Below are 144179 nucleotides of genomic sequence, written 5' to 3' on the forward strand. Positions count from 1 at the left end.
AAAGGAAATACAAACGTGCACCAGTGCATAGTTAAACTATGAAGCTAACTCCCACAGGAGGCAGTGATGGCCAACAACTTGGGTGGCTTTAAAAGAGGATTAGACAAATTCATGGGGGACAAGGCTATCAGCGGCTACTAGCCGTGACAGCTATGCTCCAGTCTCCACAGCTGAAGACAGTAATGCTTCCAAGTACCAGTTGCTGGAATCTGCAGGAGGGGAAAGAACATTTGTGCTTAAGTACTGCTTGTGGGTTTCCCACAGACATCTGGCTAGCTACTCTGAAAACACAATGCTGGTCTAGGTGGGTCATTGGCCTGTTACAATGGGCTCTTCCTATGCCGTTCCCTGATATATAGCACAGATGTTGGCAGAGTCACTATAAGGGTGTGCAAGGCTTCTCTGTGTGCAAAAAGAAACCCAGAATTTAGACCTTGTGGCCTTGCAGAGAGGGCCAAAGCAATAGGTCCAGTGGTTGGGGGGCACCATGAAGGAAGAGACAGAAAGGAAATGGATATGTCTGTTGTCACAAAGAGGGAAAGAAGCCCATCCATAACTGGTGAATATCTAAATAAAAAAATTCCTTCCAGTAGCACCTTAAAGACCAACTAAGTTATTTCTTGGTATGAGCTTTCGTGTGCATGCACACTTCTTCAGATACACTGAAACAGTGTATCTGAAGAAGTGTGCATGCACACAAAAGCTCATACCAAGAAATAACTTAGTTGGTCTTTAAGGTGCTACTGGAAGGAATTTTTTTATTTTGACTATGGCAGACCAACACGGCTACCTATCTGTAACTGGTGAATATCTGTCAGTGGTAGATTATTGGATAATGCCAACAATAAGCGGGACCTAACAGGTGCCTGCCTAATTATTGGCTGGGGGAGGCAGCCATTGCCAAGGGAGCAGTAAGGAGGGGCTCATCAAAGGGACTGTAGAATTCAATAGTATATAATATCAGAACAAAAAATATAGAACTCGTCTCAAAAAGACCGAGGAGTCATTTGCTCAGGAGCAAGTACATTTATTACCAGGAGACAGCCACTGTGTTGAGGCACTTGCTCCTTTCTGTCCATTGAGCATATATTCTACCAGTTTCACTGAGAAGCCCCTAGATCAGCACAGCACTTCATAGGATCCAGTAGAGAAGACTTGGCACTAGTGAAAACATACAGCTGTCAGCTAAAGCTAGAAACAATGGCCCCCTAACAATATCCCCACACCCCCATCTCCAATTTCATGTGGAGGGAGTTGCCAATTTCCCCCGTTCATTTGCACAGGACGTAGTTATACCTAAAATGGTTGAAATTAATGTGTTGTTGCAGTTAATGCGGCTCCTTCTAATCAGACTCCCTGACAAACAAAAGATGTCAGAGTATTAGCACAAACATTAAACATACATTAAACAGTCATAGATTGCTGCCCACAAACTTCTTCACTGGTGCCAGTCTTAATCATGCTCCTGGGGTTGGCACTTACTGGCATCTCCCTATGAGGACTGGGTGGGTGATGAGGACTCTGGCTATCTCCTAAAGTTTCCTGTTCCATTTAAAAGTCCTAAATATCCGTGCATAATGATTTCTCCAGGCTTGTTAAATTAAGTTAATTTGTTTATACAGTATCTATCTGATTTATGTCTATATTCTTTCGTAATTGCCTTTATGGTTGTTTCTGTTAATTATGGGATCAATAGAAAAAGATTTTTAATTAAACTAAATATAGTGAAACACTCCACAATATGATACAGTGTTATTACTATAATCTAATATCTATATCCGATATGATATCCACTCTGGATATAGGCTCTCATTACAAGTGTCTTTTCCTTTTACATGCTACACTGACCCCTGAACCTTTCAGGTTGTTAAGTGCAAAATTGCATGATAGGGATGTTGCTTTGGATTTGGGAATCCACTTCTTTGAAATTCCACTTACCTGTCCCCTACACACACACACACACACACACACACACACACACACACACCCCTCTTAAATTCTTTCTTGGTGTTTTAATTTCTCCTTGAGTTTTTTAATGCCATCAGATTTTTTTATGGAGTTTGGAGGCAAATCAGATACAGAACAGAAAGATGAGCTAAAGAGCTTATCAGTGTGTGGGAGGGGAACCCCAGGATGCTTTAAATTATGCTTCTGTAGGTCAGGGATTATTTTTTTCTCCTACAGTGGTGGCTAGCTAATGCTCAAATTAACAGCTTGGGTCCTCTTTATTCCACATAGGCTTCTTGATTCTTATTCTAAAGTTTTACTATGAATCCCTAAGGCATTTCTTTGAATTATCAGCGGTCCTCCTGATACAAAGAAGTCTGTAACTCAATGCAACCTTGCAGTTAGTTAAAAGTCACAAGACAGAAAAAGTTTCAACAACTGGCTCTATCCTTGCCTCTTTATTTTCTTCTCAAGAAAAATAAGAAGTCAGTTTGAACTTCAAAGACATTAAGCTGGGTTCTCACTTATCACATGGAAATGACAGTCATTTGGTGTGTCCCCCACGCCAATTAAAATCTTTGGGAAGTTATCACCCACATTATATATGGGGGCAAATTACAAAATGAAAATTATCTGAAGTTATACATCAAATGTGAAGCTGAGGCTCCAATACTTTGGCCACCTCACGAGAAGAGAAGACTCCCTGGAAAAGACCCTGATGTTGGGAAAGATGGAGGGCACAAGGAGAAGGGGATGACAGAGGACGAGATGGTTGGACAGTGTTCTCGAAGCCACCAGCATGAGTTTGACAAACTGCGGGAGGCAGTGGAAGACAGGAGTGCCTGGCGTGCTCTGGTCCATGGGGTCACGAAGAGTCGGACACAACTAAATGACTAAACAACAACATACATCAACATCCATCTAAGATGGTCCTTTGTTATCTTTCATGGTCAACCTCTGCCGCAGAGCTGAATTTGGGCTCCACTACTGCAACTCAAATATATAAGGCTTTGATTTTGCTTATGGTTCAAGAGACATCAGATGCTGGAGGAAAATCTTCCCCCAAAATGTCTGCCTGAATAGTCAACTTCATGCAGTTAGAATCAGCAGTGCAAAACTTTGCTTTCAAATTACAGTCTATCCAGAGACAATTTGAATGCTGTCAAGTCTGGGATTCAAAAGAAGTCAATCAAAGGCAGAATTTATTGTAAGGATTCCCAGCTGGATATGGAATCTAATACTAAGTTTTCATTATGCTATCAGTTTATGAAGGTTGACAAATGTGTGTTCATTATCCTATATTTTACTCCCCAATTCAGGCATTTGCATGGCTTCATGGCCAAACTGTGCCATATGTTGATGGCAAAAATAAAAATCCAAAGCTTTATATGTCTGTGGTCAGAGAGCATACGTCATTGCATGCCCATTATATAATGTTCCTGGGAACAAATCTTTGTCAATATTTTTCTGTACCTCCCTGGGATATAATATTTTGGAATATATGTATTTGGAATATATATATTCTGCTGTCAATCAGAGAAATCAGCCCACTGGTGCAAAAAGATTGATGACCCCTGAACTAGCCCATCCCATTGGATTGCTCTGAAGATATATAGTGGGTGCTGCATCGCACATTCATCAAACATGTGCTGTTCTGGCCATACATTCCAGGACAAGTATGGGAAACCTTTGACTCCCCCCCCCAGTTCATCGGTAGGCAACCTAAGGCCTGGGGGCCGGATCCGGCCCAATCGCCTTCTAAATCCAGCCTGCAGATGGTCAGGGAATCAGCATGTTTTTACATGAGTAGAATGTGTCCTTTTATTTAAAATGCATCTCTGGGTTATTTGTGGGGCCTGCCTGGTGTTTTTACATGAGTAGAATGTGTGCTTTTATTTAAAATGCATCTCTGGGTTATTTGTGGGGCATAGGAATTTGTTCTCTTTTTTTATTTCGAAATCTAGTCCAGCCCCCTACAGGGTCTGAGGGACAGTGGACCAGCCCCCTGCTGAAAAAGTTTGCTGACCCCTGCATTCTTGCTGAACTGCAACTCCCATCATCCCTATCCACTGGCTGTGCTTGCTTGGGCTGAGGGGAGTTGTAGTTGAGCAAAGGGCCAAAGGTTTCCCACTCCTGCTCTAAGATAAAAATACACATGGATAATGCAGCTCTGCAAAAACTACATGTGATGTATTATTTGCATCCAATAATCTCTCCTGATTTAATTTTATGTCCTTTATAAAGCCTTTTTTATTTCATTTATGTGTGTACACAAGAGTACACAATCCATAAAATACAACAATGAAACCTGAAACCAACATTAAAAATCACACACAGCAGACAGCCCTGAAAGTGCAGCAGCAGTCTAGTACCCAAAGATGTATCCCATTGTCAACTCTCCCCAAAAAGCCTGAATGAATAGAAACACCATCAGGGCTGTGTGTGTGATCAAACTGCCAAAGGAAGGAAGTTCCATAGTTGAGGTGCCACTGCAACGAAGGCCCTCTCCTACACCACTGCAAAACTTACTCATCCATTGGTGGGACCGACAACAAGGACTTCCCTGCTGACCTTAAGAAATGAACCAGCACATACCAGACTATAGCAGTAATCTTCTAAATGGGGGGAGGGAGTGACAGACACAAGTCTTCAGTCATATATTCAAAGCTATGTATATGATATAAATGCTTATTGGTATATGTATGCTTGTTAAGTCCCAATTCCCACAACAACCCCTTTTTACAGCACATGGCTTCTCCCAAAGAATCCTGGACCCTGTAGTTTACCCCTCAGAGTTACAACTCCCAGCACCCTTGGGAAACTACATTTCCCAGGATTCTTTGGTGGAGGGGGTTGTGCTTTGAATTTGCTTTAAATGTGCTCTAAATGTATGGTGTGGACGAGACCATAGGTAGTGAATTGCACTTAAAGTGACAAGCCCTGCGCCCTCATTTCTCCCAAGCCCTATGTAAACACCATTCTCTCTAATCTGAATTCCTGATCCCCATTGTCCTAGATGTTATCCTCCCACTCCAACCCACATTGCAACATGAATAACATGGGCGAGCCTCTGAGCATTGATCGGTACAAACTTTCTTGCCACATTAAAAAGGGTTCATATTAGATATTACGGCCAGTGGAAGTATATTGTTGTATACTCCCAACCCCATGAAGCATTTAGCTAAAATGCCTACTAGGCTTTTGTGAACTGTTTATTAAAGGGGCATTGATGTGAAGTGTACATTAACTCCATAATAGGATGCTGGGAGACTCCTCAGCACGGAAGTTAGCCCTGCCATCGTCTAGGAAGAAGCCAGGAATAACCTGATGGGTGCAGCTACCTGGAACTAAAAGGGGGATTCATTGAAACAAGGATGCCAGGGGGTTTGGAAGGCTAAATTGGCTCCCATCTGAAGAGATGGCTTCACAGCCTGTTTACACACATTGTTGAATCCAGAGCATTGATTCTATGTTTGATGTGAAAAGAAATTAAAGCCCTGGCCTCATTAGATAACCGGTTATGGTTAAAGATCACAGGGAGACTCTCTCTTCTTTTGTATGACACTGAATAGGTCTCAGCAGGCAGCTCCTTGTGCACAATTGATTTCAAGCAGAGTTTTGTCTGAAAGATGCTTCTAGATTATGGCAAGAAAGCATTCTATAATCCTCCTGCCAATGTAGTTATGTTTAACAGACATTCTACTCTTATCACTGATTGATAACACTTAACTCAAAACATATTTAAGCTTTAGGGATGTCAATATTTTGCCGCCAAGTGAAGGTGACCCTTGCTCTTCTTGTTTGCTAAGTGTGCGCCGTGGTTTGCTGGTAAATTTGTGAGGGTGGTTATGTGGGCAGGCTGTTATGGATTTGCTATCTTAGCCTGAAGTGTTTGCTGCTGATTATGTGATTAAATCAATAATAATTTCTGTTTGGGATCCCGTGTTTCTTGATTCATCTTTTTCTCCCTGTCCTGCCGAGCAGAACAATGAGCCGGCGAGGGCTCGAGGCGCCAAGATGCTCTGCCGTGGGAGGGGATGCCAAAAGATGTGCCAGGTGGTGGCATCCAAACCCTTCCCTGCAAAGCAAAATATCATAACAGCTCTACAGGTAAATAAACAAGCGGGGGCCTTTGTGCCACAGGAGGCGGACATGACAGGTGGAGAATAGGGGGCTCGCTGTAATCAATGTTCCTGCTCGTTCTGGCTTACCTGAAGGAGCACAGCTCCTGCCAAATTGCCTTCATTCCATATTAAACAGATATTCTTTTATCCTGATAAAGGGAGGAATTTACATTTAGACAGGGAACAGGACTCACGTTTGCAGCATATGGTCATTGTAGCCACCCAGGCAGTTTTACATTACAACACAGGAGATCTCGCTGAAGCAATTCCCAAGACAAAAAGGATTTCCTCCCCCCACACACACACACAGACCCAGCCTCCTCTCACACTTTCTTTCTTCTTCTTTCCCTTCCCTCTGGCTTCCCCCCTCCATCTACTGTAGAGGCAAAATAATGAAGGAATCTTCCACAGTTATACAACCCGTCTCAATTAGAAATCTCCAGACAAAAGAAACTGGATGGCCTTGTTAACTTTCCCAGAGCATCCCCCTTCTGTCGTCCACACAAACACACCTTCCTTAGTGGCGTCACAACAGCTTCCATTTATAATAATTCATGCATTAATGTGAGCTACACCAGAGGAATCTTCAGGCTTTCCCCCCACCTCACCCCCGGAGGCGGATTCTCCCTTAATCCCCCCCTTTCCCCCCCTTCCAATGCCTGACTAGCTTCAGGGTGTTTACCTTGCAAGCAACTTTTGTGCCGCTCAAGCTCTCAGCAGGCAAATCTGGGACGATTCAATGTCCCAGCGGAAATCACAGGGACACCAACTGATCTCTTAAAATCGGAACATCTGGTCGGTCACCTTATTCCATATGGGTAAACAGAACTTGGTTAATCAGGCTGTGTGTGCGCACGCTTTAAAAAGAGCCATCTGATTGAAGGAAACCAAAGGTAATTTAATGGTTATAGGATAGCACTTGGCTAATGTTTTAACGCCGGGAATGTGGCATACTGTGATGGACAACAACTGTGCTAATCAGTTCTTTTAAACAACAAATTGCTTGTAGCTATGTTAAATATTGAGGGAGGAGGAGGAGGAGGAGGGAGGCAAAACATCCTCCAGGAAGGGAAGGCACATCACGGTGAAAGGGAGGTTTCCTAAGGTGGCTGATCTTGCGCAGAAAATTGAAAGCAAGCAGCTTTCCCTTCCACAAAGGCATAGTGCCTATTGTCACTTGGGCTGCCACAGCCCCTTCTGACTCAATTGGAGCCTGCTTTAAAAGTGACATTTCCTGCTAAACATACAGCCTGAGAAAGAGAAATGGAAACAAAGGGCCCAGTTGCAAGGAATGGTGGGGGAAAGTAACATAAAGAAGAAAGGGATATGTACTGCCTACGTAAAGCACAGATTATGAGTATACTGGGTTTTCTGTGACTATCTCTTGATAGAGATAGGCAAATCTGTCAATTTCAGCTGCTCTTCTTTTCTCACTTTTCCAGTTTTAAGTTCATTTCTCCGCATTTCCACATCAGTTTGAGATTGTTTTTAGAAAAGCAAAATCCTCATGAAAATTCATCAGTATTTTAGTGTGAATTTCTCAGAATACACACATTTTCCTCCACAATTTTGCCTAACACACACATTTCTACAAGGCCATTTTGGCAGAGTCACCACTGAATATGAGCTGAATCAAATTTCTCCCCCACCACTACTTCTTAATAACACTTAAGATACACACAGAAGCCCAGCTTACTATATTCCATGTCAGCTTATCAGGAATTGCTAACACACGGTTCTGCCCCGGTAACAATTACCATATTTTTCGCCCTATAGGACACACTTTTTCCCCTCCAAAAATGAAGGGGAAATGTGTGTGCGTCCTATGGGGCGAATGCAGGCTTTCGCTGAAGCCTGGAGAGCAAGAGGGGTCAGTGCGCACCGACCCCTCTGGCTTTCCAGGCTTCAGGAAGCTATCTGCAAGTCTTGCAAGCCCGGCGGGCAGCAGCCTGCAACCCAAAAGCTCAGGGGACAGCGGGGAGGCGCAGCGCCGCCACCCCGCTATTCCCCGACCTGATCTGGAGGCACAAACTCGGGGGACAGCAGGGCAAGCTGTCCCTGAAGGCAGAAGGGGGAGACGGAGCGCTCCATCTCCCTCTTCTAGCTTGGGGATGGCTGCGCAAACCTGGGGGGGGGGAATAAAAAATTTTCCCTTGATTTCCCCCCCAAAAAACTAGGTGCGTCCTATGGGCCGGTGCGTCCTATAGGGCGAAAAATATGGTAATGTACATTCACATTCTCCTTTAAGCTTTTATGTACAGTGAAGAGAGGAGGAGGGTGAGGAAACCTGCCTTTTACATCTCTTTGTGACTCAATGGTTTGGATGCCACACCCCCTCCCCAGTCACTCTCTCTCTCTCCAGCCACACCTCCCACCAGCTTTGTTTCACACCCTTCTTGAGTGTTTTTGCCTGGCTGTACCTTCATACAAGAGAGACGCGGGTGGCGCTGTGGTCTAAACCACAGAGCCTAGGGCTTGCCGATCAGAAGGTCGGTGGTTCGAATCCCAGTGATGGGGTGATTTCCTGTTGCTCGGTCCCAGCTCCTGCCAACCTAGCAGTTTGAAAACCCATCAAGTGCAAGTAGATAAATAAGTACCGCTCTGGCGGGAAGATAAATGGCGTTTCTGTGCACTGCCCTGGTTTGCCAGAAGCGGCTTAGTCACGCTGGCCACATGACTGTCACATACTGGCCACATGTTTGCGGACAAATGCCAGCTACCTCAGCCAGTAAAGTGAGATGAACTCTGCAACCCCAGAGTTGTCCGCGACTGGATTTAACAGTCAGGGGTTCCTTTACCTTTACCTTCATACAGGGGAGTGCAGACTTGAATGTGGAGAACTGGATCCCCAGCTCTGTTCACTTAGCTGGTCGGCTGCTTCTCAGATTAAGGTCTTGTCCATGCATTGTGCAGTAAATGCACACCTTTCCGCACTTCTGAATCCCTGCAGTCCAGATGGTGCAGAGTGCTTCAACTCACACTGGTCCACAGCTGCCTGGAACTGCCATAGGCCATTTTTATGTTTGTTAGTTAGATCTTTAGCCCACTTTTCAGATAAAAATTGTCTCCAGTCCCAATGCAGCTCACATCAATCAAAAATTCAAAACAGTGCTTGGTGGCACTGCCAGGCAGTGTACATAACCAAAAATGAAACACAGGCCCTGCCTCCGGGCTTGCAAATTTTAAAAAGAGGAGAAATACGTGGAAGGGAAAGGAATGGGGAAAGAGAGGAGGATCAGCTGGACATTGCCAGAGTGAAGTGAGTTATAAACAGGCCCTTATATCCATTTGGGAACAGGCCAGTCTTCCATTGCTGGTGGTCTTGCTTGAATAGAAGTGGCTCAACAACCTGGAGAAAACAATCCTGTTTTCAGTTTGTGTGATGTGCTTCCTTGTCCTCTGAAAAGTTTGAGTGAGTAGCTTTATTCCATTTTTGGAACTGGTTATGGATCACGGGGGGAGCACTGGTAGACCGAAAGCCTTCTAGAAGCATAATGCAGCCAGCCCATGGTCTAGAAATATTGAGCAAAGCTGGAATCCATCACCACATTTGTCCTGCAACAGGAAGCACTATCCAGGCATGTCCAAAGTCCATTTTAGGGGCCTAATCTGGCCCGCTGGTCGATTTAATCTGGCCCCCATGACAGTATATGTCCTGGGGTAAAAAAAGCTCAACAACTTTCGTCAGCTCTCAAGCATGTTCACTTCATCAAATATAGCCCTCTTTGAAAAAAGTTTGAAAATCTGTAAATACCAAGTAAACTGCCATGGCCTGTGTTTTTCCAGCATCTTACGAGTGTGTACATACTGTACCTTTAAAGCACCTTCAAAGCCTGTTGTTTGTTAAGGATTGCTGGGAGCTGCAACTCTGTGAGGGATAAATTGCAGTGCCCAGAATTCTTTGAGGGGGGGGGGGGATGTGCTTCGAATGTACTTCCAAAGTATAGTGTGTAAGTAGCCTATCTGAAGAAGTGTGCATGCACATGAAAGCTCATACCAAGAACTAACTTAGTTGGTCTTTAAGGTGCTACTGGAAGGAATTTTTTTATTTTGACTATGGCAGACCAACACGGCTACCTATCTGTATATGTAGCCTGAGTTTGCAAGGTGATTTCACAATACACACTGAGAAGAACTATTCCTTGTGAAACCTCATTGTTTATCCTGCTAACTAGGTAGCCACTTACACATCAGCAAAAGAGATAAAAATTTTCATTAAAAAGTTTATACATCTGTATAAACTTTGCACGTTGTAATTCATATGTATAGATGCAAATTTAGAAACACAAATGCAATACAACTCATCATATTGGGGAAGTCAGTGACCAGCGTACCTGTGTGCCCGCTCAGTCTGCTTTCCAAGTGCTAACACTTGATGGTCAGCTTCATGGGTCCTAATCTCCCTTCTTGCAGTTCATTATCCTTACCAGTACTGGATTTATGTATAAGCTAAACAAGCTATAGCTTAGGGTCCCACTCTCTTGGGGGCTCCCCAAAAAATTAAAGGGGAAAAAACTGGATATACATTTCCAAAATATAAGATAAAAAACAAATAAAATAAAACCTACAAACAGCAACAATGTTTTGTGTTGTGTAGGCTCCTGTTGGTTATGTGCAAATGGCTTTAAATACCTATTAGGTCCATAAATTACCATACAGTGGTACCTTGGGTTACAGACACTGCAGGTTACAGACACTTCAGGTTACAGACTCCGCTAACCCAGAAATAGTCCCCTCGGATTAAGAACTTTGCTTTACGATGAGAACAGAAATCGTGCGGCGGCGGCAGCAGGAGGCCTCATTAGCTAAAGTGGTACCTCAGGTTAAGAAAAGTTTCAGGTTAAGAACAGATCTCCGGAATGAATTAAGTTCTTAAACTGAGGTACCACTGTATAGCATACATTCAACACAAAAACAGCGACAATTTGTTGTTGACAAAGGACAGCTGGACATATAAAGGGCCCCATTACCTTCAGTAGCTTAGGGCCTCATCAAACCTAAATCCGGCCCTGAACTTTGCACTAGACTTGGACTGGACAGTCCATCAGACAGAGCAGGGGTGGCTATCTAAATGCTGCTGGGATACACATCCATCATTTTGGCATATACCGTATTTTTCACCCTATAGGACACACTTTTTCCCCTCCAAAAATGAAGGGGAAATGTGTGTGCGTCCTATGGGGTGAATGCAGGCTTTCGCTGAAGCCTGGAGAGCGAGAGGGGTCGGTGCGCACCGACCCCTCTCCCTCTCCAGGCTTCAGGAAGCTATCCCCCCAGCCCGGCAAGCTCCCAGAGCGATGCCGAAGCTGCGCTCTGGGACCCATTCTGGGGGCTGGGGTCGGGGGAAGCTCGGGCTTCCTCCGCCCCAGCCCCGTGCCTGGGGGGTGATAAAAAAAATTCCTTTATTTCCCCCCCAAAAATATAGGTGCGTCCCAGGGGCCGGTGCGTCCTATAGAGCGAAAAATACGGTAAGCACTTGAAGGTGTGTAACAATCTAAATGAGCAAATGTTTTGCACTTAGATGTGAAAACAAGCTCTCTGGGTGCATGAAAATGAATGTTTTGGAAAATATATATAAAATTCACAGGGAAGCAATAGTGTGTGTCACCACACACACCAAAAGAGGTTACTTTTATAATAACATTAATAATACCGTTGTCTTCTTCCCTGGACATTGGTCAAGGCCTATGAGAATTAGGGTTCCCAACATCTGGAAGGCCAGAGGTTCCCTATCTTTGAGGTAGAGGATGCCTTTACACAGAGACCGTAATGTGACAGCCCTTCAAATAGAGGACTCTTCTCTGCCAAGCTGTGACCACCATACCACAGACCCATATAAGACTTAAGAACTGGGCCCAAATTCTATTCAGACAATGTCATAAAACAGAAACATTTGACCTCAAAGCCTTTGCTGTTTCATTTGTGTGTGTATGTGTGCTATTTTCCCCTTTTGAGATAACAATTTGCAGTGATTCATTTCTCTTCCCTTTGCTCGTTCCTTGACATCACACTCATTTTACTCTGAGCAAGCTAGTTTGTTTCTGTCCTCTGAGGAAGTTCAAGGTATAATGAGCAAAACATCCGGATTAATTAAGGAACTTTTATGTGTATTTTTTCCTCCGTCGTAGAATAGATTGGATCGCGTCCAAACCAAGGCGGACCTCAAAGTCAGGCTGCAGCCAGCAGTCATCCCAGACTGCTGACATCCAAAGAACGGTTTTACTATATTCATGATAAGAAATACCCTTGCTAAGACAAGAGGCCCTTTAAAGGCTTTAATGTCACCTTCTCAAATGTTTGCAGTGACTCCGGGCTCTTTCCAAATACTGTACAACATTTGCAAACTCGGCTGTTGCCAAGCATCATGGTGAAATGCAATGCCTCTCTGAGCATGTGAGCTTGGATGCCCACAGCACCTTGACTCGGCATTCACACACACACACACACACACACACACACACACACAGATGTACATCCCTTTCCTCTTTTGTACATATTTAAAACCTAGGCAAGTATGTCAAAATACCATCATACTCAACCTACTGTAAAACTGCTCCTTTCCCTCTACGCTGCCACAAATTTTACAATGCAAGGGGGACAGCGTCAGGTTCCCAGTTCTGGAGCTGCCCTTTAAACGCACGCAATTGATACTGATTTATGCTGGGGAGGGAATGGGGTTTGTGGCGAGCAGGAAAAGGTTATGTTTTCATTGAAAAGTGGCTTTCATCATTTCGCTTTGCTGTGTATCTTTATGCAATCTCTGCGACCAGATGAATTGACTGAGTCACCGTCTCCCTCAGCCATTCTGAATAAGTGCACAGTCGTCTTCTGTTTACATATCTCCCTTTTATAAGATCTCTGCCATTTACTAGGGAATACTTTTTTATTTTTTTAAAAAAAGGAAAGCTGCATGCCTGCATTTGTGTGTGTCACACACACACACACACACACACACACACACACATATATATAACACAAAAAATGAATTGGTAGCAAATCTCCTGCTCCACTTTTAAGCATGCCCGACAGAATTCCTAAACTTTTCCATAAGCAGTGCCTTCTTTGGTAGGATGCTGCCTTAATGCAATTGCTCACATGGGGGTCACTAGCATGCCAAGTTGATAAGGGTAAGGCCTAGATGCAGACGTCACAGAAGGATAAATAAAGGTATAATGTTCTCCAGTTTTCATTCCTTTTCTTTTTTTCTTTTTTTCTTTTTTTTCTTTCTTTCTTTCTCCCCCCCCCCCCCCATGCTTGGTAGAGCCATATCATTTTATGTCACGAGGAGGCAGAAAAGCCCTAAAGATAAGTTTGAATGGAGGCAAAGTGCAAAAGATTTATTTATTGCTATTTTCTAAAAGAGGAGTTGGCAGAATTCAGGGACCTGGGGATCCATTCTCTGGCTAAAATCATTAGGCTCTTCAATTAGCAGCTGCTATTTGGCGCTCTTGTCTGTGCCTCCCACACAGCAGTGACTCTGTGGTCAGCTGACTTCTGCAGAGCCTTTGGAAACAAATGATTGGGAGGTGAGTACTGGGCCATATTGTCCTCTGTCATCATCCCCCTTCATCTCATGTGGCAATTATGGAGAGGGAGAATTTAAAAAAGAAACCCAGTAACAGAAACTGCCTAATAGGAAGAGAGAGAAATGCCCCATTCTTATCACTATCTGCATAAACCATGAAGGCTGGGAACGAGACTGAGCAGACTTCATGTTGTGGGGGAAATGATTGTTTTCATTCCCTGTTCCCTGCCCACCTCCTTGCTCCATTTGCTCACACCACAGCCAAAGCAATGGGGAAGGCTGAATGTCAGGATCCATCCTTTTAAAAAATAATGTACACCACTTTAAAAAAAACAGGGGTGCCAACTTGAATAAAATATTAGAGGGCAGGCAGGCCCTGACCCACAAAATTGACCACACGACACGGTACACGCACACTATTTGAATGGCAATGCCCGTCAACTTGGGTGAACTGCGCCCTAAAATATTTTATAGGGGGCAAAGGGACCTCGGCTCCTAGCAGTTGGCTCCTGTGTTAACAAAGGTCTCTTGACACATTAAAGGGACACGAGTGGAGCTGTGGTCTAAACCACTGAGCCTCTTGGGCTTGCTGATCAGAAGGTCAGCAGTTCAAATCCCCGTGACGGGGTGAGCTCCCGTTGCTCGGTCCCAGCTCCTGCCAACCTAGCAGTTCGAAAGCATGCCAGGGCGAGTTGATAAATAGGTACCGCTCTGGCGGGAAGGTAAGCGGTGTTTCTGTGCACTCTGGCACTCGTCATGGTCCTCCGTGTGCCAGTAGCGGTTTAGTCATGCTGACCACGACCCGGAAAACTGTCTGGGGACAAACGCCAGCTCCCTTGGCCTGAAAGCGAGATGAGCACTGCAACCCCGTAGTCACCTTTGGCAGGACTTAACCATCCAGGGGTCCTTGAGCTTGACCTTTTTACCTGACACATTACCCATTTGAGTTCACAGTTCTGTTGCAAGACATTAGAAAATCAACAGATCTGGGGGAAGCATAGGCGCCGACTCCATGGGGCCTGAGGGGGCTCGAGCCCCCTCAAAAAAAATTGGGGGGGGCTCAGCCCCCCCCAATAATCTCGGGCGCCCTTCCAGCAGAGCGCCGCCTCCGTCCCCCGCCTCCTCCCCACCTGCTCCCTCGCCAGCCAGCCAGCCAGCCGCGCGCCCTAGTCGGAGAGCCCCGGCCGTCCCCCGCGAGATTAGGGAATCCCCGGGGGCGGGGGCTCCTGCCTCGCTGCTTCGCAGCACCACCGCCACTGCCAAGGCACTGCCGGGGGGAATTTTCTTCCTCCTGGCGGTTTCAGCCCCCGCGAGAACAGGGGAATCCCGACCGGCCACACCTCCCTGCCAGCCAGCCAGCCTATTTAGGGCCGGAGCGGAGGGGGCTCGCCCTCTCTTCTCCGGCTAGCCCCACGTTTCCCGTATATCAGCTGTTCCGGAGCTGATTAATAGGCGCAGCACGCTCTCCCCTATTTGCTCACGAGGAGGCGGTGCCACTTTATTTGCATATTCATGAGCTTATTTATTATTCATGAGCTTTCCCAGGGCCCCCCAATATTTTTTATAAGTCCGCGTCCCTGGGGGGAAGACACCTTTCTGTAACATCCTATGTGCCTAAGGCAGGATCAATGTATGAATACTTTTGTCAGCATACTTTATAAAGGCATCCTAGTATCTGCAATGTTGTCCTTTAGTTCTTCTGCTTCTTCTTTTTTTGGGGGGGGTGTACAAGCTTCCCATGTAAAGCCAAACCCCCGCCGCCGCCACTTCCAGTGACATGCTAATTCTGCCTGGGTGGCTACCATGAGTGCAGTCAGATCTTTAAGCTCTAGTTCCGTTTTTTGTCTTCCTGAAAAAGGACCACTGAGCCAGTGCTGGATCTAGAAGAACCATTTGCCTAGTTACTTGTGAATGTCATAATTCTAAAACACAGAAGCATCAGTTACTGAAAGCATTCCTAAAGGAAAGTGGTGTTCATTTACCATTGTGTACAGTGCTAACCGCCTCTGAGTAAAAAGTTCAGCAGTGTGCAATATGGTGATTTCTCTATAAAACATATCTTCAAGGTGGGGGAAACCCCTTTTAAATTGGGGTTGAGTTTTTTAAAGGATGCATGGAAGTGAGGGGAAGGATGAATGTCTGCTTATTTTGGAACTCTCTTATGACCAGTACCATGAATTGCAAAACCTAGTGCAGAATATGCCATATTTATTACATTTCTTTCCCCCCTCTCCTTCCTTCCACAAAACTCAAGGCAGCGTTCACAGGATTTCCATCCTATCTCACATCCAGGCACTGACTAAAACCTAACCTTCTTAAACCATTTGCAGGGACGGCTCTTCATAAGGATGGCAATCTTCGTTATGTTCCATTCTCTTGCGAAAACGAAAACAGAACAGAACAAATTTCCAGCTCTTGTGATAGCAGAGATCTGGGCAGCAAGTGTTTGAAACCAACTGTCCTAGAATATATCCCAAACCCAAGCACTGCAATCCTCTACAAATGTTTGAAGCTTGTTCTTAATGTGAACTTGCTTTCAGTGGCTGAGACTAAGCTGGGCTGGGTTAGGAAAGTGCATCTCTCCCCGCCTTCCCCACCTCATATACACAAACACACACACACTTTTTGAATGTGTGTTTATGTTTTAAATGTCGTTGTTATTTACATTAAGTCATTTGACTGAAACAGGCACTTGGGGAAAGTTGTTCTAGCTCTTTGGGACATTTCCCATGATCTACAGGCTTTGGAACAGTACCAGTCTCCAGAATGCCGTCATATAGTGCTCAGTTACCAAATGGGGAGCTATTTTCAAGCACTGTTGTTTGATCCCTTCATTGCCCCCCCTATACCCTTCATTGCCCCCCAGTCTGTATGTTCCTTGCAGCAGAAATCATTTTTTGCTTAGGTTATTCTGTAAAGCACCATTTATAGCAATAATTGTCATCAATATGTCTTCTCCTTCTCTGCCCATTATGCCTAGAACTCCCTTCCAGAACATCTGATTTTGCTGTACATGCAATTATCTTTTAACTCATTTGTCAAACATTCCCCCTCTCTCTCTCTCTCTCTCTCTCTCTCTCTCTCTCTCTCTCTCTCTCTCTCTCTTCTCTCTCTCTCCCCCCTTTCAGGAAGTGCTATTTTTCTAGGGGGGGGGGAAGGTGCCAGAACTCACCAGGAATGGCAAGTTCAGCCAGTTGCATCCAAAGCAGCACTAAGTGACAGTCCCACCAGCTCAAGCATTTCCACTTACACAATGGGGCTTTCACTCCCTCTCCTCTCCTTTGCGCCCCCTGAATCTGTTCTAGGGGTTCTCCCAACCCTCCAGAGCAGATTTAAGGAGGGTTTGAAGATGGAGGAGGGGGGCGTCCCATTGCATAAGCAGCAGTCCTTGCTCCAATTTGATGCATTAGTTGGATACAACCCTGTGCATTTTTAATTCAGAAATAAGTCTTGGTGAGTTCTGTGGGGCTTACTCCCAACCCCAGGTACAGGTGCAGTAGGATTACAGACCCAGGTTCCCTTCTTAAGTTATAGACTCTCTCCCACCACAATTCAAGTAGAGCATGTGTGCTACTAAACCAGGAAACATAAAAGAAGGTCAAAGTCAGCAAGTCGTTCTTACAGGTGAAAGTGGGATTTATGTACTGCGGCCCTAGTGGGCTACCTCAATGCCGCACCACAGCACTGGCTAAATGTTCAAATTATATGTATCTTAATGTTCCACACAGTCTGAAAGCAAGCCGGCTGTGAATTCTGAATAATATTCCAGCTCAGCACCAGCCTCCACTCCCAATATCACAGAGCTAACTGACCTTCAATTATTTCTTTTTGTGTGTCACAAGACCTTTTCTCCATCCTCTCCCCCTCCCTACCTTTAGGCTACTGGGGGTATTTTCAATTAAGAAGATCTCCATGTTGGGTCGCAGTTTTGCTATGCAAAGAGTTCAGTGCTAATAAGTAAACAGAGGAGAAGTCAGTCATAATAATTCAGGAGCAGCAGGAAGGAAAATGCATGTCTTTGTTATAGGGCCAGTTGGAGCCAGTTTATTTTATAGAATTTCATGCCAGCTACACTCCATAAATTTTTCACAATAATCATAAAATACCTTCTTCTTCTCCTCCTCCCCCCTTTCTCTCTTTCTTAACACCCACCCCTTTTTTGTTGCTCTCCAGAGTTTATTCATTACACATGAAGCATATCTGGGCTGTGAAATCCGTTACTAAATACCTCAGGACCTGTCATGCCGCTGTAATTTAAATTGAATGTAACAATAACCCAGCCTGATTGCCCAGCTCACTAGTTAATGTGAGGATATTTGACTCTGTTAATCACCACAATAGCCAGGTCACATTTCCACCATTGCATAAGTAAACAGATTAACCGGCATGCAGTGCAGCCCTAACAATGTATGACAGAGAAAGCTTTAAAAAAAAAAAAATCAAAAGCATATTCAAGTGGCCAATATGCTGTAGGAGACAAAGCCTGGAGTTTGGGTGTAGATTACCTATGTCCAATCCCAGGTTGTTAAAAGTTTTAACACTCAGGTGTACACGGGTTCTTTTTTAAAAGGCAGGCACACACTATACCGTACCCTCCAACATTTCGCCAATGAAAATAGGGATGGCTATTCAATAACTGCTGCTGCTGCTGTTTGCTGGTTGTTGTTGTTGTTGTTGTTGTTTTAACCCTGCCCGCCTGACTAGGTTGCCCCAGCCACACTGAGCAACTTTCCAACATATATTAAAACATAATAAAACATTAAACATTTAAATACTTCCCTATACAGGGCTGTCTTCTAAAGGTTGTATAGTTACTTATCTCCTTGTCTCATATGCCTCCAAACCCTCCAACATTTCTCTGATGAAAATAGAGGCATCCTAAGGAAAAAACGGGACATTCAAAGATGAAATCAGAAACCGGGATGACTTCTGTTACTGGAAAATAGGGACACTTGGAGGGTCTGCTATACCAAGGTGTGGCACCCACACTTTAAATGTTGTACAGGCCACTGTCCAATATGTCAATTGGTCCTCAGTCTAATATGTTAATCGGTCCTCAGTCATGGTTTTCCTTAAGTCACTATCTTTTTAAAAGAGTCATTTTTAGTCGACTTCCGGGTTGGTGCCTCCGTCAATGGCGGAATTCCTCTGATGGGGAGGAATTTGCCCCGTGGGAATTTGGGTCTGTACCACCACGGCGAAGGCGGAGACCCGTAAAAATCACAGAAGCCTGTGAACGTGGGATTCGGCGGGCACCTTTTGCGCCTCCCCTACTCGCGGGGAAACCCGGTTTCGGGGATCCGGAGCGATGTGGGGTGAGTGGCGCGGTGCTTCGAATCGTCTGCTTCTTCCACGGAGCGAAGCCGCATAGCTGTTGTCGGAGAGCACTGACTTTTTCCTGTGGACAATTTGACTCTAAAGTAATTACCCGTGAGTAGAGCTGAATTGGGAAGAATTGGATTTTTAAACGTTTAATCTGGCATCGAAATGGGGAGGTTCAATACAGGAAGTCCGCCTCCCCTTTTTGTAGATAAACTGAAGCAAGGAGGCTGCAAGCTAAAGTCTTGGAAAGCCTTTTGTAAAAGACTAAATTTCCATCGGTAAAGAACTACCCCCCCCCCCTTTTTGGAGACAGGAGAAGAGGGGGGGGAGTGGTGGACTGAATATGCCTGTAGGAGAGAGTTAAGAGAGTTAAAATACCACCGCTCTGACCCTGGAAACGGGCTGCTAGCAGGATTGATGTTTTTTGGAACATCCATTGACAGCGTTTAGAACTTTCATTGACAGGTAGCTAAACAAGAAAATACATTGTTTCTACTGTCTCCGGTTGTTTTCAAAAAAAGGAGGAAAGTAACTGAAAATTGAAACTAACTTTGGATTATTGAAACTGTGTTTAAAAGAGGACATACTGACTGATACAAATAGAAACTGTTTTCCCCTAGTGGAAGCTTTTGAAATTGGTTACTTTACAGGAGCTGGGCTAGGGGAATTTCCAGCTGCAAGGTAAAAAAGTGTGAGACTTTGGAATTGACCTTGAATCTCCTAAGTGTTGTGGCAAATGGAAAGGAAAAAACAGACGGGATGTCGACAGAAGAGGCCTTAGTGGCTGCATTATTGAAAATAAACGATTCGCTGGAACAACTTCACAAGAAAACAGACGTGATAAATGTGAAAATGGATGCTGCAAATATTGAAATTGACTTAATCGTAGAAAGTTTAAATAACTTGGGACAAAAGGTGAATACCAATTCAGAAACCACCCAGAAACTGACACAGGAATCTACTTTGATACGGCAAACTGCAGATGAAGTCAAGGGAAAAACCCTTGCTGCTGAATCTAAAGCAATACAGCTGGAGAGGAGAGTCCCATCCATACAAAGACAACCTGATGAACATAAGCTGACATCCGTTATGATTGAACTTAAAGAAGAACAGATGAATTTGAGGACCAGAGCCCTATCTGAACTGGAAAAGGAAAGCTTGACAGAGTTTCAGGAGGCGACAGGACTAACATTGGTTGAGAAAGAGAGGTATTTGGGGGTTAGTATGACCGCCAAAAATGTGAATCTGTTTAAGGATAACTGTGAAGGATATTGGATTGAAGAGAAGGGGGATTTGGAAATATGGACAAATCAGAAGTTGTTACTGTTGGGCCGAGTTACTGTGGTGGGGATGAGGGCTGCTGTGTTGCTGGGGATGTTGCTTTTGTTTCAAACATTGCAAGCTTTGGATGGGATGGAGTGTTTCAGGAGGTGGCAGAGGGATGTTTCTAGAGTTGTTTGGCAGGGCAGGAAGCCTCGAGTAAAACTTAAGATATTGATGGATGCCAAAGAAGGAGGTGGACCTGCCCTGCCAGACCTTTAAATCTCGTTGTGAACCATCTGCTTTTTGCTGGTTGAGAGAATGGTTGCTTCTTGAAAGCACTGAAGTGTTGGACAATGGCAGACGAAGTTGATGGACTATATGGAATTGGCGGAAATGACTGGCAAGATCCGAGACCAGGGAGAAGAGTCAGTGGAAGAAGATTGGAAAAAGTTTAAAGACTATTTATAGAAATATTGTAAAATTAAGGAATGTTAGAAAAATGTTGGAATGAAGTTATATGGCTTTAGTAGAAATGTCATAAGGAATTAAGTATAAATAGATTAATAGAAAATTAAAGGAAAAATAAGGCAAGAATGTGTTAAGATAATTATCGGATAGAAAACAGAGTAGGATGGAAAGGAATTGCTGAAACAATTAATAGAAGTGGAATACAAAAAGGGAGGTGTGAGGAGGTCGCTGGAAATAAGTGAATGAAATATAAGATATTGAAAATGTTTGAGGTGTTTTTAAATTGGTTTTGTTTGTTTTTGTTTTGTTTTGTTTTGTTAGTCCATATAGCGTTTTTGTATTGTATTTGTATTGTTTTTTCTCTTTTCTTTTTTGTTTGTAGTGTTGTGTTGGAAATGTTGAAAAAGTAATAAATATCTTTTTTAAAAAAAAAAAAAAAGAGTCATTTTTAGACTTGTGCCTCATCAGATCCACCGAGTCCAGCACTGGAATCTCCAATTCTCCAGAGTTGAGGCAAGGCTTTTTCTCAGCTCTCCCATCTTAAGAGTTTGAGCTTGCGTCTTTCTGCCTGCAAGGCATGTGCTCTACCACCAACCTGTGGCCTCTCCTGGCGTAATAAAATGGGGACATTTTCAGTAGAGTTGTTCTGATCTCTGACATGGTGTTGGTCTGTGTATGTTTTAAGTCAGCAATTTAACATAAATACAGTGGAACGGAAAGTTGCTCTTTTGATGTGGTACTCTTTACAAGGGTGGCGGTGGGGCTGGGGGGGTTGCCACGATGTCACACACTGATAAGATTTAATCAGTTAAGATTACAGACCCATCTTCTGTACTACAATTTTTCAAAATCCCCTTCCCCCGCACCTCTGCACATACGGCCCCTTCTTAATCCACTGTGTGCACCAGACAGCCTGGATAAGAGCTCAGAGTGGATAATATCATTTTGCTTTCTCCCAGCTCTATGATGCTATCAAGCAATGACTGTGCTTTTAATTAAGAAGAAGACTCCTAACATGCCAGACAAATATGTGCAGTAAATCTATTTTGGCGCTATCTGGAGAACAGCAGTGAACTAGCCGAGATCTCGAAGCCAAGTCTTGGCCTTTGTGGCCCTTGTTGTCCTCTTGCATCTTTAGATCTGTGGGAATGCTCTTATTTGCTGGCAAGTGGGTTATACCGTATGTCCAGTGACTTCTGTTTCCAGTGCCTTTTACTGGGACAAGGAAAGGAGAGGCCAAGACCCCACTGTCTCACGCTGTGGAGCCTTGTAGCCCACAAGTTCAGCAATTATGACCACTAAGATATTACATTTATATTCTGCTGTCACTGTCCCATCTGGTTTATGGGAACTAGTCCCTGCCCAGAAAGACTACAGCACAGATTAGATAACCAGACTCCTTTATAACCTAATAGTGGATTTAATCTCCCAATGCCAGTCCTTCTGCAATCGAAGGAGTTCATCTCAGTATGCTCAGGGGAATCCCAAGGTTTGCAAAAACAGAAAAGATATGGAGGAGCACAGAGGAACCTAAGGAGACAACTCCCCCCCCCCAAAAAAAAAAATATATATATATAGGAAAAACAGCCCAATAATTGTGTATGCCCAGCAGCCACAGAATGATGCATGTCTATTGGGAGAAAACATGTCAAGGGGAAATGGAGTCTCCCAGAAGGAGGAATGACTGGCACTAGAATAGAAGCATTCCATGCTGCAACATTTTGATACAGGTCCCACTTGCATTTCTCCATGCCAAGGTGTCCTTCATGCACCTGTTTCAGCATCTCTTCTTTTAGAGAACTATACATGTTACCTGGCTGCCCCACTGCAGGCAAACCAACCCATTGGGAATCGGTATAATAATAAATAAAAAATTTTATTTATATCCCGCCCTCCCCAGCCGAAGCCGGGCTCAAGGCGGCTAACAACAATAAAACAGTACAAACGTACAGCATAAACGACACTCTAAAATCATTCATTATAAAATTAATTAATTCAAGCCACTGGCAACCATTGGGCCAGAGCTCCGCGAAGATTGCCTAGGGAGGGAGTCAGGCTGTGCCTTGGCCAAAGGACCAGACAGCTAGGGGCCTGTCATTAGGTCTCGTTAACACGACCTCACTCCCCTTCTTCACACAGTTACCATTGCTTTCTGAACACATGACTAGCGACTCAGCTAAACAGCTGCAAATAAAACGTTTTAAGTGTGTTGTAAAGTACAATACACAAATGTGACACTAGATGGCGACAGTGAGCTATGGCAAATTCAATGTAATTTTTTCCCCTAAAACGTTTTTTTAAAAAAGCATTTTCACAGCATTTTTTTATATGTGTCTGTAGATTCCACCTAGAGCTCCTATGCCTCTTGTGGTTAATCATTCTATACTTAATGGCCACACTACAGCAGCTCCAAGATTTCACATATTGCCTTTGTGCCCATTTTACAGATGGGGAGCTGAGGTTGAATGAAAGTGGCTTGCTGAAAACTCAATGAGGAGTCTGTGGCAGAGCCCTGGGTCTCCCAAATTAAAACACATCCTCCTTCCAGAAAAAGAAAACTGAGAAGTGGGCATGAAGAAGATAAGGGAACAAATGAAGCTGCTAAAAGCTGCTTGGCAGGGAGTTATGACAGCAAGCAATGAAAATAATTTCTGTGATATATATTGTGAATACATCAGGTCAGAGAAATACGGCTTAGAAATGCAAGTTTAGTATCCAGTTGGAACATTCCAGCATATTTTTCTCAAAAAAAAAAAAATCTGTTACAGTTCACACCATGTATAAACCACTGTTTCCTTTGTATAAGAAGAAAAACCAAAACTGACTTAGTGGCTTCAGATGCTTTTATATAACCCTATAATTTTTAAAGCCCTTTGTTTCATAAAATGAAATTATGTAGGCAATTAGTCTATACTGTGCACTAACCCCTGTTAGGCTTTGGCTAGGAAAAGGAATTCAAAAGAGCAGGGTTATTTCATCTTTAAAAACATGTTATTGTGCATGCCCAGTAAGTTCTTCATCAAAAATGTATTTATTAGGTTTACTGCAGAAATGAATTGCTCTGTTAGCCTTTCCGCCTAATGATGCCAGAAACATGAAATGATAGAACACTGTGAGTAACGACTCAATCCATAACAGCATAATTGGGCCCACTTTAGAAACTGAGGGGGATGCGTTCTTCACAAGAATACAAGTAGGAACTCTTTCTCCTATAGCCACCCGTATGTATTCAGGGACTGAACAGGATTATATATTAATGACCTTCCAGAACAAAGGGTTCGGGTGAGCCAGCACTTGCCTCAGAACTTGTTTCTAAAGCCACAATATAACGGAAACTTTTTAAATGTTCTTATCTGTAACATGTCCATCCCAGCAGTTCAGAGGGTTTATCCTATTTTTCCACCTCACAACAACCGCATGAGGTAGGCTAGGCTGAAAAGTAGCAGGTAGCTCCTGATCACTTCATCAGTTATGTGACTAAACCAGGATTTGAAACCTACATCTTATTGACCAAAGTCCTGCACTCTATTCAATATATTCCAATGAGAGTGCCTTTAAGCATATGCAAACTGCTTTCCTTCAACAATGAGAAATCAACCTCCACATATCTGGGATGAAGGAGAAGGCTTTTCAAGTCAAGCTCTCTCCGCTGAGGGAACCCTATCAGTATTGGCACTCCATCAGCGATTGAAAGCACATCTGTATACCCCAGATCTCCTGACTTGAACCTCCTGGTTTAAACTGTTTAATTGCCGTTTCAACTTTTCTTTAATTGTTGTGATGTCTTAATTGTGAATGTTATATTTTAACGGAATTGTTTTTTAGTGCATGTTAATTGTGTGTAATTGGTTTAAACTTGTCAACTGCTTAGAAGCCATCTTGGCAATTAAGTTGTACATGGATTTGGACTTTTGCTCTGTTTCTCTTCCCACACTCTATTCTAGTGCCATATATGACTTCCAAGAGTCCGAGCGTTCTTGTTTTACAAAAACAGAAGGCCAGTACACCTCCTCTTAGAACTCGTACCAGTTTTATAGCTTCTTCTTCTCAAGGTCTTTCTCCCTCCTCCTTCAGTTTTACTTGTCCCTACACATCTGGGTAACAGTTGGGCTTTATGTTTTGCAAAAATGGAGGAGCAGGCATTGGCCCTTTAATTCCAGGATCCCAAACTGGTTTTACAAGTGTCTGTGAGCTTCTTAGACCTGTGGAATATTGGGAGCAGTTGAGCCTCAGAGTGTCACTTGGAAGGGTAAAAAAGAATGTGCAATGGGACAGAAGAAATTGACCTGCTCAAGCCCCTAAAATTTTATACGAAGCATTAGGGGAAGGTTACAATTTGGGGATGCCTCCAATACACTATTGGAAAATTTCTCCTCCCCCTGGGGAGTATTTGGCAAAATATTCCCTTCCAATTTTGCAGACTGCAAATAAAATGGAGAATTTCCCCACAGCCATGAGATCATGAAGGACGGCTTCAGTATGGTCCCATTTAAAGGTGCCACAAGAAAAATTTGTCCCACTTGGGTAGGATCTGCACAGTAGAGCCACATCCACAACAGTGCTGGTCTATATGCACAGAGTCACCTTTTAAATGTGGTTTCATGGACCAGCTGAAAAGGTCAGTGCCCTTTGTGCATTAGTAGCAATTTCAATTTGGCCTGGGTGGTTTCCGTAAAGTTTTTATTCCATTTTACATTCACCTTCCATTCTGCAATCCTGTTCTCTGCTCCCAGTCCACAGCTCTGAATGGGCAAAAACTTGTCAATAAATTTGGAGGAGAGGGTCATGTGTTGCAAAGGAAATCAGTGTGTTCAGAACTGCTAATACTAACTGTTATTCTTGTAGACTGCTGCATACCCCCTGATGCTTCTGTTTCAGGTTAGCTCAGGAGTATTATACAGGCTTCCCCTGATGTGTTAATGCTTCTCAAGTATACTTCTCACACTACTACACATTGAGCATAAATGACATTCTGTGTCTGAGCTCTGTTTAATTTGGCCTTCCCCACACATTCATCCAAGCACTGTAATAAAATAATAGCTAGTATGAAATAATAACAGAGCAGAGCAGGTGGCGGGAATCAAGCTACATAGCCTAGTCGTGATTTTGGGTTCTGCCAACAACACCTGAAATTCCAAGAGCAAAATGCACTCCATAATTACAGGTGTCAGTGGAGGGCAGAGCTCTTGAGAGATACTCAGGAAAACCCAAGCCAATCATTTTCCTCTTCAGCTCAAAGCTACTCAGAGTGCATGTTCTCTTTTAACACATTCCAGGCACAGGAGCTGGGTGGTTTTGGTGTAACTTTCACAGCTATTAAGTGCCAGTCTACAAGGTGTTTTCATTTTTCATATTTAAAGCCTCTTATTTTCTGCATTCTTTCTGAAGTAGCAGCTTTTCATGAAATGGGGAAAGGCAGGTCTTGATAAATGCATGATAGATATTGCCTGATGGTATTTAATTTCTGCTACACAAGGGGCTTGCTTGATTTTCCTTAATTTGGCCTTACTGCAGCTGATGGCTGCCTCTGATGTTATTTTGTGCAAAGTGGGAGGAGTCTCAGAAAGTACACCAGCACTTATGTGTTTGTGTACCCATATACTAAGGATGGGAGAATCTGCCAATTTCAGTTTCTCTCAGTATCTCACTTTTAAATCTTATCTTCTCACCACTTTTCCAAAGGAGTTTGTGATTTCTTTTAGAAAAACATGAAAATCCATCAGCATTTCAGTGCTAATTTCTCTTAATGTACACATTTGTGTGAATTTTCTCCTAATGCACAAATTTTTGCAAAACAATTTATATGTAAATTATATAAATGTAAATTTATATTCACTAATACATGCATTTTCATGCAGAGGTTACCTCAATATATGCATTTTTATATACATTACTTGCAGGAGAACTGCACTGCAAAATTCAGGGATGTGTGAATTTCAAAGGGTGGCTGTGTATCAGTTCTTATATTGTTTTCAGTAACTGAAAATTAGGTAGTTTCACCTTTAAATGTGAACTGAATTAATTTTTTCAAATTCCCTAGCATGCACGCAAATGTATGTCTTCGTTTCCCAAAAGGCTTGTGAACTACAAGCTGAATACCAGTGTTAGGGATAATAGCAGTTGAAAACATTTTTTTTAAAAATGCAGTTTAAATACCAGAATAAAGCATCTAATTAAAACCATTATAGAAAATAAATTATTCAAATTATTTCACTCCTGCTTAACAATAAAATTCAGCCAAATCAATATGGTACTACAGCACTTCTAAATATTCTTGGTCTCTGCTTTTCAACAACTTCTAAGAGAATGGGAGTTCAACAGCTGAAACCGTCACTAGGAATGCTTTTTGGCTTGGTGTCGTGGTTCACACTTGGCTTGCAAAAGCTGCATGCAAGAAGAGACTAGGAATGACATTCATATGGCGTGAAATACAGGGGCAAACCAATACCACCGATATGTGTCCTTTAAACAATCTCTTCTAGCAGTTCTTGACAAATTTGAGTCATTGAGGAAGGGCGAGATCTGCTCCCTGAAACTGGTGGTGACCCCTCAAACCTGTCCCTTGATTTCTATAGCCCCATCATGAGTTCTGTTCCCTAGACAGGCTCAAGTGTGACAGGGTGTTGGGAACCGGCAGGCAGAGGTGGGATCCAAAATTCACTGCATGGCAGAAGCGCCATCTTCTTAAAAAAAAAGAAACAACCATTGAGGGGGCTGATGCGATGTAATGACATCGAACGCACAACATTGCATGACGTCCTGATATCATGTGTGTGACATCCCATATCCTGATGTTGTGCACACGGCATCCTGATGTTGCTCTGCACCTGTCTTCATGTTCACCCTGAACAACGACGGGTGGTCCCCTGGGAAAAAAATTGAGGAGGCTGAAAGTGTTTTGGCCCCTAGGAGCCAGCGCCTATGCTACACAGTGACATGGCATACCTGAGATGTTGGAAAGGAAGGTGTGCCTGGCTAGTGAAGGGGCATAGGTCAATGGTATAGCATCTGTGTTGTATGCAGAAGGCCCCAAGTTTTAATCCTCAGCATCTCTAGATAGGGACAGGAATATCCCCTCTGATCAGCCACTGCCAGACAGCATAGACCACACTAAGAGAAGCTAGATACCACAATGATCTTACTCAGTGTAAGGCAGCTTCCCACATTCCTATGTAACTCTGATAAGATGCCCAAATCATCTAAGCCTTGTGTGGCTATATCAACAATCCAGAAACAGCAGGCACCTCAACAGTCTGGGACGTCTTGATTGTATAACAACTCCTTAAGTTATTAATCCTACCCAACCTACCCAGTACACCTTGAGCAATAGTGTTTTATTATCTTCTTAATACAACAGGCAGGAGACTAATGTTTTAAGTGATTAAATGGTCACCTAAGGGTCACAAAGGAAGACTATGCCTGGAAGAAAATTAAATCCTAGGTTCTAACCAAGGAATCCTTTCTTCCCTTGCCGAATAGAAAGACAAGGAAGCATGCCCAACGTCTAACTTTCCCCCAGTTTATTTCCATATAGCTCGCTGCAGACTGTGATGACCTTCTAGCCTGCTGTTTTCTGAGCTTTGACAGAAACCAGATATGTTCAGTAAACATTGTGATGTGGTCAGCTAGAAAATATGCAGCGCATATATTCCTTTATCAGAAGGTTCCCCCTCCCTGCCCCAAACTACTTTGCAATGTAACATGCCTTGGAGAGAGTATGTTTGTTTTGCCAAGATGTTCTATGAGTGTATTTTGTGATTACTATGTAATCTCTTTGTAAAGATAGAACGTCATCCAGAACAGTGAGACATTCTGGTGGACAGCCATATGTGCTACAAGGCTTAAGCGAGATAGGATGTGGGGGATGTGTCTGCTTTTATGAGCTTGAGGGACTGTGCTGGAGTGCCATTTGGCGTTGGGACCTCGTGTTGTTAATCAAATTCAGTTTTGTGGTGGTTCAAGAGTTGTAATGCTGGGGTGGGGTACCTGTGACCCCTAGGAGTTGCTGGACTCCAACTCCCACCACCACCATCCCCAGCCAGGATAGCCAATTATCAGGAATGGTTGGAGGTGTTGGACTACAATTCCCATCAGCCCCAGCCAGCATGGCCCAATTGTCAGGTATGATGGGTATTGTAGTCAACAACATCTGGTGACCCAACTTTGGGAGAAGCTGCTGTAGAATATAGTATTAGAAAACAGGGTCTTCTGTTATTTCTCCCAGACTTTCTTTTTTAACTAAGCAAAATCTGTTTATCAGCTAACATTCTGGGGAGAGCTGTGAATAGGTAGGACATAAATAATATCCTTTCTGTAAAAGGAAGCTGCCATAATAAACATAGTGATATTTATAGCTATTTGTTTTGCATGTTGCAACCCTATGGTCTAATTCAGTATTATGCACATGTATTTTCTTTCTCCTTCTTCAAAGTAGACGTGTGTGTGTGTGTGTGTGTGTGTGTGTGTGTGGCTTATGGACATCTGTAAACATGCAACTTACAGAAAGAAGGAATTTTCCACTACTGGCAGACACTGGTCAAATCTGCTTACTTGATCTCTGAGTGAATTCAGTTTTTAGGCCACATATATAGAATTACAAGCTGGGAGTCAACAAATAGTTTGATACACTGGTTGCAAAGGAAAGAAGGGCTTCTTTTTTCAAAAAAGCATAAGGCCTAAACATTTCACAGACAAAACATAGACAGATAACCCAAACAGGAATACAGTGGTAGTGTCAAAAAGCACGATTTTTTTAAAATTAAAAAAAAATCCAGTTTACTTTACATTGCTGGTACACACCCAGTTCTTGTAAACTGGATGAGGGATTTTCAGTTTTAAACATAGCAGGTGATTTGTCTCTGAGTTTGCTTATTCTGCAATTCAGTATGACTTTTGCTGGGTGCTCATTTTTTGGAGACCTTTTGCAATCAGGTCTCCGACAGGAGAAAAATAACACAGTTTTTATTTATCACATATTTAAAACAACACAAGAGCATAGAAAGAAAACATGTAACATGCAACAGAGACTCCTTCTATATTTTTGACGTTGACATGGATCTCCATCCCACCCCTTCAATTTTAGATACAATAACTTTTGAAGATGTGGACTGAGCGTTATAGAGCAGTGGCTACACAATGGTGAAGGATCTAGTATAAACTCATTAGATGCTCAGGGAAGCCGCTATCTCTTAGATTACTCATCAGCAATATGGGCATAACAATACTAATTTGAAGAGTTGTCATAGTGACATAATGAAGCAAAAACTATTAGGAACATACAAAGTTTCCTTACATGGATTAAAACCATTGGTCCTGAACTATAGGTGAACTGTTTAATCACTTAATACATTCATTTTCTGCCTCTAATAAACCCTGCCTCTCAATGTGGACTGGTACAGCAGACAGGTAGAGTGAAATTAATACACTAAGGTCTTATTATGCAATTGAGACATCCCAGGCAGTTGACATGGCTGCTGATTCCGGGTTGCTATTATAACGACATGATGCTAAGATGAGTTAGTTATCATATCAAAGTTCAATGGGGAAAGGCCTTATACCAACTCAGACCACCCACCCATTTCTCTTGGTACTGACCTCACTGACTGGCAATAGCTGCCCAGAATTTCAGGCAGGGGGCATTTCAAACCCTACTTGGAAATGCCAGGGATTGAACCTCAGATGTTCTGTATGCAAAGCATGCATTCTACCACTGAGATCCATCACTACGCCATCCCATAAAAGCAAAGTATTTGTGCAGGAAGAAGCTCGAGAATTTGATATGGATATTGAGAAACTGCTTTGCTGAGTCTCTTATATATAATATGTTTTGCGCTTGAACTTTCAGTGGGGTGAATGTTTGGTTGTTGTGGATGTTTTATTGGGCTTAAGTTTGGACTGTTGTTTTAACTGACTGTAAACCATCTTGATATCATGTGAAGAAGGGCTGGGTACAAAAAGCTGAAACAAACAAATAAATGTAGGCAGAACAAAGAGACAGTGTTGAGCTCATTTCAGAAACATAAAATGGGGAAACTCACAGAAAAGTGGTGGAGAAGAAAGAGCACATAACAATATACCAGAATAAACGTAAATATGAGACAAGGAACACAAGTGTTGTGCATTAAATTTACAATCATACAAACCTGGCTATAGTGATTTCTTTTATAACAATAAAAGATCATGGCTACAATTCTTTAAAATTAGTGATTTCTCCCCAGTGTCTCAAAATCAAGCTTCAGGTTTATGCTACAGCAGTGGAACTGTCCATGGTCCTTGGGGCAAAATTGTTTTCCTGATCACAGGTAGATATTTGTGAACATGGATACTCCAGTCTGATGATTTCCTTTTATCCCTAAGAATTGGGTCTGTTCAAAATAGACTGGCTGTAACAGTTCACATACCCATTGCAGATCTAGCTACAACTTTGGGGAGAGCCATTGGAGCCCAGTTTGCATTAGAGCAATTTGCCCTGAAAAAGACTTGGCATGATAATAGACCTCAAGAACTCCACCGACTTGTGCCTTAAAACTCCACTCCATGATGCATCTCAGAAAATGGCAATGCTTTCCCATGATGCTTTCAGTAAAATCATTGGCAGACTTTGCTAGGGATACCCAGTTTCATAAGAGGAATATGTTCTCCTGCCCCTTTTAGAGTTGATCTTCTGCTTCAGTAATCATTTCATCCATCATAAAGGACTCAGTGTATAGATGACTCTACACATTGGATATATTGCACTGAAAGCAAATGACTCTATACTCTATACAAACTGTGATCAAGGCCCTTGGATCTCATAACTGACCTTGCTAGAACCACAACCTCAGTAAGACCAGGCGGCACCACGGAAGATTGATCAGTTGTATCTGTTTACATTCACAGGATGTATTTTTGGGTTTTCTTACTGACTTGCATTTGATATTACTACTTTCATTTGATCTCAGACAGCTTTAGCAAGTATTGTAGCTTTTCATTTACAGTTATTTACCCTTTCATTTGAACTTCAGTCTTCAAGAAAGAAAAGAACATGCTTTGTTTTTAAATCTAGATGTCATGAGCTCTACTACCCATTTACAGCATAGCAATGCAAAATGGAAACTTTCGCTTTATGTTTAACCCACCATAAACTGTAACATAACATAACTACAAAGCTACAGCATAAACTGTTATGCAGAGTAAAGAAAGCAGAACTATCCAGTCATCTGTTTCATACGAACTTACCACAGCTGAGTATGCTTTCATGCTAAAGGCATGTTTTGAACAATCATATTGATCATTCTGTTCGTGTCATATTTACAAAAACACATAAGTCCATGTGCTGATTATATACAAGCTTTTCTGAAAAGCTATGCTATTTCTTTTTGAGAACTGTGGATTTAGAAAAATGGATACAGTACATCCTTGATATTTAAAATGGGAACTAGATAATTATGAAAGTGGATGAATGAGAATTCTGTTAACATAGAATCATATGCAGAGGTAATGAAACATTTTAAAAGTTGTGGTTTTTACTCTTTGGCACCGTTTATGACAACTTCAATGATTCAGGAAAATGTTAAAGCTAAAGCACATATGAAGATTTCTGTGGGATCAGACCAAAGGCCTACTGAAGTGATTATTCTGTTTTCCACAAAGGCCAACTAGTTGCCTATAGGAAATCCACTAGTATGAAATGAGGGTGAAAGCCCCTGCCACTATTGCTCTCCAGGAGCTATATTCAAAGAAATGCGGATCCTGAAGGGAGCATATAGCCATCCTGATTAATAGGCAAAGATACCTTTATCCTCCATCAATTTGTCCAGTCCGCTTTCAAAGTGGTCCAAATTAGTGCCCATCATTACATCTTGTGATAGTGAATTGCATTGTTCATCTACGTGCTGCTTTTTGAACTAGTACTTCCTTTTGTCTCCCACCAGGCAGCTTCATTGGATGACCCAGGGCTCCAGAGGGAGAAAACATCTCCCTGTTCACATGCTCTGAACCTCTATCATAACCCCCTCACTTGCCTTATTTTCCTTAACTAACCCCCCCCCCCTCAAATGTTGCAACCTTTCCTCATAAGGGAGTTGGTCTCTGTCCCTAATCATTATCAACTTAATCCAGGGTGATCTGACACACAGCTCTCAAAGCCTCTTTTGGCACCCTTCAGCAACTTTTGATGCCCCTCGCCACCAGCCCTCACGCTGCCTTCACAAAGCTGGGTAAGTGAGGCACTGGAAGGAGATCTGAGGGCTCTGACAGGCTCCTAGAGTTCTCCCTCCTCCTTCCCAAAGCCTAGTTAGTGCTTTCCCAGCTTTGGGAATGGGGTGGGAGTGCTCTAGGACCCTGCCAGAGCCTCACATCTCCTTCCCAAAGTCCAGTGCCTTGCTTGGTCATCTATGGAAAGGCAGCATAAGGGCTGGGCTGGGTGTGAAATTTTGGCCTTGCTCACCCCATCTGTGTGCGACAAGACAGTGTGCAGCCCACAGGTTCCATGTCAAAGTACTCTTGTGGCCCACTTGGTATGAAAGGTTGGGCTGCCCTGAAACAGTCGATCAAGCCTTAAATTCATTAACATCCTAGTGTCTTATTGCAGAAGGGCAAGACTGACACTAAGGAAAGGGAATCTGATGTACAGTGTCATCCCTGGACTGGAAGTAAGGAAAGTGGGTGCTGGTAGAGGTTGGTGATTTACCCTAATGGGCCGACCTTCGCTGGAAGTTACTCATGTTGCTTGCTCGTGTTTTTCCACTCCAACCAGCCAATCCAGTGGGGGAATCAATATATTATTTAGTAGCAAGCCTAAACAAATGGTACAGGGTCAGAGAAAGAACTAGATATTGTGCTTGGTGTCATGCAGGTATATTTCAAAAAGAGTTTCAGACAAGGTGCTGGAGGTGTGATGAACACTTTCTTCACCCTCCTTGAAGTATGGAGTTGCTCCAGCTTTGCACTAAATGAATTTTAAAAAGAAAGGCCAGCATTCCAAGGCAGTGCAGAAAAGTGTATTCACACAATTTATAAATAAAATTTAAACCCAACAAATGAACATAACAAAATGCAAGACCAAAAAAATAACCTCCCCCCAAAAAACTTAAAAGAGAATAAAATACAATCCCAAAAAACAGAATATTTGATTGGGGATTTATAATACAATATAACCCCATTGCCAACATAAATGCATTAAAATAGCAAAGAGATTTTGTTCCTAAATTAATTATATTATCTGATTGAAGAAGTTATAGGAAAGTTTAATTGGGAAGCATCCAGTTTACTTTATTAAATGTTAAACAGAAACAAAATTTATCTTAGGAAATCTGGCAACATACTGTAGTAGAAGAAAGAATCTTTATGATAATAGAATATGAAAGTTAATTAATGTATGCCTACTCCAATTACATGTATTTTTACGCTGATACTAAAATGAAAGCCCATTCAATATTTTACAAAGTATAGAGTCCCTACTGACAAACTTAACATCCCTCAAGTTCCTGTACGGCTAGTGAATAAAGCATTGTATGAGATGCACGTGCAATTGTAGAAAAACAGAGGAAGAAATGCAGAAAGTTAGCAACTCAACAATGTAATTTTAATGTTTGCTTACTTTGATGAGCATCAATAATGAACCATCAGTGTGAATGGGTTTATATCAAAATACAGAAAAGACTTTTTCGTGAAAAGTAAAATGATAGGTCTGGCAACAAAGTCAAACTCTTTTAGGCTCATCTGAATCACACACCATTTTGACTAAATAATCCAGTTTCTAGATCCAATACAGTAAGATTTGTTTCAACCCACTGAAATCAACTGGACTTACCTGCACCTCACTCTGTGTGCCATAGATATGGGGCCATTATATACATTCAGTTTGTAAAACAGATACTCCTGTGTTAATATACCAGTGTTTTGCCCTGTTACAGTTTTTTAGTTTACTTTTTCATATAAAGGTTTTTTTATTAATGTAACATCAAAAGTACAAACAAGCAAAGCTTGATTATGTTTTCTTTTTTGTTTGTACTTTTGGTTCTTTTCTTTGATAGTCTTATTCTGTCATATAGTATCTCTTAGACTTAGCCCTGAAGTTGAAAGGATACCTAGCACCCAAAACAATCGATACACTGATACAACAATGCAAAGAGGAACTCAGCTTTCCTTAGCTACATGCAATATGATACCTAATTTGGTTCTAATCCACCCCCAAAGGCTCAAACCAAATCACAACTTCTTAAAACCAAAAAGCAGGATGAATGTATGGATGAACAGGTGTATTTTCAACAACCATGGGAACAAATAATCAACAGCAGACTGTTCAGAATTTGGTCTTTCTAAAGAAGTGGAAAGATACCAGTTTGGTTGACAGCAAAACGTTCGCGCCTCTGTTAGACATACAGAAGGGTCTGTCTGAAGCAGACAAAATGGAGAAGGTAAATAACTTCCTGTTTGCTTGGACTTTCTAATATAAAATCTTAGATTCAATAGTGTTTCTTTTGTTTTGTTTTTTTAACAAAAGTGTATGCGTTTTCTGGTATTTCTTAAATTGATTTTTTTATGCTTTCATGCCTTTCATGCTTTTATTTCTGTTATAGCCAATCAACAAATGCAAATACAATCAACAGTACTAAAAACAATCAATATATAAAGGCAACCCCAGCACAAAATTAATAAAAGCCCACACAGCAGCATACAATCAGTAAGCAGAACTAAAACAAAAACAGGAAGGGAAATGAAAAATAATTCTAAAAGCCTAGGAGGAAAATATTCACCTGGCATCAAAAAAACACCTGAAGTAGAACCCAAAATGGGGAGGACATTCCATAGTCAGGGCACCAGTACCAAGAAGGCCCTGGGCTCTCCTTAGTAACTGTCCATCACACATCATTTGAAAGGGGAATCTGGAAAATGTCCTAAAATGAAACTGTGTGCCATTCTGAAAGCATTCAGAATGAAAGAGGCTTAAAAATATTTAAAATTAAGTGGGAAGAGAGCCCATCAGTCTGTGATTCTAAGATAAAAGGGTTGGCTGTTGGGTAAGATATATTGTTATCTAAGGGGAGAACAAGTAAAGGAAAAAATGAAAAGGGAAAGACATGAAAGAAACGTGAAGAAAAGTGGGACTAATTGTGTGGGTAGTGTCATTATATAGTTTAGTCAATAGGTGGCGCTGGTCTTAGTTGTATCAGGGCAGAGTCAGGAGCTTCCTGCGCCCATTCTGTTCTTGTTGGGGAGAGTCATGGTGTATCCTCTTAAATTTTCCATGGCGCTAATGAAATGGGAAATCCTCAGGAAAGCCTAATCAGGATGTAAAGGCAGATGAGGTGATGTGCTATTGCCAAGAAGGAGGAAGGTTGAGATATGAGTGCTGCAGGCCAAGTGTATGAGGAGTGAAAGCCAAACAGAGTAAGCGGTGGGTAATGAAGAAGGACACCAAGCAAATGGTTGGCTAAAGAGGTAGAATTCAAGGCAACAGTGGAGCTACATCAAAACCACACATGGGGCTTAGAAATGAGACATATGATAAAGGATTGTCAAGAAGAATGTGTACAGAAGCATATGAAGCTGCCTTCTTATTGAGATAGAACACTGGTTCATCTAGCTCAGTATTCTCTCGCAGCCCTACCTGGAAATGCTGGGGATTGAATCTAGGGCCTTCTGCATCCAAAGCAGGTGTTCCACCACTACAAACCATTCCCAGGAAAACAGAACTTTATAAGCATGGCTTCTGTGGGTCACAGAGCAAAGGGAACATCAAAATGCCAGTTCTAGACACTGCAAGGATTTCTCTAACAACAATTTACGAAAGGCTTACTCCTCAGGTGGGTATTTTTATGTGGGATACTCTATTTTTCTATTCTATTTTTCTTTCAGGGCTGTTTTATAATGCAAAGACAAGGTCCACGCTTTGCTTCTTTCAGCCTGCAAGAATGTCTCTGTTATCGAATGATTCAGAGGGGAGACAATAGACACAGCAGAAATTGGTCTGTGCAGCTTCCCTCCTTTGCTTTGCAATCACATTTGCACACCAGTTTCTTCTGGAATCAGATACTGTATGAAATCACGGAGGAGACAGTACATTGACAATAAAAATGTATGTCTCCAAATCTGATTGAGTAGCAGGGGCTATGATATCACTGCTTGTGTGCAGTGAGGCTGACTGCCAGACAGAACGCAAACATTACAAAGACAAGAAACTTTCTCCTATCAGGAAGCGCAGTCTGGCTGCCTCTCGTCTTAGCACTATTGATTATGCTCCCAAAAGGTCATAAATTACTGTAAGAGTTATTTTTAAGAATATTTGCTGAGCCTGACCTGTCAAGAGAGGTTAATCTAATGACTTTCCTACCTCCAGCCTGAAGAAAGTGAGAGGTAGAGAGCTCAATGACTTCCAAAAGGCTCCCGTTCTGCATTCATATTCATTTCATCTTGCTATTGCAAAAATAAAGTTGTGTGGCAACTTTAGACCTACTGCCCTGCAGAGGGACAGAAAGCTAGACTGAATTTTTCTGTGTGCAAAAATAAGGCGCTTTTGTAAATGTTATCAAGCTTCCAAAAATATGAATCGGGGGGAATATGGTGTGTTAACAGCTACCACAGAACAACAGGGCCAGTCACTGCAGGGGGGGGGGGGTAAAATTAAGATAACAAAATACTGCAGACACTGTGAAGAATTTACTATCCAGATGTGAACCGTGAGTGATATGTTCTTTATCCAGGGTAAAAACTTGTAACATCCCTCCCACAAAAGGGATGAACAGTTTATTCATCGTTATCAAGTCTAAAATATTTTTTTTACACAGAAAAAATGAATGAGAGCATTTCTTAGCACTATAAGTTTTAGCCATTAGTAGTGTTATTACATGTAATTTTTTATGTACCCTTCATCATAAGCACTCAAGGCGGGTTACAGCGATTTAAAAAGACATATTAAAATCAGTTTAAAGCAAACACAATAAAGAAAATTGGGTGGGTATTGAAAAAATATAAATCTCAGATGTCAAAGGCTGGGGAAAGAGGCATGTCTTCAGCATACAATGGAAACTACAGAATGAGGATGTCAAACACAGCTCTGTACAGAGGGATTTCCACAGCTTGAGGGCTGCCACAAAGAATGTCCCCTCCTGCCACCACCCAAACTTCTGAGGGTGGTGGAACTACCAAAAGGGCTCCTTTGCTGAGAGGGTCTGGAGAGGAGGGTGGAGATATTTGGGGCCAGAGTCATTTAGGGGTGAAACTGAGCAGTTTCACGGTGAAAGCTATATCGTAGCTCCTTAGTCCTCCATCCATTGCTGATATGATACCTTAAGTTTGTGTAGTTGTTTTGGATGCCTCAGCTCCCCAGGTGTCACCTGGCGGCAGCCATTCCATCAGACAGCTTCAGTGGGAAGCAGGCCTTGCCCTCTGCTGAGATACCAGCTCCATTTGACTCCTTCTCTCCCTTAATGGTTTATATAAAAGCTGGTCATGATAAGAATTGTTTGTTTTCCTTGTGTTCTCTTCCTTTTGTGTCCTGCCTTTTAAACCTGAGGGCAAGGATGGAGGAGGGGCAATTTTATAGATCTATATGCTGCTCAGGGAATCTTTTAAGCTAAAGAATGTGGCAAAAATGTTTTCAATAAATACATTTCCCCTAGCTTCTCCCATTTCTCTTGATCCTTTTGTTGTCTTCCTTGCACTGAAATTTAAATTATTAGCTCCTTGGCAACAAATATTTGCAATTGCTAGATTTGTTACCAAAATACACAATGGTCCAATTCACATGGAGTACTAAGACAAACCATGGTTCAGCATGAATGAGCAAACACTCACATTACCTAGGGTTTAGCCATGGTTTGATTTAGCAGTACATCTGAACGTGGGCTCATGATCTGTGTCGCTCCAGACAAGCCACAAGCTGTAACCAAGCCTTATTCTACCACCACTGTCTTCTGAAACCCACCCTCCAGGAAAGACCAGAGCCACCAAGTCATACGTAGCAAGGCACTCTAGAATTATACCTAAAGATCCAGACAAATCAACAGGGTCACACTCATGCAGTCCTTTTCCCACTGAAGATCATCCACCACTAGGGCATTCCCACCTCCCACATATCACCAGCCAAAAAGTTGTTCCAGTTCTCAAACCTGCCAAATTATATTTATATATTTTTATTCTGTCCTTCCTCTGAAGAACTTGGGTGGGAGTGAGACATATACATGGCTCTGTTCCTCCCTCCCTTTTATCCTCACAAGCCCCAGTTCAATATGCAGGCTTGGGTCTCCATTCTGGTCTGATACCACACTGGTGATCAAAGTAGAATACATCACAGAAACGGAAGAGAAAACACACCACCTGAATAAGTCTCTACATTCTATAGTCTTGACCTTGATTGCCCACTCACCTGCCCATCCCCTGTACATTTTCTCTTGTTGCTGGCGCATTAGTATCAGGTCCAACAGAGAAGGACTTCGCTATCTTTTTAGATGTTCTTAACTGTTAAGTTCTTATATAACCTAAGGCAAGCTTATTCACTTTGTAGGCCAAGGAAAATGAACGTAATCCTAAGAACAAGCTAGAGGGTGGTGTCTTGGCTCCAATCCATGGTAACTGGAGACAATATGTACCTCTGTCATTACCAGTTACTACATTAACACTTTTACATTTTTCAGGGAAGCTTTTAATTGTTTTTATTTTATTTTAAAATGTTTTATCACTTCTGTGTTTGCCTCCTCTTTGGGGAGGAAGAATGGGAATTTAATAAATAGATAATGTTGCCATGTAGTCTTTGATTAGCTACATCTTTATCCTTTGAACCATAACAGGTTAAAAATAATGATGATGGAAAAGAGACAAAAATTGAACTTTGTTACCAATCTGGAGGTTGAAGGAGAATGTATTCAGAAACCAGAAGATATTAGAAAGTGTTTCCAGAGATATTTTAAAAGACTGTTTACTCAAGGACCCCAAGTTGAGACTGAGATAAATAATTTTCTAAGAAGCCATGGCCTGCAAAAACTAACACAAGACAAGCAAACAGCCCTGAATTACAAAATAACACAACAGGAGATTGAAAGTGCCATTCAGAACATGCAATTAGGCAAATCTCCAGGCCCAGATGGACTTACCTCCAAATATTATAAGACATTGAAGGAATATTTGGTCCAGCCATTAATGGAGGTATGTAACCAAATTATGGAAGGGAAGGGGGCACCCGAATCGTGGAAAGAGGCATTCATCACCTTGATCCCAAAATTGGAATCTGAAAAGACTCAACTTAGGAATTATCGCCCCATCTCGCTCCTAAATGTGGATTACAAAATTTTTGCTGACATTTTGGCAAACAGACTGAAAAAAGTTTTAAACGAAGTAATTCATAAAGACCAAGCAGGCTTTCTCCCTGGCAGACACTTGTCTGACAACACTAGGAATATTATCGATGTTTTGGAGTTATTGCAGACAAATTTGAATACGAAGGCAGCTTTGATCTTTATAGACGCCGAGAAAGCCTTTGATAATATATCTTGGAAATTTATGAAGAAAAATTTGGAAGGGATGGGAGTGGGAAGGGCGTTTCAAAATGGCATTGAAGCAATTTATTCAGAGCAAAAAGCTAAATTGATAGTAAACAATGTGGTGACAGAGGAGTTTAAAATTGAAAAAGGGACACGACAGGGGTGCCCCTTATCACCCTTGTTATTTATTTCTGTCCTGGAGGTGTTGCTGAACATGATTAGGAAGGACCAGCGGGTGGAAGGAATACAGGTCGGAGAAAAACAATATAAACTGAAGGCCTTTGCAGATGATTTGGTTTTGACATTACAGGAGCCAGAAGATAGTACAAAAAGGGCTTTAGAATTAATTTCTGAGTTTGGTCGGGTGGCGGGATTCAAGCTAAACAAACAAAAAACCAAGGTTTTGGCAAAAAAATTGACACCTTCAGAAATAGATGGGTTTCAGAAGGAAACAGAACTAAATGTCGTTACTAAAGTGAAATACCTGGGGGTTAATCTGACTGGGAGAAATTTGAATTTGTTCAAAGACAATTATGTAAAATGTTGGTCGGAAATTAAAAAGGACCTAGAAACATGGTCAAGATTGAAACTTTCCTTGTCGGGTAGAATTGCAGCAGTTAAGATGAATGTACTGCCAAGAATGTTGTTCTTGTTTCAAACCCTTCAGATTGTGGACAGAGTGGAATGTTTTGGAAAGTGGCAGAGGGACATTGCGAAGTTTGTCTGGCAGGGCAAAAAGCCCCGAATAAAATTTAAAATATTAACAGATGCAAAGGAAAGAGGGGGGTTTGCCCTGCCGGACTTAAGATTGTATTATGAAGCTGCATCTCTCTGCTGGATGAAAGATTGGTTTCTGTTAGAAAACACTGATGTCCTAGATCTGGAAGGGCATAGTAATGCTTTTGGGTGGCATGCATATCTTTGGTACGACAAGGCAAAGTCTCATAAACTGTTTAAAAACCATATTGTCAGGAAAGCTCTATTCATTGTCTGGACTAAATACAAGGACTTATTTGAAAGTAAGACCCCGAGGTGGTTATCACCGGTGGAGGCAAAGGCTATAAAACTACGTAATATGGAGAGTGGCTGGCTGAAATATTGTGAGATAATTGAAAGAGATGGCGATACTTGGAGGTTGCAGAGTTTTGAAAAACTGAAAGGAAAGGTGCGAGACTGGTTTCATTATGCCCAAATTTTAGAGACTTTTAAAAAAGACAAAAAAATTGGTTTCCAGGTGGAAAAATCTAAACTAGAGACAGAATTACTTGAACCTAAGACGAAAGTGCTTTCAAGAATGTATAACTTGCTGCTTAAGTGGAACACTCAAGATGAGATAGTTAAATCAGCTATGATAAAATGGGCACAAGACATTGGGTACAACATTATGTCTGAAGACTGGGAAAGGTTGTGGACCACCGGTATGAAATTCACGGCATGTAGTGCCTTAAAGGAAAATATTATGAAAATGGTATACAGGTGGTACATGACCCCAGTCAAACTTGCAAAGATATATCATTTGTCTGACAATAAATGTTGGAAATGTAAGGAGGCTGAAGGAACTTTTTTTCACCTCTGGTGGACATGCCCGAGGGTGAAGGCTTTCTGGGAAATGATCTATAACGAGTTGAAAAAGGTGTTTAAATACACCTTTCACAAGAAACCAGAGGCCTTCCTCCTGGGCATTGTGGGCCAGAGAGTGTTAAAAAAAGATAGAACCTTCTTTTTATATGCAACTACAGCAGCAAGAATTCTTATAGCCAAATACTGGAAGGCACAGGAGCTACCCACGCTGGAAGAATGGCATTCGCAGCTGATCGACTACATGGAATTAGCTGAAATGACAGGCAGAATCCGAGACCTGGGAGAAGATGCAGTGGAAGAGGACTGGAAAAAATTTAAGGACTATCTACAAAAACATTATAAGTTGTATGAATGTTGAGAACTTGCTAAGTGTTCTGGAAAAACATGCTTCAGTATTGAAATTGGTAAACGTTGGAAAATAAGTTAAGATTTAGAAATGTACAAATTGTGGACTATATAACTAAATGAAAACACAAAAACATTTGAAATAAGGTATTAATTTGCTGTTTATTTTATGGTAAAGAAAACAGGGGATGGAGGACGTGAGGAAGTCTGGTTGATTATGAAAATTGATGTGAAAAAGTGAACTTCTTTTTCTCTTTCTAAAATTTTTTTTTCTTCTTTCTGTAAAACCGCTTTTGTTGTGCTTTTGATGATGTATTTTTTACCCTGGAAAAAAGCAATAAAAATTATTATAAAAAAAAATAATAATAATGATGATGGAGAAAAGGCAGTCGCGATCATCTTTTAAGCTGTGCTGTAGGATTCGACAAAAGCACGGATGTCACTTTAAAGCCAACTGAAGCCCTGTTCTGCTCATTCATCTCCCCTTCTCTCCCCTTTCCTTCCGTACTTAGAGGCAGATCAGATTAATTTTAGTGCCGTCGAAAATCATGCAAATATAGTTGAGAAAAGAGGCATTTAATGCTTTATGGCTCTTGCACACAACACAAATAGCACCTCCAGTGCTAACTCGGCTAAGTGCTTTTAGTGTTATTCCACTATACAGTACATCACAATGTTAATTTTCCACATTACTTTATTCCCTCTCTTGCCTATATTTTACAAGAGAGAAAACAAACTGCTTGTAATTACATTGCATGCCAGGACAAATTAAGTAAACACGCATTTTTAATGCTTTTGGCTGTTAGGGTGAGAAACAAAGGGCTCGAGTTAAGGTCAATATTAGAGTTATGCAATTGCTTTGGGATACAAAAAGACAAATGCCGGTGATTGAACACTGGTAACATGGAAACTATCCATTCTTTGCAGCCTTGCCGAACTCTTGAAAATAACACCCCTCCTCTGCAACCAGGCCGTGGCTCTACTTTGTTTTCATTTTCCTTCAGAAAAGGAAAATACCAATACCAATAATAAATAATAAGAATAAACTAATGGGAAAATCTATTGTATCATTAGTGAGGTGATAAATCAGCAAAAGGTAAATTAGAGGACGGCTATCTGTGCTGCAGTCTACTGCCACAATGCAGAACGGTGAGAAAACAAACCCTCCCGTTGCTCAGTGTGGCTGTCGGATGCTGATAAAGGTGAACTGCAACCAGGAGGGAGACCAGAGGCAATGGGATTGCTGATGCCCATATAAATCTGACTTTGCTAGATGTGCAGTTGTGATGGGGGAAAGAGCATGCCCTGATGAGCAGATGGGTTTGGGTGTCCAAAACAAGGCACAACAAACACAATCCTCTGGATGTAAGGACCATTGAGGTCGAGGCTAACAGACGTTTGCAGGATTGCAACCTAGATGCATTTTCCTCCTATGAACAGAGGAAGGCTGTTTGCAGACCTTCCCATGTTAAGCACCTCCTGCCCATGCATTTCTAGTCTGAGGGAGAGGCAAGTTCTTCTCCCTGACATGCTGTCTCTCTGTAAGTGGGGATTTCTTTAATACGTGGGGATCTCTTTAATATGGGCTGGGAATTCATTCAAATGTGCCATTCCCCAGAAGGAATGGGAAGAAGCACATAATGTGCTCTCTTTTTGTGTAGCTGCATAGACCAAGGCTAGAGGGACAGGGCAATAAAATGGCCACTGTTGACAGTGGCAAAGAGGAGGTGGGCCCACTGACATCCCAAAAACCTGCCACCAGCAACGATTCAGTTTACACCCATCAGACAAAAACAATGCAAACACTGTAAAATGCATCTCGCTGTGATACTTGTATTCACAATTTGCAAGTGGTACATTTTTAGCGAACCCAGGCGATGATCAGAAAGCGCATGAGGCTATAGCTAAGCAGGCCTGGGTCTGGTCAGTGCCTGGATGGGTTACTGCCTGGGAACCACATGCAGCCTTCCATGATGGAAGAAAGGGGGGACAGGAATGTAAAGGGGGGAAGCAAATAAGCACGCTGTTTTTATTTGTTTGTTTATTGCATTTTTATCCCAGCAAGGAGCTCAAGTGGGCATCCATGGGCCTCCCCACCCCTTCTCATTTAATCCCCACAACAACCCTGTGAAGTAGGTTAGACTGGTGGCACTGGCGGAGGAAGAGGGGGCAGGGGGAGAGCAGTGCCCCCGGCACCACGATCCCAGTGGGGTGCCACGCCCCCGCAGGTAGCGCACCACACCCCCAGGACATATGCCACGCCCCTGTGGGTGGCATGCCACACCCCCAGGATGCACACCACACTGCCCAGGACGTGTGCCAGCCACACCCCACCTGCTCTCCAGACCATGAAGCTCCGCCACTGACTGACGGGCAGCAACTGGCCCAGGTTACCCAGTAGGCTTCATGGTTGAGGGAGGATTTGAACCCTGGTTTCTCAGGTCCTGATACCAATACACCCAAATAACCAAACTTCTGCCCTGCTTTCTGTGTGCCCCTTTGACACAGTTTTCTGCCTTCACGCTGATCTAGGAACATGCATCTATGAAGGTGCACACACATTTCCTGCAGCTTTATCACTCATTCAGACTGCAGTCCTAAGACCCCCTTGCCTGGGAGTAAGCTCCATTGGACTCAGTGGGACTTGCATCCAAGTAAGCATGCATAGGCCTGCACTGCTGGCTTCCTCCATCCCTTTTGTGGCGCATTCAGGAAGTGTCTGCCACAAGCTGCTGGGGCTATGGCTGCGCAGAATAAGCAAACAGGACATCTGCAGCACTTTTCTGCTTGACTAATTTCCAGAATGGAAAAGCTCTGTTTTTGAGAATCAAAGGTTCATAAAGGGCTTGTAAAAGTTTAGTGAATGAGGCTCATAACCTATTGATCCCCTTGTATTCAATCCAATTCACTTGAGTCGGGGCATGCGGTAAATAAGGACGAGCCCCCGACATTATGAGGATCTCTCTGTCCTCATGTGTACGGCAAGCCGCTTGTATCCTCTTATAATGATAATGTTGCTGATTTACTGAGGCTCCCCAAGTTAAGTTATTAATTAGAAGATGCATTACCTACTGCAAAACATTGCACCGGCTGAGCTATCGCTGCCCAACGACCTCTGAAAGACAAAAGGTTCCATTTTACAAAATCTAGTTAACATATCAAAGAGCAGTAAATGTGCAAATTGCTGTCATAAGGCACCCTTTATTGCTTTTCCTTTTCAGAATGGGGCGCCCCTCCCCCCACACTCTCGATTCAAGCCCTTTTGACAAGGTTACTCATTGGAAAGAAGAGCAGCCTATTTTATGCTCTTCAGATGTTTACCTTCTGTAAAAGACACTTCAAAGAATGCTTATGGGACTCTCCCATCACCCAGCAAACACTTTAAACCCATTGTTGTGATGGATGGATCCTTCCTGCAGATTTAATAAATATAAGCAGAAGCCAGATCTGTTTTTTTCCCAAGGCCAGCTGTCTGCACAATAGGCAAATAGCTCACGGGTGGCCTACATGGACAGGCAGAGAGAGAGAAAGAGAGAGAGACTGACTAAATAACTGTTTAATGCTTTCTTGCTTTCTGTCTCTGCCAAGTTAGTGCTGTTACTGCTAGTCCAATACTTAATTATTATTTTTCTGCCAAGCTGGATGGATCCTCAGTACCCCCTATAAAATGTTCACAATCCAGGCCAGTTCTTATGCTACAGTAGATCATTTCTATACATACAGGTGGTTGAATTTCCCAGCGGTGACTTGGCAGAGGATGTACAATCATATGAGAAGCCAGTAGCTTCCCTCTGCATGAAAGAAATAATTTGACCATGCCCTTCATCTGCCAGATTCCGGCTGGGTAGCAGTGTGTGGCAAACTTATTTTCACACACTAAAACCCATTTACTGAAAAAAAATTCCCATGCACACAGAATAACATCTATATCAGGGATGTCCAACAAGTAGATTGTGATCTACTGGTAGATCACTAAGGGTCCATGGTTGATCATGGTAGATCTTGCCCCCCAAAAAAAATAATAATTTAAAAGCTCAACAGCTTTGGTAGATCACTGCCAGTTTTTTTTTTATAGTGGGAGTAGATCTCAGTCTCTTGAAAGTTGGACATGCCTGATCTATATAAATCTGTCCAACAATCTGGCCTGGAATGGTTTCATTGGTAGACCAGTTCTTTGTGTTCTTGTAACAGTTATGAGATAGTTAGCTCAACTTGCATGTTATAACTTCCATGTTATGATGGGATAGAAGTTATCAGATGGATGACTCAACTTCAATGGGAAATCAAGATATATTCTATAGCATGTATTAGGAAAATAAGCTTATGGGTTGGATCCAGGCTATGTTGGTTGCACTTTATGGTCTAGATTTGTTAAAAAATGTTGGATTTAAGACAGTTGTGACTGGCATAGATGGAGCCCCTGGTTCTGGGCTCTCTCAGATGAACAAAGATGCCTTCAATCCAGCAGATTTAAGCTGCCTTCATCCTGCTCCATCTCACCCCCCACCATGTACCATTTCAGAGCCTAACAGTGGCTACTTCAGACAAAGGAATGTATGGGGAGCTATCTGGTGGCATTGTGGGTAGTGGTAATGGTCTCTGTGGAGGGATGGAGTCACCTCCCAACAACCATGTCACTGTGGATCACCTGGATGGGGCTGAAGCGGGACAGTGCAGAGGGCTAAGCTGGCTTCTCCAGTGCCCCAGACCAGACCTGTCAAGGTAAGCTGCAGCAATAAGAGAAGCACCTCTGCTCCTTCCTACTGTCCTCCAGCCAGAAAAGATGGGGGGTTAGGATCGCTCTGCCCATCCAGATCCAACCCACTGCCTTTTCCATTTGAGCGCTATATACCAATGGCATATAAGGATTTGGCTGTATTTTTTATTTTATTTTTTATTTTGCTAAACCAATGTTTAGCAAAGTCACGGGTGAGTGGATACAAACATCTGTTCCTTGGAAGTGATTAAGCCATCATAGAAAAATCTGGGCATCTGTAGCTGCCACCTGCATGGTGGATGGGCTCAGCCAGATACTGTAGGTCCTTCCCAGCCCATCAGCCACTTCTTGTCTAGGGGTTCCCACACAGTGTAAACCCCTCTTTTCTTCTCACACACAGGTTTCTTTAAATCAGCTGACAGAATTTTAGGACAGTAGATGATGTCATTCACAGCTGCGTATTTGAAAAGGACAGCTCTGAAATACTTAATTGACAATAAGGTTTTGTATTAAATTCCGCAGGTACTTGAACATAAGTCTTATTGAAACCCATTCATTATTAATGGTATCTTAATTGGTTTACCCTTTGCTAAATTTAATGGGACTGTCATAAAGATCCAAAGAGCTTGCATCGATCGGCACAAAAGATATAGCAGTGGGCAGTGCCTTTTGGATATTTTTTCCACCTTTTCCTGCAGATTTACACTACAATAATGCAAGTGGAAGGGTATGAAAATTCATAATAGAAGGAACCAACTCAGTGCTATAGGGACCTTTGCTTGAACCTTAGAATGATGAGAAATGTGTACATGTATGTGTATGTGGTGCAAAATAAGTTACAGGAATGTCATCGCATGGGCAAATGGAGTCCCCAAGGCCTGAAGACATTTGTGTGGACTGGTGTAGCCAACAGAGTGAACTCCAGCTCCCATAATGTCTGAGCACTGGCCGTGCTGACTGAGGTTAGTGGGCTAACTTACAGAGGGTGTTACACTGGTTGCTCCTGATGTAGGCAGTTCCATAGACCTTACTGTAGAAATCATGGTTCACATCAGTCTTAATAGCAGTTGTCAGTGTGTATGCATGACGACATACTATAGAACACTGAAAGGGTTCACATACTACAGATATACATGGAAACTTAAAAATATAGTAGGCTGCCTTTTACTGAGTCAAACCATTGGCTTCAGAGTGCCTACGCTGACTAACAGCAGCTCTCTATGGTTTGGGGCAGGAACTTTCCTGAACCCTACCTGGGAGTTAGATCTGGGACCTTCTCCACACAAAGCATATGCTCTGCCACATATGGAACTATGGCTTATTTTGCCCACATACAATAGAAAAAGGAATCACATAACAATAATAGCACATAAGCGCTTGTTGAATTTTTCAACTTTCAAATTCCAAAAATGAAGGGTGCTAAAAGGTTGCAACATGACTTGGGAATTCAAAAGATATTTTGGTTAAATTAATATAATTTGGTTTTGCTTTGTAGGTAAAATGTGTGTGAAATTGCACAGAAATCATTAAAAATGATTACCAAGTTCTTACAGTTACATTATATTATTATTATTATTATTATTATTATTATTATTATTATTAATCATTACCTGACATTCTCAGAAGGTTAAATTAAAATTTCTGAAAGCTGTATATGTGGTTCTTCATCAGACTTATCAAGCTAAATGTCCAGTAATAAAAATAATAGCAGATTTGAATTCCACACATCCAAAAACATATTTTAAGACCCCCTCACTGAAGAAATTATGTTTCATCCCCTAAAATGACACACCCTAATGAAACATGAAGATACACTGCCTGTACTGGTCCACATAGTGTCCCACACACAATATGATCATATCTGTTTTATCATCTCATGTTCTCCTATTGAAGAATGCATGAGACAAATACCATCCATAAGAAGTCTTTGTCAAAGTCATGGGCGGAGGGGGCTCTCTGTTCTGCTGATGGCTTATTAATGAGAATTGCAAAGACAGCTTTAAACATATTTGGTAACAGACCTTACTCCCTGTCATTCTCTGCCTTCTCTTCTCCATCCCTCAGCTTCCTCTGCGGCTGATGACAATTAAATCTATGGATGTAAAGAACTACCTCACACCACTCTGCTGTAATTATAACTTTGCTGCTGACTTCCAGATCTGACAGGCTCCATCTTGTCTGCCCCTTGATGCTGTGGCTTTTATTTACAACCTCAATAACATCTCAAAGAAAATGAATGGCACCGATGCCAGGGATCACTGATGGATATATTACGAAATGGTAGTAGGAGCAAGTATTGAAAGACGCAAGGGGTAGAAAGTTGACTAATAGGCATTTATGTAAATTTTACCCCCATGGACTCTAGAGAAGTGTTGTCCTTTGCTGATGAAACTTTGAAATACAATAGGGTAGCTTTCCAACTTTTCCAATATATAAACTTTTATCTATCTATCTATCTATCTATCTATCTATCTATCTATCTATCTATCTATCTTGCTAAACTTCTCTAATGAAATTGATGGGGCTGGTATCTGTGTGAATATGTATGCACACCCACACATGTGCACTTCCCCTAACATAAACCATATTTGAATGCAATAATCTATTATTTTTGTCAGAAATCTCCCCACAATGAAATGCATTTTTTGTATATTGTTTTCGCAACTATACACATTTTTGTACACATTCTTTGTCTAGAGAATGTCGTTGCAAAATTCTGAAAAGTGAGAATTCGAAGCAGAGCTGTGTTTTGGCTTGGGCATTAGTTCACAAAGGAAATAATGTGAAGCAAATGGTTTCACACACACACACCTTGCCCCTGTCCCTGAGCTTTGGACGTGCTTTGCTGAAGCAAATTGGAACAGGGAGTCCACAAACATCTGGAGGGCCACAGGTTCGCCTTTGGTGCAGGCCACCTTTGGTTTCCTTCTGGGTAAAGAGGCTAAATAGAAACGGAGTACATATAAATAATTAGATAACAGTGAAATCCTATGAATACCTGCTCAGAAGTCCCAATGTGTTTAATAGGACTAGGGCCAAATTTACACTACACATTTAAAGCAGTGCTATATCATGGCTTCACTCAAAGAATCCTGGGAACTATAGTCTGTTAAGGATGCTGAGACTTGTAAAGCGACCCCTGTTCCCCTGACAGAACCACAATTTCCAGAGTGGCTTAAAATCTAGCTCTCTTCCCAGGGAACTCTGGGAATTGTAGCTTTGTTGGGGGATCTCTTAACAACTCTCACTACCCCTTACCCTTAACAGTCTACAGCTCCCAGGATTCTATGTAGAAAGCCATGACTATTTAAAGCAAAGTTTCCCAAACTTGGGTCTCCAGCTGGTTTTGGACTACAATTCCCATCATCCCTGACCACTGGACCTGCTAGCTAGGGATGATGGGAGTTGTAGTCCAAAAACAGGTGGATATATAATAGTATTTTAAATGTACAGTGCAGGTGTGGCCTTCCTCCTCGGCAGGGCTATTTTCAGGAGGTACAGTACAAGCACCTCTTTTTGTTGTTTTTAAGAAGTGTGGCACTCACTGTAACAAATTCATGGTGAATACCGGCCCCTATTTTTCTAGGGGGGGAAAGCACTGCTCACCGGTAAGCTTGTATAGGATTGTAGCCTAAATTGGCAGGAGTAGATGGGTCAGTAGTGAAAGACATGTTTGTCCAGCAATGTGTCAACTAGCTCAATAACTTTGCAGATGTCAGAAATTTTGCTTTTTGAAATTATGGCAGCCCTAAACTAGCAGCAGGGGAAAAAATGTGATCTGAGGTAGGGATGTTGCTTGACAACAACAAAAGAAGGCAGCAGACATTTGTAAATGGGCTAATGCATGTGTGCTGGGGGCAGCAGCCTTCAAACAAGTCAGAACTGTGGTGCATTTCTGAGCAGGGTTGCCCACTGGAGTGGGGCCCAATGTCTTTCCCTCCCAGCTTTTGCCTTTTCTCATAAAAGTGCCGGCGGGTTTTGTTTTGTTTTTGAAGGCAAAGCTCATGAAAAGCAACTCTTGCTCAGATTTTGGAAATTGATTAATGATTAAACATATTTAGATTGGTCCCTTGCAAAGTAGTAAAGATTTGCTGATGACACAGATGCATTCTTGAGGGAAATGGATGTTAATTGCTGTCTAGACATTTTATTACTACAGTGGGGTACTGGCCATTGACCATCTCTCTCATTCTTCTTCTCCTTTTCTCCCCCACCCCCGTTTCTTTTTAACACATTAGGTCAGGCTAAATTGTTTGTTTGTTTTTGCAGAGATAACAATATGGTTTCAGGGTGGTATGTAACTGAGAACGCTGAGATTCCAATCTCAATTGTTCCAAGAGAAATTCAACAGGCAGGTTTCCACATGATATGTACTGCATTTATTTTATGCAACCCAGATCCCTCAAGGCTTGTAAAATATAAGCTATATAATATATAAACAATAAATCTATTATCATTTTTTGAATGGATTCTGTCTACTACACAATGTGTGCATTTGATGGGTGGCTGGCTGGCTGGCATTTTCTCTCTCACACACCGAGTCAATATTTTATTGTATAGCGAGGAAATGTTGTCAGCTCATGGAATAAAACAGTTCACTGCAAAATTTTGGGGCTCTGCACAATCCTCTTTTTAAGACTTGTTGTCGCTTATCCAAATGGCATGAACCATTGAGAGGGGAAATCATCATGGATAGGTAAAGGTAAAGGGACGCCTGACCATTAGGTCCAGTCGTGACCGACTCTGGGGTTGCGGTGCTCATCTTGCTTTATTGGCCGAGGGAGCCAGCGTACAGCTTCCGGGTCATGTGGCCAGCATGACTAAGCCGCTTCTGGCGAACCAGAGCAGCGCACGGAAACGCCGTTTACCTTCCCGCCGGAGTACCTAATTATCTACTTGCACTTTGACGTGCTTTCAAACTGCTAGGTTGGCAGGAGCAGGGACCGAGCAACGGGAGCTCACCCCGTCATGGGGATTTGAACCGCCAACCTTCTGATCGGCAAGCCCTAGGCACTGTGGTTTAACCCACAGCGCCACCCGCGTCCCACATCAATGAACCATTGAGAGGGGAAATCATTGTGGATAGCAAAGCACTTTTTTTCTTGACTTGTCTTTGGTTTAATGTGAGCACTGGGAAATACCAGCAGACCAAGCAAAAGATTCTAGGTTCACTCCGTAGCATCTCCAGGTAGGGTTGGGGAAAACCCCTGTTTGAAACACTGAACAGCTGTTGCCAGTTAGTGCAAACATTACTGAGCTTGATTGGCAGTGACCTGACTGAGGCTGCTGGCTGTTTTCCAAAGCTGGAACAGGAGGTCATTAACTTTGGAGTATTTATACTGTTATGAAAACGAAAAACATGTATTATATTAAAATGTGCAAAAAAAGGCCTACGTGTAAATCCTGTTAAGTCCTGTTCGGCATGCATGTGGACAGATCCACCCTGCTACACACGTGCCTAGCAGTAATGACAAAAAGCCCCACACCTTGCTGTTTTCAGCTTCGTGATATTTCAAAACTCCATTCATTGCTTTCCAGTGATCTGCTGAAATATTCATTCACTCCTTTCTTCTTTCTCGATACGATCAGTGTGAGGGTCTTCTTTCTGGCCTGCCCATTTCTCACCTGTCTTCTGCCCTGAAATCCACTGCTTGCTCTGTTTTGTGTGCAACGCTTTTATCAGAACTGCATAGTATAATGTTCTTTTAATTGGCTTCCTTTTACTTGTTGCATTCTTCTTCTCTCGTTCTTTCGCTGTATGTGATTTTCCTTCTCTTCTGCCTCTTTTTGATCCTGCCTGTTCTCTTCACAAACTTTAACTTAACTGGGTTTCATCTTTATTTTGGCAACTCTGTCTTTTCCCCACATGCAGTACCGTATTTTTAGGATGCCACTGGATATCTGGTGTGCATAGGGACCACCAACCTTTGGGGGCCCATGGGCACATTTGAAAACTGGAGGCACCATACATGCATGACAACCCAGCATACATCACATCCTATTGTATTGACTACAGTAGGCCACTTCCTTCAAACTTAATTTGCATGAAAGGACAAGCCGATCTTGTACATGCCAGCAAAGGCCTCTAGGGGTACATGTGTCCCTGCAGTTACCACACTGGCAACCCTTGAAGCAGCATATGGAGGCCTGCTTGTTTGTGCTTTTGCTACCTGATTCCCCACCTCCATTCTCTTTAAGCCTTGCTTATTATTCCCTGATTTCCCCATCTCATTGGACAGCAAGCCTGTTCTCAGAACCTGTCATGGTGGGTTTTGTTTTGCTTCTTACTTTGGCAAACATCCTAGATCTTTGAGGTGTGTCAGCTTGTTTTTGTTGTTGTTTTGTTGTTGTTTTAACAAGCCACTATATCATGTTTTCTTGGTCATTTTTAAGGGAACCAGGGAATCTGAAAGCAGAAAAGAAAAATGTTGCCATGAACTCCAAAGAATGACCACCAAAGCAAGCTGGGAAGCATGGCGAAAACAAAGTGATCGAAATAACTGAAGAAGGAAAAATAGTGGCAAGCTGCTTAGAAGACTCAGAAGCAATATAAAAATGACTATTAATGCATGCATAATAGGAGGGGGGGGGGAGAGAGAGAAACAACAACAACCAAGATGAAATCATAAAAGAAAATCAGAATTTGGGATCAGCAGACAAGCTACATAAATATTACAATGTAACAAGAGAGTTAATAGGCAAAAGGGAAAAGCAGATGTCAGGGGTTCAGGAGCAGAGGTGAGGGCAAGGGAGGAAACAGAGAGCGAGGGGGAGGAGTCCGAAGAAAAGATGAGTGATGACGACGACCCGAGATCTCCGAGTCTTTCCAGTGAATCAGAAGATTCACAGAAAGGAGCGCCAGTGGCCAGAGCAAGGGGGGAGCCTAGGGGGACACCCCAGGAAGAAGGGTCCAGAGGGGGTTCAGAGGGCAGCAGTTGGAAATCGGGGCCAGCATCCCCAACAGAGCGCAGTGGAGAGGAAGGGCGCCAGGTATCGAGCTCCGGCAGCTCGCCGCAGGGGGGAGGGCATGAGTCAGGAGTGGCCACACCTCCATCGGGGAGCGAAGAAACAGTCAAGCGGAAAGTGAAAGGTTGGGCGCGCGCGCCAAGTTCAAATGCACAGGAAGGCGGCGCAGTAAGCAGCCCGGAAAGGGAGCCAGGTCCTAAAGCCCGACGCAAGGAGACAGAAGGGTCCGGGGGGTCAGCGTCAGAAGAGTCCAGGAAGGAAGAGACCACGGGGGGCAGAGGGACCCAGAGAAGAACGGTCAGGCGGAAAAGGTGGAGTAAGGCTAGGGTATTAAGTTGGTGTACAGGAGGCGGGGACTCAGACGGAGCTTCGCCGGTCTAGCTTATAAGACGTAGAGCTGCACGCGGCAGCTTGGAAATGGAAACTGTAACTCAATAAAGACTTTTATAAAGTGAACGCTGGCTAGCGTGATCCTCTGTGAGCTAGGATCTGGGAGCAGCTCTGACAGCAGATAATAAAAATGACAGGGAGAAGAGAAGGCCAATGCAGTGACCCCTGGGGTATGACAGCTTGCCCAGTGGGGTAGACCCACAATGAGAGTTTCCTACAGCAGTGTTCTGGGCATACACAAAGCAGCAGCAAGGTCAGGACTGTGGGGACACAATGGTGGGAGTGCCGGATGGGCTCCAGCAGGGGCACAAGAACAGCCCTGACCTTGTCACCATCTTTGTCCCTCTCCCTCCAGCTGAGTGGCAGGGATGTGGCTGCCAGGATGCTGTAGCTGTGCCTCCATCCCATCAGGTAAGCCCCCGTGACAGGTTATGTGCAAAAATATCAAAACGACCAAAGGAGAGGGCTTCGGGGCCAGCTTTCTCCAAATCCCTAGGGGCTAAGGAAGTCTCTGTCAGAATGGCCTAGACAGCAGGGAGCCTTTTTCCCCCAGGCACCAGCCTCTAGGAAAATATTGTTCTGGCTGAAGGAAATGAGCAGAAGGGCTCTTCCAGATGACCGGTCTATTGAACATTCATCATGATTTGCATGCAAAAAGCTTAGGCCATGATGGATAAATGATATCCACTCTTATTGAACAGCCATTCTGATTAGTTTGTTGTGGGGCAGTTCATCTTGCATCCATTCTGACTTGCTTATGGGATGTTTACACATCTTCCTACAAGTCATTCATTTATCCCACACCTGACAATGCATTTCCCCATCACTTCCAACCTACAAAAAGTCTGTGCGATTTTTGTTCTGCTTGAGAAACGGAGCACATATTAATCTACCTAAAGTTCTGCAATGCTCTTGGATCCCTCCAGAAAATACCAGGGGTCTAGAGTCACCCCAAGCATCTTCTCCTCCATCAAAGCAAACCCTTGCCAAGCAATTATAGGAAGACCGTCATCACATCCTAAGTGGACTCTGGTCTCTTCAGCATCTCCCACCTACCACGTTCTGTGGAAGTGTGAGGTGAAGAGACTCCACAGAAAGCTGGAGCCACAACCTAAGAACTACAATGGGGTAATTCATGAGTAGGGGGAAAGAGGGTAAAAAAAAAACCTGCCTCCTATCTCCCTGCTACCAATTCCTTGGAAGTATTCGCTGTTCCTTTCTAAATGCAAGTCACTGGATCCTTAGTATTGTTCACTTTAATTTATGTAGTGCTAATTAATCCATGATTCCCACTTCAGTCTGTTTCAAATATGACCCCCATCCGCACCCCAGAATCACATCTGAGTGGTTAGCATTCACTCGTCACCTCCTCAAACATAAAACAGGATGCCTGTTTCATTAAACAAGCCATGTCAAGATGGGTGAATAAACATGTTTTGACTGGAAAACACCTATATTTAGAGGAGTGAGGCAGGAAAGAATGATATTCCTTGGATTATCTATAAATTAAGGTTTCCTCTCTTGGCAGAGAAGGCTGCAGAGAGGAAGTCACTGTTTCAGGGCGTTTGCACAGATGGTGACCACCTTCAGTCAACATTCTCATAAAAATTACTATGTACCTTTTTGCTCAATGTATACAGAAAGATATTAAAAGTCGCTGTGGAAGCCATGCTGAAGATAGGTGTGTGTGTGTGTGTGTGTGTGTGTGTGTGTGTGTGTGTGTGGCAAGAGATAGCTACCACACCCAATGGGTTGCAGGGCCAAGCTTACCATGAAGAAACAGCTTCACAAAGCAGATTCTAGAGGTGGGAACATTTTCTTGTTTCCAACCACATTTATCTGTTTGATTATATATTGTATAAAAAGCCTCTTGGCCAATATGAAACTGGGAAAACAAGGCACACATTTCCTTGGCATTTTGCTGCCTGAGGCAAAGCTTTCTTCTCTTTGTCCTGGCGGTAGGGCCAGCTCAATATATTTCTCTGCCTGAGGCAACAGACAAGATTCCACCCCATCCCATTCTGTGTGCAGAAGATAACTAGGCAGGCAGCTAATTTTTACTTCATCACTGGTAGTGGGACAGCATCTTTCACTGCACCTGAATGGACCCTGCAGAGTCCCACTAGCTTAGGGGTGCAGCACACACAACTCTGATCTCCAGCAGAGGTCAGTGGCCAAGGGGATTCAAAGGAATGTGTTGGGCGGCCTGCTATTCCTACTTTTTCAATTCCTGCCACCTGAAGCAATTGCCTCATTCTACCAAATGCTAGGGCCAGCCCTGCCTGGTCAGTTGCTCCCCTGCTCTTTGGTAGGATGCAATTCACGTGGCAAGTAGGAGAGCTTTACCTGGACCACACTGGAGAGGAAGGCAGAGGAAATGAAGCCAATAGATGCAAGAAGATTTATTGACATATTTGTTATTAGATTTCCTGACACATTTTGAACATCTGTGATCTACCTTAGGGGAAGTTATTCAACATCTAATCAGTGACAGAACAGTTGAAACTGGCAATCTCTAGCATAAACTATACAATCCAGTATAATTCAGGCTGTATCTGCTTCCTCCATCATTCACCTAGCCCCAGACTGCTGCCTTCTCTGTATAATATGAGAAAGCCTTTATGGCCACATGTGACAAAATAAATAAATTTTCATTTACATGAAATTCAGGCCACATCTGCATTATACATTTAAGCAGTATGATACCACTTTAAACAGTTACATTTATTCCTGCTATTTTAAAAGCAACGTGTAAGGGAGAGGGGCACAGTGGAATTCTGCATAATATGAGGAGGTAGCTATGACACATGGCTTAAATAGAAAAATGTGATTGATTGATTGATTGATTGATTGATTGATGATTGATTGATTGAATTAAAAAGAATGACACCATACCCCACCCGTCAACCCAGAAAATGGACTGAAGACAAGTGCTAACCATGCATTCTGCATTCATGCAGCTGTTAGCAGATCTGACCTGCAAGTTGATGGAGTTAAGAAGAAAAGAAGAGTTCTACAAAGGGAAAAAGTCCTGGGAACTATAGCTAGGGTGCTGAGAGGAGCCCCATTCAGTGGCGTAGCGTGGGGGGTGCAGGGGGGCCGGCCGCACCGGGCGCAACATCTGGGAATTAGGGTTAGGGGGTGCAAATCCACGGGTTAGGGGGCGCAAATTTACTTGCCTTGCCCCGGGTGCTGACAACCCACGCTACGCCACTGGCCCCATTCCCCTCAGAGAGCTACAATTTCCAGAGTCTCCCCCCTCCCCCCCAAAAGAGGGATTGATTGTTAAATCACTCTAAAGGAATGCAAGGCAAGCCACATGGAATACATACTACTGGTCTCTACCCCTTCACCAGTGCTGCCTCCTCCATCCCCCAAGCATCTACCATCTGAAGCAGCTGCCTCACTTTGCCTGGGAAGGAAGGAAAAGTCACGTGTCTGGGAACAGCATCCTCCACCTCACAAAAAATAGATTATAGATGCTGTTAGAGTTGACAAAACCAAACAATTGTTCCACACTGCAGGCAGGACTACACATCCATATGACTACATCCAGAAAGGCAATACAGAAGCCACTTTTCACATCTGTAGCACCCTTCCTGGATTAGAATCATAGACTCAAAGAGCTGGAAGGGACTCAGAAGGAAAACTAGTCTAACTCCTTGCTCAGTGCAGGATCTGCAACTACAGCATCAAGTGGTTTGTGGTGCCCATCTAGGACTCAGCTATACAGCTGCAAATGAAACGTTTTAAGTGTGTTTTAAGTGCAATATACAATTGTGACACTAGAAGGTGATGGTGAGCCTTATGGAAAATTCAATGTTGTTGTGGGGGGGGGGGTTGTTAAAAAAAAAAGCTTTAAAGAAAAAGCATTTTCGGAATTTTTTTTTATATGTGTGTAGATTCCACCCTGGACTGGTTGGGCAGAAGGCGGGGAGTTCAACAGTAGGTGGCGCCAGAGCCAATGGCAGACAGAAGCAACTAATTACCCAGGCTGGCTAAGGGCAGACTGAGCTTTCATAGCCAGAGTCAATGTGGTGGGAAGTTATGAAGTCAAGAAAGTGAGACAGGAGAAGAACAGGAAAAGCCCTGTCAGTGATCTTGTCACTTGTTGGCAGGAGGAACGAAGGAGACAAGCTAGGTACTGAGGACCAATATGTGCAGCACAGAAAGGGAACGTGAGATGTTTTAATCTTCCAGCCTGGAAGAAATAGTTGAGGGATATCATTGCAGCAGCCAATAAGAAGAGAACAATAGGAAGATTTTCAGAAAATGGTAAATGGTGGATTTTATTGCTGTCGTTGCCATCCATCAGACATAAGGAAGAATTTATATATATTCTGTCACTCAAGGTCAGCGGTTCTCAACCTGTGGGTCCCCAGATGTTGTTGGACTACAACTCCCATCATACCTGATCTCTGGCCTTGCTAGCTAGGGGTGATGGGAGTTGTAGTTCAACAACATCTGGGAACCCACAGGTTGAGAAAGGCTGCTCTAGCTGAACTCTTGTTTAAGTTCACAGAACTGTAGTCTTGAAAGGAGATGCTGATGTTAAAGAATAATGGAGATGCATAAGATTATTTATGGTGTAGTGAACGTGAATACAGGGCAGGGGGAAGCTTTTCTCTCTCTCTCCTAACCCTAAAACTCAGTTCCATCCAAGGAAGCTGAATGATGGAAGATTTGGGACAGACCAAAGTACTTCTTTACGCAGCAGATGGTTAAACTGGGCACCTGAGCCCCACAAGCTGTAGTGATGGCCCCCAGCTTGGATGGATGAAAATCAGTTAGAGGATAAGATTGTCAGTGGATACGAGCCACTATGGCTATGTTCCACCTCCACTGTGGAAGGTCTCTGAATACCAGTTGGTAGGAATCTCAGGTGGAGGTGCTGGCTTCCACAGACATCTGGCTGGCGTCTGTGAGGAAACAGTTGGAAGAGATGGGCCTCCAGTCTAATCCAGCAGGGCTCTTCTTTAAATAACAACAACAACAACAATTTATTTATACCCTGCCCATCTGGCTGGGTTTCCTCAGCCACTCTGGGCGGCTCCCAACCAAATATTAAAAACACAATACAGCATTAAACATTAAAAACTTCCCTACTAAACAGGGCTGCCTTCAGATATTTTTTAAAAGTCAGAAAGTTGCTTATTGCCTTGACATCTGATGGGAGGGCGTTCCACAGGGCGGGCGCCACTACCGAAAAGGCCCTCTGCCTGGTTCCCTGTAACCTCACTTCTCGTAGTGAGAGAACTGCCAGAAGGCCCTTAGCACCGCATCTCAGTGTCGGGGAAGAACGATGGGAGTGGAGATGCTCCTTCAGGTATACAGGACTGAGGCCGTTTAGGGCTTTAAAGGTCAGCACCAACACTTTGAGTTGTGCTCGGAAACGTCCTGGGAGCCAATACAGTAGACAGAAGAACAAGATGCAATAACAGCAACTCCCTCCCCGAAAGTTGCCATTGAAAACTGCGTGGGACTCAAAATGGAAAGACAAATGGGAACTGTAGAGTTTTAACCCACCCACCTCAGCATCACAGTCCCAAGAGGGGGGGAAATCCCCTCAGAAGTTGCTGTTCCCTGCAGCAAGGCAACATGGAGAGAGATTCAATCCCCTTTCTGAGCACTGTGGTCCCAATACTAATTTCACACACGTACACACATGCACTGTGAGTAATATTTAACTATGTTTTACTCAGAGTAAACCCCCTGAAATTCATTAACATGACTTAGTTTTGTCCATTAATTTCAACAGGTCTACTCTGAAGTAAAACTTAGTTGAATACCACCCAATCCCTGCGGAAATGCTTGCACTGACAGAACAATCAGAAGAACTCAGCATTGAATTCCTTCCCTTGTTTTCCACAGTGGCCAAGCAGACGCCTGTGGAAAGCCCACATGCAGAATGCGCCTATGTATAATGTGCAAGGCATTTATAATTTTTACAAGGCAAGTTGGGGAGGGGGGAGGTATAGCTGAGCAAGCCAACAACAAAATGGGTTATGAAATGCCAGCCGAGGACGCTGATAATAACTCTATGTTTGTACCTGAGAGAAGAGGCTTGATCCCAGGCTCCCCACTGTGAATGGGGCAGCTCCATCTCACCCCTACATCAATGGCAGCTTTCGGGGAGGGAGTTGCTGTTATTGCATGTTGTTCTGCTGTCTACTGTATTATCATCTGAAGGACTCCTGGGGATCTTTTCTTTAGAGGGGAAAAAAAGTGCAATTATTGAAAATAATTTGTCTCCAGAACCCGTAAATAGATTGTTGATGTGGCAGCCATCCATATGCACAGTTAGCTGTCACAAACAGATGGGGATTGGCTTGGAGGATTTCTCTTGGCATGGCTCAGAGCAAGCACACACCAAAAAGGCCTTTTGATTCTTTAAGGTACACTTTCCCACCCCCTGCTCATGCCTGCTCAAATGTTTGCTTCTCCCATAAACAAAGCATTTTTATGTGTCGAACGCACGGCATGCAGGCTGGCATTGATCCTCCCTTCAAATTTTTCAACTGATTCCTGCTTCGTAAGTTGGACAGCCAACTTTTTTTCCTTTTTTTTAAAGAGAAAAGCGATGCAAAGCAATTCGGTAGCCTGAGGGAAGCGTTGCCTTCTGTAGGAGGAAAAATGGTAGGAACTCCACATTCTAGTGAATCATTTCTCTCTGCTCAAGCCAGATCTTTTCTATTTTCTTTTGAAGCAAGCTTCTTTCATGGACTTGCTTTCCATTCATATTTCATGTGGGGAAATTCAGAGGATGGATTTTGCTGATGCTAAGAAACTGAATGGTTGGTTGTTGGTTGTTTGTTTGCTTTCTAAGAAGTTTTCCCTGCTCAGATTAAGAATGTGGAAACTGCCTTGGCGGAAGTTCTGATCTAGCATTCTTTTGCAGACAGTGGCTGGCCAGGTATCTTGGAAGCAATTCACAGGACCTTGAGGAAGGGCTGGAGCTCAGTGGTTGACCATCAACTCCACATGCAGAAGCCCCTAGGTCCAATCCATGGTATCTCCAGGTAGGACTGGGACAGACACTGAGGTCTGAAATCCTGGAGAACTACAGCCAGTCGCTGTTGACAATACTGAGATAAATAAACTGAGGCAGCTTCTTACACTAGATATGAAGGTGATGACAAGCCATTTTTCATCCCTCAGCATTTGATAAGTTTTGACAGTGATTCTGGGGGAAAGGGGACCAGCAACATCTAGTTGGACCTACTGGCTTGCTACTGGCACCAGGTGTTTGGAATGTACATTTTTGTTAGGTGCCCAATTGTAGTTCACAGAGGTCTAAGTTTATACTCTTGCATCTGAAGATAGACTGCTGGTGCAGATAGGCCCAGGAGCACACATGGGCAAACTGTGTTCCAAAGGTTTTGGAAAAGGCACAATTTTAAACCTCCCAAGCAATAATTGCTCCTGTGTTCACAAATGGGGACACACACTTGCCACACAGACACAAAACCATGTCATTTTTAGTTAGAGTCTCAAACCCCCGACATCTTTCCAATGTGACATTATAAATCTTCTGCCAGACTGTTCGAGGGATTATGCTATTATTCTGCCTTTATGTTTCCTACAATGCCTCCTAGTATCACTTGTTCTTAATTGTTCTTTCATCTCATCCATTTGACTTGAAATCAACACTGCTCTCCAGGAGTTGCATTAGCTTGAGAACAGGCAAAGAAAGGAAAAGAGGCTTAACATACCTCCGCACTGCAGATTAAGTGCCTCTTTAAAGATGTCGCCCCAGATGTGGCAAGCTACATTCTTACTTTCCCCTGGCAACAGCTGTGGAGTCACATCAGTTGCACCGCCTTATGTTGCCGAACATTATGAAGGGAATAAAAGCTGCCTATTTCAATAGTTTGGCTTTGCGCTAAGAGACGTGATTTTCTGTTTACATTACAAAAGGGCAAGCCTTGTGGTGTGCTTTCACGGCTGACAGATAAAGATAAATATGAGTTGATGCCCCATAAGAAATGCTCGGGATATTGGCTACATTCATCTTTCCACTATGGGATCAATACTATCTCTATGATCGCAAGGCATTTGCTGGTGAGTCTAGATTCTCAGGTTCCGAGTATAGGCTTCTGAACTATTTAAAGCCTGCCGTCTCCATCAAAAGTTTGGCTGAAGTTAGAGCTCGTGAAAGGAACTGGATTGATGGTCCTGAGGATCAAGGGGGGATATCGTGAACAGTCGCATGCCAGGATTCTATTTACCAAAGAACTCCCGGTAGTTTTATATATAAGACCACTGTCTACATCAGTTTGGTCCACTATTTCTCAGGCATCACCATCAAACATGGCGTGTCAAATGTGTGTGCTTACACTTCTGAAGGAATACACCAGGGTAAGGAATTTCAAATACAGGGGCCAAATGCAGCCTGCCAAGTTTCTGTATGAGGCCCTCAGACTTCTCTGCACACCACACCCTCTCCACAGGCTACACCCTGCACTTGCCCTGCTTTGCACCTTCCTTGAGGGTTTTTGCCTCACTAGATTATGCCCTTGCATTCTGATAATGCCTTTTGTTTGCATGCGTGGATTGGGGGGTGTGGATGATAGGGAGAGTTGGAGAAACTGTCCTACTGCACAAAGGTAAATTTAACATTTTGTTTCTCCACCCACTTAAGCCTCTGGCTGCAGCTACCATGTGGCCCCTGAAAGGTTACCTAGAATGGAATGTGGCCCTCGAGATGAAACAGCCCCCCAACCCTGGAACATACAGAAACCTGCACCAAGTATTTTAATTAAGGCTCTTGCCTGTCAAACTTAACTTCAAATTGAAAGCTCTAACTTCCTAGGAAGCATGCATAGCATTTCTCTCTTCTGAAAGACTGATACCGGAGACAAGGAAGCAAAAAATAGCTTATATTTAGGACCATGTATTTGCACAACTTGATGTTGGAGGCAATTCAAAAGGAATAGCAAGGCAACATCAAAGCCACCATGAGCATTAATCTCTTTTTTCCTGCCTTTTGATGGGTAAAACTCCATGAAAATAAGATCCTTAAAACTAAAAAAAGTTATATTCCTAGGAACCATGAGTCATAAGAGTTTAACCAGATTCACCAAAGGTGCTGTTTTATGCATGTCTACTTGAAAGTGAGTCCCTTTTTATTCATCATCCTTACAGTCGCCATGCCAATCCAGGGGCCCATCCATTAAAATCCATTCCTGCAGTGGCTTTACAAAGTCAGGACTGCCTAAACTGATGCACTGGTATAGATCTACCCATGTTACCCGAAAACAAAAACAAAAAAATCTTCTTCTTTTTAGCTTTTTCCATGCATTGATTGTGTGAAGAGGTCTTTGTGTTTTATAAAGGAGCAGCAGCGTCACTGGTCCAACCGTGAGGTCACAAAGCTTCTTGGGACTCCAATGCCCATGCGTTCAGTGTGAACATCTGCCTCGGCAAACCTAAACACATAGACTTCTCTGCACGCAGGTTTATGAGTGAGCTGTAGGTGATCAGCCTTACAAGTTTAGGAAGGGCTGTGAAAAAGTCCACATAGGGAAGCCTTGCCTGTGCAGACATCCATGCTCAAGGTGTGAACACTGGGCTGGGGCAGAGCAAATGGCAATCCTTTTGATAGCATAAGAATTGCACTATTAAAACTGACATCAGTCACGCTCCTTCACTGCACATTTTTCCACCTGTGCTAAAAACATTTTTGCTTAGGAAAGCCTGTCTCGACATACGAAAGGTGCCATGTGTTTTGATCTGGTTTTAGCTCATTGTTGATTTTAATTATATTTTCTGAGTGTTTTTAAATATGGGCAGCTACTGTTTCCCCACACCCTATCCTGCTAGAGACATACTGGTCACCTGCAGGGATTCAGAAGACCGACCATCAGTTGCTGTGACACTTCTCAAAGGGGACAGCTAAAAATTTCTGAAACGATTCAGCCGTGTGCTCTTCTCATATTAATAATTGATTGATACCTGTGCATAGCACACACCTTCTTAGCGTTTCACCTTGGAGGCAGAGATAAAATCTCCTTATTTATGATGTCTCTGTTTCCTGTTTCCTGGCATTGATTTGTACTGTACCTAATGAACAAAATGCAATTTTGTTTACAGAATATGTCCTTACATGTATATATATACAGGTCATTTCTATTAATAACCTGCCTGCTAAAGGGCAGTGACGTATACCGTGAGCCTAAAACACAAGGTAAGCTAAGAACCAGAGATAAATTTAATGGTTGTGAATAGCAATATCCAAGCCGTACATGAGCCTTTGGGCATACATTTTACAAGCATCTCCATTACCTTTTTTATTAGGAAAGGCACAGATTCTGATCTCTGGGCCCTTCCAGTGGACAAGTCTGTACATGTCATTTCTTTCTTTTTTTGAGGAATAGGAAGAGGAGGAGGAGGAGGAGGAGGAGGAGGAGGAGGAGGAGGAAGAAGAAGAAGAAGAAGAAGAAGAAGAAGAAGAAGAAGAAGAAGAAGAAGAAGAAGAAGAAGACGTTTCTAGCCATCATGAGGACACAATAAACTTTGAATGTATAAATGCAATGTCAGCTAAAAGAAGACAAACCAAAGGGTGTTTTGAGTTCTGTTAAAACTTGGGCTATGTACACATTACAGGGGTTTGTCCTGGAAAGCAACTCATACATGTTTTTATATATGAATGGAATACCGGTAGTTCTTACAGATATACACAATGTAAAATGACAAGTCATGCCATCTCATCAACCCTAATCCACAACTTTTTTTCCCTGAGAGCTAATGGCAAACAAATGGGAAAGACTCTTTCTTTCTTCTTCCTTCTTTGTACAGTGGTACCTCGGGTTAAGTACCGTACTTAATTCATTCCGGAGGTCCATTCTTAACCTGAAACTGTTCTTAACCTGAAGCACCACTTTAGCTAGTGGGGCCTGCTGCGCCGCCACCGCACAATTTCTGTTCTCATGCTGAAGCAAAGTTCTTAACCCAAGGTACTATTTCTGGGTTAGCGGAGTCTGTAACCTGAAGTGTATGTAACCTGAGGTACCACTGTATTCATATAGACTGGAGGAAGAGGCACGTAAGCTTCTTCAGTACTAAACTCAAGGAACAGGCATCGCCCAAATAGAAGTGTAAGTGACAGGCATCTCTCTCTTAGCCAGCTTATTTCCAAGAAAATATGGTGCAAGCCATCATTACTAAGATGATGATGATGATGATTTATGTATACCCCACTAATAATAATAATAATAATAATAATAATAATAATAATAATAATAATAAATTATTTATTTATTTATTTATTTATTTATTCCCTGCCCATCTGGCTGGGTTTCCCCAGCCACTCTGGGTGGCTCCCAACAGAATAAAACATCAAATATTAAAAACTTCCCAAAACAGGGCTGCCTTCAGATGCCTTCTAAAAGTCAAATAGTTGTTTATTTCCTTGACATCTGGTGGGAGGGCGTTCCACAGGGTGGGCGTCACCACCAAGAAGGCCCTCTGCCAACTGCCAGAAGGCCCTCGGAGCTGGACCTCCATGTCCAGGCAGAACGATGGGGGTGGGGACTTTAGTTCTGGGGATAACCAGGACTAAACTGGTTCATTCAACACAGCAGAGGCCTACTTAAATATGGGGTTCTGTGGCAATGAAGGAGAGACAGCCAAGCCCTCTCCTAGACCTAGCACATCCTCTGCACAGGTGACAAAGCAGACACACAAAAACTCACATCAGAGGCACCAGCTTACGAGGACGATTGGGGGAGCCAACCTCACATTCACAAAGTCCCAAACATGACATCAGGATGTTGGAAGGAGTCGACAGCGGAACCGAACATGGCGGCCACATGGCTTCAATGGCCAGTGGCTCCTCCTCTGCCTCCTCCTGGTGATGCCACTGGTGGGAGGCTGCTTCAACCCTCCTTCCCCTCCCTGCTTTTCAGACATTGTGGGGGCCCGACCCCAACCCCAAAATCATGGGGGTGGAGGCAAAAGGGCTCAGCTCCCTGCAGCTGGCACCCCTGGCTGTCATTAATTCTGGACAAGAATGCAGATAAGCATGTAGGACACTTGTGGAGCATATGACTCTTCTGTTAAAAGTATGTGATTTTCCTGTAGGTAGGGCATTATTTTAATGGATAGGTTCTCCATAAATCTGAAGCCCTCTTAGCTCTGATTAAAATTATGTAGAGCAGCACATTCCTCATTTTCATACCCGCCTCAATGCAAAGTGCTGCATGCTTGTACAAAAAACGCAGAATTTACTCCTTTCCCTAAATATGGAACAGCATTCCTAAATGGGTTTGGACGCTAATCAAAGAAAAGGAAATGTGTCACATCATCTCCATGAGCTAGCCTTGTTCTCACCCTGTAGTGTGCAGAACTGATGCTATGATCTCCAATCTTTCATGTCATGCGAGCTGTGATGTGTAGGTGCCAAAGCAGACCCATAAGGATTGTGTCAGGATAATGTAGCAGCTTGGATCCCAAACGCTCTTTCATTGATAGTCAGTGCCTGACCACTAATATCCATTTTGATAGAGATCTGATGTATAAATCAGATGGGTATTTATTATCCCAAATATTGCTGCCTTTCATATAACAGAAGGTATTCCAAATTCTCACTTTACAGCAAGCCTCTTCCATCAAATCATAATTAGGAATAGGAAGCTGCCCTATCAAACATGGGTGCATTTAGTTTAATATATCTACACTAGCCTTCCCCAACTTGGTTTGGATGGTTTGGACTACAGCTGACATCTTCCTTGACCATTATCCATGCTGCCTGGGGCTGACAGGAGAGCACCATACTGAGGAAGCCTGGCTTACTCTGGCAGGCAACAGCTCTCCAGGTTTCAGACAGGAGTCTTCCCCACCTCTGCTGGAAGATGCCAGGGACTGAAGCCTAGGATCTTTTCACAATGCGCAGCATGTGCTTCACCACTGAGCTATGCCCCTCCATTCTGTTACATATTTCAGTTGCATCATTATTAACTATTTGGATGTTTCTGCATTTTCTATAACTATGTCTACGATATGTTAATGGCACATATAAATAATAATTTAATACTATGACTGGGATTGAATGTTGTGCACGTGACCTCTTTAAATGGCAACCCTGTACACACCCTTTGCATGTGAGAAACTGAGCCCAGTCCAGAGATCTGTGCATGCTCAGATGTGCACACAGATCTCTAGCAAGCATGCAGATCTGTATTCATTTCAGCAGAGTGAGCCCATCTGTGTGCAGATTGGCTGTCCACTGAAATTAATGGCTATGCTCCCATTTCAGGAGCAGATCACTAGGGACAGATGATTTGGCAACAACCATCCAATCACTTCATGTGACCGGAATCCCAATTTTAAGCCATGCCTCCCAGTCTTCTTCTGCTTGCAGCTCTCATTTATTCCTGTTATATCTCTCTGAGTGTCATTTACCTCCATGGACTCAAATGCAATTACTTACTGTATTTTCCAGTGGAACAACATCAAGGTAAATACATATATCGGTATTTTGTTTATTTGTTTATTCAACTCATGGACCACTCTTTATAGGAATATCCCAGAGCAATTTACATAATGAATCTTAAAAATACAAAAAGGGAATCCTTTCAATAGATACAATTAAAACTCTATGGCGTATCCAATACACTGTACAACTAAAGAACAATTTGATCCAAACCACCAGCAGCTTCAGTATAATATTTACCACACCTATCAGCCAATCACCCATTCCCACCACCCTTCTGAGTAATACCCCTCCCCACCCTCTCACTATATATAAGGGTCTGGTGACTTCTGTTTCAGTGTATCTGAAGAAGTGTGCATGCACACGAAAGCTCATACCAATAACAAACTTAGTTGGTCTCTAAGGAGCTACTGGAAGGAATTTTTTTATTTATTTTGTTTTGACTACGGCAGACCAACACGGCTACCTACCTGTAACTAGTATAATATTAATTCATCAAGCCTCCAGCAAATGCCTGTGTGAAGACATGTGTTTTCAGCTGACAGCTAAACATAATTATTGATGAAGGCAGTTTTATCTCCATTAGGGGAGAGTACAACAAAAGAGGGGACCACCACTGAGAAGGCTCTGTCTCACAGTCCATGTCATAAGCCCTCCCCATCAAAATGAGCCTTTGCTACACGCCACATGGCCTGACATGGCCAATAAAGGGAGGGATGGTCCATCAGGTATCTGGATCCTAACAGGTTTGGAAAAGTCCTGGGCATGGTTCCCTCCAGCAACCCACCCACATTATGCCTCAGTGGTGCATACCCTCAAAGCTTACCAGGAGTGGAGGGAACAAGTGGTAGTGCAGGCTTAACAGTCAATGAGATTACAGTGCTAAAAGCAACATCACTCCTAGCTGCCTAGGATTCCCTTAGCTTGCAGAAGCAGCTATAGCCACTTCATTATCCGCAATGCTACTGAGCTTTCTACCCCCACCCTGAAGATAGCTCACTTCTCTTTCCAGCAGTAGGTCTTTTAAAATTGCCCAAAGGGACCCTGACATCAGCACATCGTCCTCCACAGCCACCTCCCTCACCAATCCCCAAGCTCTTCTTCTCCGCCAGATCCACAGGCAGCCTTTATGTTCACTGCCAGAGCCACGCCACCCTCCTCCATCCTACTGACCCCAAGAGACACCTCCAGGCTTTGACTCCCCTGGATCCTGGTGACCTCCTTTCTCTACCAGCTACCAAATGAAGGGTCTGATTCCCACATGGCTTGGGTCACGTGACTAACTCCTTGCATCGCTTTCTCACAGAGTCAGTTTCCAGCAATGTGTTGTATGGCACTTTGTGTACAATGCAAACTAAATTAGGAACGGCATTACAGTTTGTACCACCTTTTCTGGAAACCTTTCTTTCTGACACCCCCCCCTTTTTTTTAACGGTGTGTAGGCAACAGACTAATGACCATTTGCTGATTTCTGCTGCTTTTGAGCAGAGTTTTATGAGCCAGTGGTATTGGCAGTCATAATTGCACTGGTCTGTTGAGTTTTTTAATCAATGAACTTTATCTCAAAAGTGTTTAATTTTACCTTCATTATGTATGTGTGAATTTTGTGAGGTGTGAGTGTGCATATATTTGTTCTTGTCGGCATGTAAAGAACTGTACTACACTCACTCTGCTTAGCATACAGTAGAGTACTACAACTTCTCATGAACATTGCTTGTCAACAAAGGAATGCTCATATGCAGAGTCTACAAATATTGCCTTCTAAGTGTGTGCTGCATCAAAGTTTTCCGCATTTAAATAGGAATGTCAGTGTGATATGGACTGTGTTTTGCAAACAAGTTGTCTGTGAGATGACAAGACCCTCAGCCTCATAGTACATCATGAACACATGGAGCCCAGTCCTATGTCTTCCTGTTCAATGAGACCTGCTCCCTAGTAAATGTCCATAGGATTGCAGACTTAATCTTTGGTCATCTGCAAGTCTGTCCACAAGCACATTCAATTGCAAGTTATGCAGGAGAACTAAAAGGATGTCATTTAGCCAATAGAACTTAGACAGAGAATGTGTGTTTAGAAATAGGCATGTTCAGAAATACAGCAACTAGTTTATGCTCATATGAGAAAAAAAAAGAAATAAGGATATGGTCCCAGAGACCACCCACCAAAACATCACCACACTCCTCTCCCTCAAAATATGCTAATGAGCCTCCGCGCCAGTGATAACTGCGGGTGTACAGTGTGTTATTTTCCTTTATCAGATGTTCTTTGTTAAGGGAAAATCCAGATTAAATGTTTTTTTTTTAAAAGAGTAAGGTTTAATGACAATGACACTGTGTGTATGCTATGAAAAACTTTTGTACATGAACAGCTTTGTTTACAAAATAAACTCCTGTCTGGAAGCCCATCAGATTAGTTTTGCCATTGTTGTCTTTAGATTGTAATGTATTCCAGCTAAGAATTTAATGGGTATCTCCATACTGTATTGTAATGTGTTCCACAGAACTTAATGGGTATCCCTGATACCAAATCCCATAGCTACAGATTATTCTCAATTCTTGAAGTTTTGATTTGACAGCTTTTGTGACAGACAACTTTTGTGACATTGCATTTCCTCACTTGGGCATAGATCTGCCATGTTCAGCTTGAGCAACTACCAACAAAATTGGAAGCATCCAAGGTATGTGTTACATGCCCACTGATCCCAAATGAAAACAGAACAAATTGCTAAACTTCTTCACAGATACATTAAATCTCCATTCCCAAATATCAAGTTGTTTGGGTCTATTGGACCTAAGTATGCTTAGGATCACAGTCCAAACAATCTGACAGTCTATTCAGCAATAAATACAGATTTTTGTATAGGACACAATAGAGCTATACCATTCATTTAATTAAGGTAAAAACATGGCAGCTCATCAAAAATATACAGCAACTTGTAGCCTCATTTATGCTCCCTAACGTGGGTTACATGTACTTTTCTTTGCTTATTTATTGGGCCCCAAACCCCTTGTGCTGCAGTAAATTATTCCTCTTGCAAAGGAAAAACAAGACCTATAACTTTCTTTCTTTCTTCAGTTTTCACTCTGTAACCTTTAGTCCTTTCATTCCTACTTTGGGCTACAAGGGTATAAAACCTGTAATTAACAACTTCTTTATTGCCTCCGCAATAGTAATTGCCATGTATAGCCTTGAGGTACTAAGAATAAAAGATTGTTTTCCTCCCCCTGGCCCCCATATTTAACTAGCACTCAGTAGTTATTATTAGGATCTTGCCAACACTTCACCTTGTGTGATAAAAGTGTAATCCCCACACAGTGACCTCTGCATGCAGAAATCAATACTTATGCTGTAATATTTTCCCCTGCTTGCTATTCCAGAGCAGTCGCCAACAACTCCCCCCTCCCCCCCCAAAAAAAACCCAGAGCTTGGAAGAGATTAGATTATCAATTATCATGAAACTGTCTGAAACTTCAAAGGGCTGCGGAAAAGGGGAAACCATAGTTTATCGAGAGTGTAAGTGTCCTGCAATTATCTTACATGTCACCCAGATGTAGAGCAATGGTTAGGAATGGAAGTGAGGGGGCTGAGAAGGAGGCAGACAAGTTGGGTCTATGCATAGAGCCTGGACCAATGAAAAAAGTGTGAACACAGCATTTTTGGAAGCTCATACGTGGAAGAAGCATCAGTGCTTGGGGGTCAGAATTAAACAATACATTAGACTCCAAAATGTGGGTGTAGGGGTATATATATATATACAGTGGTACCTTGGGTTACATACGCTTCAGGTTACAGACTCCGCTAACCCAGAAATAGTACCTCGGGTTAAGAACTTTGCTTTAGGATGAGAACAGAAATCGTGCTCTGGCGGCGCAGCGGCAGCAGGAAGCCCCATTAGCTAAAGTGGTCTTCAGGTTAAGAACAGTTTCAGGTTAAGAACGGACCTCCGAGGTACCACTGTACACATATTTTTCTTGGGACCAACACACTGATTTGCTCTTATTGTACTTCCACAACAGATAGAAATTTGGCACACTCTTAATCTAAGACATCCTGATTATTAGAAAAAATCTTTAAATAAATCCAATTTATAAATGCAATGCAATTTTCATGTTGAAACCTCAAGACACGAAGTCTACATAAGTAGACAATTGCTCATGTACTATTAATACTGATTAATTATGTTGTGGGTTACATTTTTCTTTTATGATAGCTCTCTGCTGGCCACAAGTCTTGGGTGTGAAAGCAGCTCCAACTTCACAAGGTTGACTTTTGGCAGACTCAGAGATGAGCTAACAGCTCCTACCAACTTTGGAAGGTGCATTATACTGAGTCAGAGACTGTGTACACAATATATGTTTAAAGCATATTTGAAGCATATTCTTTCCCTCAAAGGATTCTGGGCAGTGCAGTTTGTTGAGGATTGCTGAGAACTGTTACTCTGTGAAGGGCAATCTACAGTTCTTCTGAAGGAAAGAATGAGTTGCAAATGTGTTTTAAAGGTATAGAGTGTAATCAGCCAACTGTCTAGTCTATCTAGCCCAGTATTGTCTTCTCTGATTGACAGCAGATATCTACGGTCTCTCCCATCACCTGACCGTACTTATGGAAAACTGATTTTATGATTATTCATTAAAACCATTAATATACAGCTTTTCTTTATTAAAAAAATCTTAAAATAAATTCAAAATGGCTTAACAATAAAAAATACATGCAACACAAAAGTACAGAAATAGTTCAAATTACTAAAGTCAATTTCAAACAAGAAAACAATTCAGCATCAAAACAAGGAGATGGAGCTGTGCATTTTATATTTGGCTTCACTTAGCAATGGTTTGGGGGTTTTTTCAAATGTTTAAGGGTTTTTTTGTTAACTTTGTTTGTGTCAAATATGTATTCTGTAGTTGACCTCCTTTGTAATGTTTTGTTTTGAAATCTTTAAGATAATATTTTAGGTTTTTTTGTTAATTATGTTACTTTGACTGTATACTTCATATTTTACTTTCTTCAGAAATGGTTGATTCTGGATTGTTTTAATATGCTGTAAACCACTTTGAGATATTTCTTAAAAATATAAAGCAGTATAGAAATGAAATAAATAAATAAATAATAACACACACAAAAATACAAGCTAAATAAAAAGGTCTCAGCAGCCCACCAGAAGCTTAAGAGAAAGGGAACTAATGGAACCTCCTAAGGGGAGGAGGTTCCACAACCTGGACAGTTCCTTTCTTGCATCCCAATCAATCATACTTTTGATTCTTGGTTAGATGTATTGCAGGACCTGACCTCTGATGTGGGGAAGCAGGGGGCTGACAGGTTTGTATGGGAGGGGACAGTCCTTCATACAGCATAGTCTCTAACTGTTAGGGCTTTAAATATATAAATTTGAAGAAGAAAAACTTTGAATTGCACCTGGAAATGTACTGGGAGCCAGTGGAGATGAAACAAAAACCAAGTGATCACTGGTCAGCAAAGTGAGCTCCAGAAATCAGTGCGACTGTGTTGTTCATACAGAGCCCCCGGTCGTCTCATGGACTACTGACCCGTACACCACTAATCCGCTGCCACCAACCAGGTCCTCCCCGGTAAATCACTTAGTCTCAGTCATGTTCTTAAGTTCACAAAGAAGAGTGTAGTTTACTGCAAACACAAATAAACTTTAACTGCATTCAAAACGTTGTTACTCTTTACCTTCTTAGTCTTATTTTATCCTGTTTCTAACTCTTCTACCTCCCCTCACACAAGAACCAACTGCACTAAGTGTCTCTCTATTTCCAACTGTCTGCCAATTGCCTTTTCCCAACCAACCAACTAACAAACTAACCTCGGGCTAAGCCCTTTTATAAACAGGTAGGCTCCGCCTCTGGCTTTTCTATTGGTCTACCTATTAACTCTTTCTCTCCCCCTGTACAGACATTTTCAAATGAACAGGCAAACGCCACAGCGACCTTCACATTTTGCACCAGCTGAAGCTTCACAACACAGGCCGTTTCACTCTGGAGTGAAGCCCTGAGAACGGTGGGAGGGGGGAATATTCACCCAGTATGGCTGTTCACTACAGATTGGCTGAGCTGCTGTGATGTCACAGATCATTCTATGTTGGTAAAGGAAAACAGTGAGCTGCTGCCAGAAAAAGAAGAGTCAATTTGGTAGGAGGAACAGCTCAAAGAAGAAACCGGGTCAAGAAGGGCTATGTGCTGCATGTGTGTCGGGGGTTGAAAGGGGGGAGCCAGTTGATCAGAAAAACCAATGGAAGGGCAGAAAAAGACCTGGAAAGGGTACAAAGAATTGACAGATGATTGAAAATGCTATATATTGATTTAAAATAGCCTGTGCTGCAGATCTTTATACTCACATAACTGCCATGCTGGTATTTTATTGATAAATAGATATGGGATGGTTTCCTTGCCCCCTGAAACTTCCATTTTTATGAAGGTCAATGGATTGTTAATGAGACTGTCAAATAACGATGCATCATTAGTCAGTAAAACTGCTAGATGTTTGTCCTCTATCATTCCCACAATAGCCTGTGGACTTGCACAAGGAACGCAGCATTGCTAGGCAATTTTTTAAGAAACACACAAATGAAAACCTCAGGGGCTGATGTCACTTCCTGGTGCGACATGTGGAGGCTTTTTTCACAGTCAGGCATGGGAAGTTTTGGTTAGCTTTGTTTTCCAGCGGGACTCAGAAATCTGTGGTTTGACCTGCAATATCTTGAAACTCGGAACATTGGAAAATGCACGTCATGCTTATTAAAAACACAAAAGAGACCTCTGGCTATACAGCAAGACAACTAAAAAAAAACCCATTTGAATACCATGTAGTCACAAGTCTGGTTAATGAGTGACTTTATGTTACAAGATATCATATGCTATGCTAAGTAGCATTATTTTTCTAGTTCCATAGAGCGCTCGTTCTGTATTACGATCCACTCTGCTGCTGTGTTTTGCCTCAATAGATGCACCAGATATTTACCCTTGAATGTGACACATAAACTCTGGTACTTAATATCAGGACCTTCAGTATGAAAGCCATGGTTATTCCTCTGAATATTGTTTTAATGAAAATCAGCTGCATAACAGGCAGATTTTTCTACAGGCACCCTGTAACTTTCCCCACATGGACATGAAACCAGCAGGGGTGGGGGGCAATTCTGACCGCAAAAAGTGCAAGAAGAGGGGAAGTTAAGCACCCCCTCCCCACACACGTCATCTACTTCCACTTTCAGCCTCTTTGGGTTGCTTTTTTATTTTTATAAACGTAAGAATTATAGAACCACCCACCACATGTCATGTGAAATCAGGGTGTTGCAAAACTGCTTATTAGCTGGGTGGCAGTCTGGCTGAATTATATTTTCTTCAGTTCTGTAAACACAGATATAGATATGGAGTGTTGCTGAGTTGCAGTTTTGAATTTTGGTCCTACTGTTCTTTTAATCTTTCTTGTTTTAAAATATTGCAGTGTTGTTCTTTTTGGTTCTTTTTTAATTGTAAGATAAATAAAAAAAACAAAAAAACTGGACAGGGTTTCTTAAAGGACCAGGTTTCACCCAGGCAAGACTTCATTCTTTTTTCACTGAGCCTCCAAACAGAACATCTTCTTTTCCCTGGCCTGTTACAATGCTTAACAATAAACTGATTGGGGATTCTTTAGAACACTGTTGTTTATTTACTGACTTATGTCATTTCTATGCCACTCAATAACAAAGTTTATTTACCCAGAGGCATCTATGTTTTCCATTAATTATTGTTTACCTTATCATTAGCAAACTTGCTTACTGAAGGAAAGGATGAGTTAACTCTCCCTATAGAACAAGCAATGTATTTTACCCATTCCACTTGGGTTGCAATAATATTTCATGGAATCATAGAATTGTGGAGTTGGAAGGGACCCCAAGGGTCATCTAGTCCAACCCCCTGCAATGCAGGCATTTCAACAATATAGATGCCAGTAGCAAGTCTTCCCAGTAGGGAACCAAAAGAGCCCACCAAAAGAGTCACATTTCTTCCTGTGCAGGCTAAAATAAGGAGGTGTATACTTTGGCCTTCTGCATCTTGATGCAAGCTTTGTAAAGGCAGCAAATGAATAGGAATTTAGACCTGCTTCAAAAGTTAGTTAACTCCAAAACAGTGAAATAAAACTTATAATTGATCCCTTCTCCCTAACCTGTATCCTGGGATACTTCCCCTATTTTGATTGTGATATAAAGTAAAATTAAACCTTTGTCACTGATTCCACAGAAAAACATGAAACAAAAAAAATAAAAGATTCCTCCAATTTAGACCCAAATAAATTCAGTTTTGGCCCTCTCCTTGTTTTAATTCATTCTGTTTTATTTATTCATTTTAGTGAATGATTCATCCAGTAAAGATGTGCCGAGAGCAGCTGTATATGATTCACAGAAAATAATAATATGATAATAGTGTTAATCTGCAGTGATGTCATGGTGCAGAATGATACAATTTCCTGGAAAAAGTGTGGTTAATCAGCTATTTAGGAATTAACCAGATCATATAAACCAGATCTAATTCAATTCTTGAAAAATACTAATTGTGGTTTTGGTGGTATGTATCAGGATGTGATATTGATTCATACCAAGTGTATTTAAGATGAAAAGAAATGAATATTTGATGTGCTATAAATTATTTCATACAATTCCTGTTCTGGAAATTCTTGCTGCCTGGCCCTGATATTTTCCTACTCAACTCTTTTTCCCTACTCAACTCTCTCAGTTGTACAAGTGGTAATTTTCATACATATGCCGTACAGGGCCCACCTACCTCAAAGTGTGGGTAACAAAGACTCTTGAACTGACATTGTCCTTTTCATCTGCTGCTTGTTGCAACTGTATGGTTTGCATAAAATGTAAAACTTGGCAAAGTTTTGTTGTCATACACATGCAATATCCATAATGTGCAGGGAGAGATTTCAATCAATCTAAGCAAAAGGTAAGACTTGTTACTCATCAAAGCAGGAGTAAACAACATGAGACTTCCATATCACACATCCTGTCTACCACCAATTTTCCACTGCACAATCCTTTATTTCCATAGGACAGCATGGATACCTCAGCTTTGGTTGGCTAAGTCCGGATGATTGTGGTTGCCATCTTTTCGTCTTTTTTTAATGGTCCCTAAACAAAGTCTGACACTCATAGATTAAACAGTTGCTGACGCTTTTCCTGAGAGGGCCACAAGCATCACCCGCTTATTTTCCAGATGTCAGGCCGCTGTCAAAGACACAGGAATGAAGCCAAAACATCATGAGGCAACCTTAGGTATAGCACCCCACATCTCTTGCCTTGACTAGGCCGGGGAGTAGAATGGAACCTGTGACTCTCTAGATCAGGCCTGAAATGGCCGCACCATTTGGAGAGCCACAGGTTCCCCATCCGTGGCCTAGACTGTTTCTCATATTCATTTTCATTCCCCATTCCCCATGTGAACCATGCAAGAGGCTGCTCCTCCCTGAGCTACTTAGTGTCAGCACCTCCAGACTTTCTACTCTTCATCATTGCTCTCTGGTGCTATAGTTGGCGGAGAGATTGTCCTAAACTTAGCGAGACCTGGCCACCACTGCAGAGAAACCACCTGTCTTCCTGATTCTCCACCTCCCTTCTTGAAAACGTGTCACTGCTGAATACTCTTAAATTGATCCAGAGAGCAAGCAATTAGAAGATAGTGGTGCCACTTTACCTGAGTCCATATCTGAGCCACAGGGCTGTCATGCTTCTCCATAAGCTCAGCAGAAACTACAAACCAATAACATGGCACATGGTCAGTCAGAGCCAAGATAGCACTTGATGACCCTCATGGCTCTAAGAACTGTGCTTTCGCCACACTTAATGAAGGGTGCTCTGCTTCCCCATGCAGACACGCTGAACTCTTGACATATAAGCTTGGTCACACTGTCTTTGCATTCATGTAAGGTTCTGCACACCGGCAAACTCGGGCACAGACATCATAATTATAGCAGGGGGCTGAATTGAAAACAATATGGCCATGATGTTTATGATCAGAAAAATGCTTGCTTGGAAAAGACTGATATATTTACACCTGCTCACTAAAATGTCACATTTACATATCATAATTATTTAAGTATTTCCACATACAGTAGCCATTCCATTCCATTTGTGCATCATAGATCAAGAGCAATGGGTGAGATGATTTAATGAATGGAGGATTTGGGCAAATCAATTAAGCTTGGTTCTCCAAATGCTGGTGGCAGGAAGGAGAAAAGCGATATTACACATTCACATACGCCAAGAGTCAAGCTCCAAATGTGCATATAGTATGTTTACTTGGAAGTACATTCCACTAAATTCAGTGGGACATACTCCACATAAGATTTCAGCATTAACATGCTAACTGCCTCAGTAATGCAGTATGTTATTCAGCTGTTCCTGGAGTTTACCATGCCTATAAAAGAACTTGCCAGCAGATTTTGTCATAGGACTGCCCCCTTAGTGGCTTAAGCATCAAGCCCTCAATTCATGAGTTGACTTTCCCTGAGAAGTGCTCAGCTCCCTTATTGATTTATTTTAGCTAAGCCTTAATTTTTTAATTTTTTTAAAAAAAATCGAACCAGCTTTTGGTTCTGTCAAGTTGGGGGCAGCTGGTATCCTATGCCAGTAATGTGGGGTCTGGCTGTGGTGTCATCCATTTTTAATCATCTGCTGCTTCCTTGTTTTTATTTAATACTTTAAGGATTATATTGCTTTTAATTGTGTCATTACAAATGTTGCTTTATTGTATTGTTGTGATGTTGTTGTTGTTTTTTTAAAAAATCTGCTTTGAGAGAATATACGATGCTGAAAAGTGACATTGATATTGCCAAAATGAAAAAAGAATACATTGGAGATACCAGTATCATTTGTATCTGAAGCTTATTTTCTTTTTTAAAATCAACTCATGCTACATGCTGAATTAAAAAAAATACAAAAAAACTCCAAAACCTACTATATCATTTTTATCAAGAAAGGGAAGTCAGTATCAGAGCAATTTTCATTCTGGGCCATGTTGGTGTGAACATTATCAATTGATCTAGCATTTAAGTGACCTGTCAGGAATCCTTGACAAACAAATTTTTCTCATGAATTATACATATTAGTGAAAACCATACTTAATGGGAGACTGGAAAGAGGGCAGGTATTTCCATCACCTAGGGGTGAAAACCCTGCAAATTAACAACAAGACGCTTCATTGAAGCAAGTAATGGATTGGTCTGTGAGAACAAGAAATCTTTGTGGGAATGAGTGTGATTATTCATATAGTCCATTTGCTAATTATCGCTAGTATGAACATTATTTTACCTGCTTTTAAGAACACTGAAAATTATGAGCGCAGTCAACAAGGTGCTGAAATGCTGCAATATAAGTAATAAACTTGAGCAGTGCATGTTCACGAGTTTTTGAACAAGGTTCATTTAGGGGGAAAGAATCATCTCCGCGCCTCTCATCATGCAGTGTTTGTGAGTAAAAGTAGTAATAGAGAGAATCCCTCAAGCTCTAATTCCAAATCAATGTGGCATTCAAACACCTGGAGAAGTCTGCTGCTTTCTGGGAGCAAATGTCCTTCCCTTCTGGATTAATTAATTGAGCGTAACTACCATCTCCCGGTACTATACTTACCATCACAAATCACCCAATCACAATAGAGCTGAGGTTGTTTGTTGGTTAAGACTCTGAGCTGCCCGGAAAGCCCAGTCACCAAGGACTCCATATTGGTACGGTGTGACAGTTAGCTAGAGACAAAGTGGGAATTACGAGGCAGATCCATGTAACTGTATCCCAGTGAAAAGCAGTCACGAGAGGCTGCAGTGTTGAATGGCAAAGGGAGGGTCTGCTTATCCATCTTTTCTCCATGGAATAAATATTTTCTGCAGTAAGAGAAGATTGCATACACACAGAATAGTAAAGGTGGTGCCTCTCCAATTTCATGAGACTCCAGCTCCAGTCTGTAGCAGGAAACCCCCCTCCCATTCATTCAGTTTGTACAAACTTCACACACACTCACACTCACACACTACATACGCTACACTTCTGTTATAAATTCATAGAAAATCAACCATACATCGGATTTGCACTGTTCCACTTTTATTTTACTCCATGAAGGAAAGACTACAAAATGGGGAAGGTTTGATACAGGGCACCATAATTCCTTCACCATACCAGCACATCCACAGGAGCCCTGCCCAGTTGCTATGCCAACCCTGATGATCCCAGACAGAAGACAATCAAGATCACAAAGACAATCAGGATCACAAAGAACTTGCATAGGGGAGTGGATTCAGCATGGACTGGAACAAAGGACAATGATCAGATCTTCCCTCAGGGGGCAGGAAACTGTGACTACCTTTTGTCTTCAGGAAATGACTCATAGGGGGGGGTAGAAGGGAACCAGCCAGGTGACAGGACACTCAGGTTACCACCACAACTCCTCCCTCAACCCCTCCTTTCTGCAATGTATGCATGATGTTTCTGGGGGTGGGCTTGACCTAGAGGATGGGAATTTCAAAAGTTTTTATAAGGTCTTGCACACCATTTTCTGCATCTTTTCCTCTCTCCTGCAAGTGAGGGGAACACCCTGTTGCAACAGTTCAATAAAGGCCAAGCCTACAGGCTGCTGATTTGCTCCAATTTACTCTGGTTGGTGTCTTTACTTTTTGTCCAAGAGGGCCCTCGGATTTTTCCGGTAACAAGTCCAAGCCAGAAAGGCCAATGGCAAAGGGATGATGGGAGCTGTAGTCCAACACCATCTGGAGGACACCACGTTGATAATGCCTGCTGCAACCTTATGTAGATGACAAAAAAGTGGGGAGAGGAAAGGAAGACCATGCCTGCCAGCTCTGCTCCCAACCTAGCCCTCTGGCAGAATCTGTTTGACTATTATACACATGCAATTGCTGGAGGACATAGGTGGTGCCAGAAGAGAGGGGCAAGTGTCCACCCCAAACAAGGAGCTTGCACCCCACTTCTGAACATCTATCATTAACAAATGCTGTCTTGTTCATTTTTCCTTGCACACCTAGAAATATACTTTGCCCCCACAAATTTTCTGGCCCCTCCACTATTGGACAAAATATCTGATCTTTGAGAGGTTGGGAAAGGGGCATTGGATGCAATCCTGCTTCACTCAAAACATATTCCTCCTATTCTGTAAAACACCATTCCTGCTAAGATATGATGGGAGACCACAGTCTGCACTTTCCAGAAATGACTGAAGACATTTTTGTTCCAAGAAGCCTTCCCAGCTGGTAAAATAGGTCTCTGCATGGGTGTCTACTTAGTATTGTATACAGTTTTATTCTGCTGCTATTTTTGTATGGTTTTCAACTGGTTTTTTTAGCTGTTTTATTACATTCTGTGCGTTGCCTTGAAGCACATGTGGAGGGTGATTAATTAATTAATTAATTAATTAATAATATTGAGGATCACTGCTTGTATTTCGACCAGGACTTCACAGAACTCACTATTTTGCATCTACTAATATTAAAATTGATATAATGAAGGTAAAAATGCAATGCACAGCATCTGTCTAATCAATTTTTCAGCAGATTTCCCACTCCTCAACCGCAGAAAATGAGGGCGGTTTTCTCAGGATCATTCACACAAAAAATGATCCCCACTTGTAAATGGTATATTTTATCCCTGCAATAAATAAGTTGAACTAAGGGCAGAGCAATCAACTGCCGCGTACAGGTTCATGTGAATGAACACAAAAGCTTTTCCCATTAGGTATTTTGAGCTGTTGAGTCCTGGAAAGATTTCTATCCAGATAAGCTCCAGAATATGGGCTTTAAGATAATTACCCAAAACTAAATGGACTTTGTGCATGGCTGACTAGAAAATTTAGAGGTAAGAGGGAGTCCTGAGAGATGCAGTCGTTAATGAACTTAAACCCGTTGGTAAGTTTGTGAACTGGGAGGAAGCTACATGACATTTTGGAAGGTAAAAAAGACTTATTCCCTACCTGCCTCATCTTTCCAGCTTAGCTCTTATTTTATGTGGAATGAGGCACGAGAAAAGAGTTCATTTGCGTAGGAAGCCCCTGGTCAGACAAAGATGAACCTGCATTGGCTGAGCTCCATGCAGTATTCTGTTTCCACTGGAAATAAAAGGAAGGGCAAGAAGAGGAATCTCTGGGCATGCAGTAGGTGGAAAGGACAGTATGGGACAGTATTAGAACCCAAGGCAGTCTTAGGATAACATGACTGGTGCAGTTGCAGAATGGAGTGTGAAGAGTAGGGGCGCCGAATTCTGGAGCACCATTTAAATCTGAGAGCCCAAAGCCCACTACTATTGGACCTCTGCATAGTTTCCCCTGCTTAGTTGTGTTTAGGGTAATCATAGAATCATAGAATCATAGAAACACCATCAGAGCACTCCTGACATATGGTTGTCAAGCCTCTGCTTAAAGACCTCCAAAGTAGGAGACTCCACCACACTCCTTGGCAGCAAATTCCACTGTCAAACAGCTCTTACTGTCAGGAAGTTCTTCCTAATGTTTAGGTGGAATTTTTTTCTTGTAGTTTGAATCCATTGCTCCGTGTCCGCTTCTCTGGAGCAGCAGAAAACAACCTTTCTCCCTCCTCTATGTGACATCCTTTTATATATTTGAACATGGCTATCATATCACCCCTTAACCTCCTCTTCTCCAGGCTAAACATGCCCAGCTCCCTTAGCCATTCCTCATAAGGCATCATTTCCAGGCCTTTGACCATTTTGGTTGCCCTCCTCTGGACACATTCCAGTTTGTCAGTAATCATAGGCAATGGAGCAAAAGAGTCCTGTTTCTTTGATTTTGACAGATAAAGCCTCTCCACGCAAGGCAATGTTGTACCTGCTGAAATTCCTTCTTATAACATGTAATTAACTTGCATAGTTCACAGCTACAGGTTGTTGTGATGATGGATGGAATCTTACACAGTTCTAAAATGAGAATTAGATAAATTCCTGGAGGATGTGGGAGGTGAAAGGCTTTTGCAGCTGCTAGCCACAACAGCTAGATGAAACCTCCAGATTCAGAGGCAGGTGAAACCCAGAGCTGCTGTTTGTAGTAGCAGCTCCATTTCATTTCTTCTTAACATATAGAGTTACAGGGGTCGGCAACCTGCAGCCCATGGGCCAAAAGTGGCCCACAGGGGTCATTTAAATGGCCCCCAAGCCACCCCCGAACCGAGCTGCCCGCTCAGCAAGTCCCCATGTGCTACACGAAACCGGCGCAGCGCAGAGCAGGGACTCACTTCCATGGCACCGGAAATCGCGTCTGCGCAGGCGCAATCCGGCCCACGGAGCAATCTCCACAGGAGTGAACCGGCCCAAGCGAGGTAATCCTTACCAACCCCTGGTGTTGAAGCTCACCAATCACATTCAGAACTGATTCACTGAAATTAATGGATATGTGGTTAAGTTAACTTGAGTCTATTCAGGGCAGCATGTCCCATTTCACCACCTGAGGCAAAATGGGAACGTGCCGCTCTTACCCACTCACTGGTATCCTGCCACTAGCACACCTCTCTTGGCTGCATTGCACAGCGGCAGTGCCCACCAAGTGCTGGTGGCAGCAGTGGCAGCTGAAAAGCATTGGCGGCAGCAGAGGCTTCTGGCAAGATCTCGGAGAAATCTCACAAGATCTCATGCGCTCCGTGAGTTTTCATGAGATTTCAGAGAGATCTCCCCAGAGAGAACCACTGCCAGCACCGCTTCTCAGTTACTGGCAAACACTGTGGATGCACCGCTTGAGGTGGGCAGCTCACCCTGTCCCATCAGCGGGCCGGACCTGGGTCTCTTTTGAGTGTGACCACAGTTCTTTTGAGTTTATTTCAGAATGAAAACCTTGGAAAGAGTGGAAAGTTGCAGCCTCCTCATCAGGGGCACAGAATTTAGTATCCTTCATTGTTATGTGAATGGGTGACACAGAAGACTGTGAACATGAACTCTAACAGAACTAAATAGAAGCACGCTCTGGCTTCTGCCATTAGCCAGTGAATGAAGGGCCACTGAAAGGATGCACACACTCCCTCCTAAGAATAACATGACAGAAACATGGGGGAAACCAAGTTGTCCTCATCCATCAGACAGAGAAGGAACAGGAGCAGGGAGCTCATGTCCTACCTTTTTGCTATGTGAGCCACTTTGGGAGAAAATTCTTTGTCTGGAAAGCTGGATAAAAAGAGAATGAGTAAAAGCTTTAAAAATAATAATAAAGTAAGCCTATCATCATCCTCATAACACCAGAAAGAAGGAACAAATAACAATGGAGGCAGAGACCGAATCAAAAAGTCTGAGCATGTTACAATGGCATGGGGTGGGCAAATCTGTCAATTTCATTTTCTCTCAGTTTATCATTTTTCCAGTCTTCGGTTCCATCCTCCACATGTCAATACTACTTTGCATTTTATGAATTTTTTTGTTAAACGTTTTCATGAAATTTCACCGGTGTTTTAGCGCGAATTCCTCTTAAAAATTCAAAGAAGTGTGAATTTTTGATGGGTGTTTGCATTTCAGTTTGAATACTATTTCAGAAAGTGGAAAATTAGCTTTTAAATGTGAACTGATTAAAATTTCTGTCCCATCCCTGACAATGACTGCTATGAGGCCTTACGGTCAAAAATGATACGTACCAAGAATGATAGAAAAAAACCAAAACAAACAAAAAAATACATCCATGAGCACAGAGCACACCGCTGGAACCCCTGCAATGTCACTCTGATATACTATCTCAAATTGTGGGAGGAGCTGGCCAATTTGGAAGCTGTAAAATCCTGCAGACCCAAATGGAACTTCTTCATGTGAACTGGCTGTCTCCAGAACTTTTCTGCAATGACAATGAAGTACTTTATTGGTTCATCCTGAAAGCCATACAAAAAGCCAGACTGAGGTGCTGCTGTAGGCATGCTAGGTTCCCCTGGCATTGTTCTGTCCCCTGTGGCTCCCTCCTTTGCTGTTGAGGTCAAGCTAGCCTTGAATGTAGGCACAACCAACATTTGCACTCATTTACCATATAAGTAGTGACTCTCATCTGTGAAAACTCTGAGACATTTATGCAATCTCAGTTGTTTCTAATCTCACACAGCCACAAGGCTGGTAACACCTCAAAAGGTAAAAGTGTGGAGTTTCCATGGGGGGCGGAGATACCTTTTTGTTTCAGAGGACATTTTCCTACCGTTTCCCTTAAAGTGAGCAAGTTTAATGGTAACAACTAACCAAAGCTGCCTTATTCTGTCAAAATGGAACACTTCCCCCCAGGGCCACATTACTGACTCTTTTTTTGTCTTGGAATACAGCTGTTCGAGGGCATGTTCCGAGTAATGTCTCTAATCGGCAGATATACAGATATTCCAAGTGCTCCGGCTAATTATGTAATAAGGGAATCACTCCTAAATTTTTATAAATGTTAATGTAGACATTTAACTTCCGTTCCTTTGGAAGTGTGAACAGAAAATGAGAATTCAAGTAGTATGAGTACCAAATGCTTGTTTTATACTGGAGTTTAAAATTGTAGGGCACTGCAGATCTAATGCTGTATTCAAGCTGCAAATTACTCTCTTTGGCATTGAAATATTGCTGCAATTAAACCTGCAGTAAAGTATTAAAAGCAGGAGGGGGAAAAGAGGAAAGCCTCTAACTGTTTTTGGTTGGGGATTTTTGCACAGAGCTGTGTGGGTAGCAGAAATTTTAACGAAGGACTTCATGAATTTCCTTGATTTTAGATTTCATACACTGTGTTCAATAGTACTTTGGAGAGCTTTTTGCTGCTCACATAGATGTACATAGCCCATACGGTCAGCCATGCCAGGAGGACTTATTCAGGAATGTTTCTCTCACCCTGTTTGTAATGTAAACCATGTTCTCGGTACTTTTCCATTTGCTTTAGGTGTCTGTCTTTGTTACTACATTTAGAATATAAGCCAATAAACAATTCATTACCATGGGAATCATGTTTTAGGTATTTGGTGAACAAGCCAAATTTGCTCGCAGTTAAGACTATCCATTAAGGCCGGTCAGTCGGCAAATGGCGGCGCTCTGTTCTCTCGCGTCAACCCTCTCTCCCACACTGCACACAAATGCACAAAGCCTTGCTGGACATTTCTGGAGAGCAAAGCCAATGTTCAGTACCATGTGCCAGTTGAAGCTGGATGGGACCCCATGTATATATTCATATCCTCATGTTTGGAGGAGCAAAGCATGGAGCAAGTTAGAAATGTAGAAGATGGGATGAGGGCAGTGAGAAGCAGTACTGTTAGGGAGAATATCAGAAAGGGATTCTAACAGCCTTTTATTTGATGTGCCAAGTTTCTGTGTCAGTTTTCTTCTTTTTTACATGGGGAACATTCAGAAATGTGGTCTCCCCCCCACTGGAAATATACAGTGGCTCACTCCTAGGAGGCCAGGACTACCTAATGAGTGATATTCAACTAAGATTTACTCAGAATAGACACACTGAAATTAATTAACTTCACTAAGTTAAGTCCATTAATTTCAGTGAACCTACTCTGAGTAAAACCTATTTGAATACCAGTCAATAGCACTCGGCATGTAGTTCAGTGGTATCAGAAGCAGAAACGTGAGTTGCGTACACATCCAGGGCAGGATTCACATAATGAACCCTACAACAAGACTTCCTCCCTCTCTTCCCCCAACAGACATGTCCATATCCCCTGAAACTGGATCTCTCCAGACCAGCATGAGAGGGGCAGAGGAGGGGGGATCTTTCCATCTGATGAGCTGATATGCTGGTGCAGATGGTGTGATTGTAATACAGTGGTACCTTGGGTTACAAACACTGCTAACCCGGAAGTAGTACCTCGGGTCACTGGAGAAGGAAGAGGAGTGCGGGGGGAGCGCAGCGCCCCCAGGAGCACAATCCTGGTGGGGCACCATGCCACCACAGATGTCATGCCACACCCCCGGGATGTGTGTCACGCCCCTGTGGGCAGCGCATCACGCCCCCGGGACGTGCACCAGCCCCACCCCTGCCTGCTCTCTGCCCCCAGGTGCCGGAGCATGAAGCTCCACCACTACCTCGGGTTGCGAACTTTGCCCCAGGATGAGAACAGAAATCACTCGGTTTGGCGACAACAGGAAGCCCCATTAGTGAAAGCGCACTTCAGGTTAAGAACAGTTTCAGGTTAAGAACGGATCTCCGGAACGAATTAAGTTTGTAATCCGAGGTACCACTGTAGTGCAATGTTAAATTCCACCCTGTGCATTTAAAGCACATCATCTTCCCCAAAGAACAGAGTTTACCCCAACAGATCTACCATTTCCACAACCCTTAACAAAATATAGTTCCAATGATTCTTTGGGGGATGTCATGCGCGATGTGCATGAAGCTCTACCATCCGGCTTTTTAAGGAATCGTGTTTGCCTTAACCAATAGGCCAAAGTGGTTTCTGGCCTATATTCTCCTATAAGCTAATGGAGAGAAAGAAAGATCCAAGCCAAGATTTAGGTAGATGGTAGGGATGTTTTATCTGTATGTGATGTTTTTAGATACTGTCTTTTTATTATTTTATCAATAAAACTAACAGAACAGTCTTCTTAAATTATTGTTGAAACGTAGCAGCGGCACAAAACAACAGCGCTGGAGTTGCACTTACTGAAATTGCAGCTCATCAGAAACTAATCAAAATCATATTACATTCCCTGTATAAGAGGCAGATGGAGCACAAAATATGTTAAAGGTAAGAGACCTTGGGCAAGCTCTCTCCCATAAATCCAGGCCCCGGCTCCATTTCTACAATACTAAACAAGCAGGAAAGCCGTGGACTTCAAACGATAATGTCAATTGTCCTTAGCCATTTCTTTTATCAGAAAATAAGACTCTTTATGGATTTCATATGTTGGCTAAGCCAAAGGCCTGGTCAGTGTGAAAATGTTTACAGACTGAAGAATTCATGTCTGTTAGAATAGAATCAAAAGGAGGCTGACAATACACAAATCCTGGCAGTAAGCAAGAAAGCCACAATGCCATTTACAGTAGAAAACGGAGGATCTTCATGTTTGTCTCGGTATGGTCGCCATTTTCCTCACTCTTTAAGCATTCGGCTTAAGGGTCTCTTTATGGCAGGGCTTACTAGATAATGATCCAGCAGCACTCCCAGCTTTAAACTTGAGACTTGGTTATAAAACAGTGCTCTGTGTGCAAACCTAGTTAAAAGACAAAGATCGGTCTGACATTTTCGTAGAGTGGCCACACACACACACCTCTTTGCACATATTTCGAGAACTACTAGTGAAATCAGTGGCGTAGCGTGGGTTGCCAGCTCCTGGGGCCACATGGAAGGGGGGAAGGAGAGAAATAGATGGAGTACAGATGCACATTCAGCTGCCTAATGGCGTCGATGTCACCCAAGAGACCACAGCCACAGAGATAAGAAAAGAAGAGATGTTCCGTTATCTGGAGGGCTCACTTCCCAGTTCGCATGGAGAAGCCCTCTTCAATGAAGTCCCGTGACGGAAGTGCAAAGCTGTATTGAGGCAGCACCGGGTGCTGAAATTTTGTGCCTCTAAGAATTTTGCACCCAGGGCAACTGCTATGCCACTGAGTGAAATTAAGTATGGCTCTTTTCCAGTGTGGGCCAGTTGACCACATATCCCTCTGGCATGTGAGATTTCCATACAGGATAGAGTATGGCAGTGAGGCTAACCAGTGAGCATTGCTGCACATTCTTACAGAGAAGAATGTCTCTCTGTATTCAAAGGAGTTTGCTCCCAGGTAAGTGTGCATAGGATCACAGCCTCATGTTTGTGGGCAAACAGGTCCACAACATGCAGAATGTATGCCAGTGGACATCCAATCCTATGCAAGTACATCTTGCTGGCACAATCCATTTACAGGGTGTGGAGAGGGAAGGAGGTTCTTTTTATGGGTCAGGCATACAACATGTGCAGGTGCAGAAGCTGTGATGTGATGTGAATGTGAAAGAAGAATTTCCCCAGTCTGAACATGCAGCAAGCTCTGAGGACAAACTACTGCTATGTTTGTTTTTTGACAACAAAGTTATACTAAGTCCTCAAATGCTATACTAAATACTGTGGTTTTCAAAATCCCAAATTTGGTAACATAGCAGCAGCGGTAGTATTTTGGTTGCTGGACTACAACTCTCATCATCCCTGGCCATTGGCCATGGTTACTGGGGCTGATGAGAGTTGAAGTCCACCAACATCTGGAGGGCCACAGGGAAACCAAACGTGTAATAGATCATTGCTTCTTTTTGCTGGAAAAGGCCACTTTGGCTCTAAAACTGTATGAGGACAGTTCTTTAATAAGTAAAGCTTTCCCCTGCTGCAGATAGTACAATCGTTGCTATAAAGGTGCCAAAGGCACACAGGAGCCCTTCCACAAAATGGTGGTAGCTCTTACTCAGCATGACCATCTGTCTGTCCCTTATACATCATGCATTAATCAAAGAACAAATAGATCAAAGGGTATGATATAGAGTTCTGCTTTTGTACATGCTTTAAAAGATGTAAATTTAGATAAACAGCACATAACTGTTTGTGTGAGTGGTACAGTCACAGAAATGGAGGGGAGCGGACTTTGTTGAGATCCCAAGCCCTACTAAGAAATTTGCAAAGGAAATTTGCAAGTTGTGGTTTTTTGAGCTCAGAGGAAGCACCACAATGAGCAGTTATTTGCAAGAGTGAGTCGGCTCAAATATCATCTGAACTGGCTTTCAAATAAGGTTACTACCTCATCTTGGGAAATGCTACACCTCTCCAATTTCTGTCTATTTTGTAGCTTTCAAAGGCACAAAAGCCCTGCTGCAAGAAAAATATATTTCTAACAAGTGTCAGGATAGTAGTGTCTATATTTTGCTTAGTATTTCAAAGATAAAATTGCTTCTATCTACTTCAGCTTAGATACAACAGCTACTGGAGAGGAGTCAAGGGATGTGTCTCGAGCCCCATCTAGTCATGTGTTATGGTAGGGGTAGCCAACATGGTAACTTCCAGATATTGGTGGACTACAACGCCCATCATTCTTGAGCACTGGTCGCGCTGGGTGAGCCTCATTGGAGTTCCAGTGCAGCAATATCTAGAAGGCACAGTGTTGGCTGTTCTTTGTGTTATGGAGTGACTTTATGTCCTCACAATATGAGGATATGGAAAAGATGCTTGGAGGACTGTGGCCTACCATATGTCTGCTCGACCTCTGCCCATCTTGGCTTGTAACAACGTTGACCTGGGGAGTGGAGAGGGGTTGTCTGGCTTGGCCCAGGATGTATTAAATGAGAAGAGGCAGTTTTGAAACTTAATCTTAAAGAGCCTTCCTTAAGACTTCAAAGGCTGCAGAAAGTATTGGCTTGTTTTGTCACCCTCTTAGGCAAAGTGTTTAAGCAGGTGAGTACAGCCCTATGAATTCTCTTCTACAGGACCCCTCAGCCTGACTTCTGAGGTGATATGAATGGCAGCCAGAGGAGAGAAGGAGAGAAGACCTTCTCTGTTGTGGCACCCAGTTTATGGAACTCTCTCACTAAGGAAGCTTGCCTGGCATCTAATTTAATATCATTTCACAATCAGTGAATATCTTTGTACTTTTCTGGTCTTTTACCACCTGGAAAGTTTTTATCACAAATGTTTGCTGCTGCCTTTATCTGGTTTAATCTGTTTTTGTTTGTTTTTTAACCATTTTTATTATACTTTGACTTGAGCTTTAACTTTTAAAATAATTGTAATACAGTAAAAAGCTGAAAAATACTTATTTCACTGGTTTACAGGTGCTAAAGGTAAAGGTACCCCTGCCCGTTCGGGCCAGTCTTGCCAGACTCTGGGGTTGTGCGCTCATCTCACTCTATAGGCCAGCGCTGTCCGCAGACACTTCCTGGTCACGTGGCCAGCGTGACAAGCTGCATCTGACGAGCCAGCGCAGCACACGGAACGCCGTTTACCTTCCCACTGGTAAGCGGTCCCTATTTATCTACTTGCACCCGGAGGTGCTTTCGAACTGCTAGGTTGGCAGATGCTGGGACCGAACGGCGGGAGCGCACCCTGCCACGGGGATTCGAACTGCCGACCGTGTGATCGGCAAGTCCTAGGCGCTGAGATTTTACCCACAGCGCCACCCGCGTCCCCTTACAGGTGCTAGGAATTTAAGAATTTGCATTGCCACTATTCATTCTAACTTTCTAATGTAATGCATACCACCTCTGATACATTGCATCCTTGATAATGCCACCAGAAAAATCTAAAAACATCCTGAATATGTGTGTGTGTGTGTGTGTGTGTGTGTGGTTTGCAAATATGGACAATTCACAATTGTCCACAGGGAACTGGCCACAGACCGCTAATTGAGACCACCCCTGCAGGGCAGAAATGTAGGGGTTTTGCTTTATAACCACGGGACTTGATCTAAAGCTGTTAAATCAATTAGAATACTTTCACTGATTTCAGTAGACCTCTGTTAAGATCATGTATAGGAAACTGAACTCAGAGAGAAATGTGTGGGCTGCTATGTAGTGTAATATATGTAATAAGCAGGATTGGTTTAATGTGCCACCCAACATAACTGCAGCCCATAATTTCAGGCAGGATATAATTTTACACACACACACACACACTGTCTGTTTGTTTCAGAATACTCCCCGATCCATATATTCATTATGCTCAAAAACAATAGTGAAATCCTATACATGCATATTGGAGGAAACCAAATCCAACAGGGCTTACTCTGTAGTAAATGTGCTTAGGGATTGCAGCCTATCAGTGTGGTGCATAGCTACTCATACAGTTGCCCCACTGAGTTCAGTGGGATTTAATAACAAGTGAAGGTGAATAGGATTACAATTTAAAATGTCCATTTTGGAACGTCAAAACCTCATCAATGTGATCAGATTTGGTCATCCTGATCAGATTTCATCATCCATTCTCAGTCATTCACCAGTTGCAGGATTTAGATTCTGACAATCTAAAATGAAACTGAAGGAAACTCTGCAAATTAGCACAATTTCTTATTAATACCGCAGCATAAAACAAGAGATGAAAACCATTCGAAAGGTAATACGTGCATAAATAAATGCACTGCAACAGATGAAAAATCTTGTATAATTGGTTTCCAACCATCACATGTGTTGGAGCTTTCTTTCGTTCTAAGAAAAGATATGATTCTGCTAAGCGTTTTTAAGACATCCTGATTTAGTTAAAACTTCACTTTGCATAAAAAGAAAACTCAATGTACCATCATGTGAAAAATGCTTTCTAAACACTGAGAGGTGATGTCATATGCTATTGTATGAGTCCAAGTATGTCTTGTGTTATCACCTAGTCCTAAGGAAAAGGTCATTGTTAATTTAACTTCTTAAACTTCCTGAGATTAATGAAATCAACATACGGTAGAGCTGAATTTCCTTTCACACCAGTTTAAACTAAGATTAAGGGCTCATTCGCACAACCAAACTCACTTGTCAAGATGTGGTTAACTGGATTAGCATTCTGCCCAGCTCAAAATTCAACATTTAGAGTGCCATCACAAAACATCTAAAGCAGGGGTTTACACTCAGGTCAGTTGTTTAAAATGGGAGCCTCATGTCAAGTTTACTCTCTCTCCTTTAGACATTAAGACTTGCCCATAGGTCAACAATAGGATAAATGCTGTGTATGCAAAAGATTTCAGGAAGCAAGACAATTAAGTTATGGTAACAGAGGAGAAACCTCAACATAACACCATTGTTTTCAGTGGTAGCACCATCTCATGAATGCCATCAGCTAGGCACCAGCTAAACTGGTGACTGGGAGCAGCCACCAGGATCATATACCACTGGTCCTAAAAGATGTACATTGGTTCCCAGTATGTTTCTGAGCACAATTCAAAGTGTTGGTGTTGACCTTTAAAGCCCTAAACAGCCTTGACCCAGTATACCTGTCAGGGTCTGGGCAGAGGAGGAATGGTGGAGACCGCCTCCCCACCCTGACCCTTCCAGGGAGGAGGAAGAGGAAGACAGTATAGACTTACAAAAGTGGTTTGCGGGAGGTCAGAGTTCAGTGGCAGATGAGGGGGAAAGTTGGGAAATAATGAGAGAGAAGGAGGAGAAAGAAGCCAGGCAACAGTGCCATTATCCAAGAGGCTGGGTTCTATAGCCTCTCTCTAATTATTGGGGGGGGGGGGGGAGATGGTAAGAAACCTTCCCTTGTCTTTATACTTTCCTGGGCAACTAGCCGGGAGCCACTGACAGCATCCTGACAATACCTGAAGGAGTGTCTCCATCTCCATTGTTCAGCCCAGACACTGAAATCCAGCACCAAGGGCCTTCTGGTAATTCCCTCATTGTGAGAAGTGAAGTTACAGGGAACCATGCAGAGGGCCTTCTATCCACCCTGTGGAACATCAGATGTCAAGGAAATAAACAACTATTTGACTTTTAGGAAATGTCTGAAAGCAGCCTTTATAAGGAAGTTTTAAATGTTTGATGTTTTATTGTGTTTTTAATATTTTGTTGGGAACTGCCCAGAGTGGCTGGGGAAACCCAGTCGGATGAGCAGCATGTTGTTGCTGCTGCTGTTGTTGTTGTTATGTAGCTCTACCCTGAGTTGGAGCACCAGAATAAAGGCGGACTCACTTTTTGAACTGGGCAGTCCTATTGCTTCATCACATGGCTAGCTGCAGTGCAACACTTTGACCAGAACACCAAAATACCTAACCTGGAGAGAAGATCCAGATCTACCATGTGAAAATTCAGACAATACTGTCAGATATTAATATGTTTTTGTGGTAACTATGGCCAAGATAGTTGCTTAAATATGGCAAAGGTTTCCCTAGCAGAAAAGACAGTCCTTCTTCCCTTAATTCTCACTGATTATAATGAAGCAAAACAATCAGAGATTTTGAAAAGCTAAACTACAGCTGTGCCATACAGGTTAATAGGCTAAGACACTCTGATTCACTGCCCACATGGCCTATGTTCAGTGAATCTCATTAGCTGTTTTATTTTTACCACATTCTAGCTGTCAGTTGTGCTTCTGGACAAATGGCTCTTTTCCAAGATGATGATGGGCTAGAATATAAGTCCACAAAATTTCCTTCCTTTCCTTTGACCTAATCAAACTGCACCTTCACAAGTATGTATTTATCTCCTACAACAAATCGTTGAAGTACAGTCTAAATGTTTGCTACTAATGGAAACCTCCCTGAGACTAGAGCTACATGCTTCCCCAAGTAAAATTAATGATGATTATTGTATTTTGCTTGTTTGTTTGCTTTATTCTACTTAAGTTTTTTCAGGCCCAGAAATTGAAAATTACAAGTGGGATGCAGGAACTCTTACAAGGAAAGGAAAGACTAGCACTCCTCTGACAATGCTCTCATTGTTCCAACTGATTTTATTTTATTTCTGAGTGTCTCACAATACACTGGGAAAGAATTCCAGAACTATTTTGTACTTCCACAAATCTTATAGATCTACCGTATTTTTTGCCCTATAGGACGCACCGGCCCATAGGACGCACCTAGCTTTTTGGGGGGGAAATCAAGGGGGGGGGATTTATTTTTCCCCAGGTTTGTGCAGCCATCCCCAAGCTAGAAGAGGGAGACGGAGCACCCCGTCTCCCTCTTCTGCCTTCAGGGACAACCTCTCTAGCCTCCGTGGGGCAGCGGCTTGCCCCGCTGTCCCCCGAGCTTATAGGGCTGGCGATGGGGAGAAGCAAGCTTGCTTCTCCCCCCCCCCCCGCCAGCCTCCACATCAGGTCAGGGAATAGCGGGGTGACGGCGCTCCGCCTCCCCACTATCCCCCGAGCTTGTGGGGCTGGCGATGGGGAGGAGCAAGCTTGCTTCTCCCCCCCCCCCCCGCCAGCCTCCAGATCAGGTCGGGGAATAGCGGGGTGGCGGTGCTCCGCCTCCCCACTATCCCCCGAGCTTGTGGGCTGCAGGCTGCTGCCCGTAAGCTTTGCGAGCCGGCGGGACCTCCTGCATTCGCCCCATAGGACGCACACACATTTCCCCTTCATTTTCGGAGGGGAAAAAGTGCGTCCTATAGGGCGAAAAATACGGTATATCTATAGCTATATACACATGAATGCTTTGAATTTTATTTCTGTCCTGGGTGCAGACTATTTAATCCTAGATCAACTATGACAGTGATTGCCACCATTTCGACTGGTTATCCCTTTTTATAACTAAAAAGCATCTTGTTGTGAATGCAGTATGTGGCAGAGAAAGCAGTCGTTGTTTACTCAAATGAGCATCCTTAGAAATATGTCTGATTAAGTCAAATGATCTGGTGGAAAAACATTACCCTCTTCTTATGAATGGCCACAGACTTACGTAATACTGGTCGCCACTTAGCATGTTATTCCATAGGGCATGTATTTGTCCCATTGCATGCTTTGTCCCATTGCTTTTTTATTTCATTTCATATGATCTGTTAGTACTCTGTGTATTTTCTTTATTTAGGCATTTATATGCCACTTTCCTGCCAAACAAATGGCCCTCAAAGTATGTAAGACACTCAATATTATGACATCACATATGATAAGCATCACATGAGCCACTCAGTCTAAAGCTGTCTGCTGCTAGCTGATCTTACATTTTTAAAGATGTTTTAATTACCGTCTGTGAGATCTACACTGGAAGATACCAAGTGTTGCTGCAGCAAAATCTCCATTAACCCAGCTGAAATGAAAAAGGGTTGCATGGTGGCACAGTTTGGTGGAACTATACTGTTGATGTAATAGAAAATAATTCTTGGCCACAGATGTGGTTGCAGAGCACATGTAACTGACACACAACATCATTTACGAAGGCTTCAATACCTTTTACACTGTCCATCCTTTTCTGTATCTATAAAATATTTTTCAAAAGTATAAGGTGGGGTGGTTAAAGAGAAAGTATTGAACACACACACACACTTTCACAAATTTATGCAAGTCTCCACTTGCGGATATTCTAATATTCATGCCTATAAATACTTAAACTGAGGCTATCAGGAAGAACTACCGTTTCTGTCCTGTTAATGAATTATTTTCTGGTTAAATTGTATCTCACTGCAATGGAATCTGATCACCTGCTTCAATGCAAAAGTCACATGGGGGGAGAAAAACCCTGCTGAGTTGAACTAATAAAGGAGAACATGTACTCAAAAGCATGAACATGAATTAATAAAGGTGAACAAAAGCCCAAATGGAAATTTCAAAAGGGCCTAAGTTAAACAGAAATGGGTGGCTTATATGCCTTTAGATATTAAAATGCAGTTCAGCCTCTGTTTTGTTTTCTATTTAAACAAAAACACTTAAAATGTATATTGAAATATGCCAAAACCTTTTCACATTTGTTGAATGGAGCCTATTCTCACAGATGCCTCAATCATTCTCTGTGCAGAGAGTTGTATCCACACGGTGCTCACTAGATGTGTGGGCTTACCAAAAGAGAAGTATGAGCTGAAGTGGTGTGGATAAAGGGAAAGGCAAAGACAGAAGATAAGGGACGGTGAATGTGCAGATTTCCTAGAATAGATATAATCAAGACTAGGAGTGGGTAGATTGGGATCTATAGCTCTGGGCAATTTGTAGTAGAGCAGCAAAGAGCAACTCCCCCTTCTAAATCAAGTTATTAGAATCCATGATCTGTGGTAACTTAGATGAAATCCCAATACAAGGCTCATAGGGTGCATTAGGAGTATATGCTAGACATCTTGAGCCAATATACTGGTTCTAGTGCCAGCACCACCACTAGTCCACATGCACATACATTTTCTACATGACTCCCATTGGTAAAAAAAGGGGGGACACCTAGGTGGATCCCACAAGCCTTACATCCTCCCATGCTTCATCTAAACATTCAGGAGGACTGATGGATGAACAAAAGTAGAAGAGATTGATAGCTGGATGTTTGGGCTTCCAAGCAATATCAACATTGCAAAGACAGCCATTGATAGCCTATGTCTAAGTCTCTTACAGAGCCATCCAAGTTGTCGGCCATCACTACCTCTTATGGGAGTGAATTCCATACTTTAACCATGTGCTGCATGAAGAAGTACTTTCTTCTGGTTGTCCAGAATCTTACAGTTTATATACTGCTTAATGCCAGTATAGGCTTATACTGTAAGAGGTTTACAAGTATAAAGATCAGTTACACAAACAATTAGAGTCTTAGACAAACATGTCTTTCACAGGGACACCCATCCTTGTTCGTCAAGTTCATTTCCTTTGTTTTGATTCAGTTCAATCTACTACTATTATTATTATTAATTATTATTATTATTATACCCCACCCATCTAGCTGCTACAAGACATTGGATCAATAGGCCCAAGAAACTATTACACTGATTCCTCCAAAACCTCCACCCTGAAAGATCAGGTGTTGTAAGCAGAAGTCCCAAATCTGTTTATTTCCCCAAGTCTGGCACCTTACACATGGTTTTATGCTTTTACAACAACAAAAATATTTTTAAAGGCTGCCCAGTTTACAGCCTTAAAATAAAGGTTTTCTTGAGAATGCCATTCTTTGTTGTTTTCAGAATAAAAGATTAAGGTTAATAAATTAGACTGAAAGTAAAACACTAAAGAATATACAGAAACAGAATATCATACCTGCTGCATTTGTGAATTATTAGACACTTAAACGACTATATCCCAGCACCATCAGTGATATCCTTTATTTACCCTTAAGGCGCTTGGCAGCTGCTAAATGGCTGTCTATGGCAGTTTGGTGGAAACAATAATAATACATTATAAATCAATGAAAATGAAGTTTTTGCCGTGATAATCTGATATAGATTTGCTAACATTTGTATGAAATTCAATTCTGTTTGATTGCATCAGCATATGTTTCATTTCTTCCAGCACTATTGATTTTGAAGGTTCTTATCCATATGTCTAAATTATTTCAGTTATATCTTTGCATGACTGTTTGGAAATAACCTGGATCATGTGGAATCATTTGTTCTATTTACAGGCTTCTTATAATCCGGTTAGCCAACTAATGAAATCTGGGTTGTGCCTCAGAGAGAGAAGGAGGGGAAAGTATCTTCAAAAACACCTCTTGAAGTTTATAGATACCTGCCAGTGTTCCTGGAAAATTAAAACTGCCTCTGTTTTTTCAACCCTAACAAAGACAAACTTCGAAACATAGGGACTATAATCACACTTACTTAAGATAACATGGCATTTCTAAAATCCTGTCCTCTAATAGCTGGTGAAATGGGTAGCTACCATTTTTAATGAACACATTTAATAGTCAGATCAGATAGATAGACATAACTAGATTAGCAATAAACTACTTGCATTAACCACTGAGAAGTAAACAGCAACACATTCAGTCAGGCTGATGCTCAAGTATCTATGTTTAGGATTTCAGCCTAAAGCAAACAGCCTAAATGGGAACTGACATTTAAAGAAGAAACCTACAGAACAGATGCTATGTTGTTGTTTTTACTTTCCTCCTAAATGAGCAGATGTAGCAGGGTTTTTTCAGGAATGGCACAACCAGGGGACACCACGGAAAAAGCCCTGCTCCTAGTACAGGACAATTGATAGTGGCATGTAAACTGCGTGACAAGAGTAAGGCAAGAGAATACCAGGGAATACAAAACAATGCCAAAGTCTCTTTCTCTGAAAAAGAGGCTTAGTTACCAACTGAAGTAGGTGTTCATGAGGGTGTGTGTCAATGATGTGTACTTCCTGAATTACAAGACAGATGAGGTGAGCTGAATGCCTGAGTTGGATTGTGTCATTAACGAGGCGTCTCAAGTCAGATCAAGCATTCCCTGAACTCCCAAGGTGCTCCGTGGGCTTGGATCTTTAAAGTTATGGTTGCATTATTTCTTTAAAAATAAAAAAGCAAAACCTAGATTACTAGGGAAATGTCCTGAGTTCAAGTGGGGAACGGCTGGCATGGTGGGTTTGTCTGTTTTGATGGAAAGGTCTAGGCTTTAATCACAGTGAATTATTTTCCCAGGATACTCCAAACACAGTGATTTGAGGGAGGGATATGGACACTGTTTTTGTTTTTCACATGGGTCTAGGCCTTCCTCTGTTCAAGTCAACAGAGAGATCTTGGGGAAACTGAGTCCTTGCTGAAAAGAATGACATTTCCTCTACCTCTGTGTTATTTCTCCTCTACACACCCACCCCTCATCCCTGATGCAACTGTGATGTGATTTATGAAGTGAGTACAAAGTCCTTTGGTGTTTTTTTCCAAGGTACTCTGTTAAAAAACAAACAAAAACAGGGGTGTTTGCAATGTATAACATCTAAAACACTAGTGAATTTGCAGGTGATATATTAGTTGGTGTAGTAGAGTGGCGGGCTTTATGTTTTTTTTACTGCTTTTAAATGTGACAGTTACCCTAACATAATCACAGGTGGAACAATGACTAGAGTCATAATGTTGAGATCCAGGCTTAATGATTGGTATTTTTAATTTGGTTCTAACATATATATTTTTTGTAGATTAGGAGGCTGGCAGAAAGCACTGTTTTTGATGGCTTTTTTGAGGCACTGAGCGCTGGCTTTCAATGACAGTTCTCCCTAATAGCGAGGTGGTCGGTTGGAGAAGACGGCTGAAAATCAACCATAAAAGGGATGCAGTTGTTCTGTTTTATATTGTATCTGGAACTGTTCAGAAGGATTCTCTGGGCAGAGCAGATGCTCACTGGAAGCGATGACAAATGACAGAAAGACAATTATGGTAGATAATTTTGTGAGTCCCAGATATTGGAGGGGAAACAATCTGCAGCAGGCTTGTGCCAACACATGGCAGGAAGGGGCACAGTGTCATGACAGGATGGAGCTAGCATGCTTGCCCCCTGTGTCCCCTTCTTTGTGTGAGGGACATAACACCTGAAGAGGGCTTGTTTCATCAGCCATTTCCTGCTCTCAGACATTACTGTGAATGACCTTCATTTTCCTTGGCAGCAAAGCTTCACTGAGTGTTGTGATGTTCAGTTGTTTTAAACATAACTTATTAAAGTTTCTAGCCCTCATGGTCCTAATGAGAATTTCAAAGATGTCTGCAGCTCTGAAAGCAAGGAGCACTTGGATTAGTGAAGTTTTGCTCTGCCTGACTCCTACATTCTGTTTCCCCTGCCCCTGTCGTTCTTTTTTAGCTCTACTTTTTCTGTAAAGTTTCTGTAAAGTTGAACCATATTAATATGGAAAAGGGAAGATTAATCACAGAGCACATATCCCTTCAAGAATGAGACTAGGAAGCAACACCCTTTGGCATCTACTTACACATTATATTAAATGTGTGGTGTGCAGCGGCAGCAGTGTGGTTTTTGTTGTTGTTGTTTTAAGTTCTAATGGTAATTGTCATGAGAAGCTGGGACTCCCATAGGCATTGCAGTTGGGCACAGAAGGGTTAAAGCTCCTGTTCCAACAAAGTTGTGCTCCCAATGAAAATTGGAGGCCTCCCAAACTTAATTTAAAAACAGAAATTAAAAAATAGATGTGCTGTGTATTTAATGTAATGTGTTGTTAGGCGTCATGTTTTCTGTGTTGATCACTTTAACAGGGGGGGGGTGCCTATGGATGAGAATGTGATCCGGAATGCAGTGTATATAAGGATTTCAGGATGCTTTGGGTTAATCACAAGCTCGTCCACCCCAAGACTTACACTACACGTTTTAATGTTGCCACCCTGGGCTCCCTTGTGAGGAAGGGCAGGAAGGAACTATAAAAATAAAATTCTGCATCTGCAAAGCTTAATCTGAATGCAGATTCTTATTTCTAAAAGTCCTGTGCCTCAGAACATGAGGAGGAGCTCTTGAATTGCTGAAAGCTAAAGTTTCCAGAAGATCTGTACAAATTCCTTGGTATGTACGGTATATCAGAAGTAAAGTGCACTGAGTTCAGTGGGACTCACTTCCTGGCAAGATCTAGGCATGCTGGAGTGGTGAACAACCTCTATTCCAAGCTATTCCAGCCTTTGGGGTTGCTGTGTACCAGGTACCCAGGTTTCCCATTGCTTTCCCAGTGTAGCAACTCCCTGATGGCAGTCACTGCCCATTTTAAGAGAGTGCAGCCCATGAGTCAAAAGCTCAGTCTGCTGGTCATAAGGAAGCATATGCAACCTGTTGATAACATGGCCATAGTAAGTTCTTTCTGCTTCTATATATGCAGCATTCCAGTTGTCTGGTTCCAGCATTTAAAGTTCAGCCTGCCTCCCTTCTCAAATGTCTTTGTCACTGTGATAAACTGAACTACAGCTGACTCTCTCTATAAAAACTCTTTAGTTAGAAAAATCTTTTAAATTAAAAAGTTAGTGGAAGCTTAAATCTTCTCAGGTTTAAAACGAACAGTCCACTATGTAGAATGATCTTATCTTAGAAAACTTTAGAAATAAAAAAAGCCATTTAAAAAAAATTCAAATGAAACATCACATCAGGAATACTGTTGGTAAATGCAAGAGTGCCTTAGTACTTGAGCTTAAATGGCAAAATACATTGAGGTGACCTACTCTGAAAGCTCTTGTCATATATTTGGAAGTGCTGAAATTCAGCCTAGGATTCCCTTCTACCTTTAAAAACATTTTTAAAGGCACACAACACAAAATATGAAAGAGCATCAAATTATTCACAGTGTTGTAATAAACTCCACAACTCAACCCCTGCAAAATGCAAGAGCCTAATAACTGAAGTTATTACCTACTCATCTTAGGTGCAGCTATAAAACCTGTGCCCCTCCAGTTGACTAGAATTCCAATTATCCCATCCCTAGCCCTGCTGGCTAGGCATGATGGGATTTGGAGTCCAGCAACATCTGAAGGGCCACAGGTTCTTCAACCCTGATTTAAGACTTGTGCAATAGTGGCTAGATCTGCTTTTTCCAGGAAGGGGCACAGTCCTAGATGTCAAAGAGATAAAACAATTATACGACCTTCCGGGGACATCTGAAGGCAGCCCTATATGTGGAAGCTTTTAATGTTTGATGTTTAGTTATGCTTTCTTATATTCTGTTGGAAGCCGCCCAGAGTGGCTGGGGCAACCCAGTCAAATGGGTGGGGTACAAAAAATTAATTATTATGATTAATAATATTATTATTGCTAGGCATTCAGATGTAACGCAGGATCCAGGCACACTGACAGACTGCAAAATCCTGCATTCATTGTGATTGATTGATTGATTGATTGATTGATTGACTGATGGGTGGGTGGGTGGGTGTTAATGTAATCAGTACCTTAGTTTTAAAATAAAAAGATATGCAATGGAAATAAATACTAGTGAAATATTTCTGGTAAAACCTTGATCTGAGTGATGAGCCAAGACTGGAACAATGGTTATACACAACCATTGGCTCTTCAGGTCACGGAATATAATTGGACTAAGGATCAGCAATACATTCCCTGTCCATTATATGAGTAGCACTACAACATGTAGTTGTAGCCCCTTCAACCAGTAAGGAGATTTAACAGCGCAGGAAGTAAGGCGTCTGCGTCCTTGGTCACTTCCAGGAGATCTTTCTAATGAGCATCCAGACTGATTTGTTTTCAGGGAGGCTAGATGACATTGTGTCGAAGCAAGTGTTACCCCACACTTCACTGCGCATGGCTCCATCACTGTCATCTTGGGGATCTTTGGGGAAAGCATGTTTCTTTCACAAAAGCTTTAATTGCACAGCCTGAATTTGCCAGGATTTGATTGAATCCCACCCGAAAACGGCAACTGTCTGAAGGTGCCTTTTGATTTAGATTCCTTGACAGCTACGTTGTTGTATTCTATCAATAAAATAACAACTGACTTCCAGCAATGTCAATAAATATTCCAATCCAAACAAGTAATGGCCATTAATGTAAATGTTTATTTCTTTGATCAGTCACTCGTTGCACTTTTAATCTGCACATTTAACATCAATAAATAGTGGAGGGGAGGGGAGATATCTAAAGTATAAATTATGTCTTAAAAAGATAAGCAGCATCAGGTTTGAGTGAGCTGACAGTTGAATCTATCTTGGTACTGCAGCAGTAAGCAACAACAACAATAGTACTTGCAATCCAAGTGTATAGGAACCACTATTTAAATTTCCCACAATGCCCCAGATCTATGTCAGAGTATTTGTGAGAAAATAAAATGGTGCCAGCTTTTAAAAGGCAGCCCAACCCAGGTAGGCCCCTTCCTGGGTCCCCAGCAGTGCCCAGGAATGCTGTAAGTAAACATACCACTAAAAAATAAAGTAATAATAATAATAATGACTGGCCCCGAAACTTTTGTTCATGGCACTGTTTGTGATTGACCATAGAAATCATGACATGAAATAGGGAAGAAGACCATCTCTGTGGTATGTAAAAGCCATTTTAGTCTTTCTAGATGAAAACCAGCACTGCTAAGGTACTGAATGATGCTGAATGACTGGTGTAATGTGCTGATGGCAATCCACTTTTGCCTGCATAGTAGAGAAAAGCAAAATCTATATTTATATATAGCAGGGTAGGCATCAGCCAGAATACAGTTCGCCATCCTTTATGAACAGGTGAAGCACATTCTCTACTGTAAATCGATTTTTATCCCATGGAGTTGATGGTCAGCAAAAATGCCCCCAAAGCTCAAGATCCTGAAGAACTATGATTGAAACACTGCATCACTTGCAAATTTAGAATCTCTAACGGTTTCTACAGAGGTTTTTGAGGCCAGGGTACCAAAAAAAAAGAGAAAGAGAAAGAAATCCATATTTTCACAACAGCCCAACTGCTAATTCAAGGGAATAAAAAATAATATAGCTGTTAAACACTTTTTTCTTTGCTTTGCTTTGCTTTGCTTTGCTGCTTCCTGTAGCAAAATAATAAAACATAAAGGGCACCGTTTCCATTATTTCGCTACCTGACCGGTTTTACATTTTAGCTGTTTGGTGAAAAACTGTCATGACTGGTTATATAGCTACTTTAAAGGAATGCGCTCATCAAGCTCTCTACACTGCAGACACTTTTTCTCAACCTCTGCTTCCCCCCTTCTCAGCCCACCCACCTCCCCTTATTTCTCACATTCACTTTCTTACTTTCTTGGCTGCCTCTTTTTTCCTTTTTTCAATCTTTCTCATCTCGCCTTTCCATTGTTATTCACCCTGTTTATTGCTTCAAGCAACCCTGACATACTGGACATCATCTGAAACTACAAACGACAGGATGCAATAAGCTAGAGAATAGCAGTAATCTGAGGAAAGTTCTTCATTCACTCTTGCTCCTAACTCTCTGTCTTCTTATCCTACATAGAAAATAAAAAAATCAATACCACCTCACAGGGCTTGATAAAAGTGCTGGATGAGTACAGCAGGCATGCTGGATATAGTAAATTAAAGTGATCAAAATTTTCCAGTCGACTCTGCCTATAGCCTACATAAACTAACAACCCTGTCTGCAGAATGTCTGTCATTCGAGAAGCTTTATTTTATCTGTGTCTCTGATTATCTAGAGACTGAATACATATGCTTCTACCTGTGTGCGTGGGCACTTTTATGTGTGTGCAAAACAGACGCTGTGGCAGATGTCTGCTTATGTGTACACTCGCACACATCTGCACTATCTCAATATCTCTTTCCAAAGATGCGTAAACAATATTAAAATGCGCAGAATTAAACATGGATCATCAACTCTTTGGGGGAGGTTGGGTTGGTTCGGTGGCTTTTTGATACTATAGAGCTGACAGCAAACAACCATTTCTGGTGTTGCAGCAGCCAAACATTCATAGAATCATAGAATCATAGAGTTGGAATAGACCACAAGGGCCATTGAGTCCAACCCCCTGCCAAGCAGGAAACACCATCAGAGCACTCCTGACATATGGTTGTCAAGCCTCTGCTTAAAGACCTCCAAAGAAGGAGACTCCACCACACTCCTTGGCAGCAAATTCCACTGTCAAACAGCTCTTACTGTCAGGAAGTTCTTCCTAATGTTTAGGTGGAATCTTCTTTCTTGTAGTTTGGATCCATTGCTCCGTTTCCGCTTCTCTGGAGCAGCAGAAAACAACCTTTCTCCCTCCTCTATGTGACATCCTTTTATATATTTGAACATGGCTATCATATCACCCCTTAACCTCCTCTTCTCCAGGCTAAACATGCCCAGCTCCCTTAGCCGTTCCTCATAAGGCATCATTTCCAGGGCTTTGACCATTTTGGTTGCCCTCCTCTGGACACGTTCCAGTTTGTCAGTGTCCTTCTTGAACTGTGGTGCCCAGAACTGGACACAGTACTCCAGGTGAGGTCTGACCAGAGCAGAATACAGTTGAATTTACACTGAAATTTTATGTTTGAAGCTCTGCAGGGCTGGCGCATTAGTGTTTCCTCTTTCCAACCTTATACTTGACTTTCAGGGGTGATGGCCATCAGTTGCTAGAGTGGAATTTGCCAGTGATTGGAGGACAGGTCTGACCTGGCATATGAACCCTTTTTGGGGTGGGTTAAGCTCAATGACTGCCCAAGGTCATATAGTGAACTTCATTTAGTTGTTTGTTTAGCATTGCATTTATGTCCTACCTGTGAGAGAGATTAGACCGTGAGAGTGGGTGACTGGCCAAAGGACACCCAGTGAGATTCACAGTCCAACACTCTAGCCACTAACCCACACTGGTTGATCAGGGATGTGAACTGAGGTCTCCTCAGCCGTAGTCTAACATGCCAACTCATTATTTTATGCAGCCAACTGATCTGACTAAATTGAGGATAATGCAATGTACTGCCGATAGATAGATAGATAGATAGATAGATAGATAGATAGAGCTCTGCTGGCAATTTTTAACTCTCTTTGGGGTCTTTTTAGGGGCATGGTCACAAAAATTGACATGATGAGCTCCTGCACGTCAACATTTCCCACTATATAACTATGTTACCAAGAAGCTCTGGCTAGCTCATATGGGTATGTGATTTGGTTTTGCTCTCAGCAATGAGAGCATCATTTTGGTTATCAGGGAAAGCACCTCCAGCATGTGTCAGCACTGGCATAAGCTATAGGGCCCATGCCAATCAGGAACAGAGGTTGCGCCTTAGTCTAGTTAACTCCACAATGCAGTATTCTATTTAATACAAGCAATCTGGGCAGCAATCTCCCATTGTGAGTAAATGGTTCCCAACCAGGAAGCACACCCTGCATTAATTAAATTAAGCATCACTTTTGAGTCTTATGATCATGCAGTACAGACAGAACAGAGATGATCTTGGTGGGTGGTTCCTTCGTCTGGCTGAGTGGTGTGCAGCCTGCTCTAGATGGGGTCACACTCCCTCAGAAGGAGTAAGTTTATAGTTCTTGTGGGGGTTCTTGTGTATACATTGTGGTCAACTGAGGCACTGGTGGCCTCAGTGGCTCAGTGTGCCTTCCACTTCCTTAGGCTGGTGGCCCAACTACAACCCTATCTGGACAGGGGTAACTTGGCGACAGTAATCTAGGCTCTGGTAACCTCAAGACTGGACTACTGCAAGGCTGTTTATGTGGAACTTCCTTTGAGGACAATGCTGAAGCTTCAACTAGCACAGAACATGGCCGCCAGACTGCTAACAGGTTTGAAGCAGACAGGTCATATATAATACCAATTCCTTTTCCATGCAATGTTACTCATGTCCAAGCCCAGACCCTCGTTGAGAAAGCCCATTCAAATCCAGAATCTTCAATTATCTGAAGTTCTTTAAGAACTAAATAAACTGTTTTGTCTCTATAAGTTAATAGATCTTTTTAAAAGGAAAAAAAAGCTTTGCTCCTAGGCTAAGATCCATTTACAATGGTCTGATAATCAAAATGCAAGCACAGGCTTCACAGAGGCAGTGCAAATTGTGCTGTTATAGCATGTGGATTTGTATTACATTGGGTTTGTGGCTATGGTCATATGATACTTGACTCCTTCTTATGGCATTTTCTTTCTCAATGTTGAGATGCAATGGGCATGACTATTTCACAGGGAATTGAGGTTTCCACTCAGGAAGTTTGCAGAGCACACCCATTCCGTGAAGAGAGTATTTCGGCAGAAAGAAGGAAGGGAAGGTCAGCCCGGCTTATGAACAAAACATTAATATTTACAGAAATGAAAATTTCAAACCAAAACTGCTCGGCTAATTGATTTTTTATTTTTATTTTAGAATTAAAGAATTTGTGGAATAAATTCTGTTATGTGGGGGAAATGGCCACTTGTTTGTCACATTCCATACAAGGGATAGTCTCACCTCCAAGTTGTGCTGCTAGATGCTTTCCCAGAAGATGGGAATGTGGCCAGTAGGACTCCAATCAAGGACAAAGAGGGAGCCCACCCCTGTAAAAGAGGGAGGGAGGTGCCCAGAGGTCTCAAACCAGGGCATGGGACCCATGCACCTTACTCTCTACACCACCATGACAGATGACAGAAGAGGAGGCTGCCGGCATTCTCTCTGCTTACACTGGGGAAAAGAGGATTTGCACTGCAGTGGTTGGAGCTGCTAATATACGGGGAGGGGGGAAAATGTTTTCTGGTCTAAGGTCAATTTTGTAGATTAACCTTGTATATTTTCTTCAATTTGATACGATATCCAAATAGCCAAAAAATATCTGCATTGTTGTTTTAGAAAGAACAACAGATTAGAAAAAGGAATAAACATCCCTCTCTTCCCCCATTTCAGAGCTAGTTATCTTTGGGGAAGACATTTAGATTTGCCTCATGGCCCCAGTTCCCATGGAACTGCAAAATGTATACATTGCTCATATTATGTATGTATGTTTGGTTGTTTATAATTCTCAGACTTTTCTATCTTGACCATGCCTGTGGCATATTCCTGTTTTTATATATGTATCAATGATATTTTGTTCTGGAATTCTCCTAGTTAGGAGAATTACTAAAACTCTCTCATCTCAAGCCATGGTTTAGTGGCTTTAGCCAAAGATTAATTTGTTCGCAATGCCATTAGACCTGAATAAATTGCCTGTCTTCCTCACCTCACAAATCATCCAAATTTTGGAACAAAATTGGTTTTTTATTAATTATACTGTGTTTGATTCATTCCCATAAAATATTCTAGTATTATTCCTTGACGAATCCCACACTGCTGACCAAATCCATTTGTACAAGCTTTTTCTGCAATTCGGTTTTGTGGTTATCATAGGGAAGAATCTTAGATTCATCTTCCAAATTCCTCATCCAATCAGAACACAGATGGTTTCAAGAAATGTTGACATTTTGCAAAAGTTATAATTCCTGATAAATTATAATGTGGACTCAGCTTACATGAAGTAGGTATTTTCTTAAACAAAATAGAGAGAATGTGGGAATGTTATTTCTCTGAATTTCATGCTCCCAACCTTGGTCTATTATACCAACATTGCCAACAAATATTCAAACTGTAATGCATAGTCCGTGAGAAACCCCTTTTAGATATAGATCAAAATTAATGTTCAGATTCAGTTACAATATTTTGTTTTATATTCTGCAGTGGAGAATGTGTTAAATGCAATTAGTAAGCAGCTTTCTGCTATACCTCAAACACTGGCTGTTTTATTTCTCCTGTACTGCATTTGTTAAAAAATACTAAGGATATTTTTCACAATGAGATGGCCTGTGTTCAGCCAACAGTATTTTCCTCCTTGTAAACCAGTTTTACCCAGCATCCTTTTCTAATGGCTTTGCAATGCTGAGGTGCCTACAACGTGCTCTGCTTGGCTCAATCTGTTTTATGCTCTTGTCTGATATTTTCAAGGGTTTTTAATCACAACAGCGGCAGATTGATCAATGACAGATATGAGCAACAACTTTTGCATGCTAACAGTGCAGGATTTTTTATCTGTGATAATATTTCTCTCTTAAAAGGCCTCTGCACTGCTATGTATTAATTAAAATCTAAATACTAAATATTGATTGATGCGTTATCAGGCCATAGCAGTTGGGCCCTGCCACATTGATTTTTTACTGTGATTTATTATCATATTTAAGAAAAATCATTTTGTGTGATTATACGAGGAAATAGACTTTAGTGAGGGTGTAATTCTTTTGTATCACTTTTGTTGTGTGGAAGACGGGGCAATTCCTCAATTGCAGCTAAGATTGCTGATATCCTTCATTGCTTCTCCTCTTCAGCCTGCGACGGCTAATGCTTTAAGCCTGCTTGGTCCTGTCATTAGGAATAATGGCCATTAGGATTTACCTCTTTAATCACAACTAAGATTAACAGATGGTATGAACCTAACTTCTTAAAATTATCTAGTTATTAGCAAGTATTTCTCCTTAACACGTTAATAACATTTGTTTTTCTTAACAGCATGGGCTGTGGCCCAGGAACCCTGCATCAATATTGGAATTTGTCACATGCTTAGTCTTCCTTGTTTGCTATAGCTATTGTAATTTCAGTGTATATAAACTCATGTGTATACAGCTACATGCATATGTGTGTGATGTGTGCACATGTACAGTATATATAACACACATGCAGAGCGAGAGAGAGGGAGGGAGATTAAAACAGGACCATAAATCCCAGTGCTTAACACTCACAGTAATCTGGAAACATCATGTGCACAGTTATGCCCATTTGCATGATGTTCAAATCAAAATAAAGTTAAATCCTAAGCATGTTTACTTGCAAGTAACTGAGCTCACTAAAGGCTATTCCCATGTTCTCAGATGTGTTCAAGATTAAATTTCAAAACACACACACACAAACACACAACAATGCTGCATTTTAAGAGCATTTGCTGTTGTTATGTTTTCATACCTCAGAACCTGAAATATACATTTTGTAGACAGTGTGTTCTGAAACGGGTGATGGCCATCCTTTAAATGAAACCTCCCCTGTAGGAGAACAAGATCAAATGTTAATATACTGCATGTCTGGAATCATTTATTGTATTTTGGCTTTTCAAATGGAATGCAAACAAAGTTATATACTGGTCACTACTTTTGATATTATCCAAATGTGATACCTCCCAGAATTATTATTATCAATTGGTTTTATATACTTTTTAAATGAACAATGGGCTTTGAAAAGTTTGACTCATTTATCATTACAGCAGTGTTGTGAGACAGTGATTTGCCCAAAGATCCTTGGGTGGATTTGCAGCTGAGCTGTGGAGCAGCCCCATGTTTATTTGTTTTATTTATTTATTTATTTATTTATTTATTTATTTATTTATTTAGCAAGTTTTATACGGTATACCACTTAATAAAAAAAAATCTAGGTTGCTTACATAAAATGTTATAAAGTACTCATTTAAAAAGAGCAATAAAAACAGCCTTAAATAATAGTAGATATAATAACATTATCAAAACATAGATAAAAATCAATGTTTTACTCAGAGCACATCCACTGAAATCAATGGGCAAGGATAGCTTAGATCCATTTACTTTACAACTGGTATGCTCTGATTTAAAAAACAAATCTATGTAATAAAATTAGCATGTCCGGCTAGGATTGCCTAAACTACATGAATGGACCTGCCTAATATCAAGTGCTGTCACACTAAAAGTTTGGGTTTTTTGCAAGGGCAGAATGAACATTACGGGGCACTTCAAGCCAAACAACCTTTGTGCTAATGTAAAAACCCTGATCCTTAAACATTGGGAATTAAACTCTGTAGATGCCAAAGGATTCTTTTAAACAACTGGTTAAGCCCAAGATCAGTAAAACAACAAGTTCATTAGGACCAACCAAAGTTCACAATAAGCCCACAATTCATCTAGAAATTCATAACACCATGTGGGGCAACTTTGGTAAAAAAAAAAAAATGTTTGCAATTAAGCATCTATGCAACCACCTACTCTACTGGGTGTTGCTTCGTTTGGTTTGCTTTTATGACATTTTTCTTAGAATTTAAATGAAGCCTGCTAAACATCAGGAAGAACTTTCTGACAGCAAGAGCTGACAGACAGTGGAATGGTCTCCCTCAAGAGGTGGCGGACTCTCCTTCATTGGAGGTTTTTAAGCAGAGATTCCTTCAGTGCAGAGGGTTGGACTACATGACCTTTGGGATCTTTTCCAGTTCTACAGTTCTATTATTCTATTATTCATTTAGCCATTCTCAATGAAGAACCTCTTCATATGCCTTCTTTAGGTGTACCCTTAAGACATCATCTTGTGTATGTGTGTGTCTTCTGCTGCAATTCTATGCACCCTTACTTCAGAGTAAGTCCCAGTATGTTTCATCTAGGTAGTACAGAATTGTGCTATATATCTAGATTGGGGCTATTCTCATTAAATTTACTTTTATTTGTCTTTTCTAAGAATCCATACATTCAAAATTCCATGGCTGGTCATTAAAACTAAATATGCTGTGGTCACCAAAAATAAATAGTTCTTTCTGAATAATTGTTTTTATTCTGCGCTGTTAAATGCATATTGCATTGGTAGAAAGGCAAGCCTAAGAGAAGATGATATATCTGCCTAAGGACTTCCGCCAAAATAGGTTTCTCATTCTTGCTGAAGTTGCACTGCTAATATTGTTATTGAAACTTCAGGGGAAATGCCGAAGGATATAAAATAAGATATAATAAGACTAGTGATATATCAACAGCAAGTTCCCTGATGTGAGTAGAAACATGTGCTAAGTAAACATAGCAATGCTTTGCATGTTTACTTAGAAGTAAGTCCCATTGAGTTCAGTGGGATTTGCTCACAAATAATTGTGAATTGGATTACAGCTTTAGCTGCAATCTTATAGCCCCATACTTGAGGGCAAGTCCCATTGAACTCAGTAGGATTTACTTCTAAATAATCCTAGAGAAATATAGGATTGCACTGTTAATCATGTTTTTATACATTATAGAGAATTCATAAGAGAGAGAGAGAGAGAGAGAGAGAGAGAGAGAGAGAGAGAGAGAGAGAGATTTGCAGAGCAAGAAATACTTTCCTAATGGGTATCAGTCACTAAACTTGAGGGACTGATAGGATGTAGTAACGATTGCAAACACACTTCAGTAGTGCAAATGTGCTTACTAAGTAAGCTTTAAACATTTAAACCCAAGATTTAATGCATTACAGGGAAACTGCTTAACCATTGTGTTCAATTTTATATGCAGGTTGTTTCCTGTCAATTCTGGTGATAAACTTTGCAAAGAAAAACTAAATAACAGTGGTCAATGAGAAGCCCAGGCGTACACAGAATATCCATACCAAACACCATCCCAATGTCATTTACTTATTTGGAAGAGAAAATTTTCAGCCTGCTGCTACCAGGAAGTTTGACATTGAAGAGGCAACTGGGAATAAGATATTGTTCCAAGTGATCTAATTCTGCCCTCAGTACTACCATTTCAACATAGCTTCTAAGTTTAAATGTCTGCAAATGTTTACTCAGAAATTGTTATCACTATGTTCAGTTGCATGTATTACAAAATAACTGAGCACAGTATTGCAGACCTAAGCCATCTCAACTAGACCATAGGATACAGGTAGTTACTAGAACTGGACAGAAAGCAGTGCTGCCAACCATCCATTATTTTACTGGAAACACCAACAAACTGAATTTTTCAGAAGTTAAGTGTACTATGAATCTGAGAAGCAGATCCGTAATTTTGTTTAGTTTTGCTATGTACAGTATTCCATGCTGTGAATCAGTAGTGGGAAAACTGTGACTCTCCCATGCATGTGGGGGTCTTTTACTTAATTTCCCATCATCAGATGGAGCTGATGAAAAGTGGAGTCCTCCAACATCTGGAGAACCATAAGTTGTCTACCTCTGGTTTATCCCAACCAGGCTCTGCATGACCCACCAAGCTTTATCCAGAATAACAGTGATAATGCTGATTTATTAGATTTCTTATCCAATCTTCACTATAAAATTCCATAACGGGTTGCAACCATGTAAAAAAAAAATATGTAACATTAAAATCAGTTTAAACTATTTAGAGTGCACCAGTCTCACCCAGGGTCTACCTCTGGCTTTCCTTTTTTCTCTGAGCTGCCAGGTTACAGTCTGCTTCCACCTCCTGACCCTGCCCACTGGGCAAGCATTTATGAGATCAAAGCTTGGCAGCCCACATCAACTTGGACAGAGAAGGAAAAACGAACGGTTTGGGGATTTAAACCTTCCTTCACATTAATAACTAAATTGCAGATTAACTGAAAGGCAGGTAATCTGCCCACGTAATCTGCTGGCCCCAGAAACTGTAACTGAGCCCTAACTTATGTTGACATGGCACTTTGAAAAGAAAAGCACACCATTTGCATTTAACTACAGTGCTGTACGGGATGTCAGATTCATGTTCAGTGTCCTGAACATTTGCAAGAGGGGAAAAAACATTCAGAGAATAAGCCATGTGTATCCCCAGTATATACTTAGACAGATTAGTATTTGTCTGAGTCTGTATATATAACAGACTCTTGAGAAAACTAATAAGAACACCTAATACATTTGTTTGCTTTTAAATGTTTCAGGCTCTCTCTTCCCCCCAGGCCAATACTATTTTCCCACAAACCACTGTCTGGCTGCTCACTTTGCTCCCCTGACGCCCTAATTCCAACCCTGTGTCACTCATGGCAGTCAATCAGTAGTGTTGCAAGGTCAGCTGAGACATGGATTTCTAATAAGATTAAAGCTCATGAGTATGGTTTTAGCCCTTTTCTTTTCTGAGGCAGAGGAGCCGTATTACTGGTGTGATCAAGATATTCGCTTCTTACATGTACTAACCTGCTTGCATTCCACAATGACCCCACTGCTCTTAAGGAATCCATTCTCTCCTCTCCAGTAGCAAATTGAACCAGTTCAATTAATACAAAAGACCAACAATACTGTGGCTGTGTGGAGATGATTTCCACATGGTATAATTGTAAGCACTGTCAAATTGCGTGCCAGGTTCGCATGTTCTGTGGTTCCCAAAATCAGACTGCCAGAATTTTACTTTCAAATATTTCTTTTTAGCTTTGGGTGCTGTAATATGTCGAGAAACCAACTAGCAGCAGTTCAACTCAGTATTTATCAATACCATTCATGTGTTTGTGGCTTAATAAGACATAACAGTGTTGTGAGTTTCCATAGTATTAGTGATCTTATACTTAGTTCCACCATATTGTTTTATCTGGTCACATGAAGCTCCCTTTCATGGATCTGTACTGGGCTGTCTATTCTCTATTCACCACCTGCTGTTCTAGAATAAACAGCATATATGCAAATAAGTAGCTACCCAGTATGTTTATACACATATTTGCAAAAATCATTGCCTGCTTGTAGACATGTCTAGTTCATTTCCAGTGGTGATGTAGCGAGGTAATCTTAGACCCTGGACTTAATTGTCTTATTGTGGGAGGTAGGCTTTAGATGGCCATGTGCATGACTTCAGTTGTGTAGCACATAATTAAAAATTAACTGCAACCATGAAGGCCCCTTTCCTGGTCACCATCTGCCTGACTTCAGTATGTGAGAGAAGGCTGTTCTTCAAGTGCTAGATCACTCCAACAATATACCATTGTTCCTCAGCATTTGAAGAGCCAGAAGATACCATACAACTTGGGGGGGGGGCTTGCAACCCCCTAGTCTCTTTGGACCCATGTACAGTGGTACCTCGGGTTAAGTACTTAATTCGTTCTGGAGGTCCGTTCTTAACCTGAAACTGTTCTTAACCTGAAGCACCACTTTAGCTAATGGGGCCTCCTGCTGCTGCCGTTCTCATCCTGAAGCAAAGTGATTAACCTGAAGCACTATTTCTGGGTTAGCGGAGTCTGTAACCTGAAGCGTATGTAACCTGAGGTACCACTGTAGCTCCTTCACACAAGGAATATGTGAAGATGAATTGGCTCTTTCCTGGTTCCCAAATTGTATCCATAATCAGAGTGATGACTAGATTGCATATATTTTTTGTGAAGGCAGCAAGGCCTCTTGTTGAATTCATAGGGACACCACCCAATCATGGCAAGCAGTGATATTTGGCAACTGGAATTTTATTCCACCTTGTGTTTTTGACAGAACTGAAATATGTATTTCAATCAGTAGCACTGCATCAAAGCCACATCACCACAGATGGCCTAAGGTTCTTCCCTTCACTTGTCTTAAGCATGAATACGGCTGGATCTTAGTGGAGAAAAATGTATCACAGAGAACACAGAAAATGTGGGAAGAAAATGTTCAAAGGAAGATTCCAAAAATATAAAAGGAAGCAACAGTACCACAGCCACCAGCAGCAGTTTCACATCCTTACAACCAATACAGAAATCCCTGCTTTTCCCATTGTAAGGAAAGGGGTACTGTAAACAAGGCAATCACTGGTATATGTACTGAGCAGTAAAGACCAGAAAATGCAATATATACACAGACATACACACACATATGATATATAACTATTTTTAAAGCCCTGAAGAAGTACATATAGCTGCCTATGTGAGGGATAGCAAAAAACAAATCTGTAGGCCAGCAACTGATACATTACTGTTCCTGCCTATTCATTCATAATTGTAGCCCACATCTCAAGAAATAGATCTGTTTCTCTTTTTCATATCTATCTGCCTGGCCTGTCAAAGCTGTACTAGATTACTTTTCCCCCCTCACTGTACTAAACTGTGGTTTTCCAAATAAATTATTACACCACTCTTGGCTTGCAGCAATACCATGGCAGAATGGATAAACAATTCACATGGCTCAGCCATCACTCTAAATCTTCATCAGACACTGTTTCTGTGGCTGAGCCCCTTTATCTTGAATGTGTCATTCCTAATTTTCCGTTTCAGGTTCTTTCCACATTATTTCATATTGGCTTGAATTGCAGTACATATGTCCATGAAAAACTGGCAACGCACAAAACTAACTGCACTAGCTCTCTCACAGAGATGCGGGTCTGGAAGACAGGGAGTGGGGAATCCCAGTCATTTGACCACACAGTTACGGCAAATGATAACTCCCATACAGAAATTGTTGATAATGTTTTCATGGGTGGATGGGGTCATAGGGTTCCAGATGTTGGTCTGTTTATTGAGCATTCACCTTGATTTGTTTACACAAAGCTTATGTGGAGGTTTGACTATGTCGGCCCATTATTGAGCATTCATCCTAATTCATTCATGGGGCAGTTATACAACCATGAGCATTCATCCTGATTTCCTGAGTTGCTCCAGCCCCCTGAACATTGTCTCTTTTCCCCCCACTTTCCTGACAAAGGCTTGCCCTTATTTGTTCTTTATCACAGAACCTTTACCACTGCCTTTCCCCATATCAACCAGCCTTTTACAAATTTGCTGCCCCTTATCTTGGCAAAGTCTCTCTTTGCTTCTTTGGTCTGTCTTCCACTGCCCAGCTGACTTGGAATGAACCGAGTCTGTCAGGGATAAAAACTTTCCTCCTATTCTGGGATTTCCTCCCAATGCAAATGGCAGCTTCAGAGAATAGATTTTCCTCAGCTCCTCAACAGGAGAGGAATGGGTTAATCCCTGCCTCCCCACCTGCTGCGATCCCAATAATTATCATAAAAAGTAAAGATGCATTTCTGCTTCGGGCCCCAGAGACTTGTGCATAAGTTAATTACAAAGGTCTGGTTTAAACACGATGCTACAGAGTTCCAGTGGAAAAGCTTCACATGGCCAGTGTGAGATTTAAAAGGCACAGACACATGCGGCATGCCCACCTGGTCAGCAGAAGATGGACTTGCTATTCTTCCACATATATATGGGCTGGTGAATGGGGCGGGGAGCTGCTAAACATGACACCGACTCTGTATTTAGATGCTTGGGGCTAATGTGCATGGGCTGAAAATGGTGAGGGGAATTCCTGTTCTCAACATCCTTGCATGAATAAGCTCCGCTTAAGACCTTCCACATCCCTGGGAAGCTGCCAAGCAGGGCCACTGAGTGGCCAGCTGCCTAGCCTTCTCCCCCCCCCCCCCCAAAGCTGGTGGGGAGGTCACCATTTTCTTTTCCTCACAATTCACGGCTGTTGCATCAGTCCAGTACATTTTGAGAAAGACAAAATGGTAGCTAGAAGGAAGTTTTCCCTCACCTCATACTTGTTGGGTTTTTTTAAGAGCTCACCGCTTTACTGTGTGTGTTACAAGGTGCCACACCACACACACAAACAAACAAATCTTAAGAGGCCCACCCACAGAGGAAGTAAAACAGCCAGGGCATTTTGCTCAGACCTAAAGCCAGCCCCAATCAAAGCCCCACAGTCAGAGAGATCAGTGGGTACATATTTTATTCTGTTCCTCTACAATACATTATGCAATTGGTTTGGTAAATAGTTGTGCCATAAGTACGTACTCCATAAATTACATAGGGTTGATTTTTTTTTTAAGCTGAACATCAGGACAAAGTATGCTAAAAGGATTTCCATATTTTACTATGAATTATGATATTATCCATCATGCTAACTATACTTTAAGAAAGCTTTCCTTTCTTCTCTACATAATATTGTCCATAACCCTCCCCTTTCTAACTGCATGCAGGTGCATGTTTTCAACCACTCTCCACAGTATCTTAACAATCATTGCAAATCCCACTTATCCAAACTAGTGATTAAAAACCTTTAAGGAGACGCTGCTTAATTAAAAGCAAAGTAGACATTTATTATGCATTTAGTATGCCAGTTTGGCTATGACCTAAGCACCATTCTCTAATTACTTTTTTTTTTATTCTTTCACATATTACAGCAAACAATATGATAATGTGAAAGCAACATAATAGCTTATTCAAAACACTTGTGCTCAGTTTTGAAGTATTATTAGTACAGTTGTATTGGGGAAAAGAGAACCTAATCCAACAGCCAGGATTAGAAATACCGGTAAGTGTAAATGGAGACAGAGACATTGCTTTTTTGGTAAAAATGAAGACCCAGTACTCATACCTTGATAAAAGTGCCATTGGTACCAGTGCATAAATGAGAGGAGGAGGAGGAGTTTGAATTTGATATCCCGCTTTATCACTACCCGAAGGAGTCTCAGCTAACATTCTCCTTTTCCTTCCTCCCCCACAACAAACACTCTGTGAGGTGAGTGGGGCTGAGAGACTTCAGAGATGTGTGACTAGCCCAAGGTCACCCAGCAGCTCCATGTGGAGGAGCAGAGACACGAACCCGGTTCCCCAGATTACGAGTCTACCACTCTTAACCACTACACTTCAGAAAGAACCAGCCTTGGGAGAAAACGAGCTGCCTTCGGCTTAGGCTGTGATGTAAACCCCACTAGCACAAATCAGAAGTGATATTGTAGGGTGAGTTCTAGAATAACATAAAGTTCTCACCTCTCTGGTGCAAGTTGATTCAGTACTCTGGAAAAGACATGCTGTTTGCTCATCCCCCATGGCTCATTCTGGGACAACCTGTTAAGTTGGAGAGTATAAGACACCTGGTGTAATTAGTTCTAAACTATTTACATAATGTTTGCTTAATGTTTGACTACATTATTTCTACTGCATATGCACTAAATGTTTCTTGAGGTGTGGGGGTAGAATCATAGAATCGTAGAATTGTAGAGATGGAAGGGACCCTGAGGGTCATCTAGTCCAGCCCCCTGCAATGCAGGAATATCAACTAAACCATCCATGGCAGATGGCAATCCAACCTCTGCTTACAAACCTCCATGGAAGGAGAGTCCACCACCTTCTGAGGGAGTCCATTCTACTCTCACCAACAGAAAGTTCTTCCTCATATTCAGTTGGAATCTCCTTTCTTGTAATTTGGATCCACTGGTTCGGGTTCTAACCTCTGGAGCAAGTGAAAAGGAGCTTCCTCCATCCTCCATGTGACAGCCCTTTAGATACCATATCTCCTCTCTATGGGGATTGTTTGTTATATGTATGTATTTTAGACCCTGAAAAAATAAAGTTAAGGATGATCAGTGCTTTTTTTCTGGGGGGAAGCAGCAGTAAGCATACCCCTAAACATTTTGTGAATCTAAGTTTGGCCTCATTGAGGGGCAGTATTTCAATATGAGTAGGAAAATGACAGTACCCCTAAACATTTTTTTTAGGAAAAAAAAGCACTGAGGATGATAATAATAATAAACATAAACATTAGGTTCTCAGGAAAGCACTCTATGACATGATTTCAAAAGTGTGTTGAGTCAACTTTTCATGGAGCTGTATCCAGGGACAAATTTCTAGGATTCTCCTCAGAATAAATGAATGTCCCTTTTGAAGAGAATGTTTGAGCTGATGTTCTGTTTCTGAACTGTCCCACTTTAGACTAGATTGACTCTTCCTCTAGAACATGGACTACAGTTGTGCTGCCTATGTTTGATGGGAATTGTAGTCCAAAATGCATTGTCACCACCAAGTTGGAGATGTGAGGAAGAAGAGTTCTAACCTGACTTAAGGGACTCCTTAACATGCTAGTTTACTATGAGTTGTTGTTGTTGTTGTTGTTGTTGTTGTTTAGTCGTTTAGTTGTGTCCGACTCTTTGTGACCCCATGGACCAGAGCACGCCAGGCACTCCTATCTTCTACTGCCTCCCGCAGTTTTGTCAAACTCATGCTGGTAGCTTCAAGAACACTGTCCAACCATCTCATCCTCTGTCATCCCCTTCTCCTTGTGCCCTCAATATTTCCCAACATCAGGGTCTTTTCCAGGGAGTCTTCTCTTCTCATGAACTGGCCAAAGTATTGGAGACTCAGCTTCAGGATCTGTCTTTCCAGTGAGAACTCAGGGGTGATTTCCTTAAGAATGGATAGGTTTGGTCTTCTTGCAGTCCATGGGACTATCAAGAGTCTCCTCCAGCACCATATGGAGTAGAGCTATTTATTTATTTGTTTTGCATAGTGTCATATGATTCCCCTATCTGCAGTGGGACAGTTTAGAAGCAGGGTTATCACTGATTTGTTGCTTACTAGAATTACACCAAAGTCCGCAGGGAAAATTAGTTGCAACTAACTGCAGTCCCTTTGTTTTCAATGGACATATGCATGAGGGGCAGCTTATCTGGATGTTGGCTTATCTGGACAACCACACAGCATAGCTGTTCAGTGTGTAAGTGCTCTTTGAATTAGTTCTAAAAGTGATCTCATATCCAGCAAACTTCATGCTAGAACCAGCTGTTTGTACTGAGATGGGATTATCCTTACCAGTAATTTACCTTATCAAAATTCAACAAGCAGTCCAGTTATCAGGCATGTGACATTGTGACATTCCTCCAAGGAATTCAATACTGGTTCAAGATTCAGCTCTACAGCTGCAAATAAAATGTTTTAAATGTGTTGTAAAGTGCAATATACAAATGTGACACTAGATGGCAAATGTGAGCTATGGCAAAATCAATGTGTTTTTCAAAACGTTTTTTAAAAAAAGCATTTTCACAGCTTTTTTTTATATGTGTGTAGATTCCATCCCAGTGGGCTTCATGGCTGAGTGGGGATTTGAACCCAGGTCCCTCCTGTCCTTGTCCACCACTCTAACCACTACAGCACAGTCAATACAAATTGGGATACAGAAGATCCCGGTTCAGATCCCTGCTTATCTAGGAAGTTCAGGGTACAAAATTAGATGATGCAGACTATCTGTGATTAGAATTTTCCTATGGGAAAACAGGGCAGACCCGTTTGTGAAATGCTGTCCCTGATGAGGTGTACTTGACTCCTTGCTATTAACATTCAGGAAGAATTTTTAAAACATTCCTTTTCACTCCCATTTCATGGCTTTAGAATACTGCTCCTGTCTGGGAGAATATGTGGCTGTTTTAAAAATGTTTAAAGACGTTCTCAGCATTTTCATTTATTTTATTTTTAATCATATTCTTTTGCTGCTTGGTTGGTTGGGTTGTCCTGGGCTTCTTTTGGGAGGGGTAGAAATTTAAGTAACAAATAAATTGTCTCTGTAAAAATAAAAATACAGCTGCTGGGAGACCAGTCCAAATAAGGATCGTAATCCGCATTTAAATGAATGCTTTTCCCAATTAAAATTCCTCCCCCAGTTACTATTGGGACATAGGAAACTGCCTTATACCAAGTCAGACCATTGGTCCTTCTACCTCAGCAATGTTTACACTGACTAGCAGTAGCTGAGGAACTTCCGAGCCCTGGCAGGAGATGCTGAGGTTTGACCCTGGGACCTTATGAATGCAGCACAGGTGCTCTTCCACTGACCTACTCACAGAGTTGGGGACCACAGATGCACTTACAATATGATTAAGGGTCCCCCTATGGGGCATATAGCATGAGAATTGTAACTGGGGGAACACTTAATTTTTATTATTTTAAATTTTGAATTTATATACTGCTCTATATCCGGAGGTCTCAGGGCGGTTCACAGAACAAAATCAAAATATAAAACCACAAAATATATAATCAAAATAAAACAACCCAATAACACCCTCTCTCCCCCCCCCCAAAGGGCACATTTTAAAAGGCCATAGGATGTCAATCAAATCAACCAAAGGCCTGGTTAAAATGGAACGTTTTTGCCTGGCGCCTAAAGGTGTATAATGAAGGCACCAGATGAACTTCCCTGTGGAGAGCATCCCGCAGACGGGGAGCCACTGCAGAGAAGGCCTGTTCTCGTGCTGCCACCCTCCAGACCTCTTGAGGAGAAGGCACACGAAGAAGGGGAGCATGAGGGAGAAAAGTCTCTGAAGGAACATGATAAAGAAAAGTCTCTGGGGAAACATGAGGGAGAGATGATAGATAAATGATAGATAGATAGATGATAGATGATAGATAGATAGATAGATAGATAGATAGATAGATGATAGATAGATAGATAGATAGATAGATAGATAGATAGATAGATAGATAGATAGATGATAGATAGATAGATAGATAGATGATTGATAGATAGATAGATAGATAGATAGATAGATAGATAGATAGATAGATGATAGATAGATGATAGATAGATAGATAGATGATTGATTGATAGATAGATAGATGATAGATAGATGATAGATAGATAGATAGATGATAGATAGATAGATAGATAGATAGATAGATAGATAGATAGATAGATAGATAGATATGGCCCCAGCATCACAGTCCCAATCTGAACCTCCACTTTGGCTCTCATATGGCTATAGACCAGTCATTACCTCTTGGTGTAAACTTCCTTATAAGACTGTCAAATGATGTGAAGAAATCTTGAAAACTGCCCTGAGTCCTTGAGGGACTCCAAAAGTAAGTGGGTGCCTTGTGTTCACCCCCAAACATCCTGCACTCTTCCTGTAATAAATTAATAGGGTGTGTGTTGGGGGCTCACCACTATAAAAATGTGAGCATGACAGTGCTGAGGAAGCAGCGAGCCCAGCTGCTCACGTGAGAATGCACCTTTGTTGTTCTGTTTGTTAATCGTTATTGCTTTTAACAGCGACATTTGACCTCTTTAGCTGCCTGTGTGTAGCGAAGTGTTCCTAGCTCACACCTGGTGTTGGTAATAAAGCACAGCATGCATAAATAATGAAGATATGTTTGTGAAACTTCACTAACTGGCAACTGCCTGTGACAGAGATCTTCCGAGACGGTGTTAATGGAGACAGCTCACGACAGAATGTCCAATTAAAGTGTTTGTGTTTTTTTCAAATGAGACTGGACCATAAAAGGAAAGAAATGAAGAAATGACTACAGCATGCTGATAATATACTGTAACAATGTATTTCTAAACGCAGAATGATACTCCCTCTTGGAAAAATATAAGCTGTATGTCATAAAATATTGCCCTCTTTGCTCCATGAGGTGCTTTTCTTTAATACTTCTGCAAGGCATATGGTGAGTGGATCTCCTGTCACCACATGAATGGCAAACCTTGAAAATCAAGGTGGATGAGCTTGTGGGAGGGATAAGGAAGTTGGAGGAAGACTGTTACCTGGAGGTGACTGTTAAAATCACCTCATGAACAGTGGAATGGTGGTAAATTTTGATGTGCAGGAGCTCATCAAAGAGTCACAGAGAGTCCAAAAATGCAGGCAGCTGTGTTGATTTATCATACTTTCTCTTTCTCTTTCTCTTTCTCTTTCTCTTTCTCTTTCTCTTTCTCTTTCTCTTTCTCTTTCTCTTTCTCTTTCTCTTTCTCTTTCTCTCCACACACATCCCCCAAATAACAGCCGTGCACACCCAATTTATCAACAGTCACAGAACAGTACAGTAATAACTGAGGACAGCTGATGAGGCACTTCTGGTTGTGTCATAGCAAAGTGCAGAGGTTAACACTGCAAGGACTCAAACAGGTCAATGTCACAGGAAGCTGCTTTATACTGAGTCAAACCACTGATCCATCTAGTTCTATACTGTCTACACCAGGCTTCCTCTACCTCAGCCCTCCAGGTTTTTTTGGCCTACAACTCCCATGATCCCTAGCTAGCAGGACCAGTGGTCAAGAATGCTGGGAATTGTAGTCTCAAAACATCTGGAGGGCCGAGGTTGAGGAAGCCTAGTCTACACCGACTGGCAGGGTTTCAGACACAATGGCAGAAGCTTCTATCAAGTACATTGAGCAACCACCAGAGAAGCATTGCAATGTCAAGGTGCATCCCATCCCATTTGCTGCATCCCTTCTGCATCTGTGTGAAACACACCAGCTTTGTGTACAAATTGAGCTCGAATTACAGCATTGGCATTCAAGCAAAATTGAAAGCATTGCCAGAAAGTACAGAACTCCTCCGACAGCATTAACGTGCAAACACAATTTTCCTCACAATAATTAGCTTATTTGCATTGTACTTGTTTGGCACCACAACATATTCACTCAGTGCGATTTACGTGTGAAGCTTTAATTTGTTTCAATAGAAATACAGAGGAGAAATGTGCAAAGCTATACTTGCGGTCAAAATAAAAATCATCCTAGTTTCAGAACGAGAATAATTATTGATCATTTTGAGTTAAATAATTTCCAGAGAGAAACAGACTAATTATATTTGTGTCAATTACCTAAACTACACTGTTTCCATACCAAAAAAAAAAGTTATTTTCCTTATCACTGACTTTCTCAAACTACAGCCTGGCTTATATTAAGACAATCAAAGGGGGCATTCTTGTCGTGCTCTAAGAATGAGCATATGGCCACTCGGACAGACATCAAAAATAAAGAGCTTGCGCTAATGTAATAATCTTGACTAAACCCAAATAAGGAGCTGAGCCACACATCAACCTTCCTTCCTTCAGAGCTAATATAAAGTCTGTTACTTGAAGGGTTTTTAAGAAAACAAAAAAAACCTTCAGCCTCGTCATACCTTTCTTTCAAGGAATATATTAACCCCCTCAGTCTTCTTTCATAACTAAAATGAAGTCTACAAACACGTAAGTCCATTTCTGACATTCAGCTCTTGTACTTTTGCAGAGCAGTGAAGGAACAAATTGTTCAATTCATTATATAATATAGAATAATAATTCATTGCATCTCTTGTTATTTCTTACTCGCTTCCAACATTAGATTGCTTTCTCCTTTGCTGTTTAGCATACTGTGTGTATTAATTTTCAAGAATAAGTGAATATCTCATGGTTTAGGCGGAGAAATATTATTCCGGGTGGATTGGTCCTACAGGCGAGTAAGTGCTCCACAAGTGGTATTGGTACACATAATTCAAAACAGTCCAGCAACTAATAAAGTCCTGAACACAGACTAGAGGAGTGAGGGAGAAAAATGACTAGGCAGGTTCTTATAGTAATGCTTCCATTCAATTTGAATGGAGCTAAGGCAGCTGTGGCCCGTGGGTGCCACATGCAGTCCTCCGGACTTCCCTATCTGGACCTTGATATTTTCCATAGGCCATGCCTCCTCACTAAGCCACACCCTTCACATCTTCATCCAGGTTTATTTTTTACTTGGATGAACAAACTGTATGAATGCCTCTTGATTGTACAAAGTCACATCTGTTGCTCCACCCACTTTGGGCATGTGGCCCTCAGAAGGTTGCCTGCTTGGAATGTGGCCCTTAGATTGAAAAGAGTTCCCCACGTTGTGCTTTAAACCACTTTGTACGTTTTCTTTACAATCAACCTGTATATAAATTTTATGAAATAAAAATAAAATAAATTTGAAAGTATGGTCCCCTTTTTCAGTATCTGTAACAAACACAGAGAAAAGGGAAGTCCAAGGGTTCAAGACCTAATCTACTAAAGTGTGACACAGCAATTTACCGTATTTTTCGCTCTATAACACGCACCTGACCATAACACGCACGTAGTTTATAGAGGAGGAAAACAAGAAAAAAAATATTCTAAATGAAACAGGGGATGTATGATTTTTGTGGTTCATGCTGTGGCCACAGACATGTGATCTGACGGTGAGTTTGGGGTAGCCCAATGCAAAACTCCTGAGGATCCATGTCGATCCATCCTTTGTAACCACGTTTTAAGTGGGGAGGGAAGGAAAAGCACTCAAGGGACAAGGAGCACGTGTGGGGTGGGTGGAGAAGGATGCTGCTAATAATGCAGAAGAGGGGTATAAGAGGAGAAGGCTCCTCTCCCGCTTTGCTCCATTAAAGAAAGCAGGCTCTGCTTCTCTCCCTCCTCCCCGGCTTAGAGAGCTGAAAAGCTTTGCTGCTGTTTAGCGAGCTGAGTGGGGAGGCGAGAGGGACACAGAGCACAGTTGCTTTAAAGCAGCCAACCAGACAGGAGCCGCTTACACCTGTGTAAGCGGCTCCTCTCCCGCTTTGCTGTTTCAAAGCGAGCCACGGAGGAGGGAAGGAAGGGGAACCATGGATCCTCTGCTCACGACTGCAGGAGATCCCCCCCACCACCACCACCCATAGGCATTCGCTCCATAACACGCACAGACATTTCCCCTTACTTTCTAGGAGGAAAAAAGTGAGTGTTATGGTGCAAAAAATACGGTATATGTCTTCGTTGCTTTTTTGCCTATGGGTTTATGCTCCTCCCAACTGAATTGTAAATCACTTCATATGTTTCAAAAGGAATTGAAAGCTATAATCACTTTCTGGTATACTTCAGACAATTTACTTGAAACTGTTATCTAATTATTTGTTATGAGTTTTCTCTGAAGGCACTATAATTTTTTTTAATAATTCTGGGAATTATTTTTTTTGCACCATCATTACAAACTCTATCCTCAGCCATGCATTATCTGAGTTTGGTTTTATGTGAGATGAGTTCATATTAAATTATTGTTGCTAAACTGTTATTCATCCCACTTTGCCGTTCACAGTTGCTGCTTACAAGAATTCTGATTCATCATAGCAATTTCTAAAACTTTTACTATTGTCATTATCATTGCAAGCACTGTTCATGAATAAATATCCAAATACTAATCAGGAATGCAAATGGCATTATACAACAGGAAAGACAAATGATATGATAACAGTGTATATTTCCCCTGTGTCACTGAAACAGGGCAAGAGACTGGGCCACCCCTTTATAAAAGATATATAGTGAAATGCATTCATGTGAATCCCATTAATCTAACCACTTTCCAGTCTGATCAAAGAGGCAGATGATACCAACCATTTGGCCATTCACAGAGCCAGCCATGTCATTAGGCAGAGTGGGGTAGTCTCCTCAGGTTGCCACTTTGGGGTATCCTGAAAGGTCAACAAATCATTTCTTATTTGGTGTGTGCCAGGGAACAGCAGAGGCGTTTGTAGACTTTTCTGTCTCCGCTACCAAAATAACTTGACTGGCCTCAAGTGCTATGGTTCTTGACTTCGGCACGTATGTTGTTTGCTGCTCAACCTCAGGCAGCAAAACATCTTGGTTCAGCCCTGGCCACTCCTGATATGGGTTACTCTGCCATGGGTCAGGGTGGACAACAATATTCTCAAGCCCTCACAGCCAAGCTTATACCACTCCTCCACGCTAATTGAGCTGTGGATGTTGAAGATGGCTTCTTCTCAGAGGTCTTGCCCAACCAGTTAAAATATGCTTCAGCTGCTCTGAGTCTGTGTGAAAACATCATCCTAGAAGAATTGCTTTGGGGTGCTTACCTTCCTGAAATCTCTTTCCTCCATATCCATGCTGGCTTGCTCCAAAGTTGTGTCAGTCAACTGATTAAAAAAAAAATCACTTTGACCCATTGTGGATTTCTATTGACTTGGCCCATGAAGAAGGCCGTATGATGTAGACCAAACACACACTACCCCAAGATAATCAACAATTGTGTGTGGGAAAAGTCTAGCTGTGACCCTAAACACCCATCTGCTTATTCTGTCTTGTTGGGAGAATCAGGGCTAGACGGATTTCAGCACCAAAATGCTACAGCTTTCTTGCCATATAGCTCTGTGTTTAAACACAGGGAGATGGAAGTAGCTTGTGGGCCTCCTATGCAACGTCCAGCTTTAAGCCTTCCTCTGCACTTCCTCCAGGAGCACAGCATCTGTCTGTACATGCAGCAGGCGCTGGGGAGAATGGTTTTTACAACAAAAGATGTGTATAGAGGAACCCTGCTTCATCATACCTCACTACTTTAGGCACTTTTCTCCACTGCTTTGCCAGCATTGTTCACTAGACAGGGGAAAGTTTGCCTGAAGCAACAGAGAAGAGAGGGCAGTGGGGTTCAGCTCCCAACCTCTACATAATGCTTTATGGTAACAATTACATCTATGCATAAATGGGGCTGACCCAATGCAGCTGGCCCTGTCCCATTTAGTTTGGCCCTCAAGCTCTCAGTTCTTGTTCTATCCCATTATGACCATCTGATCTGAGATAATGCTGGCCAGCAAAAGCTGTGTAATTCCAAGAATTTTTAGGAAACCTTTCCATCTTCACAGTTTTAGCCACCATTCTGAGGCTTGTTTTTAATTGAATTCTGTGGGAAACACAAACACCTAAGGTTGCTCTTGGGTTTAATTACTCTCAGAGTTTGTGCTTTCTCTGTATTCTGAATTTGTCTGGCAACAGATTTCTGTCTGCTGCATCCTATTATGCCTGTGTGTGCCACATTAAAGAACCATCTCTCCTCCAGAGCCTCCTCCCACGAAGAGCATTTATTATTTCATAGCGCAGGTCCTACTTCCAACATGGAAATGTTCATTTCACACAATGAAACTTGATTCACAAACAGCACTCCTGCAAAATAATAATAAGTGATCCTTATGTCTTACAAGACTGATTAATAATAATAAAATAAATAAATACAGCGTGCCATATTAACTCTGAGTTGGGTGACATTTAAGGTCACGAGAGGCAATCTTAGTGGTACTGAAATCTTTTAATCTTATTTGCAGATTATTTCATCAGTAAGTTCCCTAGAGCTGAGAAAGGATTTTATTCCCATATCTTTATTATTTCATTTACTGTTGGAAGTGCAATGCGCCATAAGTTTATATTAATTCTAAAACAACATTTGCTCACTGGGGGAGCTCAGTATCTGTGGAGATATGTAAATAAGATTAATACATCTTTTGAAATAGATTATCCTTGTTAAGTGTTAGCAGGAATTGCTCCAGTCCTTTTCAACAACATAAATATCTCTAAGTGGCAAACAACCTAAACCTTAGCTTTCATATTAGCACATCTGCCTTTGATGCCAATGCAACAACACGTGGGGGGGGGGTTGCGTTGCAGTGATGTAATTGTTACTGCACTCCAACTGATATACTGGCGCAGGATGTTTTAGGATGAGGACTAAAGGTCTTTTAGTCTCAGACATTATAGGTACAATAAAAATGCTGGGGGTGACTGGGAGGTGGTGGCAAGATGTTGGAGGACAATGCTGGGTGTGCCATGTGACCTGCTCTGCACCCACTAAAGCAAGCCTGCTGCCCTCAGGCACATTAGAGGGTACTTTCCCATCATCAGAGTTGAAGCGCCAGCATCATCTTGTCCTTTGCCTCAGGCAGCAAAACATACTGGAAGACTAACCCTCAGTTTCACTAGACACATGCAAACAGGTGGCAATACACATCCTATGCCCATTTAATATGTGGGGGGGGGGTTATTGTTTCCGAGCACAATTCAAAGTGTTGGTGCTGGCCTTTAAAGCCCTAAACGGCCTTGGTCCATTATACCTGAAGGAGCGTCTCCACCCCCATCATCCAGCCCAGACACTGAGGTCCAGCTCTGAAGGCCTTCTGGCTATTCCCTCGCTGTGAGATGTGAGGCTACAGGGAACCAGGCAGAGGGCCTTCTCAGTAGTGGCACCTGCCCTGTGGAACGCCCTCCCATCAGATGTCAAGGCAATAAACAACTATTTTACTTTTAAAAGACAACTGAAGGCCGTCCTGTTTAGGGAAGTTTTTAATGTCTGATGCTGTATTGTTTTTAATATTCAGTTGGAAGCCACCCAGAGTGGCTGGGGAAACCCAGCTAGATGGGCGGGGTGTAAATAATAAATTATTATTATTATTATTATTATTATTATTATTATTATTATTATTCTGTTGTTGTTGTTCTTGTTGTTTTTACAGTGGTACCTCAGGTTACATATGCTTCAGGTTACAGACTCCGCTAACCAATAAATATTATCTCGGGTTAAGTACTTTGCTTCAGGATGGGAACAGAAATCGTGCTCCGGCGGCGAGGCAGCAGCAGGAGGCCCCATTAGCTAAAGTGGTGCTTCAGGTTAAGAACAGTTTCAGGTTAAGTACGGACATCCAAAATGAATTAAGTACTTAACCTGAGGTACCACTGTATTTTGATTATGTATTTTGTGGTTTTATATTTTGAAATAATAATAAGCAGTAATAACTGGCAATTAGCTCCAGAATCAGGTGGGCTGAAAGCAGGATGTGGGAATATGTCATTTCAGATCAAGCACAATATCTCCTAGACCCTGCTCCAAGGAGAAGACAGCTTACTTCTACTTGAACACAGTTCAGAATGTGTGTCCTGCTTCTCAGCACATAGTATGGATAATGCTTAAAGGATAAGCACTCTGCCCTGGTGCCATGTACTCTTATGACACTGTTGCTTCTGTGCAGATCTGATGTTTCCTTAGCAAGGTTTTACTAGGAAGTAAAGAATCCTGGCTAGTTGATGAGCTGATTCTCCAGAGGGTTCAGATGCATGCTCAGATGTTCTGCATTGTTGTGTAATGGGTCTGGATTCAATAGCTACTCTTTCACACGGAGGTCCATTATCTGCTAATCTTCAGATGTTCCTACTCTTGGAATGTGCAGTTTTCTTGATGCTACATCATCCGAGTGCAATGCGGGACTCGGCAAGGATCACAACCGTTCATGGCTCAAATTAATGTGTGTGCATGCGCACGTGGTTAGTGTTGTTCTTGTTTTGAAAGAAAATAAATTCAGTAGTTTTAAACCTTGTACACTCAAATCATAAAAGTGTTTGTATGAATACCTTTTTAAAAGCAAAAATAAAACAAGAAACTAATTCCACACCAGATAATATAAAGAAAGACAGGGCTCAGTTTGTTTTCTATTCCATTTTCTCTGCAAGGAGAGGAAAACAGACAGGATGATTGACTGATCAATTGATTTTGATCTCAATAATGGCGAAGATTTTGCTATAATAGCCAAGCCCACAATATGAGAGTATTATTGCACAATTTAAGTAAATGTTCGCAATCCAAAGGTGATACTTTATCAATTTTGTCCAGGAGAAGGGGGGAAAACCCACAGCATTTTATACATTTCACTGACAGAAAAACAGAAAGTCAATACTTTTTCTGCCATGTTGCCTTACCTTGAATGAAAGTGTTGTCAGGTGACATTAGCAAAAGCACAGAATACACATACACTCAGCAAAGTGCACGATTGTGTAGTTGTATCATGAACACTTCAAATTTTGTTTTAAAAATTCATTTTGACTCTCTGTCAGCTAGTGAGGGCCTTAAAAAGCAGAAGTGGGTGTTTCAGGTGGATTTTTTTTTTTTTTACCCCTCCCTTCTTTGATATTTATTTTAGTAGTACAAATGGCCTGAAGCACTTGCAACCTGTTTATGAACAGCTAAATAAATAGTTTTGAGCAGCTCTCGCCCAACTTTGGATTGTTCTATCAGTGTGTGTGTGTGTGTGTGTGTGTGTGTGTTTTAAAAATTGTTAAAATTATAAATACTCCCCTCTGTAATAGGAAAATAACTTTGGTCACCGCTAACTAAATCCTACACTGTCCTTTTTATCCCACATTCCTTACGCTGTCCAAATCCAAATCCACTGTCTGAAAAGCATAATCTTCTCATTTTCAGTCCTTGTTCCTTTTCTATTTCTACCCAAGTAAGGGCAGGCCTTCACTCCAGTTCACCACAACAGTTTTCTGAATGGATGGAATCCATCGTATGTTGTTCTGCATGTGCAGTGCTTTCAAATATTTATCTCATGTACCTAGTCTCTCTGCCCTAAAATGGTATCTACCTTCTACCCCAAACTAAGGAAAGATTTGAAGATCAGATTCTGATGGTTACTCTTGAACCCATCCTGTTTTGGGTTCCTGTGCATTGTTGAAACCAGCCAGTGTCTTCTTCATGGGCCCGTTCCAGCAGGACATCACCCAGCCTGCAACTCTACACAGACACAATGCTCTTCTCTCAGCTTGCCGCTTTCTTTCCGTGTGTGTGTGTGTGTGTGTGTGTGTGTGTGTGACTTGTCCTTTGCTTCAGGTCCTTTGACTCTTCAGCCCACACATCCAAGTTTTAAAGGGCTGAGGTTAACATTCAGAAGCATCACATGGAACTTCACCTAACACTGAACCATTTCATGCTCCGGTGGTGGGGGGAGATCACATAAATGAAACCATCTCTCCCCCCCCATAGAAAACTCACATGGGGCCATTTCTCAGGTGGGAGCTGGGAACAGGTGACTGATTAATGTGAGCAAGAGCTCGGTTCCTCTCCCATAGACAATAGCCCTATGCGAATGAATGTTTGGGCGAATGGTGTAAGGTTCCAATGGGGATCGGTGGAGTCCTAGATTAAATTTTTTTTTAGCCACATCCTCTTAGGCTGCCAGTGTCGTTATATGGTCTTTTTGTATAAGCAGCCAGGGGATTGGTGGGGCCCCTCAATTGTTAAGAGTGGCGGAGGGTGTGTTTTACAAACATGAGTGAATGTATGCAGGTGTAGGGTGACAGAGGGATGGGAGTGTTTGTGGGTGCAGAATTTATGCGAGTATTGGGTGAGTGGAAGTGTATAGAATGAGTGGAATCCCAGTCTATGGATTTTGATGCTTTATCTGATTGATTGGTTGGTTGGTTGGTTGGTTGATTTGATTTACATCCCACCTTTTCCCCAAAGTGCATGGTTTTCCCCCTGCCCATTTTATCCTCACAACAACTCTGTGAGGTAGGTTAGGCTAGGAGGCAGCGACTAGCCCAAGGTCCCCCCATGCGCTTAGTGGCTGAGTGGGAATATAAACCCTGACCTCCCAGGTTCTAGTCCAACACTCTAACCACTACACTGCACTACTCCATTATTAAATTTTGTTGTTCGGTTTCCAGGTTATTATAGCACTTTGAGATGTTTCATAGGAAGGAATTCATAAACAAAATGAAACAAAAAACAATAAACTGCTTTGTGATCTTCACTGACCCCCAATACATTCAGTCGAGGTGGGCTACATTTTCTTTTCTTGAGGGCCAGGTTCCTTCGGCATTAACCCCTTCATGCATTAATTAGACTTAAGCATATTGGTTATATGAGGCTAGTTATCCCACAGACCCCTTCTCAAGCAAATACAACAACTGCATGCACAATTAATGAATGAAGGGGTTAATATCATAGAGTAAGCTGTCCTGCCAGGCTTAGCTATGTTGCTCCCCCTTATCTTGGGAGGAAATGAGTAATCAAGCCTATTGTTCAACCTCCAGCCTACCTGAAAAGCTCAGCATGTAAAGAGGTTTGGTTGCTCAGACTGCATGGCTCTCATAAGCCCCTCTTGAGTTCCTATACTAATAACTTAGGAACTTTCACCACTTTGTAACTAAGCCAAGTTTTACTGCCTGGGCAGCTTTTTTCTGAATGCTGTATGGAAAAGCACATGAATCTGACATTTGGAGAGTTTGTAAGTAAACCAATTTTAACTTACCAAATATGTGGTCTTTTCCTTTGCTAGAGAAATAGGGAAACTTTGGAACTCACTTTAAAGGGCACATATTTTAAAGGTCTAGCAGCCTATATTTCCATGCATTACTTTGCTGCACATTTTGTGATTTTAAAAAAATCTTGGGGGGGGGAGGTTCTCTCATCAAAGAGTATGCCCCAAACTTGGATCTTGGCATCCAGGAACTCTCCTTTCTATATAAGTTATGTTTTCCTCATACCACCACATCCAACTAACACTAACACACACACCCCACAAACTCATAACAATATTATTAGACAAGTTGAACCTGCAACAAAATGTTGCAGTGACAAGCGTTTCTGTTCAGGATTTCAGGCAGCCAGCCATGGTCGTTTCCAGAATACTCCATTCTTATTTCCCTCCCTCACTTCGTTTTTCCATTTCCTGCTTCAACAGTCAGCATTCTGTACCCCTGAGCATGTTTAGTCTTTGTTGAACTGCTTTGTGTGAGAGATCCCCCCCCCCCAAAAAAAGGACTTCCTGCCAAATTTTGGGATTCCTCAAGCCTGCTGACTTCTTCCTCTTTATGCATGGAGGTTGCTGTTTTAGCTACAATAAGAATCACCACTTGGATAATAAGTATAGAATACAATGCCTTCTATCATGTATATGCTCCAAAAAAAAAAATTAGTCATAAGACCCTGCTTATTTGTTTTACATTTTATTCTATTTTTATTTAGATTTGACAGCAGATAAATACACTGTCACATAAGAATGAATACAATACAGCCAGGGCACATTTGGTACAAAGGTTAAACTCCTAAAAATTTGAAGTTCTGTCTTAACAGCCAGGCAGGATAGAAGATATGAAAAAGGAAAGGAAAAAGAACCTAAGTGTTTACTAATCAAGGTGCTGCCTGTAAGTAAACAGAGTAATCTAATTTGCAAGTAGGTGACCTATATGTCTGGACATAGCTGATTATTTATTTAACTAATCAAATTATATTGTGTCATTTGATGAGAGGATGTTCGCACCGCTGACACAATGTTGTTACTTTTTTACCAGATAAGGTGAATTGATTCTAATCTATATTACCTTTGTTAGTCATCAACTCTTACACCTTAGCTCTGCCCAAGGGAAGCATGGATGTATTTTGCAAAATTCAATAGCACACAGCATTAGGTCATAGTAGAGAGAAAACGCACCGTTGAACAAAAACGGCACCACTTGATCAGCTTTGTCGACATACCAGCAGTTCAAGGGCCAGTGGAATTTTCAGTCTCCACTCGCAGATAAACAGCACAAGAGGCACTTACAGAATTCTGCATATGTGCCTGCCCATGCGCCTATGTGCACAGTCACATTAAAATTGAATGTGCATCCTTATCTAGAAAAGGACGACACAAAGAATCCGCTTAGAATCCGTCTATTCTTCCTGCATCCAAAAACTTGAAATTTGTCAAGTGTGTGTGTGTATGTGTGCGTGCATGTTTTTCATTCAATGTACATTCTCTCTGCCTAGCATTATGAATTTGACATCCCAGTGACCTACAGTACAGAACATGCAGTAAAGTTTTATTCTATTTCACTGCGAACCTTGAACAAATCTTGGGGCAGCATCAACAAGCAAAAACTTGGAAGGGTAAATTCCACTCAAGTGAGTGTGGGAGAGGGAAAGAGACAGATCTGTATATATAATGAGCTGATGGCATATGCGTGGAAAAAAGGGAATAGAATTTGGCCTCTAGGTGTGCTGCTTGCAGGTGACTGAATGACAAGAAACTCTGTGCGTGGAAAAGAGGCTTGTATACATGAGTGATCCAGCCAGCCCTGTAAGCGTTTGACAGACTGTCAGATCTGGACTGAAACACTAAGGCATACTCACTAAGAAGTTCCAGTAAATAAACTCGGTGGGACTTAGATGTAAACATTGTTTGGGATGTTTTGTTTAGAGAGAAGGAGACTGACAAAACTACCCAGTAATGTTATTCAAAGATTAATGGGAGTTGGAAGGAAGGTTTGAGTTTGTAGCACAGAGGGGGAAGATAGCCTTCCTCCCTAGACCCCCCCAATCACGGAATACTGTTTTCGGGCCCTCTCCATCTTGAAACACGTTTACACTATATATAAGGTGATGAGATAGGCTCGGAGCTAAATCTCCTGCGCCTCTGTGAATCATTCCCAATGATCGCTGGGATCCTTCATTCTACCCACTTACCTGGGAAGAACACCCCCCCCCCAATTCTACGGGGCTTACTTCTGCGTATGAAGTAACCACCAGCCACTACCTACCCCTTAGCGTTATATAGAAGCGCCTTTACTAAATAAATAAATAAATACTGGGGGCCCGATCCTGTCTTCCCTCCCTTTTCTGCTCTCTGATCTCCGGGGGGGGGGTGAAGGGGGCCTCGCCAAAGGGGGTGGGGGTCGTCCGTTCTTCGTGGGTCTCCCCACAACCAGGGAGCTCTGCGAAGTTGGCCAGGAAGTTGGTGGCGAGGAGGAGGAGCGGGCCGGCCGGCCGGGTCGCCGAGTAGCCAGAGGGGAGGGCGCGCTTCCCGCGGCTGGAGAGGCAAAGGCAACGTCGGGCGGGGACGGAGGCAGAGGCAGACGAGGGAGCGAGCGCTTGGAGAGGAAAGGGAGCCGGGGGAGAGGGAGAGAGACGCAGGCAGGCAGGAGAGACGCAGCAGGACAAGGCGGCTGCTTGCCAGAGGAGCGCTTCCTTGGCGGGCGAGAAGGGAAGGCGGCGGAGTGGCGGAAGGGCATAGATGATAGATAGATAGATAGATAGATAGATAGATAGATAGATAGATAGATAGATAGATGATAGATAGATAGATAGATAGATAGATCCGGTGCTTAGAAGCGCCGCAGGCCGATCCAAGTCTCTCTCTCTCTCTCTCTCTCTCTCTCTCTCTCTCTCTCCCTCCCTCCCCACCTCGCCCCTCTTCTTCATAGGGTTCCCGTGTCCGCGCCCTCCTTCCCCTTTCTCGGGTTTTAAATCGCATCCTTTCACGCTTCCAGGTCAGAAGCAATATCGCGGCGGCTGTGTGGGCGCGTAACCTGCCGTGACTCGCTCGCCTGCTTCCGGGTCTTAATTCCGCAACAGACCAAGACCATTCCGAGGGAAAGGCCTCCTCACCACCGTCTTGCCGTTTCTGGAGGGCAAGATCTGACCTGGAAGGCACGATCACTTCTATTCGTATTTGTTTAAAGGTGGGGGGGGGGGGGAGAGACCAGTCTGGAAGAAGTTGTTTCCGTGTCCAGCTTTCTCATCTTTCCCTGGAAAGGTAGCTGGCCGAAAAGGAAGGGAACTTCTTGCCTCGCCCGCCCCCACCCTCCCGTCCCGCGCCAGGCAGCCCCTCCCCCTTCCAACTCCCGTCTGGCCTGCAAGTGGCTGCTCAGCGTTAAGGCGAGCCTAACTAGCCCATTAACGACGAGCCACGTCCACTTTGCACGGAATGAAACCATTCCCACTCCCGATTGCTCCAAGAGGCATGACGTCCAACTTCCTTCTCTCTCTCTCTCTCTCTCTCTCTCTCTCTCTCTCTCTCTCTCTCTCTCCTCTCCAGCGGCCCATTTTCTCTCGCATGCACACGAACGCAGAGACTGCGAACTGTCCGAATGCAGCAAAGGAACGGAAGGAAACGCCGGCGAGTTCCTGGGGAGTGAGGATGGTGGGGTCAGGGTGAAACCCACACGTGGCTTGGGCTCCCGGGCTCGCCTGTGCACGGTTGTCCATCCCCATTGACAACATCCCATAAGCTGCGGTCTTGACGTGACCCCCTCCGCCTCCCGAGCTGCATACCTGTCACCTAAAAGAGATTATTGATGGCTTTATAGAAATGAAGCCTGTCTGGAAAGGGAACCGAGAGGCTCATTGGGAAGAACAGCAGGGCGACGACAGGGTTGCTTTCTCCTGAAGAAGCAACCGCCAACAAGCTTAGCATTGTTTACAAGAATTGTCGCGCCTTTTGTTTTGCTCCTCACATGCAGAACTTTCTGCGTCTGACTGGGCCGGAAAGAAGGGATGCTATCCTGGATAGGAAGTTTCGAAACCGACTCCCTGTAGCATCCTTTAGTGGGGGGGTGCTTTTATCTATCCCCACTCCCCGCTTAATTTTCCTTTGCAAATAAAAAATAAATAAAAGCGTTTTTCCTTTGCCTAATTTCTCCGCTTCCATCCCACTGGTTCAGACGACACACAACCTCTTCCTCCCTGCACCCCCCCTTTTTCTTTTTCATCATCAGCAAATAAAGATTAGGAGGGCAGATTATAGAAAGCATTTTCCGTCCTCGGCTGATCTTTATTCCAGAGCTTTTGTGATGATATTGATGATGATGATGGCCAAGTGGACACTTTGATTTTTGTGTTTGGAGCTAGTTATAAAGAATCAATATTATATCAAGGGGCAACTTTCGTGATAAAGGACTTTAACCACTCTGGCTATTCATCATAAGTCTGTAGCAAGCAGATAGGTCAAAAGAAATTATATTGCACTAAAGAGTGTGTCTTCTTATCTCTCCCATACCAGGGGAATAAGGGACAAGCCGATCGATACAGTAGCTGCCGTATACTTCTTGCAATTATCAATAGCTGATTTCGTCTTTTGAGGCCTGTGCATCTATTAATACCAGCTAATAATAATCTTAAAGAAAAACCGTATCTGGAACTGAGAGGAAGCAAAGTTTCTTTCCTCATTTTTTTAGGCACGGGAGGGAGCCGGTTACACTCATAATCTGCTGAAATATAAATTGTACCTTAGAAATAGATGTGTATAACCGTGCGTATTTGGGGAGAGAGGAAGGGTGAAAATTGCGTGTGTGCTTGGGAGGGTGTGAGAGTGCGTGAAAATAAATAGTTGGGTTATGCGTCTATATAGATAACACATCTCCATGGTCATTACGCTGGTGCCAATTTTGCACATGTCTGGCCGGGTAGGTACACGACTACATAACAACGTATACCAGACAAATAACGATGGACGCGCGGGCGCGCGCATACATCTACTGTACACGGTCGTTTTAGATGATATTTGCATATGCAAAGCTGAGATCCTGAGCACAAAGAAGGCAGCCCCATTGAAAGCAGTGGTTTTTTTTAGTTTCATGTAAATTCGCTTCGTGGGGATTCTGGGCTAAATATGCCTTGTGGGGGCCATCACAGTTAGGCACCTCTCTCCTTCCTATCCTCGCCTCTACTTGATCTGGGTGTTTTGTTGGGTTGTGGTTTTTTTTAATGTGATGTGGAAATAAAGCATATCTCAGGACTGCCTGTTTTTTCACTGATCCTTTTACTAATCCCTTGGTTAATTGGGAGAAAGACCTAGGAACTGTGTCCAGTTGCTGTCTTAAGAGCACGGTCGGTTTCAGTCTGAGGACATCCTTGGGCAATATTCTGATGGTCAGGGGTCCCTTTACCTAAGCGCCGGGCAGGCTCTATAAATCCGTCAGGCAGAGATAGTTGCTCTCTACCTCCCTCGTCCTTTCCTCTTCCACCAGCACCCTTCCAAAAAAAAAATGGTAACAGAAAAGAAACATCTTTATAATTGACATTTGACATGCTGTTTGGATTAGGCTGTGGTAGACCAAGCACAGATTTCCCTCTGATGGAAACATTTATCATCCTGATTGCTCTGGAGTGGCAGGTGGTGTTATCAATTACCTCTTCTTACCAATAATAATATTAATCTAGCAATATCTGCGCTCAAGTGCCGGCGGATTTGCCAGCCGTTCTTTAAAGAGCGTCGCAGACGCGCGCGCGCGGGCGCGTGTGTTTTTTTGGGGGGGTGAGGGGTGGGGAGCAAATTGAAACTTCCAAGTTTTCCAAAGGAAAACTAGGGGAGGGGAGATGGGGATTCAGGGTGGGCTGGAGGAATGGCTCGAGCTGGTGGCTGAGGTTGCGATCCTCTTACATCCTTTACCCGGGAGTAAATCTCATTGAGCTCAATGGGGTGTGCTTCTGAGCAGACATGAATTAGAGGATTCTGTTAGAGGGGAACGAAAAGATAATGAACATTAAACTCCGTATAATGGACGCCCACACACACACACACACACACACCTGCAATCAGGAAATTTATTCTCTCTTTTTAGCATGTACCCGGAAAGTGTGAGCTCCACCTTCTCTGCACGTGAGTCTCGCTTTGAAGGTCTTCTCGGATTTGCGAGCCCCTGTCCGGAGTTATATAGATATGCATATACACACGGGAGATTAAACTCTTTACCCTTTTCCCTCTTGAGAAATCAATCTTGCAGATCAGATTCCTCTGCCACCCCTTCCCCACCAACCACCCCACTTCTCAAGGATACGAGTGAAAGGAAGCCTGCATAATTGTGTGTCCCATTAATGTTATAACAAAATACAGTACTAATTGGAAAAATATTATTATCAAGCAGACAAAATGATTGCGTGCCTTCCTTTCAGATGAAAACACCATTGCGGAGGGAAGGGCAATTAACAAATTAGATTTAATTACAGGGGGAGGGGGAAAAGCAAGTTGGTGTTTGATTATGCCCCCCCCCCTCCACGCACCACCCACTATTATGTATTAAAATATTATAAGGTTTCTGTACTACCAGTAGGGCGAGGAGTAAAATGGCTGGAATTGTATCCACACGTTCTTGATTTTTGGATTTATAGGTTATTATTATTTTAATATCTGGACGCTTGTGCTGTAATCCACACATAGATCAGTTAACCTGCTATCTAAAGTGCCTCTGTATATCGCCCCACGTTTTACTTCCTTTATTTCGGCTTGAAGGTTTTAGGATAGGGCTACAGAAAACTTTCTTAGAGAGAAAGTGTTTGTAGGGAGAGTAGAATTGGTGCGGTTTCGATTGTTCACATCCTGATTGTTTCTCCCTTAAACTACAGCCCTCAGGGAGAAAGCGGAATCTCCAGAACTGGGAGCCACGGGATTTGACAAATGTCGGTCCTCTCTCCGCCGGATCGGGGAAAAGATTTTGGGGTGGGGGGTGGCAGCGCGCAAGCAGGTGTGAAGTAGAGAGGATGAGCGACCCTTCCATTAAAGGCTTTCCTCTGGTGACCCACTTCCACACAGGCAGAGGAGAAGTGTTGGTATTCTTTTGCCTTTAAAGCAAGAACTTTCAGAAGTCCTTCGACTCCCAGAATACACACACACACACGCCCCTACCTATCTCCCCCGGCCCGCATTAAATAACCAACAACAACGTGTGTGTGCTTAAAACAAAACCGGAAAAGATGTGAGGTGCAGTGCTATGCAAATACCGGAGATACAAATCTGGTAACGATGCCTTCTTAAGGCCGGCTGGTCATTAAACATCCCTAAGTGGCTCTTTCCCCCCCTTTTCGTTTCCCCCTTAGAGATCCTTTCCCATCCCACAAAATCTCTCGTAGTGTATGTGTTGGGGATTTTCAAGAAGCGAAAGTAAGCTTTTAGACAACTCTCATTCATGGTATATTTTTTTAGAAGAATATTTTATTTGAATCCACGTACAAAAACTATGGTTAGGGATGGCGAGCAAGCTTCCGAGAAATTGCTTTGCAGGTGACGACCGGATTGAAACTGAAATTATATTTATATAGGCAGATATAGCTATCTAAATCTGATCGGGTGAAGATGCTTTAGGTACATTTTCTTGGAAGGCACAGAAGATCCCTAGGCAGGCGCGAACTGGAAACCGAGCTCCCTCGGATCCAGCGGGCGTTTACTTTCAAGTAAATGTGCTTAGGATCCCAGCCAAACTAAATAACTGGCCTTTTGCACTTCTGAAGAAATGCCAACACGCCAAAAAGAAAAGGGAGATCTCGGACCCGCCTGGGTTTTAATTCCCGGCCGGAAGGTTTCTATAGCAGCAGTCGCTGCCGGTCCCCTGGACCTATTCCTTTCTGCCCCACTTTTGCACATACGCAGGGGGTCCTGAAAAGGAGTCTACTTGTGGGGGAAACGTTCAAACAATCCCCAGCAAACTCCGATTCTCGCCGAGCAGCACCTCTCGTCCTTTCTCGTCTCCCCCTCCCCTCCCCAGTTTTCTGCTGGCAGAGGACCCAGCCGAGCCGGCAAAACTTCCCAGCTGCCTTGAACCACTCCAAGTCTTCCTGGAGAGAAGTCAGAAAGGCAAACGAGGGAGAGAAGGAGGAGGAAGGCAAGGGAGAAAATGAATAAATAAGAGAAACTCAAAACAAATAGCAAGAAAAAGTAAATAAAAGTCTCACGTTCACAGCATGTATGCATCGCATTCGAAACACTTGGAATATGGGGAGAATTAGCAGAAAATGCTCTCTGGGTTTGTTTTCGTGGTGTATAAAGTCTCGATCCAGGTGGAGGGTTGTTTTGGGGATATCTATTCGTTTAGCCCTTTCCGGGTTTTGTTTTGTTTTTAGTTCAATAACTTCGACTATTAAAAACGATGCGAAAAGGCGTAGTTTTAGTGTTTAGAGGGGGAGAGAATGAGAAAAAATTCAGATTGCCGGGAGAGATTGAGAGAAGAAATTAAATTAGATTGCCGGGATTGTCTAAACTTTTTTGTTTTGTTTTGTTTCGCAACAAACGGAACAGAAAGGGAAGGGAAGCCGGCGCAACGGAGGAGAAGCGCTCGGTAGGAACGGCGCTGGTTCCGCTGAACGCAGCGTGGAAAAGTTTCCCTAACAAGCGCCGTTTCCCCAAGAGAAGCCGAGCTGTGGATGTCCTTCAAGGCTGAGGATGGAGGGATTACGTGAAAGGAGGGGGCCTAATGCAAGAGAGAGGGGGGAGGAAGTGGAGGAAAGCCCTTTCCCCCAAATCCCCCGCGCCTCTCCTTTCACCCGTTTCCGCAAGGTGGGCGCCTGCAAGCCCGAGACCAAAGACTTTGCCGGAGGTGATACGGAGCCCGAAAGCAGCAGCAGCAGCAGAGAAATCTAGCTGGGATGGCAAAACTTGGGGGGGGGGAGAGGGAGAGAGTCAGTGGGGGGAAATGGAGAAGAAAACAAAAAGAAAGGATGGCAGGAGGTTGATGCAAAGGTTGGAGGAGGCGAGTAGGTCCGTGGGACATCCTAGCGGTGGGCGCCGTCGTGGGAAGTCTTTCCTGCCCAACTTGTGGCTGAGTTTCACACTTCGGGGTGGATCCGGAGCGGAGCGCCCAGCCCCACGCCCCCCACCCCCGGTCTTGAAGCAGGACTGGAGTTGAGAAAGTGGGAGGAAATCCCAGGAGAGAATCGAAGGGTGGGAGGGGGGGATTCCTCTCTCTTGGGGAAAACAAAAGAGAAGAAGAGAGGGAGTCTGGCGGGGGGGGGCGGGGGAGAGAGAAGCCACCGGTGTGGACAAGTGTTTGCTGCGGAGAGGCGCCCTCGGTGGCGTCCGGGAGCTGCTCGTCCGGCGTCGGCGGCGAGGGGGCAGCAGCAGGAAGAAGGAGGAGGCGGAGCCCCGCCGCCGCCGTTGCCCAACTTGAAAGTTTCTCTCCGCCGCAACCCGCGACGCCCTGGCGGCGCGCAGTCCTCCTTCTCCCGCGCAGGGGGAGGCATCGATTGGCGAGCGCCGGGTGCCAAGGCAGGCTGCCGCCCAATCGAGGAAAGTGCGAGAGGAGGAGGAGGAGGAAGAGGCGGGGGAGGCGGCCAGGGAATACCCACCTCCCCCGCGGCAGCCCAACCCTCGCTCCCCCTCCCAAGCCTCGCTGGGGGTCGCCGGTGGTGGGTTTTCCCCACCTTCCCCCCACCCCCACCCCCCTTGCCGGCGACCAAGGATTTTGTCTGTCTCTCTCTCTCTTTGCAAACAAAACCGAGATCCTTTGGCACCGAGGGCGCAGCGGCTCGGGAGAAGGGAGCAAGTGGGGAGGAGGAGGAGGAGCGGCGGCGGCGCCCCCAAAGAGCGGGGAAGTCACGCCGCAACCTGTGCCGGAGCCGGAGAGAGAGGAGAGAACAGAAAACTTCCGCGCACCGGACAACAGGAAGTGGCCACCGGCGGCGATCTTCCAGCAAAGGAGGCACCGGCCGTGCGGCTCTTGTTGGTCGGCGCGAGAGAAGAAGAGAGAGAAGCTGCAAGACAAAGAAGGAGGGGGAGAGAAGGCGAGAGGTGAAAGACAAAACTCCCCAGCCCCGAGTTGGGCTGCTCGACCCCCTCCCCGATCTCCAAACAACGCCCCCCTCCCCGGAGAAGCCGAAGTCAGCGCAGGCGGCCAGCGATCGCAGGAGGGAAGGCGACGCAGGACGAGGCAGCGAAGAGCAGAAAACAAACACAGGCAAAAGTTGCTCGCGCTCTCTGTTTTGTTTCCTCCTCTTTTCTTTTCTTTTTTATAAAAAGAATCTCTCGACAAAAAGACGTTAGCCAGGCGCCGCAGCAGGAAGAAGAAAGAAACTTAAGGGCGATGCAGACTAACTTCTGGGTAAAGAGGAACCTGGAAAAAAGACACAGAGTGATGTAATTTTGTTTGAAAGGAAGGGGCGGAAAAGCCGCGAGAGAACATGCCCTCCCCGCAGCCGGGAAGCCGGGGCACCTATGTGGTGTAAAGTGAATGCACACGCCGAGAGAGAGAGAGCCCCGCGCGGGGTGCGCGCTGCGCTGCTGCCCGTGTCCCCGCTTGCCGCCGCCGCCGCCGCTACCTCTGCAGTCGGTGCCTCTCGCAGGAGGCGCTGCTGGTGCCGGGCAGACGCATCCTTGGGCGGACTGAGGCGGCTAATTGCTGAGCGCCCTCCCTCATTTACATATGCAGCCCGAGCCCGCTGGAGCCGGGCCAATCCGCGCTCGCCCCCGGCATCATTAATCGCCATGCATTATTCACAATCATAATTACTGAGCCCCGTGCGCGAGGCGCGCAGCCGGCCGCGCACCCAGCACAGACCCGCGGAGCCCCCGCCCGGCTCAGCCGCCGCCGCCGCCGCTACTTGCTCGGGCGCTTCTTGAGTTTGTCGCCAGGAAGGGGGGAGTTGCTGCTGCTGCTGCTCTTAATTGATCGGCGCCGAAATCCGGAGGAAGGGGTGGCCCGCCCGACGCCGACTCGACTTTCCCCTCGCCACCAAGTCCTCCTCCTCCTCCTCCCCCCACCTACCTAATCGCCCCTCCACCACCCCCTCCCCCCCCACCCCAGCGCTCCACCTCTCGCCGATGTCTCTGCAAAAAGCAGGCACCAGAAGACGCCTCAGTTAGCAGCATGTCTCGGCGAAAGCAAGCCAAGCCCCAGCATCTCAGATCGGACGAGGAGCTGCAAGCCGAGGTGCTTTCGGAGCAGGGTAAGCCAGAGGGCGCAGCAGCCCCGGGGCTAGGGAGGGCTGGAGTCGAGGGCTGTGCGCTGCCTGATCCTGGGCTTGCTTCGGGGAGAGCTCAGCCTCGAAACGATCCCGCCGCCCGCCCCCCTCCTTGGGAAGCGCGAGGCGGCGGAAAGTGCAGCCGGCGTCGGGCAGGAAAGTTCAGCCGCTCGGCCCAAGTTTCTTCCGGCTTCCCTCCCTCCCCCGCCTCCACCTTGCCGAGCTTCCCTCCCTTCCCGCGAAGCCCTGCCTGGCCCTGTTGCGTGCGCCCGGCCGCTTGCATTATGGCTGGGCTTCGGAGGGAGACACTTCGACGGGGGGCGGGCGAGCGAGCGGGCAGAGTCCCCCACGCCCAGCCCAGGCTCGCCTTCTCACCCATCGGGGTTCACGATGGGGACTTTGGGACGGAAGAAACCCAGCCGCTTTCTCCAAAGCGAAAAGTTCATAGGAGCTTTTTTCACCCCGTTTTGACCAAGCCGCCGAGGCTGCAAACTGCAGACTTTGGGCTCCGCTGGTGTAACCGCCCGGAAGCGGCCCTGACGGCGGCGGCAGCTGTCGCGTCCCCCTTGGCAACAAATAAACCCCACGAGGCCTCTGTGTGGATGGAGGGGGAGGGGGGAACAACCCCATCTCTCCCCCCCCCCCGTCCTAACCGTGTTTTACTCTGAAGTAAGCCCCTCAGTTTCCCCCCCTGGCCCTTGGGAACTGGTGGGCGAGAGGGGGCTTCGTCGAGGCCCCCGAGGCTCCTCCCTCCGACGCCCAGAGAAGGTGGCCAGGCTTGGGAGAAGAAGATCGCTATCTGCGCCTATGACTTCCTGCGGCTTCCTTCAAAGGA

At 42.8% G+C, this 144179-nt stretch overlaps 1 protein-coding gene across 3 annotated transcripts in view; it reads left to right on the forward strand.

Moving 5' to 3' along the window:
• Positions 1-141620: 141620 nt before the first annotated feature.
• SALL3 (spalt like transcription factor 3) overlaps positions 141621-144179 on the forward strand; it is a 26805-nt gene continuing 24246 nt past the window's right edge. For 2 of the 3 annotated variants that reach the window (XM_083518345.1, XM_083518346.1), the window contains exon 1: positions 143164-143329. In XM_083518345.1, the coding sequence (XP_083374471.1) occupies positions 143251-143329 (79 nt within the window). In that variant the 5' untranslated portion in view covers positions 143164-143250. Of the gene's footprint in view, positions 143330-144179 lie in introns of all 3 variants that reach the window. The other variant, XM_083518347.1, reaches the window with a different exon arrangement.

Source organism: Podarcis liolepis (assembly GCF_965112155.1).
Source record: "Podarcis liolepis genome assembly, chromosome: 8".
Taxonomy (NCBI): Eukaryota; Metazoa; Chordata; class Lepidosauria; order Squamata; family Lacertidae; genus Podarcis; species Podarcis liolepis.